The 125255-nt window shown below is 53.2% G+C and overlaps 2 protein-coding genes and 1 pseudogene across 5 annotated transcripts in view; 2 read left to right on the plus strand and 1 right to left on the minus strand.

Moving 5' to 3' along the window:
- ZFPM1 (zinc finger protein, FOG family member 1) overlaps window positions 1-39939 on the plus strand; it is a 73823-nt gene extending 33884 nt beyond the window's left edge. Inside the window, exons 4-10 of one of the 3 annotated variants that reach the window (XM_081032123.1) lie at window positions 20194-20327; window positions 30576-30678; window positions 32628-32837; window positions 36840-37073; window positions 37301-37396; window positions 37489-37635; window positions 37764-39939. In XM_081032123.1, coding sequence (XP_080888249.1) covers window positions 20194-20327; window positions 30576-30678; window positions 32628-32837; window positions 36840-37073; window positions 37301-37396; window positions 37489-37635; window positions 37764-39604 — 2765 coding nt within the window. In that variant the 3' untranslated portion in view covers window positions 39605-39939. The remainder of the gene's footprint in view (window positions 1-20193; window positions 20328-30575; window positions 30679-32627; window positions 32838-36839; window positions 37074-37300; window positions 37397-37488; window positions 37636-37763) is intronic. The other 2 variants (XM_081032124.1, XM_081032125.1) reach the window with 2 other exon arrangements.
- A 6146-nt stretch (window positions 39940-46085) lies between these two features.
- LOC308489719 (thyrotropin-releasing hormone receptor-like) lies at window positions 46086-52870 on the minus strand (annotated as a pseudogene). The gene is made up of 4 exons (XR_013995413.1): window positions 52779-52870; window positions 49881-50273; window positions 48441-48864; window positions 46086-46370 (listed from the first exon to the last, which is right to left on the minus strand). The product of XR_013995413.1 is annotated as a thyrotropin-releasing hormone receptor-like (transcript).
- A 7075-nt stretch (window positions 52871-59945) lies between these two features.
- Window positions 59946-120428, plus strand: ZC3H18 (zinc finger CCCH-type containing 18). The gene is made up of 18 exons (XM_081032176.1): window positions 59946-60119; window positions 67261-67853; window positions 76751-76835; window positions 85896-86044; window positions 86367-86459; window positions 87387-87544; window positions 92457-92574; window positions 93916-94184; window positions 109052-109243; window positions 110152-110277; window positions 112711-112815; window positions 114249-114392; window positions 114900-114959; window positions 116126-116286; window positions 116529-116728; window positions 117370-117463; window positions 118683-118779; window positions 119498-120428. The coding sequence occupies exons 2-18, from the start codon at window positions 67275-67277 to the stop codon at window positions 119703-119705; spliced, it is 2838 nt and encodes a 945-aa protein (XP_080888302.1). The 5' UTR covers window positions 59946-60119; window positions 67261-67274; the 3' UTR covers window positions 119706-120428.
- The last annotated feature ends 4827 nt before the right edge of the window (window positions 120429-125255 follow it).

Below are 125255 nucleotides of genomic sequence, written 5' to 3' on the forward strand. Positions count from 1 at the left end.
AGCAACTTGGGAGGCCAGCCTGGGGGGCCACCCATCTTTCCATCTGGGATGGGGGACCACGGTGTGCCCCACACTGGCTTTGGATAAGTGACTGGGCCCGAGCCTCGGTTTCCCCATATGGCCTGTGTGAGGATGAGAGCTGATTGCCGCACAGAGCCCATACTGCAGCCCACGTTGGCTGCCTCCTTCTCGCCTTTCTGGCCGCCCTCTGGCCCACTCAGGCAACACCAGCCCAGGAGAGAGGCCAGGCCTTGGTGCCCCTCTCTGCACCTGCATGGTGGGTGCAGCGTGGCTGCCCTGCCTCCAGTGGTCAGGGCCCTGAGAACAGATGACCACAAGAACCCCCAGGAGCACCCATGTGGCACTGGGCAGGAGGGGGGCCTCCCGCCCCTCTCCTCCAAGGAGGCCCTCCACACACACTGCAAACTTAGGTGAACGCCTAGGTGTACAAGGGCTTGGTGCGCACGAGAGTGCAGGTCCTGGGGCCTGAGAGTGACCGTCACCACTGCTTCCCATCCCATCATCTCCTGGCCCCGTTACTGCCCCCCCCAACTTCCTCCTGCCACTGCCTGATACCTGGTGAGCTCCAAACACACACTGGGGAGGTGTTCATGGTATGTGTTTTCATTTTCAAAAGTTACAAGCTGTGTCAGCTGCTGGTGGCTTGGTTCTCAGGGGTCGCTGCTTCAAGTGGGACCCCCAAGCTGTGCTGAGAGCAGGAGCGCAGACGCTGAGTCTCCCTGCTAGGCCTGGGTCCCAACTTTGCTGAGTGACTGCAGGCAGGTCGCTTAGCCTCTCTGAGCCTCAGTTTCCTCAGGAGTATAACAGAGCTAAAGAGAGCTCTGGCCTCTGGAGGGAGCTGTGAGGAGAGAGCCGTGCCTGGTACAGGGCGAGCGCTTCAGCTCAGCTTCACCCTTAGGGCTCTCATCCCTCCGGGCAGAGTGGGTTCCTCTGTGACTAGGGGTGTCGGCAGTTTCCACTGTCTGAGCTATTTGCATCCTTGGGGGCCAGAGGGCTCTACTCTCAGGGCCGGCCACGCTGAGCAGCTATGGAGCAGGGAGAAACACCTTTTGCTCCCCATGGGGGGTGGTCATCTGAGCCCCACAGATTCCGTCACCCACCCCTCACCCCAGATGCCGCCCTGCACCAGAACTAGATCTCCTGTCCATCAGAGCCTAGGGTTCGGGCTGAGTTTGAGGCCCAGCTCTGCGGTGACATCAGTGTGGCCTCTGAGATGTCACCTCCTCTTCTGAGTCATCAGGGGTGGGTGAGAGCTGGAGCAGAGCTGTACCCAATGAGTATTGGAGAAATGCTGGGGGAACTGGGGGTTTTCACCCTCCTAGGGTTCCTACAACACCAACTTTACCTGTGGGGTGTGGGGGAAGTAAGCGGTCCTAAGGAGTGCATGACCCCAGAGGGCCAGACAGGGCAGAAAGGGCCTCGAGCATGTGGGAGGAGAGGGTGCCAGACGGAGGGCAGAGCCCATGCAAAGGCTCTGAGGTGGGATCAGGGCCCAGCAAAGAGGCCCTGGGGCCTGAGGAGGGGAGGAGGGGTCAGGGAGGAATCAGGTAGGTGGAGTCTAGTCCCTAGGGAGAGGGGGTGGGGGTGGGATCTGAGCAGAGGAGGATCCCTCACTGCTTCTGGTCTATGGGGAGGGGGTCACAGCCCGTGGTGGGGAAGGCACCCCGAGGTCCAGGGAAGAGGTGTTGGCCCGGAGCTGCCCTGGCCTAAGTCTCCAGCCCAATTCAAAGGGAGGCGGGGTAGGCAGCAAGAAGGTGGAGAGCTCAGTATATTTATCTTTGAAATGACCTTGTTTGCTAGAGAGGTTGGCTGTTTAAAATTCTGATATGCAAATGGATACAAGTTATAATCTATAATCCCCAAAGCCTGTCTGGGAGGGCGGCTGCCACTGCCTTTGCTCTGCTGGCCCAGAGCTCTGTGCTACTCGGGTTGGCCCCACCCACCCCATGTCTCACCATCACTCTGGCCTGTCCCTACACACCCCCACCCTCTGCCCCTCCCTGCATCCCTACTTAATGTCCAGAAAAAGCAGGTCAGACAGACACGCAGCCCCCATTAGGGTCCTATCTGACTGTGGGGTCCTGGGCCCATCTCGCACCTCATGGCCCCATCCAAGCCTCTATCCAGTGGCAATTAGCCTGACCTTGGCCTGCCTGGTGGGTTGTGAGAAGACAGATGAAGGGAGCAGTTACACTGCATGGGGGCTGGGCCCAGGTTTGGGCTCCCAGGGCAGCCTAATCTGTAGGGTCACCTCCCCCAGGGAGTCCTTCAGGGCTCTTCCTATGAGTAGCCCCTCAGCCAGCAGAGGGAGGGTGACTTGTCCCAGGGGTGGCCTGAGAAGGCTTCACTTTCTGACCTCCCTTCCTGCCCTCTCCTTCCTGCCCTCTGTGCCCAGCACAGAGGGAATGCGATGCAAGTGTCTCCGTCCAGCTCCAGCTGCTCTCCATCTGCCTGCCTGGGAGGTAGCGGGTACAGACACCCTGGATACTGTTCACCGTGGGGGCCGAGCTCATTGGGGAGCAGGAGGGGAACCCTACAGGGCTCCCCACTAGCTCTGGAGACGTCAAGTGGCCGTGAGGGCGGCTTGGGCTTCACAAGCCCAGGAAGGAAGGGGGTGGCCAGGGGCACATTTGGTGGTCAGGACAGTGGGTGGCAAGGCCTGTGGCCTGGCTGTGTGATCAGGGCCCCTGGAGCAGGGCCTCTTCACCCCGTAAGTGTCTCAAGGCCCGGAGCTCTTTCCTGGTGACCACTGTTTACAAAACAAATCCAACTGGGCAGAGCCTTGGGAGGCTGGATCCCAGGTGGGAAGGTCTGTAGGTGGTGGGGCAGCCTGTGTGGGACCAACTGCTGCACCATGGCTTGGCGTTGTCATGAGGGAACTGAATGGGCAGGAGGCTTGTCATGGGTCCCCAGACTGGCACTGGGCAGGAAGGCAGAGCTGGAGCAGGAAGGGACGAGGGTGCATGGCTGGGGACCACCACGTTTCACTCATCAATACTCAGCAGTAACCTGTACCCAGCCCCAGGCAGGGTAACAATTGTGACACTCCTGGGGTAATGAGTCCCCACAAGGGGCCAGTCTGTTGCCCCCACCCTGACTCCAGGGGCGAGTGGGTTCTGCTCCCCCTGGAAGCCAGGGCCTTTGGTGGGGGCATGGCCTGGGTTTCCCTAGAGCTGAGACTGGGGTGGATTCCCCTGGGCCCATCAGCCCCTGCCTAGGGTGGTCCAATTTCAGAAGAGATGGTCATGGGACAGGGACACGGGACATGGGACAGGGACCCATGGGACATGGGACAGGGACCCATGTCCACCAAGAGCAGGACTGTGGAGCATGGAAGGATCACATGTATGCTCAAGACCTGATGAGAACTGCTTTTGCTCACGTTTTCTCCATATCTTAAGCTGCACTTATCCCTTCAAGCCTATTATCTCTCCTAATCCTGTCAGCAGTCCTGTGAGGGAGCTACTAGTTGAACCCCATTTTACAATGTGGGAAACTGAGGCCCGGCAAGGTGAAGTGTCATGGCCAAGGTCACCCAGCCCATAGTGGACAGGGATCTGACCGGCTGTGCCAGTTTGGTAGGGGGTGTCTCTTGGCTTCATTTTAGTGTCCACCCCCGCCATACCCCCCACTCCTGGCCTCCAGGAAACACACCTTGCTTCTGGTCTGGCTGTGTGATCAGGGCCCCAGGAACGAAGTCCCCTTCACCCATCAGTGTCTTGGGGCCTGGAGCTCTTTCCTGGTCGCCACTGTTTACAAAATACATCCAATTGCCCCAATATCAGGCGTCACCTTCTTTGTCCCAAGCTCCATCTCCGGCCATGGAGGGAGTGATGGGTAGGCTGGCCAGGTCCTCACAGCACTGCAGGTCAACAGAGGGAAACAGCCAGGTGGTCAGAGCCAGGTCAGCACCATAGAAAGGCCCCTAACCTCCTCTCCCCACCGCCATCCAAGCTGAGGCCTAAAGGACGAATTGGAGTGGGGCATGAGTGTTCAGCTAAGGAGCTGGCACGCACCAAGGTCCTAAGATTTGATGTGTGGGTGTGGCTGGGGCATTAGAGGTTGGAGTGGGGGTGAGGAGAGGTAGGACAGGACATTCACGGGTCAGGGTTTGGACTCAATGCCATGGATTGAAGACACTTATTTTCTTGGCTGTAAAACAGGAGAGCTGAAGGGTTTTCAGCAGGGTGTTTTATCAGCTGCCATACAGAGAATGGCTTGAGTGAGAGTACCCCCAGGAAGCGTAAGTGAAGTGGCTGCTGTGAGGAGCCAGACGAGGCATCTGTCAGCCATTTCCTGCTCAGGGTCAGGAGCCCGGTCCCCCATCCTCAGGGTCCCGGGGGGCCTGCTAAAGGTTGGGAATCCTCACCCTGGAGTGTGAGCGAGGGCGTTGGGCTGGCTATCTGGGCCGTGCTTCGCCGACTAATCTTGCTGCCTGGAGTTTCTATGCAAACCTCAAGGTTTGTTATCGGGCAGCGGAGGGCTGGCAGCTGAGGCAGGACAGCCCGTCTTGATGGACAGCCCAGGAGATGGGCCGATACGGCCCGGCCCCGAGTCTCCTCCCGCCAGCTCACCATGTGTGGGTGGGAAAAATCATTTCAGCTATTTTGCGTTATCACCAGACCTGGCATTGCAGCCTGATAGGCCTATTTGTCTTAGATTAACAGATGGGGGAGGGACACCGGAGGGAGAGATGGTGGATGGCAGGGGTCAGCCTGGGGTCAGCTCCAGAGACCTGACCAGCTGGGTCAAGAGCGACCTTTTTCTGGGTGGCCCAGGGAAGGGGGCCCGATACGTAGTGCCCCAGAGGGATATGTTCCCTGAGACTGCCCAGTGGGCCCTACACCATCCTGACCTCCCCACCTCAGAGCTGAGCAAACCGAGACTCAGGGGAAATGGAGATTTTGCTGACGAGGGGCTGTGTGTCCCTGGAGTTGGCTATTGTTTCCTCTCAGGTGTTTCCTGAGGACCTCCTAGAGGCCACTCACACTGCAGGTGCCTGCAGAGACACGGATGGTCTTGCCCTCATGAAGTTGTGTTGTGGGGGTGACACAACTCCCACCATAGGACCAGAGGAACATGGGGTCTACAGCCCAGGGTTCGACAAGAGAAGGAAGTCGTTCATTCACTCAACAGATATTTGTGTATTAAGTACCTGCGTGCTGCTGGCAGAGTCCAGGTGCCCAGGGAGCTGATGTTCTAGTCAAGGAAACACACTAAATAATAAAGAAGTGAAAATGCCATGGGTCCGAGGGGTGGGGCTCTGGAATAAAATGAATAAGGGGGAGCGACTCTAAAGTGGGTGTCCAGAGTGGGCCTTGCTGAGCCCACATTTGAGCAAAGACCAGAAAAGTGAGGGGAAGAAGCTGCCATCTGGGGATGGTATACCAGGTACAGGGCACAGTGCAGGCAAGAGTCCTGAGGCTGGCATGTTCCCGGCTGGGTCTGGAGCCAGCAGAGGGGAGAAGAGGGAAGCTCAGAGCAAGGGGGCCCCATCTGTGGTTGGTTATCTTGGAAATGGAGTTCAGAGGTCACAGGCTTTGGCCAGCACAGGCCGAGGGTGGCTGACTGACTCATGGAAACCTCAGCTACCCACTGCCCCCGGACTCCCAGCTCTTTCCATGACCCCTTGTCAGCCCCTCCCCAGAGCATAAGTTCCCAGGCCAGGGTAGGGCTTAAACCCACGGCTGGCATCCACCACCAAAGCGCAGGACTGCCCACCTCTCTGAGCAAGGCCCTATGAGCAGAGCCCCTCGGACAGGGCTGAGGTAGAAGCAGGAACCGTGGCCTCTCCTCTGTGGCTGGCCTGGCCCACATGGGCGCCACCTCCTGCGCTGCCCGGGAGGCCCCAGCGTCCTGTGCACCAGGCCCTGCACAGCACCCCAGAAAAGCCTGTGCTCCCACTCCCTCTCTAACTGGTGGGGATACTGAGGCACAGAGCTGGCAGTGTCTCCCCCATGGCCGGGTTGCTGACCCCTCAGTCCTGGGTAGCCCCCTTAATGTGCTCAGCAGCTCCTCACCCCAGAGGAGCTGACCACCCAGCACTCACGTTGACGCTGCCATGGCAGTTGCCCCTTGGCCTGGTTCTGACAAAGGTGCCTGGGCCTCGGGGTCATAGGTCGGTGTGGGGGCAGAACCGGTGGGAGGAGCAGGCAGTCAGTGGATCGTTCTTTAGCAAGATTCGACTGCCATCCCATCCAGCTGCTCCATAGGAGCTTATCTCCATGCACTCCCTCACTTGCCCTTTTATTTATTGAGCGCCTACTGTGGACCAGCTCCTATTGTAGACACCGGGGGTATAGCATGAGCAAAACAGACCAGCTACTACCCTCTTGGAGCTGCAGTCTGTAGCAGAGAGAGCAGTCAGCGAGGGGCTCAGGCTAAGCAGATAATGCGAACAGGAATAGAAGGGTGGTCAGGGTTTGCACAGAGAGCTTGGTGGATACCCCAGGTAAACCGCCCCACAGAGCACGGCATACAGAGGCCCTGTGTTCAGGGGAGTTTAGTGGGACCCGCAGGGGAGACAAGGACAGAGCGGGGAGGTGAGGGCTGGCGGGTGGGCGGGCTGCCATGTGGGGAGTCAACTGTAGGGATTCAGGGTGGACATGGGAGACCCGTGAAAAGGCTGAGACTGAAACTTGGCTTCAGATGCTGGGCTCCTTGTGTTATAGATGTGGAAACTGAGGCCCGGAGAGGCTGGGCGGCTGCTCCAGTGCCACTGCTGTGTGATTTAGAGACCTGAAACCTCAGTCCCCCTCCCAGGAAGCGGCTCTCACCTACCCTGTCCTGGCCCAGCCCCCATGTGGTTCTCCTGGGCTTCTAGGGCCCCTCCTCGGAGGGTGTGGACACCGCTCCAGGGGAGGGTGAGTGGGCAGCGGGGTGCCCAGCGAAGAGCATGGCTGGAGCTGGGGGGCCCACTGACCTCACCAGCCTTCCGGGAGTGCCTATCTATGGCCAGGGCAGCCTATCTTGGCCGCGGGCGCTAATCAAGCCCTGCTTCCTCCTCCGCCCTCCCAGCGGCTTCCTGCCCCAGCCAGCTCACCCCACTGGTCGGCTGTGAGTCTGAGCATCAGCCTTTGCCTGGCCTGCCCCTGCCAAACATCAGTGGGGTACAGGTCCACCCACCCCCACCTGGGGAGTCCCGAGAGCCTTGGCTGCCTTTTCCAGAAGTTTCCCTTCCTGTTCTCCTCTAGGCCCAAACTCAGACTTACTGCAGCCTAGCCTTGTGGCCTGGGGTTTGTTGGCTCACTTCTCTGAGTCTGTTGTCTCCCAGTAAAATGGTCCTACATGTACACAGAGGACCCCAAGGAACAGGAGGGCTGGTGCTCGACAGCAGGCCGCTAATTGCCATTACAGCCGCTGTCGCTGTCCCGTTGTCATTGCCAGTGCTAGTGCTGGTATTACCCCCCCACCACCACCAGTGCCCACACCCCCCTGGTACTGTCACCAGGTTTCATGCTGTCAGCCTTCTTAGCACTATCAGTGTCACTGGACTAGCAGTGTCGCTGCTGCCAACACTATTGCTGTCACTAATACGGGTACTGTTATTGGTACTCTCACTTACAGCGCTGTCACTAGTACTGTCCCTGTCACCAGCACTGTTACTGTCCTATTACCCCCTGCTGGCGCAGCCCCCACACTGACACCAGAGCAGACCCATTTTCCAACTGTCACCTCTCTACCTGGGGGCCTTGGGCGTACTGTACCCCTCTCTGGACTCCAGCTGCTCCTCTGTGGGACAGGGTGCTCAGACTGTCTGAGGTGCCAGGAGAGCAGGGCAGGGCAGCGTGTGCAACGTGGTGTCTCTCTCCAAGCATGCCCAGGGCTGTCCCCAGGGCTGTCCCCAGGGCTGTGCGATCCCCAGGGCATGGTGTTAGGCTCTCCCTGGGGTTCTGCAGCCTCAGCTGGGGCACGTCTGGGTCACTGTCAGGCAGTTCCCTCCCCTATACCAGCTGGCTCTCATTGCCCGGGAAGGAAATAGAGGCAGCCCACTGGCAGTTGTAGGTGGCAACTGTCCTTGTACCAGGCACCTTTTGTCACAGGATCTCCCCCAGCCCGAGAAGTGGGCTCCTCCATCACACCTACTTGACAAACAAGGAAACTGAGGCTGGATGTGCTGCATGTCTCTCTGAGATCCAGGATGAAAACCAGGTCCCCACTGACCCCTCAGCACTCCCCCCCACCATGACTTAACACTTTGTTCTTGAAGATCCCCTCCCCCTGCCAGGCGAGCTGGCCTCCTTATTTATTTATTTATTATTCCTCTATCTCTGTGCGTAACTTTTGATTTCCTCACCACGTTTTTCCATTACGGCAGCGGTGGACGAGACCGATAAGATCGGTCCCCAGAGATGGGACAAAGGGGCCGCCATTGGCTCTAGGGCTGGTCATATCCTGCCCGAAAGGGCCGAGCTGGGGCCTGAAATGAGGCGTGATGCTATCTCGGGGGCTTATTGTGTGCTGTAGTGGGGAGGGGGCTCTGCCTGCCTCTGCCCCTCTCCCCTCCGTGCCAGAACCCGCCTTTACCCCTCTAGACATCTGGATTCCCGCCCATGCTCAACCCCAGCCCTCATGGTATGCCCCAGGGCCCTCAGCAGCAAGTCCTTAGAAGGGCTTTGGCCCCAGGCACCCATCTGGGCCATCCCAGTACCTCCTGCGCTGTTTCTTCAGCCTCTCTGAGCCTCAGTGTTCCTGTTTGTCCCCAAGACTCCCCCTGCTGCCTGAAGCTGCTGGGCGCAGTGGTCTCTGAGGACCTGGGCCCGGCGCCCCCTCCCCCCCCCCCCCCCCCCCCCCCCCCCCCCGCCCCAAGCAGAAAGTGCTCGCACAAACCCAGGTGCCCAGGCTGGAGCCACCCAGAGCCCACACTGAGCTGTGATGCTCTTGCCTTGACTCAGCAGTTCAGCTTCCAGAATTTATCCCAGAAAAATAATCTCAGTATGGCCAGGCATAGAGTGGTGAGGATAGTCATTGCGCCGTGTTGAAGATAGCAAGCCATTTATTTTTATTTTTTTGCTGGCCTGCAGAATTTCTACAAGAAGAGGGAGAAATGGTTCTAAAAGAAGCACATTCTGCACAGATGTCCCCACCGCTTTGCCAACACGTGCATCTCCCCACACGCACACCGTGGGCCAGTCATGACCAGCACCAAAGGCCACGAGCAAAAAATAGCAGATCTGGGGCTGACATGGGGAAGCTCCACCATCACCCACTCCCATACCCGTTTCTGAGCTTTGTTGGTTCTACCAAAACTCTACCTGACCCGCCCCAGGGCCCAAGGCCTTTGCTGGGCCTCTGAGGGCACATGCAGTCACCTTGGCAGACGAGAGACAGGGGCAAGGAGTGGAATTGGGAGCAAGCACTCGTGCCCCTGAGACAGGGACCCCCAGTGGAGCCTAGCCATAGGCTCAGCTGGTTGGGCAGCAGGGTGCTCCATTTGGGGCCCAGTAGGGAGCCCCAATGGTTCCTGAGTAGAGGCTCAGCAGGAGGGAGCTATGTCCAGGGAGGAGACCGGCCTATACCCATTAGTGCGGTGCAGGGCTCTCTGTACTCCGAGCCTCCTCACCCTCCGCCCCAGCCCTGAGCAGGCCCAGTCATTGTTCTCTCCACCTTCTCTTCAGGGGCATGAAGGACAGAGCACTGGACAGGGTCAGGGGCCTGGGTGTGAGCTCAGTCACCCTGCCCTACTGTGTGGTCGGGTCTTCTCTGACACTCAGTCTTGTTTGTAAAGACAATAAACCAATCCCTAGGGTAGGGGATAGTTGGAGGATTGAGTTGATCAGTGCCATGAAAGAGAGGGTCTGCTGGTTTTACACAGTGTAGTGAACATGCACGGCTTTCGCAGAGAGACTTTTAACAACTCCCGGGACTCCCCTTGTGCTGGGTCATCCCTCACAGACCCTGGGGCAGGGGGCCAGTGTCCCAGTTAGAGCTGTGAGGGCTTAGTGGGGTTGTGGGTAAGCTATAGCTCTACCTAAGCCTCAGCTTCCCTCCTCACATGGAAACACCTCCTCTGTGGGTGGGGCAGATGGGCGGTGCTTGGTGCTCATAAAGGGTCAGTAGGTACTCAGGGACTGACTGTCTGTCTTTCCTGGAAGAGTCTTTGTAATCCCTAAGGGGCTCACCCTAGTAGTGGTGGCAGTATCATGATATTCTCAATGGTGTCAGCTCAGTGCCTGCTGCTGCCCCCTCAGGGAGGACTCACCTGAAACTGGGGCCAGCTCCCAGCGTCCCAGCACCGGGAGGAGGGAGGAGGGAGAAGGGACCTTCACCTTTTCAACCACTGGGCCTCTGCCCAGACCCTCACTCACTCTCATGCCCACCACTCCTGCCATTTACAGAATAGAGACAGGGCCCTAAAGGGGTTATGCCGCCGCCCGGCACAGGGAACAGGGTAGGCTGGCCAGGCCAAGGGCTGAAAGGTGGTGAACTGGAGGCTGGACAAGAAGGAAGGGCCCCCTCAATAGCGTCGGCCTCTGGAAAAATGGAGCAGGGGCCAGGACGCCCAGGCCGATAGGGGCCAGATAAGCTATTTGCACAGGAGGTATTTTCTTTACCTTATCACACATCCTGCTTCCAGCCTGCTCACAGGACAAGGCAGGGCCCGGGAGAGCCAGGGACCCTGACCCCAGTGCTCAGGACTCAGAATTTCCCAAGACCAAAGTACCAGGGCCCAGGAGCTTACGGGGCTCCCTCTCCCCACTTCGCAGATGGAAAGACTGAGACCATGGACAGTTAACTTTTCCAGAAGGCAGGAGATATCATGGGTCCTCACACTTTGAGGCACCCAGGAAGCTGTGATTCTCAGGCTCCATGGGCCCAAGGGAAGGCTCCTTCCGGGTGGGGAACAAGGAAGGGCCTGTCAGAAAACTCAGTGAGCACAGGGCACTGTCCTGAGCCCAGGACACTGGGAGTCTTAGGCCCTACATCATGGCTGCTCCTGCCAGTCAAGCCCATCCTCTGGGCTATGCCTGGATGGGGCAGAGTGTCTGACATCCACCCCAAGGGGCCCCATCTTGGGAACTCAGATGGGATGATCAGATTTTGAGACAATCCCCCACCACAACCTCCCCTAAGACTCTAAGCTGCCCACAGGGCCTCAGAAAGGGCACCTTTGGGCTTGAGTGTGGCCCCACCGCAGCCCCTGCTACCCACCTGGGGCCCAGCCCCAGTGATGGCCAGGGCCAAGCTCCTTCCCAGCCCTTGAAAGCCCCTCTTTCCCTAGGGCCTCCCTCTTGCCAGAACAGGCCTCTGGACCTGCTAGTGGTGAAGGGCCCCTGAGGTCGGGGGTGGGGGAGCCAGGCCCCACCCTGCACTCCAGCTATCCCAGGCGGTCCCAGCTCCACCATTAGCCGGGGCCAGGGTTCAGCCCGATAAAGATGGGCTGTTGTTCTATATCAAAAAATCAATAATCCCCAGTGATGTTCCAGCGATAGGGAAAGAAGTTCAGAGGCACCAGCTGGCAGGTGAGGTGGGGGGCAGGGCCGGGGGCTCTAGCACCTGGGGCCGCCCTCCCTGCCTGGCCCTCACCTGGCTGGCTGACGGGGCCAATCCATGTGGACTCCAGACCCAGTCATCCCTCTCCTTGTCTGCCGCCTCTTTGTGGGTGGGCAGTTTGATCGCCATCCCTCTGAAGTGGCCCACAGTGGCTGGGCCCCTCCCCAGGGTTGGGCAGGGAGGTGGCCAGTAGGTGAGAACAAAAGCAGACAGGAGGCCGGCATGGGGCCCCTCCCATGCCTGGCAGGACCAGCTGCCCCACTTCCCAGGCCTCTGCTTGTCAATTGGACTGGAATGTCCAGCTCCGGTTCCACCTCCTGCTACCATCCTCCAGACACAGGTGTTCACTGGGTCCCCGGCCATCAAGACACAGCCGTTGGTGACTCCGGCCTAAGGGGCTGGCATTCTAGTGAAGAGACTGAGAGTTAATAAAATACAGCATCAGCTCCTCCACAGTGATGGGAGCAGTGGCGCTCGGGATACAACAAAGCTGGAGGCGGAGGGGCCGGTGGCCAAGGGCCTTGCCTCCACTGCACACACGAGTGCAGCAGGGCACACAGAGGCCTTGGAGGGCCCCCACCCCAGCCCTGTGCTGGGCACTGTGGCTGTACCCACTGGCTCACACTGGAGCCGGCCACAGTGCCATATTGCCAGCCCCCTCTGCCATCAGCTCCCAGGAATGTCACTTGCCAGCTCTGCCCAAGCTCAGCCAGCCCCACATGGTGCAACCACAGTGCAGAGTTTGGCAGGAGAGGGGAGGTTTAAGAAGTGGTGCCTGAGCCTGTGGGCAGGCACTCGGCCCACGTCCAGTGGAAGGAGAACCTCAGGCAGGGACAGGGAGCTGAGCAGGCCGCCGTGGGTCTCCCTGCAGGTGTGTCCACCTCCCCTGGGAGGAGGTTAAGATGAGCCCTCAGAGTGGGAGTTCTGGTATCCCCTGCAGCCTAGCCCCCTGCAGCCAGCCACTGCGAGCACAGGGTCTGTGGGATACTTCTTAGGAAGGAAGGGTCTGGGCTTGAAGCCCTTGGAAAAGCTGTAACCTGGAATGAAAGGGGAGACTTCTCTACTCCCCCCACCCCCGCCCGGGGAGGACTTAGGCTTTGTGCACCCCACTAGCCTGGGCACTTGGGGGACTAGGTACCAACAGAGGCTGGACTTCCATGACCAGGGCTGAGGGCCACACTGGACAGAGGGCACCAGAGGTCAGGGTGAGAAGCCAGAGACTTCCATGGGTGGCGATGGGACCAGGTTGGGGAGCCCAGGAGACCCTGTGCCATTGGTCGGGCGATTCCCAGAAAGTTTTTCTTTGACTTTTCCCATCAGTGAAATGGGCGTTGGTCTTGGTCACATTTACATCTTCAGTGCTGGGCTTTCAATAGCATAAAATAACACAGAACCCACCATTCAGCGCTAGATGGGGGTTGGTCAAAGCCTGGGAAAGCCACACAGCAGAGCTCAGGCCAGGGATCTGAGACCTGGGCTGGGGATTGGCGATGGTCACCATGACAACCCTTCTCCCTGATCCTGGGGAGGCCATGCTGGGGCCAGGGGTGCTTGGTAGTGGCTGCAGGTGCACCCAGCACCGTGATGCCATCCATACCAGAGCCATTAGGAAGCTTTGTCATTGCTGAGAGTGGGCACGGGTATCACCTGTTTTAGGGAGGCGGTCTTGGTCCAGAGGAGATGAGCAACTGCCAAGTTTTGGCAGAGACTGCAGCTTGGCCTGGCTGGACCCCCACTGGCTGTCTGAGGGCCATGCTTCTGTGAGTGCTCGTTGAGCACTTACTGCATGCAGGCCCTGCGCTTCCCATACCATATCCATTATGTCATTTCACCTTGCAGTGACCTGTGAGGCAGGTGCTCTTATCCCCCATTTCACACAAGAGGGAAATGACCTGTCCAGCTGGAAGATGGCAGTGGCAGGACACAAACGCAGGGGCTGACAGAGGTTTATACGTCATGCCCTAGCAATTGAGTTAATTGGAGTCAGTCCCCCACCCCCACTTCAAGGCAGCTCAGTCCCAGAAGGCAGGGCCAGGGTCAGTTGCTGAAGTTGCAGAGAGGATGGTCAGATCCTGGATGGTGGTGGCCACATGGGGCAGGAGGAGCAGCCACCCAACCTTTTAGGGGCTCAGGTGCCACACAGCTCACAGCTTTCCCAGTCAAGAGGGTCAAGTGGGGAGCAGGAAAAGGGATGGACTTTAGCTCCAGACACTGTGCAAGTCACGCCACCCTCAGTAAAATGGGCACAGCCCCCCAGTGTTCCAGATAATGGGGGATATCCAAGGAGGTGTGTGAGTGAACAGGTCCTCATGACACATCACTGCAGGAGAGCTTGTGCCCGTCGATACCAGGCCAAGGTGGACAGAGAGGGGCCAGCCATGATCTGCTGTGTGACTTTGACAGAGCCTCTCGCCCTCTCTGGGCCTGGTTTCCATGTTGATACATATGTGCTGGAAGCACACACTCTCAGGGCCCATATAGCCTCCAAGCCAGCCCCACTCCGGGCCTACAGCCGACAGAGACATCTACAACCCTGGCAGGGTAGTGCCTGCTCTCCCCAAGGTTTTCCTCCTCTCTTTCTCCCTCCTTCTCGCCCTCTCACTCCCTTTTCTCTCCCTTTTCTATGACTTTTATCAAAGGCAAACAGCATGATCCCTGAGATAGGGCCACTCCCCAACAAAGCCGGGGCAGCTGGCCCACAGGAGCCACAGGGCAGGGCTGAGTGGGAACGATGAGCCTGATTAGATAAGTGGATGCTAGCAGTGACCCCAGGGTGGGCGCCCACGTGCTGACCCCGCAGCCCACCATTCAGGGTGTGGACTGAAGGACGGCTGGCCTCTGCTCTGGAGGCCACTGCTCATGAGAGAGCCTGGGCTTTGGAAGGAGGGGCCAGCCAGCAGGGTATAGGAGGCAGCCCCCAAGCTCATGGACATTCCTGCAAACCCACAAGTCAGAGTTGCAGGCCAGCCTCCTGGGACCATTGCTCAGGGGGGAAACTGAGGCCTGGGAGGCTGAGCACAGTGGATGCCCAGGTTGGAGCCCTGTGTCTTCCATCAGAGAGGAGTTTGGGCCTGGTCGCTCAAACTCTCTGGGCTGCCTCTGTGGGATGGGGCTGAAAGAGTGGAACTTTCTCACTGGGTTGTTACTCATATTGTTGAGGGAGGCTATCATGAGCTCCAGGGTGGGGTCAGAGCTAGGGGCCGAGGTTGAAGGCAGCAGCTCAGTGGCAGCCCCAGTCTGTGCCCTAGGCCTCAGGGTACCTGGGCTCCAGGAGAGGAAAAGCAATGCTGGCCATACCTACCGAAATACTGGCCTCTACTTGCCCAGGCACCAGATCAGCAGGTAAACTGAGGCTCAGCGAGAGCCAGGCAGACGCGGCCTTGGCCTGGCCCCAGCCTCTTAATTCCAGACCACAATTCTCCCACCCGACCACCCCCTCCAACAGGCTCTCCCAAGAGTGTGTCCTGAGCTGGCCTGGGTGGCAACAATCAGCTCTGCCTCCCTTCTCTGTCCCCTTGGGATGCCATGGGAGCATTTTGAGACCTAAATAGATGTGTAAATCATATAAATATGCAAAGGCTGGATTTTCTCATCTGGTTCCTTGCAGATTCTTGGGGATGAAATTGAATCCTGTGCGGCATGTTTGTTCTGGAAATAACGTGTGTGGGGTTGTTTGCCAGAATAAATTAGTCTTTGTCCCGATGCTGTGTCTGTAGTAATAGCACAACCCCTATGGGGGTAGGGGGTCCACCCAGGCAGCATGGGCCTGCCCATCTCCCAGAGGAGGCCATCTGCAGATGGGGAAACTGAGGACAAAGCAGGAAGTCAGCCACAGGACAGAAAAGCTGAGGGCCGGCCCGCCGTGCCCCCCACACCCACTCCGGCAGCCTCCTTATCTTCTGGTTTCTCTATTGCGTCCTGCCTCAGCCCAGAAAAGGTGTCAAACCCTGGCCATGAGTGTGGCTGGAGCTCTGATTCAAATCCCACCAACCTACTGTGTACTCTGGGCTGGTTGCCTACCCTCTCTGAGCCTCAGTCTCCTGCTCTGTACACTAGAGAATATGTTCAATGTGGCTAGGAGGAATCCCTGTGGATTGTGCCAGGTGCTAAGGCCAGAAATCCTGTGAGCATTGTGACTTCTCAGAGCAAATGGCATCACCCCGACTCTCCAGCTGACGGGACAGGGAGCAGGATAAATACAGCAGGGAGAGTTGGCCAGGACCTGGCTGCAGCTGGTGTCTCTCTCTGCCTTGTTCACCCCAGCTGCTCTGGAGCTGGGGAGGAGGAAACAGAGATATAGGTCACCAGAGATGACCAGGGAGGAGGACACTTCCACCTGGAAGCCCACCCTCACTGTCCCACCATGGGAAATGCCACCACAGAGCCCTGTGCCTCCCTTGTCCCTGCCCAGCTGCCCACACGGGGTTTTGTGACTGAGTGAGCCCTAAGCCATCAGTCCAGAAACCTGGGTTTCAGGCTCACCTCCAGCCTGAGTTCAGGATATGGCTTGGGTGCTCCTGGGCCTTCCTGGATTTCCTCTCAGTGTGGTTGGGAGCTGACCATCTTCATAGCCACCCCTGTCTGGGTCCTCCAGCTGTTACAGAGGCTGTTTAAAAAGAACTATATCTTCCTGCCTGTCACTCTCCTTGCCAGTTGTCACCCCTGGCTCAGCATCTCCTACCCCTTAGCCCCTCTCCCTCACTCATTTCTGCTTTCATTCATGCCTGGCCTTGAACTGATACTCAGTCTGCCAGGAGTAGGTGGTCCTACCCACCCCCACTTTTCTGATGGAATTTTACTTCTGGTCATGAGAGTCTCTGCTAGGTGCTAACTGGGCTTTAACCATGCTTGACCCAACTTCGGCCATGCAAGGGATTGAGCAGGAACTGGGAGCTGGAAATAGGTTATCTGAGCAGATGGGTGTTGAACATCACGAGGGCTACAGTGGACAGTTGCACAGGTTGTGCACTGCACAAGGGCGGTGGGTGAGCTGGGGCTGAAATCCAGCCATGTTCCGCTCACCAACCTAGGCACCTGCCGTGGCCTTACATCCACCCGCAGGGGGCACCAGATATGGCCTCCCCAGGATCAGGGAGATGGGTTGTCAATGATGACCATTGCCAATCCCCAGCCCAGGTCTCAGTTCCTTGGCCTCCCACCTTTCCCAGGCTATGACCAGCCTCCATCAAGCTCTGAATGGTGGATTCTGCTCCTGGGTACGGAATGGCTGCCTTTATCAGGAGCCAGCTTTCTCTGGCCGTGCATGATACCCAGAATATGGAGCAGCTGCCATGGGAACACCAATCATGCTGTTATCTAGAGGCCTGGCCCACCAGCCGTGGGGCTCTGATTAGGGAGTAGGGCCGTTTGCCTGTGGGTTCACGCGTGGGCAGGTGAGGGGCCCACTGGCTCTGTGCCTTCCTCTACTCACACAAGGGCGGGGACAAGCCAGAGCCAGGGCTCCAGGAGAGGGATGACAGGCCCCCCCTACAGGTGTGACAAGCTGGGCAGACTGGGAGACCTGGGGCGGCCCCACTCTTATTGTTGTTCAAGAGGTGACCTGAGTCAGCCACCTCCCTCCCCCTCCATGTCCCTGAGTCTGGGTGGGGCTTGGCCCACACGTGGGAAGACTTGATCTGAATTCCGAGTTCCTTTTCCCTCAGGAAGGTGGGTGCCGGCCTCAGAGGAAAGGCGTCGTCTCCTCGTGGGGACTCCATGACCAGCAAGGCCAGGAACAGCTCCTTCATGAACATTCTGTACATGGAAAGGAAAATATGTGAGAACATAGGGAGCGGTGCCCACTATCCCTGTCCTGTCTATGGCACCAGCAGGAGAAATAGTGCCCAGAGAGACCCATGGGCACCACTGTCCAGAGGCCCAAGTGCGGGCCAACTCCCGGGTGGCTTAGTGTGTGTCTGGTTGTCAGCGTGGGGACAGGCCATTGCTTTAGGATTCTGGATGCCCCCGTTGAGCCCAATGCCCAGAGTGGGTAGTGCACAGGCTCAGTCCCTGGTGGGCTCTCCACCAGCCTCAGAAGCAGCGCTCAGACCCATCAGATGGCTGGACAGACAGAGGCATGGATGGACAAATGAGTGCCCAGCAAGCTCATGTCTAGACAGCCTTTTCCTCCCATCTCTCCCTCACACATACCCACCCCTGAAGGCCAGCTGCGTGGACGGTCAGAGACCTAGATATACCCAGGACACAAGGGGCCAGGACCCCGGGTCAGCAAGTGAAGCCGGGTGGCTTGGGTTCAGATCCTGGCATCCTGCTGCCAGCTGCATGGCCTGGATTTCCTCATCTGTACAGGGGACACAAGGAGAGGGCCAGCTTCATAGGGCGACTTGGGCAGGATCTGATGACTGCATGCAGCTGGGCTACACTTTCATCCCTGATGACCAGCTGGCTCTCACTCAGCCCCTCAGTGCCAATCTCTGCAAGGGCCAGGGGCAGGGCCCACGGGCTGGGACCCATGCATCCTGGGTGGGCTGGTAGGGAATGAGGCCCCTCGTGGGCAGGCCACGAAGTGACAGAGCCGGCCTTGGCCCCCCTCTCTGCAGGTTTGATAAAGGGGCGCCGGCCTCCTCGGCCTCGCCCTGGTCCCCTGCCATCTTATCTGCCCCGGGGAAGACAAGGACCCAGTTAGAACGTTTTAGTCGGGCCTCCTGGCATATTTACACATTATCTCTGCCATTAGGCCGGCAGTTATCTGATAATCGGGCCCATTAAGGCCACAGCCGGCCCAATCGGGGCTCCAGGAAGTGGGGCCGCCACAGCAGCACTCGCTCAGGGACCAGGCCAGGCCACGTGAGGCCTCCATGGGACCAGGCAGCCCGGTGGCACCTGAGGCATAAGGTGGCCTGGCCTTCCTGGGCAGAGTGTGTGCGGCCTCAGGACAGGCTGCCCTCGGAGGCCGTAGCCACCACCATCCCCTTGGAGCCCTTGTCCAATGAGGACACTGAGGCTCGGGGGGCGGGGTGGGTACAGGTAACATGCAGGTGTGAGTCTCCCAGGGCAGCCCTGACACATTTGCACAACCTTAGTGCCGTAACACATCAGAAATCTATTCTCTCACAGTTCTGGAGCCAGCCGTCCCACGTCCAGGTGTCAGCATGGCCGTGCTTCCTCTAGAGGCTCCCCCAGGGGAGGGTCCTTCCTGCCTCCTCCAGCTCCTGGGGACCTCACACACAGCTTCCTCCTGGCTGCATCCCTCCATCTCCGCCTCGGTCTTCATGTGGCCTTCTTCCTCTCATTTCTTCTGTGTGTCTCTTCTTGTAAGGACATTTGTCATTGGATTTAGGGCCCACTGGATGATAAAGGATGGTCTCCTCTTGAGATCCTAACTTGATTACATCTACAAAGACCCTTTTACCAAATGAGGGCACAGTCACAGGTTCTGGGTGGACATGTTCTTGGGGGCCACGATTCAGCGGCCTCTACAAAGTCCTGAGGAGTATGCTGGGCTGGGCTGAACCCCGAAGCCTGACTGCAGACCCTGTTTGACCCCAAGGTCCCGCCCCATGACAATGACCGTAGCAGGGGCTCACAGTTGAGGCCTGTCTATGTGTATAAACAGAACAGAATCCTGCAGGTGGCCCTGCAGCGGATGCCACTCTAGCCATGCCATGAGAGTCATAGCCAAGGCCACGTGAGCTGGCATAGCCCGGAGAACATGGCCCCGCCCATGGCACAGGTAGCCACAGCCCCTTGCATATCTTCCACCCTCACCTAGGTGACAGACTGTGAGAGAGGCCGCGGCTAGCCAAAGGCCTCAGCAAGAGTCGAGGCACAGACCTTGAGGACAGCAAGCAGAGGTTCTGAGAGGGACATGGGAGCAGCAGGGTTCAGGTGTCCCCGCCGAGCTGCATGCAGGGAGTAAACGGAGCTGACCTCAGCATCACCTAGGTTAAATTCTGGCTTTGCTGAGGGGCTTGGAGAGCGTGCTTGGCTCTACACCTCGGTTCCTCCACCAGGTCCTGGTGCTAAGCATGCTAGGTGGATTAACTCCTTCCATCCTCGTACCACCCCAAGGAGGTCGGAAGTATTGGGGATCCCATCTGATAGATGTGGAAACCAAGGCCCAGCTTTTCCACAGCTGCCCTCACTGGCTTGCTCTGCAGATTCGGAGACTTGGCCGATGGGAAGGGGCTGGGAAGACTGTGGAGGGGGCGGGGTGGGTCTCGTCAGCATTACTGTCCTCTGTTCTGGGCCCACTCAACACAGGCAGCAGGGCTGACCTGGCTTCATGCTTGCATCTTCGGCACAGGCAACTTTGCCAGTGCCACCCTTGACTGCATGAGGGTCCCAGGTGTCCCTGATACGGCAGCTGTGGTCTCAGGGCCATGAACGTTCCTGACACAGCAGCCATGGTTCCTGAGCTATGCACGTGCCTCCTCAAATCCAGCTGCAGGCACCCCTCATTGTCCTATCTCTGCAGCCCATTGTCTCTAGAAATGGTCTTGGCACAGGGGCTGCCCTAGCCCCCAAAGCCAGGCACCGGCCACCATCCCTGTAACTCGGGCCCAAGCCCACAGGGCGGCCCTCCATTCTCTCCGCTGCAGCCCCCCAACGGCTCCTGGAGGACTGGGGCTGCAGAAGTGAGGTGTACCTGGGCAGGCAGCAGGGCTCAGCAGTCACCACAGCACGTGCACCTCTCACCTCTGATGTTTCTCCGCACAGACGAGCTGGAGCAGGTCCTGCAGGACGGGCAGAAGTGCGTGCGGGCTCGACACAGCCTCACGGAGGGCCTGTCCTGGGGCCCATTCCGAGGGAGCGTCCAGAGCAGAGCTTCATCCCCCAGGCAGGCCGAACTGGTAAGAAGCCCCAACCATGGCTAGCCCACCCACCAGCCACAGGGGGGTGGCCAGGGCAGTATCCTGTCCAGGGCTCAGGCCCCTTTGACCGCCCCTCTGAGCCAGGCCCAGGTTAGACTCCAGCCCAGGAGCTCCCACTGCTCCATGGGAGATGTGGGTGTTGGGACTAGGAGGGCAGGGAGGGGTTAACTGCCTGGGAGCACAAGGAGGGCTTCCTGGAGGAGGTGATGTGGGGGCCTATGGGACTTTGAGTGATACAGGGAGGGCTTCCTAGAGGAAGTGATGTGGGGCCTTTGGGACCTTGGTGTGACTCAAGAAAGGCTTCCTGAAGGAGGGATTTTGTTTTGTTTTGTTTTGTTTCCCCTTCTTCCACCTCCCCCCCACCCACTCCGGTTAAAGCTGTTGTTTCTCAGTCTACTTGTATAGGACGCAGCTCCCTGGCCCATGCTGGTATATGAGCCTTGCACTCCCCACTCCCGGCTGAGGCAGTCGGTCGCTGGTTGTCGGTCAGCCACTCAGAGCGTCTCACGGCTAGGAGGGGTTTTTTAAGTGGGCCCTTAATGGATGCGTAGAAGTTGATAAGGCAGAGGAGAAAGGCATTCAAGGAGAGGAAGCAACAAGGAGCCAAGTCGTAGGGCTGGACCTGGCATGTGGCTAGCTCATCAGTTATGGGACATGAATAAGCATGGGGCAGCAGAATGGGCAGCCTATGGTATGGGAACCTGGAGGGGTCTGTGTATGATGAATGTTCAGGAAACACTTCCCGGTCCTGACGGCCCTTGCCTTGGAGGCCAGGCAGCACCCCGGGTTGGTCCACTTAGGCCCAGGCTCAGGGGGTCCAAGTGTGCAGGCACATCTATGGCCTGGGCCCTTTTTGATTCTGATGTGGCAATCAGGTGTGGCTTGATTCAGGGTGTATACTGGCTGGTGAGTGCCCCCAGTGCTGGGTCTCCTGGTCCCAAGGCCCCAGGTATGGCGCTCCAGTCAGCCTCTATGTAGTTAGCAGGCAATGGTGTGGTTGTGTGGGTGGGTCTCTCCCCCAACACCTGCACTTGAAGGCCAAATGTTGCCCTGACAATTCTAACTAGCTCCAACCTGGCAGTTAGAGCCCCTGTTTCTCAGTTGCAGAAACCAGGGCCCCAGGAACTCTGCCTAGAGTAGTGTCCAAGGGCTGATGAGTATCAAAAGCAGAATCCCCAGCTGCAGACCCTTGGACCAGTGCTCATAGCCCCCTCCCACTCCCATGGGCAATAAAACCTGGGCTGTGGGTCACATTGCGTCAGAAACTCTGGGCTTGGACCTAGGCCTCAGGAGATTAGAGAAGTCTCCCAGGGTCCAAATGTGTAACCTAGCTGAGGCCCCCTGGGCCACCCACACTGCCTGTCATAGCGGAGCAGCCAGGATCAGCAAGTTAGGCGCTTGGCCAGACTGCTCAGCAAGTCCATGGGAGGCTGGTGCAGGACAAAGGGTGCCCACCTTCGTGGCTAGGCTGCCCCCATGGCACAGGGTCTGCATCCTGGGGTCTTCTACCTTGTGGCTATTTAGCTGTGTGTCCCCAGGCAGGCCCCTAACCTCTCCGAGCTTCTGTTTCCTCCGTCTTTGGGACTTTGGGGGGAAACAGGGAAGCCCTGAAGGATCTTTGAGACTTCAGCCTGCAGACCCTCCAGCCTCCCCGAAGCAGAGGAGCTGCAGCTTGTCTGTGGGGAAGCTGGCAGCATACCTGTTTCCCAGGACAGCCGGGCAGGTTAAAGGAGAGATGATCCACATGTAGGGCCTACCACAGGGCAGAGCTTGGCAGGCATTAGAGCCAGCAGCCTTGCAGCAGGGATGACCGTGTTGTCCTGTGGCCCAAGCAGGGAGGAAACAGTGGAAGGTCCAGAGTGGATTTGGGCTCCGTTAAAGGAGCCTGATTCGGGCTCCCCTATGGGATGGAGGCCCTGGTGTTTAGAATAGTCTCTGGAGGCAGTGAGCTTCTTGTCACTGGAGGCATTCAAGCAGCAATTGACTCTTCAGAGGGTGGGCTGTTGGGGAGCACTTAATAGTTGGAAGGAGGAGTGGGAGGGCTGCGAGCTCTTTGGCTCTCATCTCTAAACTCAAAGTGTCAAGAAAACCCATGAGCAGAGATGGGACAAAGGCAGGGTGGCTAAGGACTGCGTGTCTCGGCAAGTCCTGAGTGGGGCCTACACCTCTCTCATCTGTTCCCTCCTGGAGATAAGCAGCCCCTTCCAAGATGGACAGGTGTGTGTTCCAGACTCTCCCCACACTGCGCATCCTTCCAGCACCCCGTTTCCTCCTCCCTCCCACCCTGTGAGGTGGAGACCTCTGTCCCTAGTCTACAGATGAAGTAACTGAGGCTGCAAGAGGTTAAGTGACTTTCCAAAGTCATCCAATCAAATAGCAGAGGGACAATTGGAACCCATTTCAGCCCAACCCCAGAGAGCCCTGCAGGCTCTGTGAGGACAGCCTAGGGGTCGGAGACAGCCCAGCCAGCCCCACGCACAGCCTCTCCTCCCGCCTGCAGCCTCCTCTCTGGGAGTTTTGTCCTCCTTGGGCCTGGGGCACAGGTCACCCTGGGGAGACTTGGCACGAGGCTGGAAACCCTCTCCAGGCGGAGAGATAATGTCCAAGGGGAGCGAGGGAGCCAGCACCAGAGAAGCCAGTGGCCTTTGAGGTTCTAGTGGAGGAGCCCGGAGAGGAAGGAGCCTCACTCTTCCCCACACTTTATCTCCTGCAGAATTAAATCCTTGATTAACCCTTATCTCCCCAGCAGGCGCTATCTCTGCCTTGGCGCCGAGTGTCCAGACGCACCATACAAGATGATTGATTTCTTAAAGATATGCGTGCCTTTCTGATACTTCGTTTATTGTCTAAATATTTTTACTAACATTTCAGCGGGCGCTTTATCAAGCTCAGCTGATGGGTCCCAGTTCTCTCCCCCACACACCTCCTGCTCCATATCATCCTATTTGCTGCCAGGAGGTGTGTCTTCTCCCTTTGGAGAGGGAGGAGGGGGAGGGGCGCTGATGGGTAATGGCCACCCTTTCCTGCTGGTCTCCTTGTTGGGGGGCACTTGCAGGTTGGAGCGGGGGTGGGGCAGGGCAGCTGGACGTGGCGGGTGAGAGCCCCAGGAAGGACACGGGGGCCACAGAGCCTGGCGGGGTGTTGAGAGTTGGCTCTGGCACCAACCTGCTGTGTGACCTCTGGGAGATCCCCGCCTAATCCACTAGTGGCTTCCACTCTTGGAAATCAGGGCTTGGAGACCCAGCCAGTTCTAAAATTTGCAGTCAGATACAAAAGAAATGTTCAGCATGCATGGATGAGTGGATGGTGGATGGGTGAATAAATGGATGGTGGGTGGATGAATGAACGAATGGACAAATGAATGAATCAATGAATGAATGAACTAACTCTCATCCCCAGCTTGGCACATCTGTCTGCCCATTTGTCCACCCAGGGCTCACCCACTTAAGCCATAAGGCCAGATGTCTTTAGCCATAAGACATCAGTGAGACCTAGGAGGGCCCCATGGCTACCATGCAGGGCAGCAGGTTCAGTGGGGAAAGACCCTGCCTGAAAGGTTAAAACGGGACCCCCTAGGCCCTGATGTGCTGAGTGGCCCCAGGTGAGGTTTTGCCCAAGGAGAGGTGTAGAGGGTCCTTCGGGTAGGCTTCCTTGGTCCTTCACCTGGAGAGGGAGCTGGAGCTGGGGCTGGGGCCCTTGGAGGCACCCCAGGCTCTGAGTGGCCCTCCATGCTGAGAGCCCCGAAGGCTGGTGTCAGCTGTCACTGTCATGGCAGAGCCAAACCTCACAGCAGGGGCTGGTCAGGGCTGAGGCAGGATGCCCAAATGTACTCCTCGTACTGTCTCTTTCTCTCTCTCTCTCTCTCTCTCTCTCTCTCTCTCTCTCTCTCTCTGAGTCTCATTTACATCTGTTTGGAATAGGTTATAAATTCACAAGGGACATGGGAATACACAGGGAAGACCCCGCACACACACCCATCACTACACTGCTTTCCCCGTGACTTTGGGACATCCAGCCCAGGTGTGGGGTGCTGCAAGCCCTTTCTTTACCCAGGTAGGGATCCACTGCAAGCTGCCCTGGGTCCTGCTTTGCTCACCTGCTGAAATGTTTCCAAGCATTCCACATCAGGGCAGCCTCTTCTCACTGTGCCAGGTGCCAGGGGGCGCCCCACTGCTGGCTGCAGCTGTCCAGCCTCAGTGCTCCTACCTGCAAAGTGGGAGTCAGTGACACATGACATGTTGTGGACACACCCTGACAGCAGGCAGTTGCTACCCACGAAGGTCTGGGCACAACAACTGGAGCTCGCTTGCCAGCCATTCCTGCCCATGCCCCTGTCCCAGCACTGCCTCCTTACTTACCAGCCCACGAGCCTCTCCATGCCCCGTGCTCTCAGGAGCGTCTTCCAAACACCCCAGCCCATTGTCCTCTGTCCTGTGAACCTTGCAGCCCCATGGAACCCCACGGGAATGCCCTGAAGCTGTGCTCCCCTCCCACATTACTGGAGTGTAGCCTGGTTCAGAGTTGGGGTGCCAACAGATGACTAGGACCGCAGCGGTTTTTCCCCAACAGGCCCTGAGCTCGAGCTTTACACTGACACTACTGACCTACCTCAGCCATGAGGCAGCTGTTCCACCTACTCTATTGTACAGATGGGGAAACTGAGGCTCAGAGAGGGCCCCAGCCTGTAAGAGTGTCCTGTGGCTGCTGTAACAAAGTACCACAATATGGGTGTCTTAAGCAGAATTGTATTTTCTCCCAGTTCTCAGGCCAAATGTCATCAGAGCTGGTTCCTTCTGGGGTCTCTGAGGGAGAATTCATTCTAGGCCTCTCTCCAGCTTCTGGTGACTGCTGGTGATCCTTGGGGTTCCTTGGCTTGGAGATGTATCTGTCCTACCTCTGCCTCCTCTTCTCCCTGTCTCTTCTCTCCTACTCAAGGACACTTGTCAATGATTTTAGGACCCACCGGGATAATCATTCATCTGGATTATCCTTAATTTAATCTTAGCTGCAAAGACGTTTTTCCAAACGATCCCATTCAGGCTTCGGGGTAGACGTATCTTTGAGGACCTCATGCACCCCACTGCACAGAGCTAGAAAGCAGCAGAGCTAGGGTGTGGCCAGGATGGCCCCTGGCCCTTCATGGGGTGGCCCCTGAGGGGATGGTCAGGTCTGGGCTCTGCTGGAGCACCAGGGGAGGGAAGAGGGCGGCATGGGGTGGGTGCCCTCCCGGGGACAAGCCCCAGACAGGAGACCTGCTGCTGGCCTTTCTGGGTCCCTGGCACATTTCCTCTTCACACCTACCTGCTATTGTGGGAGCTGGGAAAGTGCCATGGGGTGTGGAAGGCACTGTGGGCGTGAAGGGGCTCTGGCTACGGTCAACCCAGGCTGGCGTCCTGGGGTCTCAGAAGGACTCAGCTGGTTTGAGGAACTTAGTACCCCTCCCCACACACTGGAAAGACCCATCTGAGGGCTGGGAAAGGCCTCTCCTCCTCAGCCCTGGCCACCCCTCCCTTGGAGTCAGGGCACCTGATGGCTGGCTCCCTCCCTAAGGCTAGGGCCACCCTGAGGAAAACAGCTGGGGGCCACATGGCCCTGCCCAATGCCATGCTTTCCCCCCTTGTGTTCCTTCCCCTGTTGTCCCATCCTCTGATCTCCCTCCCTTTTGATGTCCCCTCCCCCCTGATGTCTACACAGCTTCCCCTCACCTCTCCACGCCTCACCCCACTGCCCTGTCTACAGCAGTCCACACCCTGCCCCCACCTCTGCCAGGCCTCAGCCCTTCTCAGCTTGTCCCTGTTTCTCTAGCACTTTCCCCTCCAGTCTCAATGGCTTGTTTCTTGCTGGCCTCTCCATTCCAGCCTCCACATCGAGACATCAGGGACTGCGTGTTCTGTTGACAGTATCCCCGCGTCTGGCACAAAACAGGCCCTCGGGGACTGTTTGCTGACTGACTGAATGAATGAATGAATGAATGAATGAATGAATGAATGAATGAATGAAAAGGCTGCAGTGATGCAGTAGAGCTCGTGCAGACTTGGATTATACTCTTGTGTACACACAGCCACATCCCATGGCTTTGAGCGCCATTCACCTCTATAGGCCTCAGTCTCCTTACCTGTGAAATGGGTTCTTCACAAGAGGGGCTCAAGAACTGAAAGGCTGTTGCCTCTGTCAAGGTGAGTGGGGACGTGGCTGAGGCTTCTCAGGTGAATGGGAGGGGGCCAGTCATAGCCCACCCTGGCCTGCCCTAGCCCTGCCCTCCCACGAACTTGCCCATGGTGTCACAGGGGAGGCCCAGCACCCCACTGACCTTCCGCAGGGCTGTCTGCTCCCTATGCTGGACCCCTCCTACCCCAGAACAGGGCCCCCACCTCTCCTTGACTCTGCTTCATGAGAAGCACCGCGAGGTTTGGGAACAGCCTCAGATAAAGTTGTCACAGCGGATGCGGCAGAGATAGGGTTTCTGATGGTTATCGGTGGGCACAGAATCCAGACACTGACCTCTTTGTTGGGGAAACAAGGAGGGTTCTCAGATGCACCCAGAGAATTTAAAGTGGCCGCCCGTTATCCCGGGGCTGGGTGGGGCCGGCCTGGAGCCAGGAGAGAGGGACAGGGCAACCCCCGAGGGGCTGCAGGCAAGGCCCGTGGGGCTTCTAACTGACTGTGGACACGGCCTGCCCAGGGCAAACTGAACCCAGACTGGACACTGAGCCTGGGGCCACTCGTGGAGGGAAGGCGCTGGCGGCACACACGACTCTGCTAGTTTTGGCAGAAGGGCAGGGGTGGAGTTATGAATAGCCCCCCACCAGGTATGTACCCCGCTGCCCACAGGCAGGGCAAGCCAGGAAGGGGTCTGCCTTGGCTGGTGCCTTCACCGCCAGAGAAAAGAGCTTCTGTTCCCGTGCTGCTCAGAATTGGGGGAAAAAATAGTAAGGAAAAAAGAAAACAAATAATGGGGCAGCCCCATGTTTTGTCACTCCCTCCAAAGGAGAAGCAGAGACAAATCTGCCCCTCACCCAATGTCCTCAGTCCCCAGGGCTGGGCGTGCTCCTGGGGGCAGGGAGGTGGCCTTCGGGCTGCAGCCCAGCAGGCATTGGAGGTCCAGCTGCCTGGTACAGGATGAGGGGCTTCCTCGGGGGGTAGGGGCAGGCTGGGTGGAGCTCTGCTCTGCTCCCCATCAGCCACGGGCTGGTGGCCCTTGCACACCTACGGGTCCAGGGCAGGCATGCTGCCATTTAGATGCTTGCATCCCGGCCTTTCCGGCTTTAGAGATTGCATCTCTAGCCTTCCCCACTTGAGTGGGGGGCCAGCTCCCCAAGTGTTAAGGGCTGAGGGAATGTGAGGGTGAAGGTCAGTCATAAAGACCTGGATTTTCTGGCCCGTTTCCTCCTGAGAGTCAGGTATGGGGTGCAGGATGGAAGCCCCTTCCAGGCCCCTGCATCCCTTCCTCCTCACCTGCCCTCACAGATGGGGGCTGTCACCCAGCACAGCCACCAGGCTTGGGTGCTCAGTACCCGTTGGGACACAGAGATGGACTGCTCCGGGCAGAAGGCACAGAGCTGGCCAGAGACATGGCACTACTGCCTTCCTCCTGCTTAGAACACACATGGAAAATTAGGGGTTCTGCAGCGTCAGCAAAGCTGGGCACAGGGGTTTTTATCATGCTGCGAACACGCGCTCCTGAGAGTGATAAGCATTAAACCGACCGGGAGGCTGTCAGTCTCAGTTTGAGGGTTTAGAAATATTGGGACGAATAATTAGATTTCATATCGTTACCGCAGCACCCATCGGAGGATCAGGCAGATTAATTTTTTTCACCCTCCTCCACTCATTAATATTCATTAGAGACTCGGGGAGGCCCCGGCCGGCCTTTGCCTTGCTGCTAGCTGCTGGCCCTGCTCGTTCACCCACCACTGTGCCAGCCCTGCCCGGTCTACTTTTTCCCAGGCTTGTCCCTGACTGTGGCCTCCACAGACCTCCCAGCTGCCGGAGACCCCCAGCTGGCACCCGCCCCCATGCCCTGTTCTGCAGTGTCAGAAGAACCAGTGTCTATTAAAAGCTGGGCAATGCCTGCCACCAGCCTGCCCCGAAGCAGGATCCTTGGTGGAGACCCCACCCAAGTTGGCATTTGGTGATTGCTGGCCCAGCATGCCAGAGGATGCCAGCCTCCTGGTCCCAAAGGCACAGCCCCTGCCTGGTGTCTCCTACTGGCCAAAGAGATTGTGAAAGTCAGGGTGGTGCGGGCTCATTTGTCATGTGCTGGTCACACAGCAGGTGGGTACTGTTCCAAAGGAGGGCTTCACACAGATTGCTTCTTCTCAATGCCCTGAGGGAAACTGAGTCACAGAGCCATGGATGTGGCAGGTTGCGGGACCAGGATGGGTCCCAGCGTACGCATGCAGGCTTGGGCCAAAGCTCCGAACAGGTGGGGCTTCACCCATATCCAGAAAGATGCCGAGGCCCAAGGAGGGCTTCATGGGGTAGCACGGCGGGGCTCTCCCTGACCCACGGGACAGCTGTCCCATGCCTGAGTCAGGGTGCCCCGGCCTGGCTGGGAGTTATTCCTGGGAGGGTCCAGCACACTGGCCTGATCTTGCTGGGCCCCCGAGTCTACCACGGGATGGGGACAAGATGCAGAGGTGGTCAGAGGGGCCGTCACGAGGTGATAGCTTGCTCAAGGGCACAGTGGGGCAAGTCAGGCCTGAACTGCACCGGACGCCCAGCTCTGGAGCCCCTGTGGTCCCACAGGCAAAGCCCAAGAAAGTGCTGTGGGCTCCGACCTGGCAGGGTGGTGCCCAGAACCCATCAGAGGGCGTCCCACATGCCATCGCCTGCCCTGGCCACCCTGCCATGGCAGCGTCTCCGTCAGCTGCCACATGCACCCCTAAGATGCACAAAACCACCCATTTAGGTGGTAGCATTTCCAAGTGACAGCAAGTGACACTGCTGTCTGGATGTACACAGTTTCTAAGTAAAAGGCATTTATTTGCATAAAACAAAAATACTCAAATGTTGACATACGACAGACCTTTCCATACGGGACTCAGTGGCTGAGCTTGGGGACTTCCGGGCAGAGGAGCCCAGAACCAGGGTCCAGTGGTGGTGGGGCTGAGGCCCGAGGGGTGGCAGTAGTCACCCCAATCTCCTCAGGCGAAGAGGGCCAGGGTGCTGACCTGCCCATCAGCCCGCCATGGATCTGCACAATGTACCCCAGACATCTAACCAGGGCCAGGCCACAGAGTGGGGCTGCAGGTGCCCCTCCCCTCATCTCCTGGCACCAGGCTGAGTTGGGACAGGGGACGTGTGTTTCCTGTGCTCCGCAGGGTACCGGAAATCAGGCCACCTCCGTCCAAGGCCCAGCAGACAGCAGCCCTGAGGGCCTAACCCAAAGCGCTCTTGCTCTTTCCTTCCGGGCGTGCTGCAAAGGCCAGCTGGCAGACCCCGCTAGGGAGAGAGAGCATGGCTGGGCCAGGTGCTGGCTCAAGCTGTCCCTCCCCTCCCCTCTACATGCCTCAGTTTCCTCACTTGTGAGATAGGAAAAGGACACTGCCTGCTATCCAGGCTGGCAGCAAGGCCAGGTGCGTCACAGGCTGGTCTCTGGGAGCCACAGAGATGGGGCCAGGTGTAGAGCCAGCCTCAGCGTAGAGACATGCTGAGATGCTGGGCCCAGGCAGGTGTTTTTTGAGTGTCTGCCATGTCCTGGCCCTGGGGATGGTCGGGACAAAGGTGGGCCCGCCGCATGCCCTGCAGCAGGAAGGGTGCCCCTTTCGGAGAGGACATGAAAGCCCCTCTCTGGGGAGATGCTGTCTACTTGGGGCCAATCTTTGCCTCGGCCCACAGAACTCATTTTAGAGGCCGCTGGGGGCCCATGTGGGAGGAGCCTATGCCTGGTACAGCTCCATGCACCCCATGGTATCTGCCACAGCACCCAGTGGCCTGCCAGGATGGGAAAAGTAGTAAGGAGAGAATATAGGTCTGGGTGTGAATACCCTCTGCCACTGACTGGCTGTGTGACCTTGGATAAGTTGCTTGACCTCTCTGAGCAATTGGTTTCCAAGAGAACCGAGCGCCCCGACAGGTATCATCAGCACAGCACTTGAGTAGCCGGCCCCAACCTGGCCCTGCTCTCAGGCAACCTCTTGGGCTTACCCCACATTCGCCATGGGGAACCCTGGCTGAGCTCTTCCCATGATATGTCCTTGCTAATCCCCCCTTTTTGTCCCCCAGAGCCCAGCCCTGACCCTGCTGCTGGAGGATGAGGCCTGCTGGCTGAGGACGCTGCCCAGGGCCCTGACAGAGGCCGAGGCCAATGCGGAGATCCACAGGAAGGGTTGGTATCTGGCGCTTCCCTCTCGGCCTTCCGGAACGTGGAGGGCCTTTGGCTCTCCCCGCGCCGGCCTTAAAGGGAAACTAGCCTGCTCTGAGCCAGGCTGGTGGGGGGCAGGGGGCTGGCCACCACACCCCCAGCACCCTGATTAATCTGGGGCCAGAGAGATGTCTGCCCTGGGGGTGGGGAGTCGGGTCTCAAGAAGCCAGCAGCACTCTCAGGGCCTCTGGGAGACCACCAGGGCAGCGAAGGAACCCAAGCCAGGAAGGCCAGCAGGCCTAGCCGCGGTGGCCTGTGCAGTCAGGCCACTCCAGGAACGTTGAGGAAGGCCATGTCCACACCTAGCTATGGGGCCTACGTCCCCTCCCCTTCTGGGGCCTCCATTTCTTTGTGAGGTTGAAGAAAGAGCTTGGTCAAACAGTTCATGGCCCAGCTTCTGCCCCGGCCTCCTTCCTGTGTCCCCCCTGCCTCCCTGTACCTTCCAGAAGGAGGGACCCAGAGGGAGGGCCTGGGCAAGAGGAGGCAGAGCAGGATATGGGTCCTCGCCCCCCTCATTTTCTCAATTCAGAGTTCAGGCCACATAGACGCAGGGGCTTCCTTCTCCATCACTAGTCCTCCTGTCCTGGGTGGTCTTATTCCTGAGGAAAGTGTGGCACAGCCTTCCCAGGGTGAAAGTGAGGGTGTCAGGGCAATGGGGACCCCCATTACAGTCGAGAAGGCTTGGGTCCTAGAGAACGATGTGGGGACAGACGCGTGACAACTTCTAAGCAAGGGCCGTTCGCCACATGTTCATCCACTGACCACAGGAAACTCATCTCATTCCCCTGTGGAGAGAGGCTCCACTTTGCTAGAATGTTCTGGGATGTCACCCTGACCGCTGCCTCCTGAGCACATAGCACATTCGGAACACCCCAGTAAAGGCAAAGCTCCATCCTGAGAGTGGCTGTCATTTCCCGACAGAGCCAAAGGCCACTGAGGGCAGGCGGTGGCCCTGGGACCAGCTCCTCAGGACAGCCCCTACCTGCCTGAGGGCTGCCAGGCCATAGCAAGGGTGCAGAATGGGTGCTGGGCTCAGCATCTGGGGACCTATGCTTTCCATTCTACACTGCCATCGACATGTACACGTGGGCTACCACTTCACCCAGTATACCTGTTTCCCCTCCTCAGTGGGGAGAGGACCCTGGCCCCTCCTACCCACCAAGGGGCACTCTGGAGACCCAGAGAGCAGCTGGAAGGCACTCGAGGGCCTGGGGTTGGCAGCGAGTGGTCAGCCGTGGGTTGGTACATCCAGCCAGGACATAGACCATTTGGCACTGCCTGGACCTCCCCTCCTGCTAGCCTGGTCAGCAGGGCTCTGGCCACTTGTGCCTGCCTAGGCAGGACAAGGGTCCTTGTGGCAAACAAGGTGTCCTGGTTGCTGGACTGGACGCTGGAGGTGGATGGTTGGGCACTTCGCGGGGTCCTGTTGGCAAAGGCTGCCCCCTGCAGGCCGCCTTGGGAACAGTGCACACGCAGAGTTGAGTGGAGCTGGGAGGCCCATCCAGGGCCTGGCCCAACAGCTACTACGAGTAGATCCTCCCAGGTGCTCGGCCAGCTGTCCCACATGCCACCCCCTCCTGGAAAATGGGACTGCTGTGCTGGCCACCCCCGGAGCCCTCCCACTTCATGGGCTCAGGGCAGAGGCCCAAGCCGCCAGCAGGCCTCGGGGACCAGCCAGTTGCCCCACAGAGGAAGGACGGCTTGTTGTGGATGGAAACCAGCCAGCCACAGCTGTGATCCGGGCATGGCCACTCCTTGAGCATGGCCGTGGCTCCATCCCCCACCCCGGGGCTTCAAAACCCTGGTCTCTGACATGAGGGATTCAGGCGGATAAGATGGGGGAGTCTTTGCAGGGCAGGGTGGTAGGCCCAGAGCTGCTGGCCCTCCCATCACAGGTGCCCTTACCCCCCCAGATGAAGCCCTCTGGTGCAGGCTCACCAAGCCAGTGCCAGCGGGGGGACTGTTGAGTGTGCTCCTCGTGGCTGAGCCTCACAGCACTGCCAGCCACCCTGTGAAGAAGGAGCCTGCAGAGCCTGAGAGCCTGGTCCCCTCACACACCGACATCCAGCTCCTGCCCCAGCAGGCCGGCATGGCGTCTATCCTGGCCACAGCTGTCATCAACAGTAAGTACACCCTTATGCCACCTAGCTTTGTGGCAGAGACAGCACTGTCCCTGGGCACAGAGCTGCAGGAAGTGCCCAGGAGCTCAAGATCTGCAAACCCTGGGATCTGAGCAGAGGAGGAAGTGTGCTGCAGTGGACATGCGTGAGGCAATTGAAAGGGGTCCCAGGAGCAGGGCCGGGGCGGGGGTGGCTCCAGGCTGCAGCCAGTGCATGAGAGAAATGGTTGGCTCATGGATAGTAATGGGGTAGCCCCCAGCAGGCTGCAGGAAAGCAGGGCAGCAGCGTGAGCCTAGACGAGCGCAGAGGCAGCAGGGTCCCCAGGCCCAGGTCTCACACTGGGAAAGGCCCAGCAAGCAAGCACACACCTGAGCCCATGCCTCCCACTTTGGAGCAGAGCTAGGTTTCTCAGTTTCTCAGCTTCTCGGCCTCTGCTGACAAGCACACCCAGGGATGTGGAGGGCCTCCGGTCCCACCCACTAGATGCTGGTACCACCCCCACCTCAGGTATGACTGCCCAGGTACTCCGTGGGGGGCAAAGGCACATGCTGAGAACCCCTGAACTGGGAAGCTGTCTGTCCCTCACTTCTCCCAGTACACACTAAGCCTCAGTGAGTCATTGGGAGAATTAAATAGGATTCACGCATTCCATAAATGCTTATTTAACATTTAACATCCACGATGAACCAAGCGGTGCAAGCACCAGGGTCTCAGAGGTGGGGCGCTGGCCTGTCCTGAGGGTGCTACCACTCCAGAGAAGTGGCCTTATTTGGAGGCAGCAGCAGCAGCTGCAGGCACGAGTACACCCCATGAAGGAAGGAAAGCAGCGATGTGATGAGTCAGTGGTAGGGCCACTTTAACGGGGTGCTTGGGGAAAGCCGCTCAGGTGAGATAGGTCAGCCAGAGACCTGCACACCAGGAAAGAGCAGATGAGTGGTGGCGCACCGGGCGCAGGCCCAGGAGTTGCTCGTTGGGGTTGGAGCCTGGCAGTGCAGCAAGCATGAAGGCGGCAAATCTGAGGGTCGTTCCACACAAGGACAGGACTTCTTCTCAGAGCCATGAGGCGGCTTTAAGCAGAAAAGAGCAGGATCCAATTTGGTTGTAAAATCAACCTGGCTGCTTGGTGGCAACTGTGCAGTTGCAAAATTGGGAGAAAAGTGACGTTTTTGAGTAAGTCAAAGGTGATGACAGCTTGAAGCAGGTGGAGGCAGCTGAGGCAGAGCCAGATGGGACCTGCCAGCTACAGTAGGGCCTGGTAAGGGGCTTAGGTGTGGCTGTCTGCGTGGATGTCGCTCAGCAGACATTGGCAGGGGAGTTGGAGCGCCCCTCTGAACATCCTGAGCCCGACAGCTGGGGGAATGTGTGCTGTGGCTCAGGGTTCCAGCACAGCCCCACAACCCCCTGGGGAGCTCTGGGGCAGGGTGCGACCCCCAGGGAGAGCAGGACTTGTGGACACTAGAATTGGGGGGTGTCTCCTAAGGGCAGTGGTGTCCGATGTGTCCTGGGTGTGGTGAGACCAAGGCTGAGAAGTGACTGCTGGCCTAGCAAGCCTGGAGGTCCCTGTGGCCCCAATTTAAACCACCGGGGCAGAGTGAGCAGGGAATGAGGAAGCGTTCGGAGGGGACAGAGAAAGAACCTGTCGGAGGGGACAGAGAAAGAACCTGTCAGAGGGCACACAGCCTGTGTTGCTGGAACTCAGGCCACCCTCGTATGTTTGTATGCTGGTGGACGTGACATGGGGACAGAGAAACTGTTGACACCGGTGTGGGGCTAGGCCAGAATACGGCACGGCCACTGCTCCAAAAGAATGTGGGTCCTGCAGGCAGACTGAGAGGGTGGCACTGAGCAAAAAGGGTGCTGTCTGGGTGTCAGGGTTTCAGGGGAAAAGGGAGGCTGGAAGGGTATCTCAGAGGCTAGGAAGGCCACCTCACCAGGGCAGACAGGTACAGCCACAGGTGCCTGGAGAACCTGACTCACGAAATGGCCTCTAGTGCCCAAGAAGGCACAAGAGGCGTCAATTGAGTCCTTGGCACGGAGGCTGCCTTCCCAGCTCTTCCACGTGGGCTGCTCCAATGGGGGATCGCAGGGACCTTCAGGTGCTAGGAGGGCTTGCAATCTCAAGCTAGCCCAGGCTCAGCCCCTCTGGGCCCCCGGTTCCTTCTCTCTGGCCTCCGGCTTTGGTGTCAGTGCCTAACCCCCAAGCAGCAGTGTCTCAGGAGCACTTGATTTGAGAAGCCATCTCGTTTAAACCTCCAAACCCCAGCCCAGCCCTTTGCATGGGCCTCTCACTGGGGTCCAGAAGGATCTTAGGAACTCGAGTACCAATGTCTATTAGACCTGGCCAGTTTAATTCTTGAGACTCCACCACTCTGGACCTGTTTTCTCACCTGGGAAATGGGGGTAGCCTCAAGGTGTTTGTGCTGGTTACCTGGGCTTTACCCATCCAGGACTTGACCCGTGATAAGCTCTGGGTTGCTGTCCAGGGCTTGAATGGGCTTCCGACGCTCTGGTCCCTGTCTCGACACTGCAGCCAGCAGCAGTCCCCAGCACTGACCTTGCAGATATAAAAACAACCCCACCGGGGGCCTCCCCATCCAGCTCAAGGCCTCAGCTGATAGAGAACAGAGCTGCCTTGAGGCCCCCAAATGAAAGGCAACTTGAAAAGCAGAGAAAAACGATATAATGGGAAGGAAATAGAGCCAGAAAAGTCACCAGAAAAACCGCAAGTATAGGGAGCATGAGGGGTGGCCACCTCACTCAGACAGATAGGTACTTAAATTCCTTAAAAGTAGGAAAAGTGGGAAACCTGGCAGCCTCCGGAGTGGAGCACTTCTGCAATAACTGTGAATCCAGGACAAACATTGGAGAAGATGGGCTGAGAAACACATCCTAACTGCAGGAGTAGAAACCAAGATTGGACATTGGTCTGTAAATTCCACAGCCTAAAAGCCAGATAAGGAACCCCAGGGCCCCTCGTTCCACCTCAAGGTCAAGGTGCAGAACAAGCCCTCCCCAGGCAGTCTTCAGCCAAGAGGCAGCTAGCCACAGAGCAGGGGCAGAGACTTAACAGAACATTCCTTTAAATTCTGCTATAAAGATACACTGAGGACCAGAGAACTAGTGAAGCACCCATCAGAGATTTCCTCACCTGCTGGCAAAATCACCCCTGCGCTCCAAACTCCTATAAACTGGAAAATGAGAGGCAGCCCATTTTGAGTAAATTTGGTGGATTCAGCAACGTGACCATTTAGCCAGTAACTGATGTGGAACCCTCCAGGTGTAAAGGGGGGTGAAGGGGAGACAGCAAGGGCTCTTCCCCGCAGCTCCTGGCCTCAGCCCCTGCCTGCCCCCACACCAGAAGCCACCCAGAGCCATGCTCAACTCTCGTCCTCATGCTCAAGTGCTTGGGGATTCATGCATATGGTTCCTGTGCACCTGGCCACTCACACACCCATTGCAGTGCACATGCTTAACCCTGTTCTGTCCTCCACAAGCACACGGGTCCACACTAGCCCTCATGACCCCCTCGCCAGTACATATGCACCTGCACGTGCTCAGCCACCTTCTTCACCTGTACATGGTCACCCTGCCAAGTCACTGACACAACCACATCCCGGACCCGTCTCACTCACTGGGTGTCCACTAGTATGTCCATGCTTCTCCCATGAGCACCCTGAGACCCGGCATCTCCTTATGGGGCTGTGTTGGGAGGCAGCATAGAGGCCATTCTGGCGGACACTAAGAGACCCCATCCACGTAGTCCCACAGCATCCTGGAGATCTGGAGAGAGGGCACCCCAAGTTGTAAATGGAAATGAGAAGGGCCAGCAGTGAGGGCGGAGGTATAGCAGGTCACAAACCTCACTGCTCAGAGCGGGAGGACACTGGGGGCAGCCAGGGTAGAGCCCCCACCTTGCAGAGTCCACTGCGTTGTCCCGGGTTGCAGGCGGACCCCCTCTGCTGCCAGGATGTCCCCTCAGGCTTCACCCACCTCTCACCCCCACAGAAGATGTTTTCCCCTGTAAGGACTGCGGAATTTGGTACCGCAGCGAGCGGAACCTGCAAGCCCACCTCCTGTACTACTGCGCCAGCCGCCAGAGCGCCAGCTCCCCAACCACAGCCGCCATCGATGAGAAGCCCAAGGAGCCGTACCCAAATGAGCGCATCTGTCCCTTCCCCCAGTGCCGCAAAAGCTGCCCCAGCGCCAGCTCCCTGGAGATCCACATGCGTAGCCACAGCGGTGAGGCCCCAAGCCCCTCAGGCCCCCCACCTGCTCAATGATATCATGTGCGTGCCCAAGCCACAGCTGTACCTGTGTGGTATTCCCACCACACCACACAGCCTCCCACAGCTCCCAGGGTCTGGATAGTCAGCTCAGGGCTGGGCCCGGGCCAAGGTCCTGGGAGGCTTGAAGAGCCCTCCACACATGGCCCTTGTCACGGCCCCTCACTGGGCCCTGTGTTCCAGGCGAGCGCCCCTTCGTGTGTCTCATCTGCCTGTCAGCCTTCACCACCAAGGCCAACTGCGAGCGGCACCTCAAGGTGCACACAGACACGCTGAGCGGTAGGCCTGCTGGGAAGGGGACAGGGGGAGGGTCAGGGGGAGTATGTGGAGCCCACCCTCCCCAGGGCCCTGACCCTACAGCCCGTCTGCAGGTGTCTGCCACAGTTGTGGCTTCATCTCCACCACAAGGGACATCCTCTACAGCCACCTAGTGACCAACCACATGGTCTGCCAGCCGGGCTCCAAGGCTGAGATCTACTCGCCAGGGCCTGGGCACCCCGTGGCCAAGCACCCCCCAGGTGAGCACCCCCCGCCCCCCATGAGTTGGGAGGGGACTGATTCATGAGACAGCTGGGGAGTCAGTTCGGCCTTGGCCCTCCATTTCTGCCCAGCCCAGCTCTCCCTTCCTGCCCTGCCCCCTCCTCAGGTCTGGCCCAGGTAGGTCCTGCTCCAGCCCTGAAGTGTGGCCCCTGGGGTCTCCCTGCAGACAGTCTGGCCGGCTTCCAGCAGCACACAGCCCTACACGGCCCCCTGGCCTCCGCCGACCTGGGGCTGGCACCCACCTCATCTCCAGGACTGGACAGGAAAGCCCTGGCTGAGGCCACCAACGGAGAAACCAGAGCAGCCCCACAGAACGGGGGCAGCGGAGAGCCCCCGGCTGCGCCCAGAAGCATCAAGGTGGAGGCGGCCGAGGAACCCGAGGTGGAGCCAGGGCCCCCACCAACCCCTTCTTCACGGACGCCCTCACCTCCCAGCCCCGCACCCGCGCGTATCAAGGCCGAGCTGCCCAGCCCAACGCCGGGCTCGAGCCCGGGACCCGGCGCGCTCTTCCTGCCACAGTTCCCCGCAGCGCCCCCGGCCTCGGAGATCCTGGCCAAGATGTCCGAGCTGGTACACAGCCGGCTGCAGGCAGGGGTGGGAGCGGGCGCGGGGGCGTCGGCCGGCCTACTCGCGGGGGCCCCCAAGGGCGCCACGTGCTTCGAGTGCGACATCACCTTCAACAACGTCAGCAACTTCTATGTGCACAAGCGCCTCTACTGCTCAGGCCGCCGTGCGCCCGACGACGCGCCCCCCGCCCGCAGACCCAAGGCGCCCCCCGCCCCGGCGCGCGCGCCCCCTGCCCCGCCGCCAACCGAGCCCGACGCGCCAAGCTCGTCACCGGGCCCCGGGGCGCGTGAGGACCAGGCGGGGGACGCGGCCACGTCCGAGGCCGAGGCGGGCAGCCGAGGCAGTGAGGGCAGCCCGAGCCCCGGCAGCGGTGCGGATGAAGATGACGACCCCCGCCGGACGCTGTGCGAAGCCTGCAACATCCGCTTCAGCCGCCACGAGACCTACATGGTGCACAAGCGCTACTACTGCGCCTCCCGCCACGACCCGCCGCCACGCCGGCCGGCGCCCGCTGCGCCTCCAGGGACCCCTGGAACCCCAGCGCCCTCCGCACCGCCCGTGCGCACGCGCAGGCGCCGCAAGCTCTACGAGCTGCAGGCGGCCAGCCCTGCCCCCGCGGCGCCTGGCTCCGCCTTGCCGGCGCCGGGCCACGCCCCCGAGCCGCCTGGTCCGGCCCCGCCTGCGCCAGGCCACGCCCCCGAGCCGTCTGCGTCGCCGTCGCCGCGGCCCGGAAGCGGAAGCGAGCCGGACCCTTCTGATGGTCCTATTGACCTGAGCAAGAAGCCGCGACGCCAGGCTCCCGCCACTCCCTTGAACAGCCCCACGCCCGCTCTGCCGTCCCTGGCCGACTACCACGAATGCACGGCCTGCCGCGTGAGCTTCCACAGCCTCGAGGCCTACCTGGCACACAAGAAGTTCTCGTGCCCCGCCGCCCCGCGCCGCCCGTGCGCCCCCGAGGACCCCGCCGTCGTGTGCCCCTACTGCCCGCTGAACGGCCTGGTTCGCGGAGACCTCGTCGAGCACTTGCGCCTGGCTCACGGCCTGCTGCTGGGCAAGCCCCTGGCTGGCCCCGGCCCCGGCCCCGGCCCGGAGGCCCGGACTCCCTCTCCTCCTGCCCCCCGGGAGGGCCTAAATGGCCAGGAGCCGCCCGCGGGCCCTCCTGACGGCAGCCCCCGGCCCGGCCCGCCCGCGGCCCCGCCGACACCCCCTTCCCACTCGGACAAGGGCGTCCAGACCCCCAGCAAAGGGACGCCGGCCGCCTTGCCCAACGGCAACCACAGGTACTGCCGCCTGTGCAACATCAAGTTCAGCAGCCTGTCCACCTTCATCGCCCACAAGAAGTATTACTGCTCCTCGCACGCTGCCGAGCACGTGAAGTGAGCAGCAGCCGCTGCGGACGGAGACGCTTCACACGCCCTGCTGCCCTCCGGGAGCCAGGGCCCACAGGCCTGCTACCGGCTGTCGGGGACTCCGGCTCCTGAAACACGAACCAAGCACAGGCCTCAGCGGAGGGGGCTGCAGGGGGCAGCGCCCTCCTGGATCCTTGGCACTTAATAAAGAAGTTCAGTTTGATGAGCCCAGTGGTGCAACAGCCTAGTTCTCTGAGCCCTGCGGGGTGGGGTGCACACGGCCAGCGTCTTGGGTGATCGGTGTACCCAGCACTCAGACGTCTGCCACCAGCACCGCCACCATAGACACAGGCCACTGCAGTCTGAAGGGATCGCATCCCCGGCCAGAGCCGTGCAGTTAGTGGTGCTAAGCTGGATGGAGCCCCAGGTCAGTCTGACACTGCCACTCACACGGGGAACTGCGGTACCCACCTGGGGCACAGGGGAACGGGCACTGCCCTTCTGGGCCCACTGCTGCCTCCTCCAGGACCCAACCGGAAGCTCTGGTTTGGCTGTCACGTACCAGAGAGAAGGGCTTCATCCTACCCAACTGACAGTCTTTTCCCCTCCCTCTGTCGGGCCTGGGGGCTGGATGTCACCCAATCACCAGCCACCAAAGTTCCAGGGACGGCAGTGTCTTGGGGAGGATGAAGCTCTGTGGTTGCCAAAGCCGGTAGGGAGAAGGGAGCAGTCGGCAAGCACCAAGGACGAAGGTGGACACGGGAGAAAGCCCACAGTGGCCCCTGGGATGGTCAGGGCGGGGATATCCTGAACTGGGTACCATGGAACCTGTGGTGGCTGCAGTGGGCATGAGGGACGGGCACCCCACCCCCAGTATGCTCTGCTGGCGCTGTGGGGCTATACATGCCACGGCTGGACTGGACGATGCTGGGCCAACCCCAGGCAAGCGCAGTTCAGCCATGGTCCTGCCACTTCGCAGCTGGGCACCTATGGGCACTCTCCAGCATGGTGTCCTTGCTAGAAAATGCACCATTTGTTCTTTTCCAATTTTTTCTTTTTAATTTTTATTGAGGAATACTGGGAACAGTGTGTTTCTCCAGGGCCCATCAGTCCAAGTTGTTGCTCTTTCAATCTAGCTGTGGAGGGCGCAGCTCACTGGCCCATGTGGGAATCGAACACGGCAGCCCTGTTGTTCAGAGCTTGCGCTCCAACCAACTGAGCCATCCGGCCGCCCCTGTTCTTTTCCAACTTTGCTTGAAGTAGCAAACACACAGCAGACTTCAGTGGATAAAGGTGAACTCTGACCTTTGACCTTTCCCTAAATGAGGAGAGTTCGAGGCTCTCAGAGCCCCTACGCCCTTCCCTGGAAGCTCTCCCTGCACACACTCTGGGTGGGCACATGGAATTCTGTGCCCCTAAATCTCCCTCTAGCCCAGCCATGGCTCTTCTGAGACCCAGACCTATCTACCCACTGCCTTGATACCGCCCCGATGTCCCTCAAGGGCCCTGCATGTCCAGGACTGCATACACCCCCTCATCCCTGTGTCTTCTTCCCAGCCCTGCTCAGACGTCACCATCCACCCTGATAGAACACCACCCTCACCTACTCATAGCTCACTGTCAAAGCAACTCTTGATGTCACCAAACCCGCCTCTCCCGTCCATCCGGCCGCTAGGTCTGTGGCTTCACCTGGGTTCTCTTTCAGTTACCACTTCCAAACTTACCAGTGAGTCTGCTGGGCCCTACCTCTCAGGGATGGCTGCCGCTCCCAGATCAGGGGGTGCTTGGAAGATGAGATGGCATCATGCTCTGCCCTGGCCTTCAGGGCCTCCCTCCACACAGAGGTGGCCTCCAGACCCTGGTCACGCACCACACTCTGGTCCTATTCACGCTGCTCAGGTCAGTACCTCATCATGTTCTGCTTCTCCAAAAGGGCTGCCCTTCTTGTCACACAGCTTAGGGACCATCCCTGACCCTCCATACTCTCACCCTATTTATTTTCCCCGTAACAATGGCCACTCTCTGAATCTCCTGGTTTTGTTCCCCTCCCTTGCCTCTCCCCAGGGGCCTGGCCCACCTTGACCACTCTCTTAGGCACCTGGCCTGACACTGGAGAGGGTCACATGGTCATTAAAGCCACCGAGGGAGTGAAAGGGCCAGTAGACAAATAAGCACGTCCTCCTCTCCAACGTCCTGATGGTCTACAGCCCTGCCTGTCCACCCTGGGCTTCTTCCTCCACCCTCGCATCCCCCCACTGTGCCAACTGCACCTCCCCAGAGCCAGCTCTGACCAGGGCTGCAGTGTCACAGTTCCTCGCACACATGGTCCACGTTCAAGGCCACCGTTTGACCCCATCTCCTAACCGGGCCATCCACCCAGAGTTCTGTGAGCAGCCCAAGATCAGATGAAAGAAGCTGACTGGGTAACAATTCCTGGAGAGCTGTCTGCTCAACCATTTATCCAAACAGGACAAGATCAGGTTCTTTAAAAATGACCGTGACACTGCTGAACTTTCTAAGCCCTTTATCTACATTAAGATGACTTGAAACGGGCCGAATATCCCCGTTTGGTCTCAGTGAGACGGGGAAGGATGTGTCCCGGCAGCAGGTGAAATGCACTAAAGCCTTCGAGGGCAGGCAGACAAAGGCAGAGCTCGCAGAGGCCACTGGACTGATTGGCAGAGGACCGGGTGTTACTAAGTCACAGAGGGAGAGCACCTAGGGTCCTGCCAGAGCAATGTGGGACCAGGCTCCCCACCCGGCTCACGCCCCGCCACACTCTCCCCACATTTTGGGGGTTTTAATTGAGGTAAAACTCACACGACATCACATGCACCCTTCTCACGTACACAGTTCAGTGGTATTTAGCACATTCGCGAGGATGTGCAACCACCACTGAGTCATATTGATCTTCCGAAGGGTGACACTCTTCATTATGCAATATCAGAACACAGCACTCATGGCTATCGCCACCAATGTCATCAGAAAAGTCGTGGAACACTACAAAGCGGTCAAGCTCACGGGGGAGATACAGACTCTCCTAAATTCTAATTTTCACTTGAGACCTCGAATTGTACCATTAGCAACAGATACTGTCAGTTCTCTGAGGCGGTAGGCTCCCTGGGTGAGTCTGAGACGATTTGGTTCTGCGTCGCTGTGGCGTGTCGCGGTCGTTCCTGCAAGTGAACGCATGCTCTGTGGGAAGAGCAGCCTGCTCAGCTCACAGCGCAAACCTGGCACACGTGCCCTCCCTCCAGACAACCTGCGCACCTCCCATTTGTCACCAAAACATGAAAAAGACAGAATTCCAGAGTTGAGATTTAATGCAATTCGTGTTCGTTGTTGCCTTATCAAGGAAGCCATGTTTCTTTGGCTGCGTGTATGAGCATAAAGGATGTGGTGATCGTGAGTGCAGCTTGGGGTCCAGCTCAGGCAGCAGCATTTTCACCACACTGATTCTGTCCCATCCGTGTGAAATCAACATGTGAACAAGGCAAATGACGTCTAAGTGGTTTTGACATCATAGTCCTTGAGGGTTCTGCCAACCACACTTGGAGAACTGCTAGATTAAATACTTTCCCACCCCAGGTCATGGGAGTGAGCTCTCTGTTTTGCCAGAGAAGAAACGAGGCTCAGGGACACAAGGCCAGTTCCAGTGCCCGCTTGAGACCCTGCCCTTGTCCACATGCTTCGGGGCCTTGCCCCTCTGTCTCTAACACTGGGAATCTGAGTGACCATCCTGGCCCTGGCCCCCATCTCCACACAGGGCCAGGCAGGGGGCTTCCTGATCCTTGGAGTATTCCGCCCAGTGGGAGCTGCAGCCCCCACCCCACACACATCCAGTGCTCTGTTCTCTGCACCCCAGACCTCCCCAGTTCCCTTCCCAGGAGGTGGCCTTCACCAGCTGGGCTCCTCAGATACCCAAGTCACCTAGATGGCTCCTGACAGCCTACTGGATGATGGCCCACTGAATGATGGCGAGCGGGTGAAGCCCATACGCCATTAACACTTCATAGTTTACCACACGCGTGTCATCCTTCTTCATCCTCAGGACCACTGTGGGGATCCGTCACAGGGGGAAATGAGACGGAGGTGCAGAGAGGCCCTGGAACTAACCCCTCCCCGAGCATGGCTCCCAACAGCCCTCTTGTTCCCCCCTCCTCCCCCACCCAGGCTCTAAGGGAGCCAGACAAACGTGTAGGAAAAGGCCTTGGTTTCATTCAGGCCATTGCAATAGGGAGAGCTCCATGTTCTGGAGGCCACCTGTTCTGCCAGGTGGTTTCGCCCTGGGCTTGCACAGGGAGTAGACAAGTGACAGGTGATCTGCGGGTAATCGGTGGATAGTCTGCAAGGGATAGGTAAATAGTTCGCAGGTGACAGATGGGTGCTTTGCAGGTGACAGGTGGGTGGTCTACAAGGAGGCTTGTTTTGCAATGCGGGGGAGTCAGGGTCAGCAAAGTGGGAAGTGTTTTTCTCTGCATCTAGCTAGTGTCAGGGGACAAACAGCTCTAATCTCAGCTAATCAACTATGAGGCAAAGAGCTGGGAACTAGAGGGTGGGGGTCTGGCCTGGTCACAGGTAACGCAGCGGGTAATCTGAGACTGGAGTCTCAGCTCAGTCATTTGGGGAAGGGGTTCTTTGCAGTAAGCAGTCTCCCAGGATATTTGGAAAACAAAAGGGTTGTGGGGGCTTCTTCCCTATGCCTGTCTTCTGGGAGCACAGGCTCAGGTAAAGTCCAAGAACGCTCAGAGGGGACCACACACAGCAGCGCTTCAGCCATGTCCAAAGGGAGCACTCTGCAGCTTAAGCTCCAACTCTGTACCAGAAAGCACACAGCCCCACGTCTTTCCCTCCATCCTCATGGCTGTCTCTGGCGGGAGGACATGGAGACCCCGCCAGGATTCGCAGACCTGCCTGTGCCAGCACCGGGGCCTGTCTCCTTTGCCACACCACACAGGGCATGTACCCTGAGGCTTCAGTCCAGCCCCAGCTTGAGACCACACATGCTCGCTGGAGAGCAGAAGCGGAGGCAGTGAGCTTAGTAAGGTTTCTTTTTGCATTTGCAGGGGAGTAGGGGGTGCACACATTAACTGACTTCCTGATTTCCATCTATGTCCTGGATAAAGGACAGTAAAACAGTTAACCTCCCTATTGATGAATAGTAAAGGAACCGTTCAGACGGCAAGACTGACGTTGGACTGGCCTCTCAATGCCAATGACCGGACCTCAACACGAACAGACCATCAGGAGCGAAGGAGATGCCTTTGTCCACTGCACTCAGCCATGAGGTCACAGTGTGGGTGCCCTTCCTCCAGCAAGGCCCCAAATCTTCTCATCCTCCCCTGTCCATCCCTCAGCCCCTGTAGAATCACAGCTGGGTGGCCCCAGCTTTCAAGATGCCTTTCTGCCCCTGCTCACCTTCATTCTCACCTCCTTCCACCCTACACAGGTGCCCTGCTGCCAAGGTTGCACTGAGGCCACTTCTGGAAAACTCAGACCCACTCTCAAACAGTCTCCACCGAAAAATCTGCTTTTAATGACCATTTCAGGGGCCCAAGAGGAAAATAATCTCGAGAGGAATAGGGATGGGGTCTGGGGACCCATGCTTTTGTCATGTCTAGCTCTGGAGTCAGGAGCTCTGGGATCAGCTCACCCAGAGGAGAATAGGTGGCTATGCCTGAAGGTCAGAGTGGGCCCCGTGAGCCTGAGCTTGCGCGTTTGGGAGTCAGGGAGCTCAGAAATGACTTCCTGTTTCTGGTTAAGTTAAGCGCTCTACCCCATTTGTAACCCAGACACAGTCCCACTCAGGGATTTGGGACCAAGGACAGAACCCAAAAAGGAGAGAAGCAGGAGTCCTATGTACTAGGTCATTCTTAGCACACATGAGCAGCAAAGTGGCCAATGATGGGGTAGCATGAAGTGTCTGTGGGTGTCAGCCGGTAGAAGCTGGGTACCCTTTTGATGTGGCACCAGGTGGCACTGTCCACAGCTCCACTGATGGATGGATATTACCAAAGGCTGGAAGTACATTCCTTTAATACCCACCAGGACTTTTCCCCTGGGGAAAAAAATTGTTTAAAATAATAATGATGGACGTTCATAATTTTACACGGGTGAAGGCTGGGGTCCTTTCAGCTCCTGCTTCCTGTTTCTCACCTCTCCCACTTCCGGAGGAGGTGAGAGAGCTTCGCACTTGAACTTCAACCACCTGACACAGGATACTTTAATGTCCTAGTTTATGAAGGAAGCCACTGGGGACCCAGAGCTAAAAGTCATTGACATCAGGGATGTGTGCCCCTCTTCTGGCCCTACCAGCCACAGCGGACAGGGCAGACACCTGCAGGACATAGCAGTAAGCAGACGGAGGGAGTGGAGACAGAGGGAGGGAGGCAGGGAGGCGCTGGGCAGCAGCAGGACACCCCTCAGACCGTGCTGAAATATGGCTCCTATGGCTGGGGTAGGGGCGCAGCTGCCTGAGGGCTGGTGACCTCGCTCCTGCGGGTCTGCGTCTCCTGAGGCGTCTCTCGGACCACCTCATAGCTGGGTTGCGTGCCTCTGGGGCCCCTCTGCCCCGCACCTGCACAGCTGCCTGAAGGCCACCTGGAACTTCTGGGACATGAGGCTGTAGATGATGGGGTTGATGGCACTGTTTGTATAGACACAGGTGCGGCAGAAGAGAAGGACCCAGGGGTCCAGGAAAGGCCGGGCCGCAAAGGAGTTGAGCAGAACTAGCGTGCGGTAGGGCATCCACACAGGACAGCAAAGAACAGCACAGCCACCACCAGCATCTTGGTGACCTGCAGGAAAGCGGGAGAGGGAAAGCCACTGGGGCCCAGCATACCCATGGCTGGTGGCTGAACAAAGGCCACAGGAAGGTGCAGCCATGGCTGCTGCCTCAGGAAGTGTTTGCTGAGTAAGTGATGAGAGTGTGACTAAAGTAACAACTTAATCCCTGCACGTGCGCTGGCCATTGTGCTAATAAACACTTCCTATGCCGCATCCCGGGGCTGACATTTGAAGCTGGGTCTGTTGATACGATCCTGAAATAGTTCCACATAGGGTGGTAAACAGTAACTTCCCTGAGCCCCCCAAGTGCACCCTGCCCCCAGACCTCTCAGATTCCCGCCAAGCAAACGTTGGATGCCTGGAGCAGGGCCTCAGAGCCCTGACGCTGCAGCGAGGCCCCCAGACAGATGCAGTAGTGGCTGACACCCCCCTCGCCCCTGCCCTGGGTTCTTCCCACCTCAGGCAGGTGCTATTATCACCTCTGCTCTGTGGGTGAGGAAGTGGAGGCTCAGAGATCTGAGGGCTCCCACAGCACATGCCACCCATGACCCAGCTTCTTCTGCAGCCCATCTGCGCCCGTGGCAGTCTGATGGCTCTACAGCCATGTCCCTTTGGGTGGGACACTGTTCTGTTCTTTCAGCCCAGGAGTGCATCGCCAGACCCCCAAAAACAAACCTGTCAGGGAGACGGGAGGGCACAGGGGTTTTACAGCCCAAGGACAGTCTGTTAGGATCAGGGCTTCTTTGTGCCCATGTCTGAGGGAGGTGGTGTCATTGGGAAGGGGAAGGGGCATGTGTCCTGGCCACCTCAGAGGGGCAGCCACCAGCCTCACCCATGCAGGGAGCTTCCTGGGTGCCCCAGAGCAGAGGGGAGGTCTTTGGATGTCCCCTCATTTGCTCTAATCCTGGCACCTCCCTGCCGCTGCCTCCAGGGTGCAGAGGCAGCAGGTGAGTGTGGGTGCTGGAGCAGGCAGGCCTAAATTTGATCCCAGCTCCCCGTTTCCTAGTTGTGTGGCCCCTGAGAGCCTCCCTTTCCCACGTGTAGCACCAGGAGAATAGCGGTCTCCTCCCAAGTATGATGAGGAAGGGGGCACCCATAAAGTCATCACTCTCTCTGCCCCAGGAGCTTTGACTTTCTGTGTGTTCATAGCTTTGTGTCTGGGGCCATGCTCCACCCCACCTGTGAGCAAAGGCCTTTGCCACTGCCAGTGCACCTGGCTCTATTCTCTCTGTCTCCATCCCTTTCTCTCTCGCTATCTCTCCCTGTCTCTGTCTCTTTCGCTCCCTGTCTCTCTCCGCCTCCCACCCTCTCCAACCCTCCCTCCCTCCCTCCACTAGCATCTCTGTTGCTCATTCATAGGTGCCCTCTCTGCTCAGGTCTCTCCTTGCCTCAGTCTTTCTGAGAGCCCATCGTGGTTACACGTGGAAGCCTGTAAACGCCTGTCTCAGACTCGGAACGTGTGGGGATCCTGCTGAAACCTGAGGCAGAGGCTGCCCCTCCACTCAGAATGCCCCAGACTTTTGTCCCTACTCCTTTTGGTCAGAGCCAAGCACTCCCAGCCCCCAGGTCCCTCCCCGTCCCCCACCCTTGCTGGTTCCCAGCGCCAGGCATTCTCCTGCCTCAGGCCTGTGTGCTGCCTGCTTCCCCCACCTGGAATGCTTGGCGTGGATATTTGCTTTGTGTGCTCCTTTGCCAACTTCAGATCTTTATTCAGTTGTCACGTCACAGTGAGGCCTTTCCCAACTTGCCCCTAAACTCCCTCTCCTCCCCGCTTCATTTTTTTCCTCATTTGCAATCTTTCCTCTGACAGTCTTCTGTGTATCTTTGGTACTCACGGTGTGTTTCCACCTGCCATGAGCCCCAGCCAGGTGGATGTCTATCTTGTCATGTTCTCCCCTGTGTCCCAGCACCTAGAACCATGACTGGCACATAGTAGGTGCTTGGTAGACACTTGCTGAATGAATGAACAAATGCTGAGCTTGCGTCCTCTCTCTCTCTGCCTCTCTCTGTGTACCAATTCCTCCCACCCTCCAACACGTCACCTGCCACCCCCACCCAAACCTGGAGGAGACCTTCATTACCTGCTTCCTGGAAGATGGGAAGCTTTTGGGCCTGGGGCAGCTGCCCACCTTGCCCCCACCTGGCCCATGGGGATCTCCCTCGGTTCCTCACTCCGGCCAGGCCTCGCTGCCCCCATGGTGGGTCAGGTGGGACCTGGAGCTCCAGAACAAGAGTGTCCCAATGAGCACATAGAGGAAGGTGGTCACCAGCAGGGGCATGATGAAGAACACAGTGAAGTCCAGCAGGTAGATGGGCAGGTAGAGGCTAGGGGACTTCTTGTAGCCACACTCCAGGCCCTGGCTCTCGCTGATGTTGAGGTCCACCAGGAAGAGCCAGAGCAGGCAGTAGATGGACGTGCTCCCCCAGACGCCCGCGATGATTTGCTTGGCCCGGGCCATGGTGCACACGGTCTGTGCCCACATCGGATGGCAGATGGCGATGTATCTGCAACCACAGGTCACCCAGTTACCCCTGGGCCAGTGGGGTCACATGACCCACCCACCAGTGTGCGATTGGACCACATGGGGACATCTGACCCAGGTTAGCCAATCAGATTCCCTATCTGGGGAAACTGGAATGGGGACGCGACGGTTGAGCTGGTCCTTTCATGGGAAGAACTTGAAGGCCATGAAGATTTGGGGAGCCAGTTGGCCATCCTGAAGCAGCCAGGGGTGCTGGCAGAGCAAAGAGAGCCAGTCTTAAAGGGGAAGGGCGAGTGGGTACTCACCTCTCAAGGATGTTTCTCCCTGAGGCTCACCAGGTACAGCTGCATCTGCTGCAGCCCAGGGACCACGGTGCCCTTCAAAGCCTTTGGCCATGCACCAGTCCCAGTGGATTTCCGGTTGCCCACCTCCAAAGGATGCTGACTGAAGCAGCCAACAATACTGTGTGCCCCTCGTAGTCACAGCCTACACCCTCCACCCTGCAACACCCAGGTCACCAGGTCTATGCACGTGGCCAGGAGATGGAGGCCACTGGACCCCAGGTGGGTACAGGTGCGGAGAGCTAGGACCAGACCAGCATCTGTATGTCAGAAGGCCTCGGTTATGTCCTGATTCTGTGTGGCCCTTGGCCAACTTGCCCAAGGCTCTGCATCTAGGCTGTGGCAGAGCTGGATTTGAACCCATTCAATGAACTTCAGAGTCCATATTCTTAAAATCAGAACTGGAAGAGATCCAAGAGATTGTCCGGTCCAGATGTCCACTTTCCAGATGGGAAACCAAGACCCAGAGGAATGCGGGGATTGCCTTGGCATTCCACAGTGAGTTAGCAACAGAGTTGAGATGAGAACCCTACTTCCTAGTGCCTGTCCCCAGTGCCACGTTCTTCCAGAGTCCCACCCCAGCTCCCTCTCCACTCAACTGAGCCTCAGTTTACCAAGAATCGCAACCAGGAAATCATGGCTGTATTGCTTTGTGGTGAAGGAAATAGCATGCAAGAGGAAGGCTGGGGGTACCTACCTCTCCACGGTGAATGCCAGGATGGAGCAGGAGGAAACATTGATGCCCAGGTACTGCAAGTAGGTGATACCCAGGCAGCCGGCATGCCCATAGACCCACTGCCCAGCCAAGCTGTCGGAGACATTGGGCAGCCCCGTGGCCACCAGCACAATGAGGTCAGCCAGTGCCAGGCTGACTAGGTAGCAGTTGGTGGGTGTGTGCATGTCCCGTGTGGACAGCACCACCAGGGCCACCATGGTATTGCCCACAATGCCCACCATGCACACCAGGAGCACCAGGAAGACTGAGACCATCCTGTACTCCATCGAGCCCAGGACGGCGGCCCCGCGCACCAGCGACACATTGTTAGAGTTATCCAGCTTGCTCCCATTTTCCATGGTGGCTGACCAGGTGCTGGAGGGAACAAGAAGAGGAACCTCCAGGAGGCATCCAACATCAGTGGGGTATTTGCAGGACCCAGTAAACACCTGCCTCTCTTATGAGCCATGCCCCCAGGGACATGTGCTAGTGAGGTTATCTGCTAGGCCGGGCAAGGGGATAGAAGAGGGAATGCATGTTCTGGCCTCTGCCATTAATATTATTAGTGAGTCACACCCCTCTGCAAGCCTCAGTTTCCTGGTATGTAACTACAGATAACACTCCTACCTGACATACAAGACTGAGGGGGTTTAACCAGGCAACATGTATGTCGAGCCCTTGGCCCAACTCAATGTGAGTGCTATCAGCTGCCCTCTGTCATTAGGAAGTCACACAGCATCTCTAGACTTCAATGAGCTCATCTGTGAAATGGGGAGAATAGAAGTACCTACTTTTCAGGGATTTGGTGAGATTCTTGCAAAATGGCAAGGCATGAAAAGTTCTGGGCGTGGAGCTTGGTGAAGGTTTAGTGTCTGTTATTTAATGTTAATATTAAGGCTTTAATCTCCCTGAGCCTCGATTTCCCCATCTGTCAGTGGGGGTAATAACAGTAGCTGGTAACAGGCTGGCGAACATCTCCTGTGCTGTAGGGAGTGAGTAAGATCGACACACCCAGGGTTAGTGGGTGCCCAGGCTCAGTTTCCTGGGAACAGAGCCAGCAGCCAATGAACAGAGCCAGCAGCCAAGGCCCCCAGGCCTTGACCATGCAGACCCTTGCTCCACCTCAGTCTGGAAACAGATCCACAGACCCCTTTCCACATGTCATTGCTCGGAGGTGTCCCCCCTTCTCATACTCCTGAGAATGACAGCCGAAGAGGTTTTATTGTAAACTGATAGAGCCACAGAATCATCTATTCAATGAGTGAAGTCAAAGCTGGGACTTGGGCAAACAGGTGAGGGCACAGGACACACACACACCACACACTCACACCACACATCACACTCACCACACATACATCAAACACACAGCACACCACACAATAGATAACACTTATATACATACGAAACACACCACGCACAGCACATACACATGCCACACACAACACTCACACCACATACACACAATACCCATACATACACCACACACGTACCTCTGCCCTTTAACACATGTGAGCTCCCCTCAGAGCCCCGACTTGGTGTTGGAAGCCAGGAGTGTGCGGAGCTGGCCCACAGCAGCCCCACCCTGCCTCCCCACCAGCCAGGCCGACCCCCACGATGACCTGGAGCGGGCAGCAGATGCTCCTCTGTGCAGAGCCGGTTTCCGGGCCAGGTGGTCCATCCACGCCTGCCCAGCCCGAGTGACCAACAGCCCTTACCATCCCTACAGCCTCCACTGCAGCCCCGACAGGGCAGAGACCAGGGCACAGAATTGGGCAGTGCTGGGAGAGAAGTGGTGGTCCAGAGCATGCTTCCCACACACCTGCCCACACACATGCAACATAAACATACACATACACATAACACCTACGCACACACAATGCACGCATGCATCAGACCCGCAACACATGCCTGCACGCATATGCTGCACACAACATACATGCAGCACACATGCACATAACACCTGTGCACCCATGCACACAATATACCTGCAACACACCTGCATACACGTGACATAATCTACATGCACAACACACCCTGGCTCACACATGCAAACATGCACATATTCTCACACATGCAACAGTCACACCATATTCACACACATATGCGTACAGACATATGCTGCACACAGATCCTATAACTCTCCCCCACGTACACCAGTACACAGAAACACAGATACATGAGCACACGGACACGCAAAAGCACACATGAACCCAAACTCCCCTCCACACATACCCGACACACATGACCACACACATACACACCAGACCTCAACACACACATGTGCAGTGCACACTTCTCCATGGACGCACACTTGCACTCACCGACGCACACACCCTATATCCAAAATCCAGGGACCCAAGCGCACCCATACATATTAAACACACAACAGAAGCTCTCTCACACCCCACAGCGCAGGTATGTACTGTAAATATACACACACCCACACGCCGTTCACTCTCCTAGGCCCACGTGCACAAGTTCAGAGCACACATTACACCCCTAAAGTCACAGATGCCTACCTACACCCCAGGCCCTTCACTCTCCTGAAAATGAGCCCCCCTTTCTGCTTGGCTGAGGAGATGAGGACCCCAGGATGCCAGCACAGCACTGCGACTCCCCAGAGGCCTCACTTCCCTTCCAGCTGCAGAGGCTGGCCACCCTGGGACTGAACCCAGAGTTCTCACAGCAGACCTTCCAGATGTGCAAGCCCCCCCTGCAGCCACCCCTGCCGCCTCGGCATCTCAGTGGGGCCCCCTCCATCCCTCCCTCTTCTGTCTGCACACCGACCCTTCTCCACAGAACATTCCACCAGGTGGGCAGCCAGGACCACTGTCTCCCAGCCCAGCCCCCAGGAGAAACCTGCAGGCACTAAGAACTTACCCCGCAAAGAGCCTTGGTGCCTTCTTCCTCCTTCTTCCAGGAAAGACAGGGGAACCGATCCCACACCTCAGCCAGTCCACGGACGAAGGCTTCTCATCCTGCAGGCTGCAGTGCCGTGCACACACACATATGCGCAGACACACAGCCCCCCCAACTTCTCCCTGCTCTCTTATGTCCCTTCCCCTCCCCCTGCATGGCTGATGCAGCTTGCCCAGCAGGGAGACCTGTGAGAAGAAAGCCCAAACCCACTGCCTCCCCTCCCAGGACTTGAACGTGGGCTCTCCAGGGATTCATCAGGCAGGGAAAGACACCCTCCCCCATCCCACTAGCAAGCTGAGCCTTTAACAGCAGCTTGTCAGGAGGAGGCAGAGACCAGAGGGGAGGGCAGGGACCAGTCCCCTTCTCTGTGAGACACCAGGCTGGGGTTAACTGGGGATGCCCCACTATGTGGAATCTGGAGGTGACTCTGGTGTGGTGGCCACCCCCCTGAGGGCCTTTCACAGTGACCTGGAAAGCGAAGGAGGACACACTTGCTGAGCATCTCCTGTAGCACGTGCCAGAGGGGAAACTGAGGCTCAGAAGGGGAAGTGGCTGGCTCAAGTGAAGGAGTAGAACTGGGGTCCCAGTTCTGCAGCTTTGGGGGGGCAGGGGTACCCAAGACCCTTCTTGCTGAGACTGGGGCTTGCTGCTGTGCACTCCACGAGGGGCACGGTTCGCACTCCTCTTGGGAAGAGGATCCGGCTGAACATGGGACCACAGAGATGAGGTGAGGGGAGAGGGCCTAAAGGGAAGAAAAAAGGGTCGCAGAGGAGATGATATATGTGCCAGGCTGTGATCCGTAATACCCCCAAACACTGCACCCAGATCCCCACTGGGGCTGCCAGGAATTCTGGGAAGGCTGCAACTCCACAAGCCATAGTCACATGCAAGGCTCCGTTGTGCCCATTGGGTGGTGGCTTTCTCCATCTCTCACCATCCACTGCTGCCACCCCCAGCCCACTGCCCACACCTCTGCTGCCCTCTCCTCCAGGAGGTCCTCTCGTGAATTCAGCCCCATGGACAGCTCCTGAGCTGCTGTCCTCCACTCTGGTGCTGAAACCACCCTGCTACCTTCCATGCAACATTCCAGAAGAAGCCGCAGACTCTGGTGGCCTTGAGAGAGAACGGAATCCAATTGTATGGAACGGAGCTACAAAGCCATCCACGCCAAGACCCTCATCATATGGAAGAGAAAACGGAGGTCCAGAGAAGGAAAGCGGTTTGCCCAGAGTCACACAGCTAACAGCAATAATGATTGAAACTGGCAATGACGACTGAGATTCAGTGAGCCCTTTTACATGCAGGCACCATGCTGTCTATGTGGGGACTACCTCAGCCAATCCTCACAGCAGGCTGAAGACTAGGAACCTCATTATTTTGCCCCCTTGATAGAGGAGGAAGCTCATCTAGAAGCAGAAGAACTGGGACAGGAACCTGTATCTTCAGCCTCATGCTGGGCCCTTCCTCTACTCCATTCCCTTCTCCCTTGATCTTGGGTGGAGGAGTTCCTCCTTCACAGGAGAGAGATGGCCAGTGCAGCAATTGCATCACTGCCCAGCTCCTATGTGGAAAGTGTTTTCACTCTGCCTTGAGTTCTCACGCCCACTAACTCACCTATGGACAGACCACATTTCACAGATTTTCTCATGTCCCCACTTTCTGCGAGCTCCTCCTGGAGTCAGCAGTGCCCACCCCTCAACCACCCACAGCAGCAGAGGAACCTCAGTGGCACCTGGCACAACTGTAAAGCACAGTTATGTAGCTTTTGTTCATAGTAAGATAACTTGCTGACAACTTAAGTGTCCACAGAGTGGTAAGGATGGTGCTGTGTCTCATGCTGTTAAAAATGGATGTCGTAGAGAAGTACAGTCGTCCCCCATTATCCACAGTTTTGCTGTTCACAGTTTCACTTACCCGTGGTCCAAAAATGTTCCATGGAAAATTCCAGAAGTAATCAATTCATTAAGTTGCACCCTGTTCTGAGTAGCAGGATGAAATCTCGCAGCGTGCTGCCCAGGAAGCGAATCATCCCTTTGTCCAGTGTCTCCACGAGCTGTACCCTCTCTGCCCGTGGGTCACTTAGTAGCTGTCTCGGTTATCAGATTGACTGTCATGGTATCGCGGTGCTGACGTGCAAGTCACCCTTATTTTACTTAATAACGACCCCAATGCTGGCAATTCACATATGCCAAAGAGATGCCGTAAAGTGTCGCTGCGGGAAGAACTCCCAGGCCCTTGCTGAAGGCCGCGGGTGGGAACTGAACTGACATCCGTCCACTCACTCACCCAAACCAGCCGGCAGGGGTCCTACGTGTGCTGCGGATGGGCGGTGCGTCGTCTGGGGCGGCAGAAACAGCAAAAACTCCGAGTCTCAGGCGCAGAGGTCCTAGGAGGTCCTAGGAATCCTTCACCCAACGCGGGAGGGTGGGGGGAGGTAGGATGTGGGGTGGTAGGGGCGAGAACCCTGTCGGAGAGGCAAGGGTAGGGAGCCACCACTGGGCCAGGTTCGAGGGTCGCCCCTGGGTGTCTTGAGAGAGGGAATGAGGCCACGTGGGTGGGCTCTGGGTGCCCATCCGAGGTGGGGGGAAGGAGCCTGCAGGGGAAAGGGTCCAGACGTGTCGGGTTCCCTGACGGCAGGGCCCCGCCCCCGGTCGCCCTCGCTCTGTATCTGGGTAGGACTGTGATGTGAGTGGGGACTCCCTCACAGAACGGGGCGGAGGCCTTCCTGCATCCACCACGTGGCTCTGAGCAAGTGGAAGGGGGTGTACAGAATTTGAATGTCCAGGAGCCTGACCCTGCCCGCGCCTTCCAGGCGTTCTTCCGTGTTGTGACCTGAGGATGAGAAAGGCTAACAGGCCCTGGAAACTAGGACAGCAGGACCCACCCGGAAGCAACAGCTGCTCTTGCCCACTCACCCATCCCCAGGATCCCGCACCCTGGCCCACGCAGCGCCCCCGCCTGCCGAGAACACCTGGGTTGGTGCGCCCTCTGGCGGCAGCTTGAGAAAACAGCAAAGGCTGACCCTAGGTTTGGGCCAATTTGGACAAGTGAGAGAGAGCCCTCTGGAGCCCTCCTCCCTGCCGTTTTGTCCGTCAGATTCACCCTTCTAAAATGCTGCTTTCAGACAGATTCCTTGTACTGAACTCCCCCACCTCCCGGTAACGACAATTATAAAAGCCGGACAAACACAAAGATACACGTGCATATATTAAAGTATTTGGAGGGCAGCCAACACTGGTAGGATGACGGGGCTCTGACCCTTGCGAGAAGGGAAACAACAAAGTCACACCAACTCCCCTACTCCGTTTACCACGAGGGCTCGCCCCCCGACTGGCCTGGGGGAAATAAAAGCAGCCAGCACAGACTTACTAAGCAGACGGATGTCCAAACCAGCAGAGATGAGGAGAAACCCTGCAGAAAAGGAGCCCCAAATCCTGAGTACAAATCCTCCGAGGTTGTGGCCAACCCTGAGCTGCCCAAGCCAGGAAAACTGCAAGAACCAGCAGAAAAGAGTACCTGAAAGATAAGGAGCCGAGCACACATTCAGCAGCCATGTAGCACGAGGAGAAACAGGGTGTAGGTCATGTCTGTGCAGGTGGATGCCTTGCACACAGGGCAGGCTTTCCTCCGACAGGGCACGAGGTCCACTCGCCAGGAAGATGGACCACCCTCTCCGAAACAGGGAGGCCTAGAAGCAAGGCTTCACCGAGGCCCAGTGATCTTCTGAAATCATCTGCAGGTAAGAATAAAGCCTCACCCTCATTGGGAGTACAAAATGCCATCCCAGTGCCCCCACAATAATTTATTCACAATGTCCAACATCATATAAAAAAGTACAAGGCACACTGTGAAAAGGTACCAGAGCACTGAAAACCAAGAGGAAAAGTGACAGACATTGGAGCTATAAGATTCAGGGGCTTTGGGGCGGCCGGATGGCTCAGTTGGTTAGGGCGTGAGTTCTGAGCAACAGGGCTGCCAGTTCGATTCCCACACGGGCCAGTGTGAACTGCGCCCTCCACAATTAGATTGAAACAACTACTTGACTTGGAGCTGATGGGTCCTTTAAAAAAAAAAAAAGTTAGCTAGATGAGAGGGAAAGGTGGGAGTGGCATGTGCAAAGAAAAAGTGTGGAGCGAGTTGAGAGCCAGGGAGGGAACATGAGGATTGGCAGGCCATGCTGGTGGGGCCAGATTATAAAGAGCAGGTACATCAGGCTTTGGTTTTTGGGTGGAGAGGGAGCCCCTTGGGGGCCTCAGGCTGGAGTAGTGAGACTGAAACAAACCCAAGATTATAGAAAGATGGCTCTGGGTATCTGGGGGAAGGTGGGGGTCAGTGGGCAGTGACAGAGCAAGTGGTGGTAGCTAGAACCAGAGTCAAGGGGGATGGAGAAAAGGGAAGACAATTCAAGATTCAGTTGGGAAGTAGAGTCATGGGTAATGGGCAGGAGTCCTGCCCCATTTGCCTCTCCTCACCTCTCCCAGCCCTTTCCTCTTTTTCACCCCCAGCTCCTCTCAGCTATCCCCCTGCATTTTCTCCCCTTCTCTCCTGTTTCCCTTCATTTCTTTTCTTCTTAGAAAAATAATAGTTTTATTAAGGTATAATTCAGATGCCACAAAATTCACCCTTTTAAAATGCATAATTCAGTGGTTTTTAGTATATTCACAAAGTTGTACAACCATCACCACTGCCTAATTTCAGAATATTTTCATCACTCCTAAAAGAAACTTTGTCGCCATTTAGCAGTTACTCCCTATTTCCCCTCCTTCAGCTCTGGTAACCACTAATCTAATTTCTGACTCAATGGTTTTGCCTCTTCTGGATATTTCATGTAAATGAAATATGTAAGTCGTCTCAGGCTGCCATAATAAAACCATAGGCTGGGAGCCTTAAACAACAGAAATTTATTTTCTCACAGTTCTAGAAACTAGACTTCCAGGATCAGGATGCTGGCTTGATTGGAATCTGGCTCCAGAGAGAGCCGCCTTCCCGGCTTGCAGACACCACTTACCTGGGTCCTCACATGATAGAGATTGGGAGCGAGAGGGGACTCCATACCTTTATATGGCTGAATAATATTCCATTGTACGCATAGACCACATTTTATTTATCCATCATCAGTTGACAGACATCTAGGTTGTTTCCACTTTGGGGTATTGTGAATGATACGGCTATGAACAGTTGTGTACAGGTTTTTGTGCGCATGTGTTTCATTTCTCTTGGGTTAGATACCTGGGAGTGGCATTGCTGGGTCACATGACAACTCTATGTTAATGCCTTCATTTCTTCCCTTGCTCATTCATTCATTCATTCAGATAACATAAGGCAAACATCTGAGTTAATCCAACTTCACTGTGGGCCAGACACTCATATTTGTGGGCAGAATGGTGGCAGTCTGCCCCAAGGAGGAGCAGTTTTCCTGGAGGAGGAAGATGGGGTGAGGAAAGGTCTGCTTTGCTCACCATCCCCCAAAACCCTTAGTTACCGCCAGCACCAGCTACACAATTTTCAGGGTCCAGTGCAAAATTAAAACATGGGCCCCTTGTTCAAAAATGATTAAGAATTTGAAGGCAGGGATAGCAGAGCATTCAATGAAGCCCAGTACCCTTCTAAAAGTGGGCCCCTTGTCTCTAAACGGAGAGCGCAGTTTGATCCTCTGCAGGCTGCCCTGAAGGCAATTGGTAAGATGCAAAAATACCCCAAGTATCACACGATGTCCTTCTAATCATGAAAAAGTTACACTGGTAAGCTCATCCCATTTAAAAGATGCGGAGCTCTTTAGTCTGATGGAAATAGTTAAAAATTCTTAAGCTTTAGTATTTAAACTCACTCCATGTCTTAAAATGATTAATTTTGTGTTGAATTGTTTATATTGAATAGAGTGGAAGCTATTTAGGAAATCGTTTTAAATGTTTAGTCTTAGCCTGGAAGAAACCTCAAAGCAGAGGATCAGCTAAGCCATGTCCCGATTCTTGACCTACAGATACATATTACACCTGCTCACCACCAAAAGTCTAGTTTCCATCTGTCACCATGCAATTGACCCTTTTACCTGGTTCGCCTTCCCTCCATCCCCTTCCCCTCTGGTAACCACAGGTGTCTGTCGTCTCTGTCTCTCTGAGTTTGCTTTTGTTTTGTCTGTTTTTGTTTTTTGTTTTGTTTTACATTGCACACGAGTGAAATCACACGGTATTGGTCTTTCTCTGATTTATGTCACTTAGCATGATACGCTCAAGGTCCATCCATGTTGTCAACGATGGTAGGATTTCACATGTCTTACCGCTGAAGATGAACGTGTGTACTACTCGTTCTTTATCCATTCAGCCACCTAGACACAAGTTGCTTCCATGGCATCATTACAATAATACTGCAACAAGCACGGGAGTGCAGAGAGGTTTTCAAATCAGTGTTTCCATGCTCCTCAGGTAAATACCCAGAAGTGGAATTGCCGCATCACGTGGTAGTGCTTGTATCTTCTTTTTTCAAGGAATCTCCGCACGGGTTTCCACGATGGCTGTGTCCGTGGACATTCCCACCCACAGCGTAGCAGGTTCTCAGCTGGTTATTCTTAGGAAAGCAGGAATCGTTTTAACATTTTTTACGTTTTCACACTTAAACGCAATATCTCAAAAATGATTAATTTTGTGTTGCACTGACTGTATTTAATCGAGCAGGAGCTATCGAGTTCCACGGAACTAGTTACAAACGTTCAGGCTTTGATATTTAAACCCGGTATCTCAAAAAATATTAATTTTTTTTTTTTTTTTTTATCGGGCGCTTACGTTGATTAGAATGGGAATTCTTTAGTCGGGGGGAAGTGAAAATTGAAAGCTGCGAGGGCGAAACCACCCATCACTGCGAAGGGCGGAGCTCCCCGCCGAGAACGCAGGGCGGGAACGTGGGCTCGGGGCGTCCCTGGGCCGCCTGGCGCCAAAAGCCCTCTCCGCAGGCGCCGTCGCAGCGCCAGCCGCACACGAACCCCGAACTCCCCTGGGGGCGGGGCCTCGGGCGGCGCCTGCGCCCTGGCGGCCTCGGGCGCGTGCCGCGCACCGGCGGGAGCGCGCGGAGGCCGGAAGGAAGCGGGCGGAAGGCGGGGCGAGCGAGGGAAGCCCGCCGGGCCGCAGGACGGTCGCGGCTTGATGACGTAGCACAATGGCCGGCCCCCGGGGGTAGTGGAGCCCGTTTGTTCCGCCCGCGTCGCGCCTCAACCCCGAGCCTGTAAAGAGCGGAAGGGCCGAGGGACGTCTTCCCCGCGCCGGCCGGACCCCAGCGGAACCGTGGCCCCCTCCCCGCCCTCGCGCTGAGGTAAGCGGTGGCGGCGGCGGGGCATCTGGGCCGGCGGGGAGGAGGCCGAGGCGGCCAGGCGGGGAGCGTGGCGGCGGCGCGGAGCCCAGGCCGGGGAGCTCGCCGCCGCCGCCTCCGGGGAGTGCTCCAGGCTGCGCCCCCGGCCGAAGCGTGGTGCTCGGACCCCGGCACGGGGACGCTGTTCCGTCCGCGCGGGCTGGTCCTGGGGTCCGGAAGCCCCTCGGGTCCCGGGCTGCCCGCGGCTGCGTCCGCGCCCCGCCGTGGACTGGATTCTCCTGAAGCTGTCATCCCTCTTCCGGGACGTGTGCGGGGCGCGCGTGTGCCGCCCGCACGTGTGGGAGGAGGCACGCGCGGTGGCCCCCCCGAGGCTGCCGGCCCGCGCTGGGATGAGCTCGTCGGCAACTTGGAGCCCCGGAGCCTCCTGGAACTCGCCCGCTCCGCTGCCCGGGGCGCACGGGTGGGCGGCGTCGGCCGTGCCCGGCCACGGGCGCCGCTCTCTCGGGAAGGTGGCAGTGCCCTGCCCCTTCGCGCAGGAGCCCCGAGAGTGCTGAGTGCCTGCGACAAACCACCTGCACACCTCCGGCCTGCAGACCTCCAGTCGTGCTCTTGGTGACACTGACGCTCTCCCCACGGCCGCGTGGCCGCTGAGTTTGCCCGGGGGAGCGGTGGGGCGTTTTAAGTGCCAGCAGACTCAGTTGCAAGGGTAGGTCAGCCTGCAGGTTCGTTGGGGGGAAATGGAGGAAGAGGGGGTTTGACGTCTGAAGTGCTGTCCAGGGGCCTAGCGGTGGCTCTCGTTTCTCCCTGGAGCCTCGCCTCCGTCGTACAGCCCACGGATTGTCCTTGTCCGGAGCAGGGGTTGGGATTCTCCGGGGGAGACCACCCAGGCTGCTCCCCACTCCCAGGTGCTGGCAGGGGAGCCTTGGTCTGCTCATTTTACCTCGGAGACGCGGAAGCCAGCCAGCTCCAGCATCCCGGGCTGGGATGCCTCTGCAGTTTGGGCCGGGAAATGCCCAAGCGGTGTACGAAAGCTGTGTGGAACCATTGCAGGGAGCAAACAGATAAACTGTGACTTTGCTCACGTTTTAAAATAGGTTTTGGGGTTTTTCTGTTTTTACTTTTGCACAGCTATACATCGTCTCACGGTGAGGGCTTCCTCCTTGAGTATTTTGGTGGTCAAGCCTAGTCAGTGTGGGGATAGTGTTTGTCACCACGCTCCACATCTTTCCTTTAGATGACGTAAGTACGAGACGTTATGTGTCAGAACTTAGGCGTTCAGACAGGGACTGCTCTATTCAAAGTGGTTATCCGAACAAGTCATCCTTGTATTTTATTGGTGCTCCTTTGCCAAAAACCTCTTGAGAACTCCTGTTTTGGTAGTAAATACATAAGCCATGTGAGAAAATCTGTCCCATTCAATAGTCACACCCCGTGTTTGACCAAACATTGTCTTACCTTGCTTGGTAACTCACCTCACTTACCAGACCAGGCTCTGGATGGCTTCCTGTGGTTTGTCAAAGTGACCCACCTTGAGAGGAGAAAGATTAGTTGCTACTGAGAGCACCAAGAGAGTGTCTTGCAGGTTCGAAAGGTCACTCAGAAGGGTAGTTACCAAAATGGTCTGTGCTTTAGCAGTGCCACCGGAATCCATATGCAGCCTTCCAGAGTGACTGCTGGGAAATGAGACAGCTCCCACTCTATGCTTGAGCGCTGGTATAGGCTTCTCAAAATTAGGCACTTATTTCACATTTCTCTTTAGTATGCAACAGGTAGTTTATCAGGTAATGAGCTTTCGTCATTTATTACTTCAACAAACATTTATTAGTCACCATCTGCCAGATGCAGTAGGCAGTGAGACACAGTGAGTGATGGACACTTGTTATGCAGTTCTCTGGGCAGGTTCATCATCTTATGGACCAAAAGATTAAAGAATTAGTTCTAAACTTTGCCAAGAATCCTCGATTACAGGGTAATTGTGTGAGAAGAACAAACAGTAAAATCTGGGCACCTGGGAGTTAGTGAAGACATGACCAGAGTACCCTCCACTTCGTTGTCTACACTTACCAGTGTTCTTCCTACCACCTGACATAGAGCACACATTCAGATATTTGTTAAATGGAATTCATCTCAAATTAACTTAGGACATGGACACCTAGAGAGACAGTTAACCTGCCCACAGCATGTCCTGGAACACAAGCCATCTTCTGATTCCCTAGTGACACTCTTCTTTTTCTGTATAGCAAGGTGTGACTTGGGTTGCTTCTGATAACAGGGAAGTTCTTTGGCGTATTTCCCTCTGCAAGGTGTTCACTTGTGAGCATCCTCAGATTGTAAATTCCCAGGGAAGAAGAGATGCGATTCCTTTCCTCAAGAAATTGTCAGGGCCTCCGAGGATGACTGGATGTCCCCATGAGCTGTGGACAGACCCTGTTCATGCCTATTGTAATTGTTAACAGTGCCCCCTTTCAGGCTCAAACACGTCCTAGTTTAGACAGTAAATTACATGAGAAGTCTGCTACTAAATGCCAGCCATTTGCTGAGCCCAGGGGACACAGAGGTGAGTTTGAGCCCTTGTAGTCAGGCACGTCATCGGGGCAGAGGAGCCTCCCAACAGACTTTGCAAACAAATAAGCTCAGTACAGTGTGGTAATTATGGATACGTAATAGAATAATGTACAGTATAGTTAGAGCAAGAGTTCTTACTCTGGGGACCATGAATGGACCTCAGGAGGTCCTAAATTAGAAGATAAATTATGTTATCCAGGTTTTTCTCAGGAGGGGAGACATCCTCTTCATCACATTCTCAAAGCAATCCTTTTTCCCCAAAAGGCTAAACACCACTGATGGAGCACTGGGCTGCCCCTGAGAGTAGCAGGTGCACTCAGGACCTTTGATGTCACTACTTCTAGGCAGCCCTGAAAACTACCTTTAAGAGTTGGAAAGTTGGGGTGGCTGGTTGGCTCAGTTGGTTAGAGTTCAGTGCTCATAACACCAAGGTCGCCAGGTTGATTCCCATATGGGTCAGTGAGCTGCGCCCTCCACAACTAGATTGAAAACGACTTGACTTGGAGCTGATGGGTCCTGGAAAAACACACTGTTCCCCAATATTCCCCAATTTAAAAAAAAGTTTCCTTAGCATTCTTAAAATGTCAAAGTAATTTCCATATTCAAACTGGAGGGCATTCCTGTTTAGTTTAAGTACCTAAGATTCAAACAGCAGACAAGTTTAAAATCATAAAATAGATGGTGTCACAAGTTGGATCTCCATGTGCTCATCACTATTTTTTAACTAGTAGTCTGTATAAATCATTTATTTAACATTTAACATTTCCATTTATATAAAAAAGGTACGTTTTTGGTTCTAAGAAAGGCTAAGATAGGAGTATAGCTGGATCAGCACAAAACTTTAGAAGGGAGAACAAAAACAGGCAAAACCTACTGGTACAGTAGCAGTCCCCAATTTATGGATGGGCTGTGTTCCAAAAAGGAGTTTATAAAATCACTTTGGAAGTCAGGTCCCACTTTCATATAGGAACAATGGCAAAAAGCAGGGGTTCCTAGGCAGGAAGCAGAAACTCATTTTCTGCATGGTCCAGAGCTCTGGGACTGAGCACTTGCTCGAGGCGTAGCTCTGAGTTGCAGTTCTGGGATAGCCATTCTGTGGCCATGTGGCTTTAGTGTCCTTATCTATGAAGGGGAACATCACATATTTGGATGGGAGGAAATTGGTCAAGTGCCTGACACAGAGTAGTGGTCCCTCAGTGGACAGTGGTGGCTATTGATTTTTTTTTTGCAGAAGCTGTTTTAATAATATAGTCTCGCATTAAGTAGATTCTCAGGGCATTCGACGAATGCAAAGTGAATGAATGACCCCTGAGTGCACCAGGAGACTTGAAATGAACCGACGGGTGAAAGGAGTATGGTTCTTGGAAGTTGAGGATTGCCTTTACTCCCCTTCACATGAATTCAGTTTAAATTAAAATGTGTGGAGAATGTGCCAGACACATTATCAGGCTCATCTCATCTAATTGTTTTAGTGGCCTTGTAAAATACGTACTGTTGTCCCCATATTTCAGATGAAGAAACTGAGGTCTGGCAAGTTTACATAATGTGTCCAAGATCCTAAAGCTAAGAAGCGGTAGAACTGGGGTTCGCGTTCCGCCTCAGAATGCCACACTGTTTGCACTAGCGCATGTGTCCTGTAAACATACATCATACCAAGAGGTAAATGTCCCATGTTACTGGCCCACTGCTTGCATTAGTTCGGATTACTTAAAGTTAGGCACTTTTTTCTTCCATTTCTTACTCTGGGATTTAATTTCAGGTTTGCCAAAATATGAAAAGCAGTTTGGATCTAATCATAACAATGAAACCAAGCCAGAAACCAATTTGCACCTGGGCCCTGGAAAAGGGCTGTGACCAGGTTATGAGACTTTGTGGCTGTGAACAGGATAGTATGTTGCAAAGCCAGTCACAGGCTGGGGTGGGCAGTGTTTTCTGCAGTGTCAGTTGTGTGATTTTTAAACTAGTTTGAGGGGACATTGAGTTTTGGTTGAGTGATTTAAGAGCTATCTTTGTGTCGAGGTCACCATTATACTACAAAATGTGAGAATTGGAATTTGTTTGGGTTCAAGTAGTGATGTATAAGGTTCTGTAATCAGTTGGGTGTGATGCCTGACTACAGAGTAACAGGTGCTAGTTTAAGCAGCTGGGGAGATGAAAGGCCCTGCCCTTCTGTGGAGAAGATTTCTTATATACAATGTAATAAAAAGTATACAAAGATAGGCATTGAGTGTCACACACAAAGGCAAATCTTATGTGTTTTATTAATAGCATTAGCTACGGAATAGGGAGGCTGCCAGTTTGCCACTCGTCCCTGGCTGATGGTGGTAACCGCCCCCATGCTACGTCTGGAAGAGTTGAGAGTGTAGGGGTCTTAGCGGCCGCCCCTGTCCTTGGTAGATTTCTCATCCTTGTTGCTGTGGCCCGTAGGAGTATGCAGTGACAGGCCCTGCCTGCGCAGGGAGGACAGAAAGCTGTGGCAATACCTCAGCTTTTCATTTTCAGCAGAGTACATACACCATATTAAGACTAACTTTTTAATAATAATTTCCAGTAGTCCTACCTCTGGATAATGTAGTTGGAAGACTGAACAGTAGCTCATTTTTAAAACTGTCTACTTAAATGACTTTGACTGAATTGATTGGTTCATAAATTTCTATTACTACTAATCATTTAGTTTATTTATAAAGTGATGAATTTTAAGTGATTTGTCTTAATGTGTGTTAAATTATCATTCCATTAACAGCTGAAAAAAGTTTTTAACTGCAGGTTCAGATATCAACTCCTGGCATGCTGCATCTTTAACACAGGTTCTCCTTTTGAAAGTATAAATTTTAAAAGATTTTTAATCTTTTCTTATATAAATACATACAATAATTTTATATATTTAAGGTTTGTAAATATACGTGTGTATGTTTCCAGATCTAGCTGAAACCCCAAGCAACATGACTGTGACATACATTATTTTAAGTAAAACAATTTGAAGAACAAAGTGAACACTGAACCCTTCACTATTCCTATTATTTGAAACCAACTCAGTGGCAGTTTGCTGCACCTTGCGTTGGTGAATGGCGTTTGCTTATAGACTGTTTGGTGTTGGTTTCATGCACACACACGCTTACTTCACCTTACACAGTCATTGTTTAAGACAAATGCAACAGTGTACTGTCTTTGCACATTGAGGTGGGAAAACCAGAAAGTATTCACTTTATAATTAAATGTAGATTAGTAAAAATAGAAATGAAATCTAAAATGACACTGTCAGTCTTTTTACTTAAGAAACTACACTTGGGCCGCTGGATGGCTCAGTTGGTTAGAGTGCGAGCTCTGAACAGCAAGGTTGCTGGTTCAATTCCCGCATGGAATGGGGGGCTGCGCCCCCTGCAACTAAGTTTGAAAATGGTGACTGGACTTGGAGCTGAGCTGTGCCCTCCACAACTAGATTGAAGGACAGCGACTTGGAGCTGATGGGCCCTGGAGAAGCACACTGTTCCCCAATATTCCCCGATAAAATAAAATAATCTAAAATTAGATTACTTGTCTCAAAAAAAAAAAAAGAAAGAAAAAGAAAAAAGAAATGACAGTTGGCCTTGAACATGTCAGGGGTTAGGAGTGCCGACCTCCCAAGCAGTTGAAAATCTAAGGGTAACTATAGTTGGCCCTCTACCTTCTCAGATTTCCAACCTTGGAGTTGACCCTTGAACGATGTGTGTTTGAACTACATCGGCCAATCAAAAAAATCCACATATACTAGTAAGTGAACCCGCACAGCTCAAACCCGTGTTGTTCAAGGGTCAGTTGCACTTAAATATGTAAAACTTTCCGCCAGAGTTCTTTTCCACAGCATACCTGTATTAGAACAGTGGTTCACGATGTCCTGTGAGAATCATAGTGTGCATGAAGCCCTGGGCATCCGTGGGCCGCTCCACGGAGAGGTCTGCGGTGCGTCCTCAGGTCGTCCCAAGTCCTTCTGATAAGGCCATCAGGGCCATACTTGGAGAGGCATGTTCAGGAACAGGAGACAGACTACGGCTTGGGGACTCCTATAGATGGGCTGGGTTTCTGCTCCAGACCCTTCAGGATGACTCCAGAACAATGGTCAGACGCATACCTTCCACTTTGTTGCCTTATTTCATAATGCAAATTGTGTTGAATTTCATTAGCAGTCTAAGAGTCCACAAAGTTGTCTGTCCCGTGCAGTGCGTGTCTTATCACTCACTTTCTGTTAACCATTTGGGTTGCACTTGTGAGAAGAAGGGGTACGCCAGGTGTCTTTCTGCCAAGTTGCTGCAGATGTGAAGCACTTCACACACAGCTTAGTGAGCGCAGCCCAGCGTCGTGGAGGTGCTGTGTGTGGGGACGGCCTGCCGTCCTCGGCGTTGGAACGGCCGAAGCAGGGGTCTGTGGAGTGGGGTCTGGGGTTTGGAGGAGCAGTGCATGTCCAAGCAGAGTGCGGGTCCTCCTTCCCCCCCCCCCGACTCCCCCAGAAGGTAGGTATGAGCATGGGGCCTGAAAACCCAGGGCAAGATTCACTTTCCATTTGGCTAAGTGCTATGATTCTGTGTTCTCTTCGTTTTTACAGAACTGTGGGTACCGATGGATGTGGCCGAGAGCCCTGAACGGGACCCTCGCTCTCCAGAGGACGAAGAAGAGGAGCAGCAGGGGCTCTCGGACGATGACATTCTGAGGGAAAGTGGGTCTGATCAGGATTTGGACGGAGCTGGGGGGAGGCCGTCGGACTTGGAGGACGAGGAGAATGCCGCCCCGGGCCTGAGCCAGGAGGAGGAGAGTCGCTCGGAAGAGGAGGAGCAGGAGCGGGACTCCGAGGCCCAGGAAGGGGTCAGGGGCCCGACGAGCCCCCCGCGTGCAGAGGGGGGGTACGGTGGGGAGGAAGACCGCACAAGCGACCTGAGGGACGAGGCCTCGTCGGTCACCAGGGAACTGGATGAGCATGAGTTAGACTACGACGAGGAGGTCCCCGAAGAGCCAGCCCCTGCTGGGCAGGAGGACGAGGCTGAGAAGGCTGGGGCTGAGGAGGAGGAGGAGAAGGGCGAGGGGGCTGCTGGGGAGGAAGGGAAGGCAGGGGTCCAAGGTGTGGAAGACAAGCAGCCCCTGGAGGCCGCCAAGGAGAAAAGAAAAGATGACGACGGGGAGATTGACGACGGGGAGATTGACGTGAGTATGCCAAGCTGCCAGCGTGTGTAGGCAGAACCCAGAGGGACCTCCCGTCACCGGCCGCACCTCGGCCTGGTACAGGAGTGAGGCTCCTCCCAGGATTCCCTCAGCCATCCGCTCTGTCTCAGAACAAGGAGGTGGGATGGAGGAGTGCAGGAAAATGAGAGAACTGTTCTGGGAGCAGTCGCCATGGCAATTAGGAAGTGCTGAAAATCAAGGAGGAAAATTACGCTAGATTCAGAAAACTTCTGTCTGCCAGTTGGTAGCGGGCAGAATGTCCAGGGTCCCTCACTCAGTCTGGCTCTGTTGGTTGGATTGTATTAAAATGCCTCGCCCCGGTGGTTTTTTTTAAGTTCTGGAATTTTTTATTTTTTTATTTTTTTTTGATCAAGTGAAGAGGTCATTTCTCCCTTTGTGTTTGCTGTCTTTAAATCCTGTTTGAGTTAGCATTCAGCCAGAACCATTGTGGCTCTTCAGCCCTTGTCAGCTTCTTGAGACTGAAAAGACTCTACAAGCTGTCTTCCAGTTTTGTCTATTCTTTTAGGCATTTTAACCTTTGTCCCATGGCCTGTCCTCTGGTGAGGGTCCCATCTGGGCCAAGCATCTTTGGAAGTGTCCCTGGAAAGACCCTCGGGACTAGTGAAAACGGGGTTGTGTGCGGGAACATCTCAGCTTTTAATCAAACCATCACACTTACAATTTATTTAATTAATCGGGCCTTCAGGTGGAGAAGGTAAGACTCGTAATATATCATGTTCGATATGGGTATGTTAGGGTTTTATAACAGATAATCCCTTTGAAAGAACTTTAATCATGATCTTTAAGAAATTGAGTTTGGTGGGGTGGGAAGAGCCTGAAGTTCTCCTGAGGAATGCTTTTACTCAGAGGAGCCGAGAGAGGGACAGAACAGATGGAAGTAACCTGGTTTTTTTAAGTACCCCTGGGAAGGAGAGTCTGCTTATCTGAGAGTCATCTCCGTGGAAGGTGTGGGGGTATCTCAGAACTGTTTTGGGTTGGGAGGGAAAAGGTTGCTAAATATTTAACCACATGCTTACTGGAAGTACCACGCTAGTAGTATGTTGGTGCACGTGTGCTCGGTCCATTTTAAAATGTGGTGGCCATGAATTTACAGGGTTTTCGACGTTACTTATCTAATTTTGGTTCATAAGAACAGAACTGTTTGTGTGTGGTTACAAGCTTAGAATTTCAAGTCTTTTATCATAGCTAAGTGTACAAGATGGTCTCCTGAATTAATAACCTTTGCCTAATACTATTTAAAAAGGGTGTTGTCGGGACATTATCATGCAAGTGTCCTTAGGTTTTGCCAGCGATGCTTCCCTTTCACTTTTGGAAAGTTCGCCTCTACCACAGGATTGGCAAAGGGAAAAATGGTGCTGTAACACTCAGGTTCATTGATTTGGATGAAATTTTGGGCAGAAGTTGAAGTCATTGGTTGAGATTGCCTGTGAGTTTGGTTTTTCAGTGTCGCAGAGAGAAGAGCCGTGTGTGTTCTGCCACCGGGGGATGTTTGGGGGCTCCTGATTGTGGCCTGGGGGTTGTGGACAGTCCATTACCAGTTAAGAGCGGACCGGTCACAAACTCTTCTTGCTTCGACTGTTGATTAAATCTTAGGGGGAAATTCATGTATTCCCCTACCTTCCCATAATCATAGGGGTCAGTGTCAGCCTGCGAGTCCCAGAGTGCCTTGGTGTCATCGTACCGGTGGGTTTCCCCACTCTATTAGATGTGGCAGTGTGGGACACTGAGTTGAAGTCAGCTGTCCCTGGATGGAAAACACCCATTGTCTGGAGATTTGCTGGTTTCCCCTAGCAACAGCCTGTGAAATAAAAAATCCAGTTTGATTTGCTTGCCCACTCAGATCCCATAGTTGGTGGGTTGGTTTGGCATGTTTTGCCCGGCGTGGCCCCCTCTCGTGAAGTGCCCCTCAGTCCAGTTAGAAACAGCGTGCTGCTGAGGATATCCAAGTACAGTTTCATTCAGCCTTGGAATGCGGTTTCCTTCCTGCACCTTCGACCAGGCCTCCTACCCAAGTTGCCCCTGCACGTCTATGCTTTGGACACAGCTCTGCTGGGCCCTGTAGTATGCCAGGCTTATCAGACCATGCTGGGATGTGACAGGGTAGAGCAGGGCCTGCGCTCATCTTGGGGACAGGCAGACCTTACCATGGCAGGGAGGTACTGTAAATGGTGGCCTGGGTCCTCACGGGAGCACACCTGCCCTGCCGGAACTCCTCTGGTTGCCCGACTTCATTCTGGGCTTTTCTCCATCCTTTAACTACGTATTGGTATAAATGTCACCTCCTGTACATGGGCTCTGCCTCCTGCCCTTGCCTCCTACCCTTCTCTCTGTTGTACCTGGCGTAGACCTTTGTTGTACTACCATAGTTAAATTAACCAGGTCATCAGTTGTTTCTGTTGCTCCCCCCCCGGTCCCCATCCCACACTCGAAGAACACAAGTTCCCTATATCCGGGACCTACAGGGTTGGCTTCCTCTGTAGCTATAGGACCTGGCACGTTGTAGGCAGACAATAACTGCCTTCAGAGCAGTTAGAGAAACCGATTGCTTTGGGGCATGTTTCAGTTGAGTGCCATTGACGTGTGGAGTGGCCGGGGGCAGAAGGTTTACACTGGAGAGCCGTCCGCACAGAGAGGCCAGTTCAAGCACGGGCTGTGGGTAACCAGCATCTGCCCTACCACCTGCCATTGGAAGGACTCAGTGTAAACACGTGTTGCTGGTTTGTTTTTCATGCTCTCTCCTTTCATTTCTAACTCTTCCTTCCCTGTCAGATCTCTGCTAGAATGTATGCCTCGTGTCCCCACCAAGCACACACTGCTGTATCGTTCTTTCCCAAGATGCTGTGTCCCCAGGTACATTTCTGTGCTGGCGAGGGCACCAGAGGTGTGCACTTGGGTCCAAGAACAGCTGGCGTCTGGCAGGCTTTTTGCCTGGCCCTCTTTAGTTTAAATCCCTGCAGAGTAGTTTCTGGTCCTGGAGGAAAGTATACAATATTATCGCAGAGGGCTTTTTCCCTGTGCCTCGCAAGTGCAGCTCTGGTATCAGGGTGAACCACCTGGGTGCTTTTAAGAGGAGGAAATATGCATTCAGTGAGACCCATGAGCAGTTCCGTGCCCAGCAGGCGTCCTGCCAGCCTGGCCGAATCAAGAGGCTCATGAGTCCATGGTCCCTCCTGCACACGCGGCTGCTCCGTCTCCTCCCTCAACCTCCGGCCCTGCCCTGCGTTGCTGGGAACGTAGAACTCCGAGGACACATCCTTCTGTAACTGAGGAGTTCTTCCTTTTTGTCGGGTGCATCACCCTGCTTTTCTGTCTTGGGACAGGTGAACTGATGGAAGGGAAGTCACCCCACCCTTCCTAACTTTTCTGCTCCCTTGGTGCTTTCCTAGATAGTGCCGTCAATTGTACAGTAAGCCCTGGAAATTCTTTTGTCTAAACCACACACAGTTCGTGACTAAGGCCTTAAATTACCTTTACATGTTTTTGGTATGCTGCTAGAACACCCTTCAGATACAAATGCCACCCGCTGCTGTGGTAGGGTGAGGTTTTGCCCACGGGGTTGTGGGCCAGCTTTTTCTAGCACCCTGGTTATTTGTGGAGCGGGGGCTGAGGGTCCCTGACACTGAACCTGGTGTGAGCCTTATTTACTCAGTAATCTCTTACCTGTTTAGGAAGCTGCACTTAAGAAAATCAGACAAGTCTGTGTTTTTTTTTCTTGGTTTTTTTTTAAAGATTTTATTGGGGAAGGGGAACAGGACTTTATTGGGGAACAGTGTGTACTTCCAGGGCTTTTTTCCAAGTTAAGCTGTTGTCCTTTCAATCTTAGTTGTGGAGGGTGCTGTTCAGCTTCAAGTTGTTGTCCTTCAGTCTTAGTTGTGGAGGGCGCAGCTCAGCTCCAGGTCCAGTTGCCGTTTTTCTAGTTGCAGGGGGCACAGCCACCATCCCTTGCCGGAGTCAAGGAATCAAACTGGCAACCTTGTGGTTGAGAGGACGCACTCCAACCAACTGAGCCATCCGGGAGCTCAGCGGCAGCTCAGCTCAAGGTGCCGTGTTCAATCTTAGTTGCAGGGGGCGCAGCCCACCATCCCTTGTGGGACTCGAGGAGTTGAACTGGCAACCTTGTGGTTGAGAGCCCATTGGCCCATGTGGGAATCGAACCGGCAGCCTTCGGAGTTAGGAGCACGGAGCTCTAACCACCTGAGCCACCGGGCCAGCTCAAGTCTGTGTTTTTGTTTCTCCATGTGCATCTCTCAGAAGAGAGAACAGAGCCGCCATAGACAACTCCCACTGTGGAAAGTTCTGTTTTTCCTTCTCCTGCACTTCTGCTTAGTCTCACACCAGAACCATTCCTTCTGGGTTTGAGAAGCAGATCGAACAATCTTCATGGGTCTTTGATTCACCTCTACAGACTTGCGTCCCCTCATCTTTGGTCTGTCCATCCTCTCCTTGGCTTGTTTACTTGGTTCTGTTTTTATCTTACTGTCATTTGGTTGACAGAACTTCAGCTACCTGGAGTACACCATTCCTTTGGAAAACAGTGGAATACATGTTTTGTTCCATTCCTCTTTTCATCAGTGACTCTCTCACTGGTAGGGTGACCTCTCGGAGACAGCAGGACAGTGGCCACAGCCCAAGTGGACAGTCCATGTGACTCCTTGGTCAGAAGTGGTAGCTCTCAGCCCAGCCCTGTACAAAAATACTTGGAAGCATTTTCTTTGCAGGTGGTATTTTATATTTTCTGCTGTTCACATAACAGCTGTTTCTTTCATGTCTGGATTGTCTTTTCCAAAGGTCCTCCCCCGTTTCCCGTCGTGGCTGAGGGTTTACTCCCAGGGCCTGCTCCTCGCAGGTGGTCTGTTCCCTGTGTTTGCTCTCTCCACGTCACTTAGGTGCAGGACAGCACAGGTCCCCTTGCCGCAGCCTAGCAAGCCACCGCCTGCGCCACCTTGGAGAAGAGAGCCCACGTGCTGTCAGCCACCTGGAGGACTGGCAGTGTGGGCACACGAGTGAGCACAGGCCGCATTCCTTACTCTCGGCCAACAGAGCCCAGAAGCTCCGAGAAGGGAAAGTGCGGCAGCTCCAGCCCCAATTGACGCCAGGCTGTTTGTGGTCCCATAGTCGCCCCCGTGTGGGGTTGGTGACACAGCTCACAGAAAAGATGACCGTGACTATTAGAGGGTGCTGCTTAAGACCATTATATGGCCTTGCTGTGACATTTCTGAATTCCCAAAACATCTGGCCGTGAGAGTTTGGATAAGGCATTAGAGATCTGCGTTGTTATCCCATGTGTGCAGATACAGGTCCCAGGTTTCAGGAGACTGTGGTTGGCCCCGGTGGCAGCGTCAGGGTGGCACCTCGGCCTCTGTTCTGGTGCCCGTGCCCACATGCCACGTCTGCGTCCCTGCACGGTGGCGCCACGTGGTGACAGTCTCCTTATCTGCCGTTGCTATAGGTGCTGCCGTGTTGGAAACGACTTCTTATATGAGTAATGGACAGGCATTGGTTTTTGGCTTTTGGTCGTTTTGTTTTGTTTTAAGGAAAATAACCTGTACAGAGAAGAAAGTAAAAATCCCCTGTGCTGCCATTGCTCAGAGGTAATTGTATTCAGCATGCTGTCTCGGAGGCATTTTTCCATTAAAATAGTGATTGCTCTTGCAGTGCTCACTGCTCGTGTGTTATGCGAAGCACTGTGTGTGAGCACTCGGAAGACACTCCTGTTCTGCTAGAGGAAACCACAGCTCAAAGTGAAGGGACGTGTCCAGAATTTGAACTCAGGCCTTCCATCCCGTGGTACGTATTTTATAAAGGCATTAAAGCTGAATGTGCCCTGTGCATATTGACCCTGAAGAAGTGCTGAGAAAAGTCTGCCAATGAGCCGCGGCCATTCCTTAGAGTTGTAAATGGTGGAGGGCCTTGCACACTCCCCTAGTTAGATGCCGATGCCATTTTCGCCGCCATCCAGGGTGATGTTTGCTGTTTGCTGAGAGCTTCGTGGGCGCCTGTCCTCTCAGAGACCCACCAGTTTGCTTCTGGCCAGACCACCAAGGCCTCTCTTTGTCCTCTGCTGTCTGCTCCCTCTGCTCTAGGTCACATGGCCAGGAGGCCGGAAAGGATTCCTGGATGTTACACGCGTAGTGTAACAGCCCTCCGACAACTGAGCACTGTGGGTTTGGCTGTAGAGATCTCTTTCTTGAGTTCTGTTTGCATGAAACTATAAGATTGAAGAACTCGTTTTAGTCATCTATCACTTGAAAAGCCATTGTGTTGAATGGTTAGTTGTAAATTCAGAATATTATATTGCTGAGTGATTTGATTGTTTTTGTTTATTTTTTTAATTAAAGGAGAGGCCATAAGCCTGGTACACTAGTGTGCACAGCGCTCAGTCTCTGTCCTGGCAGGTGTGGGGACTAGATGGCAGTGGTCGGTGGGTAGAGGCTCTTCTGTGTTCATTGGGTTGACGTTATATCATGTGCTTTACTGTGCATTTCTATGTGTGTTTACTGATCGTTTCTAGTGGCTGCATATACTTCTTCATATGGTCTACGTGACTGCTTATCAATCTTAAGATGGGTAGGTGGTTTTCCAGTTTGCTCTTGCGTATATTGAAAGTAACACCTTTGCAGAAACACACGCCTCTTTAAGTCTGATCCAATACACTTACTATGAATCCTGACTTCTGAAAAACTATTGTTCTGTACTCATCATCTCACTCCCATGCATTAATTTCTAAATGAAGCAGGAAGATTTGAATACGTTCTAACCTCTCAAAAAAGTTTAGTTTTTCTAATGAGAACCAAGAGAGAATCTTCTCCCAACTTAGATATGAGCTCATTTGACATATCATATTAAGGTTTTAGTGCAGTAACCATTACTATGAGAAAAAGGTAAAAAGTAAATATAGGAAAGAAGACTAGGGAAGAGAAAGGTGTTCTGTCACTTAGCATAAAATGAGCACGTTTTCTCTAAAACTTAAAGCAGTCATTCTGGGGTTGAGGAAGATGGGAAGATGTTGTTCAGAGCGTACAAACTTTCAGTTATATGATGAATCCAATGAACCTTAAAAAAAGTATTTAAATAAATAACTTAATCCCTCGCTCTCCAAAAAAAAGAATACAGAGAGAGAGAGAAATCATTCTGTTAGCTCTCTTAGGGGATAAAACTTTTAGGCATCTGTTCTTTTTGTTATAAGGTGCTTTTAATAACTAAATATTTTCAAGGTAGAGATTATACAAATATTTAAGCTTTAAAACTAAGTCATCATAAATCCAGGGTTTGGCTTCAGCATTTCCGCGTTCAGTGAATACTTAACTAACCATTTACTACAAGCCTAGCACGGCGCTTGCACTGGCAACACGTGATGGGCAAAAAGACAGACACGGTCCTGCCTGGTGGAGTCTCCATTCCATTGGGCAGGTGGTGATGTCCATGACCAGTGCTGCAGGAGAGGGGGCTGTAAGGACCATCGTGAAGGGAGATGGGGACCCCGAGGCAGGCGACTCAAGCTGCAGTCTGAAAATAGATGAATTAAGTGATGAGGGAAGAGGAGAGGGAAGAATATGGTCTGGGTGGTGTTTGAAAAGGTCACTGTGGGAGCAGCCGGTTAGCCCAGCTGGTTAGAGCGCGCGCTCTTAACAACAAGGTTGCCGGTTCGATCCCCGCAAGGGGTGGTGGGCTGCACCCCCTGCAACTAGATTGGGGAAAAAAACAGCGACTGGACTTGGAGCTGAGCTGTGCCCTCCACAACTAGATTGAAGGACAACGACTTGACTTGGAGCTGATGGGCCCTGGAAAAAACACAGTTACCCAATAAAATTGGGAGGGAGGGAGGGAGGAAGGGAAAGAAAAGAAAGAAAAGAAAAAGAAAAGGTCACTGTGTTGTGCTCGCTTCGGCAGCACATATACTAAAAAGAAAAGGTCACTGTGGGAGAGAGTGGGGGGGCTCTAGTTAGGGAGAGCTTTCCCTGATCAGGTGGGACTGGACCATAGTCTAGAAGCTGGTGGCGCTGCAGGAGATGGGGGGAAGGGGTCCAGTGACTCCCAGACCTGAGGGACCTCTTGGATTGACTGCACTAGGGCGCTGTGGAACAGGCTGGGACACGGGCAATGAGGATTTCCATCCTGGACGGATCAACAGAGATGTCAGCAGGGCAGCTGGATACCTGCTGGGGGGGGGGGGGTAGTCTGCAGATTGATGGTGACCAAGGCCCGGGTCAGGAGAGGGTTGGGGGAGCACAGGATAGTGGTCCAGGTCCTGGCTGCTCTTTGGAATCCCTGGGCTTTTTAAAGCTCCCACGTTATTTTAGAATTTGGCAGCCAAGGTTGGGAACTCGGTACTAAGAATGAAAAGAGAAGGGCCTGGTAGATCTTAGGTGAAAGGTGGTTCCACAAAACTGACCGGACGGCATCGCCTACCTGAGTCACTTCCCTGAGTCACTTCCCTCCTCCTCATCCCCAGACTTTCAAATTGGAGCGAGTTAGTGTTGAATTTTAAGCACATAAAATATTTTGTTCTGTAAATTTTGTTTAAATGTACAAAATATGAAAAACCTGAAGTGTAACCATTTCCTGCCCAGAATTGCTAATCAAGAGAAATATTACGAAACCCAGGTCTGTCCGGTGCTTCACGGTATTTTCACTCAGTGTTCTCCCTTGGGATGCCTCAGTCTTGTAGGTAGCTTTGAGATGTCCCGTTGTGTGCATGTGGAATCAGAGGTTTGGTAAATGTGATGCATTGGTGAGTGGCCTTGTGACCGTATCCTGTCTGGTTTGGTGAAAGCCATGCCCGTAGGTAGATTCCCTTCCTGCCTGTTCACTCTTATGATGACGATTCTCTCTGCAAGTCATTTTGTCCTCTGTTTCAGGATGATGATCTGGAAGAGGGCGAAGTAAAGGACCCCAGTGACAGGAAGGTGAGGCCTCGTCCCACCTGCCGATTCTTCATGAAAGGTAATTGTCTGAGTGCGGGGCCTTTGCACCGTCCATTTGTGTGACCTCAGCTTTTCCTAGGACTGTGGTGGTGGTTCAACCTTGCCGCATGCCCTGGAGCCTGTGCAAGGCTGTTCATGGGGCCAGACTGTGACAATTAGTGGTGGCGGTTATGGTGATATGAATGGGAAATGATACATTCTTTTAATGGTCCTTCCGTTACTTGACTGACTAACTCAAGGGGGAGCCAGCCTGGTCGTTCTCACATTTATGGTTCCAGGCCCGCCTGTTTACAACAGACCCATGATTTTAAGGTAGACTAGAGCAATCGGGTTTCAAAGTGGTCCTTTTTATGAGGCAAAATACCACAGGTGCCAGTTTTGACATTTTCCCACCTCTGTAAGGAAAATTACCACTTTTCCGCAGTATGTATCCAATCAATTAGAATGGATTTCAGAATAGCAAAGGGATGGCCTCTGAAAGCATCAAGGCTCCCTCTGTTCTGAAAGGTGAACAGTGCGAGTCAAGAAGCAGTAAGAGGTGGCAGTGAGATAAAATCTTGTTGAAAAGTCTGAAATCAAGTCTTGGGCAATTTAGAAGTGGAAATGAGAATTCCCAGTCTTAGGGTTTCTTTGATGGGCAGCAGTAGTTTGGGTAAATGTCTTGGGATCCAGCGTTTTTCTTGGACAGGTAGGGAGATGTTTTTCTCTTGATTTTACTCTGACCCTTGATGAGATTGCTCACTGACCCAGCCTGGTGTACTGTGTAAAGTTCACAAGAGCTTCCTGTACTTCTTTTCCAGATGTTGTGACACCATTATCCACTCTTCTTCCACCAATATCAAATTCCATACCATTCAGAGACCAGGTTAAAGGTACAAAATATACAGTATTCACTGTCTTTAGTCCCTCAAAGTCCCCCTGCTCCAGAGGCCAGACTTCTTTCTCCTGGACCCAGAGTACTGCTGTGAAGCCAGAAGGAAGGGGAGGCTTGCAGGGGCAGACTTAGAGGTACCCGACGAGGCTCTCAGTGCTGTGGCTGGCCTCATGGGGCGGGCGGGCTCGCGGGCACGTGGGAGCCCCATCTCACAGAGAGAGCAGCTCTGCGCTGGGTGGCCTTTGAATGACCCTCTCCCTGGTCCTGAGGGATGGCCCGGTGATGAGGGTGCGTGGGGGCCGAGAGACGAGCACACTCAGGACGCAGAACCCAGGTCAGCTCGCTCCCGGGGGCATGTGCTCTGGGCCTGTGCTGTGTCCGTGCTCGTTTCTGCCATGTGGAAACACTTTGACTCGCCTGCATGTGACGGGCTCAACCGTGCCCGCAGGAGGGCAGCCCGCACGGTCGTGTGCCGTAGAGCAGAGGCGACATCACGAGCGGCAGAGCCACGCTAAGTCCACAGATATGCGTGCAGTACGTTTCAGAAGGCAGTGGAAATGTCAGAAAATTGAAACTTCAGCAGAGCACCTCCTTTCCATAGTGACGTAGGAGGAAATGTCAATTCTTCTCTGAAATTTCTAGATGAAAGCAATGGGGACAAATATGTATACACATACGGAGATGTACTTGCAGTCATTTCCGGTTAGCGCTGTTCACAGATTGGCGGTCAGGACTAGCGCCAGAGGCTCCCACAGCAGGCGGCAGCAGCGCCCCACCGTTCATGCCACAGAGGCTCTGATCTAGGTGCCCGGGTCACACTGCGGAAGTAGTTTCCAGAATTTAGCAAGGGAAGCATGCACCCGAAGGAAGTTGTTGCTGGAACTGCAGATCAGCATCTTCAGGAGATGCCCGATGGACAAGGACAGGAGGCCGTCTCCATGGACGTCACCAGGGTCACGTCACTAGGAGCAAGGTGCCACTAGGGTCAGACTAAGTTCTCAGTTTGGATTTCAGGGAGTGAGACTAGTGGGTAAGGCTTTCTGCGGTAGAAAAACCTGAAGCTTGTGGCAGGCGGCCTTTTTTGCAGCCGAACTGGGCATGACCAGTAACTTGTTGGGGAATTTTTAAAAAATATATATTTACCTTTCCCCCCATACTGCTCGTTTATTCTACAGAGTAATGTGATATAGTACAACAGGAAATGGTTGATTCTTTCTGTGTTCTAGAACATAGCTCCTGCTTTTTCTTAGTTATAAGAAAGTTTTTGGATGTAAATGTTTTTGCTTACCTGCAGTTTATAAGCATGGTGTTCAAATGAGATGGGTACGTTTAAGTTCTCTCCAATCGCAAGAGAAGTCACTTTGAAAGAAGTTTGTTGTGTTTGGCGAAGATGCGGAGAAGTGGAACCCTCATACATTGCTGCTGGGAATACAAAATGGTGCAGCTGCTCTGGAGAACAGTCTGTCAGTGCCTCAGAAAGTGAAGAGTTAGAGGTACCACATGGCCCAGCAATTCCATGTTAGGTATCCATCCAGGAGAGATGAAAACTACATCCACACAAAAACTTGTACATGAATGTTCCCAGTGGCATTATTTGCAGTAGCCAAAAAGTGCCAACAACCCAAATGTCCACCAGCCGATGATGGGTGAATAAAGTGGGGTTCACACATACAGTGAAATACTGTTCAGCCATAAAAAGGAATGAAGTACTGATATTTTAACATGGATGAACCTTGAGGACGTTACGTCAAATGAAAGAAGCCAGGCACCGAAGGCCACACATTGTACATTTCCACTTACGTAAACTGTCCAGTAGAAGCAGACCCATAGAGACAAAGTAGATTAGTCATTGTCTAGGCTGGGCAGTTGGGGGTGGGAGCAGCAAGCGGGGCGTGGCTAATGAGTACAGGCTTTCCTTTTGGGGTGATGAAATGTTTTGGAATTAGATAGTGGCAGTGATTACACAGCTTTGTGAATATACTAAAACCCACTGAATTGTGTACTTTAAATGGTAGTAATTTATGGTATGTGAATTATATCTTAATTTGGAAATTCTTTTTTAAAAAGTTTGTTGGCTATATTTCTATTACAAGTTGTGATCTGCAGATTAATCATTTAATTGCCCAAGTGGACACATTGATATTTGTGACCGATGACAACAAAATGTACTTAAGAATACAAATTGAAACATTTTTAAAACACCAGTATTTGTTTATGGTATACTTTTACTTTGTATATTGATGTAGAATCATCAAGACACAAAGTTCTATTCACAAAGGCAAAAATAGCATTTTCTTGGAGCTGTATGCTCCTCTGGGTTTCTGATTCAGCTGTCAGTAGCACCCAGCCCATTCTGTGAGCCAGGCTTCCTTTTCTCTGCTTCTTCCTGTTCTCTCTCTCTTTTTTTAATTGTGGTAAAATGCACATAAAATTTGACCATCTTGACTATTTGAAAGTGTCATATTCAGTGTCATTGAGTACATTGATATTGTGGTCCTCACCACCCTCTGTCTCTAGAATGCTTTCATCTTGTAAAACCGTCCCCGTTAAACACTAACTCCTCTCCCCCCCCCCCCAGTCCCCAGTGACTACCATTCTACTTTATTTCTCTATGAATTTGACTATTCTAGGTGCCTAATATAAGTGGAATCATACAGTATTTTGTCTTTCTTTGACTGGCTTATTTCACCTAGCATAATGTCCTCAAGGCTTATCCGTGTTGTAACACACGTCAGAATTTCCTTCTTAAGGCTGAATAAAAAATACTCCATTGTATGTATAGACCACAGTTTGTTTATCCATTCATCCAACAATGGACACTTGCGTTGCTTCCACTTTTTCGCTATTGTGAATAATGCTGCTGTGCATGTAGGTGGACAAATAATCTCTTCATGACCCTGCTTTTACATCTTTTGGGTATATATGCAGATTTGGGATTTCTGAATCATCTGGTAGTTCTGTTTTTAGTTTTTTGAGGAACTGCCTGTTTTCCACGACGGTTACCCACCAACAGTACACAGGGGTTCCAGTTTCTCACATCCTCGCCAACACTTATTTTTTCCAAGTTTTCTCTAGTAACCATCCTAATGAAGTGAGACTGGTGTCTTCTCGTTGTGGTTTTGATTTGCACTTGCCTAATGGCTCGTGATGTTGAGCAGTTTTTCCTATGCTTTTTGGCTATTTGTACGTCTTCTTTGGAGAAATGTCTATTGCTCATTTTTTACTCCCTATATTCTCTTGTGTTTAAAGCAGCAGGTCTCAAAGTGTGGTCTGTGGACCCGTACGGGTCCTTGAAACTTTTTCAGGGCCTGAAAAGTCCCCTAAGATCAAAACTATTTTCATAATAATACTAAGTCTGCACTAATAGTCAGGTATGGGTCATTATGTCCTCACAGTTAAATAATGCCAATTTCACTTAATGATATCTGTGTTACAGCAGTAAAAATTATAATTAAATTGTACACTTAAGTACAGGTCTTTAAAAAAGAAAACAACTTTATTGAGATACAATTTACATGCCATAAAATGTGGCTGTTTTAAGTGAAGTGTACAATCCAGTGATTTTTATTGCATTTACTGAGTTGTGCAGCCATCACCATAATCCAGTTTTAGAACATTTTCGTCACCCCAGTAAGGGCCCTCAGTCCATGTCTTTTCTATGTTCAGTATGACAAAACTGGAAGTGCACATGGAGCCCCTCTGCTGTGCACTGACGTGCAAAAGATCCTCCCGGGAGGGCATGTACGAGGTTTGCACAGTGAACTGCGCCAGCTGCTCTTTCCAGGGAGCATATGTTTGCTCGCAGGAACGACCATGACACATCATGGTGCCCCAGAACCAGGTCTTCTCCAAGACTCACCAGGGGAGTCTGCCTCTTTAAGGAAAACAATTGATGGTATCTGTTGCTAATGATAAATGTCCAGCTCTGGAGTGAAAGTTAGAATTTAGGAGAGTTCTTATCTCCACCATGAGCTTGACAGCTTTGTAGTGTTTAATAAACTCTTCCAAATGACCATTGTGTGGTGTTACAAAATCATACCTGGGTAGAAGACCCATTCACAGTTCAAGATAGAGCAGTGGATTTCAGTGGAACAGAGTCGGAAAAGTTCAGTAATAGGGTTATAGATCCCACATCGCGGCCGTAAGAAGGCTTCGTCATTTGGTAAGTGGGGCAGCATCAAGGAACATCCCAGAGTATCTGAAAAGGCTGTTAAAATGGAGCCCCTCCCTCGTCCAGCTACGTTTCTGCCTGCAGCTGGACTTGCTTCACCTGCTTCAACCGAAACAACCTGGCACAAGGAATTGAAATGCAGAAGCAGACAGGAGAACCCAGCTGTCTTCTGTTCTGTGTCAGCATCAGAGATTTGCAAAAAGGAAAATAATGCTACTCCCATCACTAGGTATTTTTTACATATAGTTACTTTTTATAAATCGTTTATGTTAACATTGTTAACATAAATGATGTGTTATATATTTTCTCTTTAAATTTTCTCAGTTTTAATTTCTACAGCGAATATCAGTAGATACAACCCATACGAAAAAAGGCTCTTTAGGGTCCTGGGACCAAAAAGTTAGAGAACTGCTGGTTTCGAGTCTACGTTATTTATAAAGAAGCAGTCCAGAAGTTATTTTAATTCTTTTGGCTACCATAATGAGTATTCCTGAAAGAAGTTAAAATACCTCAGAACTCTGTTCGATATCTGTGGGTGTTTGTCCATTTCTGTCACAGTTCTCTGAGGTGGCAAAGGAAAGGACACCTGAGTTCATGGTGTTACATTGTTACAACTTTGTATGTGATGGTTTGTTGGATTTTTGCCTATTAGAATATGCATTTGCAGAGCTGAGGTTTGTCCTTAATAGTTAATTGTTAGATTTTTAAATATTCTGCCTTCCCATCATGAAGTACTTTAAACGGCTTTATTTTGTTTTCACAATCTGAATATTTATTACCTATTCTGAGTTATTTAGACTAACAGGAAATGGGAGCAGGGAACATTTAAATAAGACCACTATGTCTTATTTAGAAATAAAGTCTTTAAAATGTTAGTGGGAAGCAAGTACTTTTTATGGGAAAACAGAGAGATCCTGCGAAATTATTGAGTGTCCTGTAAGATGCCTTGCAAACACAGTGGCAGCACAGCCTGAGAAATGGTGCCAGCCCTGCCCTGTGCTGTTCACCGCTGGAACCAACAATCAGAAATTTAAAAAGCTGTTAGAGTCTCAGGACCTCATACACGTGTGGTCGTACCTCTATTCACAGACATGGCATGCTTGCTTCTGAGATTACAAACCATGGATTCCTTGAGCTGGTGTCGTGTGTGGGTTGTCACCAGTGGGTTGCTGGCATGGGAGATGTGCATTTCATTTCCTGTCCTCTGTGTGTCTAGTTTCCTTGATTTCTGCTGGGGCCCATTAGGTTTCCTGCATGTATTGTGTCTGTTTCACTGATAAGAGTTTGGGCTGTTGCTGTTGCGCATACAGGTTCCTTTTTTGTAGATACATTGTTTAGTAAAAAACGCAAGGTTCAACACAGAGTGTATGATGTAACCAGGAAAAAATGGGGATGAGTACACTGATTGATTGATCCCCAATAAATTGATATCTGCCTCTGTGGAGGCATGGAGATTTCACTGAATAGCTTTAAGAGTCTTTGGGTACTTTTTGTTTCCAGGCATTCCTTTTATTGTATTAGGAAATATTTCATATATAAAATATGTAATGTTTACACAGACATAAAGAATAAAACAATTACTGATGTGCCCACGGTCCAGTTAAGAAAAAGAGCAGTATCAATACCCTTGAAGCCCTGTGTGTACCGAAGTGAAGAAACTTGTCCCACTGTCCTGCCCTGTCACGGCTGCTTCCATTTCTTCTGGTCCCTTCTGGCTCATACCCATGTCCTTATATAATTAGTCATCCAGTCAGCGTCACAATCCACATGACTTTTGTGTGTGTGAACTTTCCTTCAGCAGCAGACCACCATCCAATTTTAAAACCAGAAGATGGATTTTTGTTTACATTTCCCAGAGAATTATTTTTCCAAGTGCATTTTTTAATTATGAAAGTATTATGTGCTGACAAGTGTCAGGACAATACAGGGTAAAAGTCTTTCTCTTTCCACAGTCCCAGCAGTTCGGGGTGTACCCTTCCAGACTTCTTTCTATGCTGATAAAAATTCACAGTAAAAAGGCTACTGGGATTGCACTATTCCGGCTGTTCTTTTTGCTTGCATTTGCTAGACATTTGTCCTTCTCCTTCTCTTTGGTGGCCAGGGGTCCCAACATATGCTCAGCAGGGATCTTAGCACAGACAGGAGCAGGGGGCCCATGGGATGGGCTTCTGTCACCCACTGGTGTCTCGGAGGGGTCTCTGCTCTTCCCTCTCACTTTGCTCGCGTGTTTCTTCTCATCTCCCTGTTCCTCTTTTCTCCCCTACCAATAAAAAGTCTTGCTGTCAGTGGGCTGGCTGGCTCATGAGTGATGTTTTGTTTGGAAATTGTTTTAATTTAAAAAAGAACAGAGACTAACAAATACCTGTTTGTCCACTCTGTGTGTGTGTGTGTGTGTGTGTGAGTGTGTATGGTGGATATATATATATATGTAAATTAGGTTAAAAATTACGGAAAAGTTGTGGTCTATATTGTTAATAGTTTTCTGTACTTGCACATTTCTACGATGAGCTTTTCCTTTTTTCACTGCGAAAGCAAGGTGAATACAGTATGAGTTTTTATGAGTCAAAGGGTGAAGTTGATAATATCTTGGAATTCTTTATTTAGACGTGTGACTGCATAGTCCTTTTTTCTTTAAATCCCCTGAGACTGGGATTTTGAATCCTCTGTCGTGCAGTATTTCACAACTTCTTCCTGTGATTTCTCAAACACCTTTAGGAATTTTAAAAGTTTATCTGTCATTTTGCATTCTCAGAGAAGCAATTTTTAGCGTACCTTATTTTATATTTGATTTAGATTAATATATTATTAAATTGGTCTTAATACATGTTTAAATATTCATAATGTTTAAAAGGTACAGTTTAGCTTTTTCCTAAATACCAAATGATTCTCTCTCTTTAATTTACGTTATATAAGGAAAAACAGGTTTTGTTCACAGAAATGCTCAAATGGAATATGTTTAGAAGTGAATATATATTAAAAATGGTTTAAAGTTTAACTACATGTTAACTCATTAGAAATATTTTTAAAACTACTTAGATATTTATTTTTGAACCTGTGCACATATTACCCACTCTAAAAATTAAATTGTAAAAAGGTGATTTACCCATTAATTAGATTAAAAACTTTGGCTTCTTCGGTGTTGAAAGGGCAAGTGGTTTCCTTGAATAACCCTGGTGTTTTCTCACTGAATAAAATGAACAGGTGACTTTTTTTTTTGGTAAAGTATAAACGGTTAATTTATTATAATTGTCTATATGTTTTCCTTTAACACATTTAAGTACCAGAAATATCCTGAAGTGTTTTATGAGGCTTTTGATAGGAGAAATGTAAATTTACAGAGCTGGTAAAGATCACCCCCAGACAGGCGTGCAGAATTCTGGCCGTTTTTATGCTTGTTGATTTCTATTTCAGTATGCGTGGGTTTTGAGTCAGAATCACAATCCTGGACGTGCACCTGTGAGCCTCGCTGGAGGTGCAGTGTCTCTGAACAGTAAACCCACAGAGCAGCGGCCACTTCTAACTAGAAAGCTCTCAGACTTTTCTGTTTTTAGGCAAAAGATGAACTATTCACACAGTGACTTTGGGGCTGTTTCCTCTAACACGTGACCAGCCCCCTTCAGGGGTCCTTTAGGAAGCACTGCTCACTCTCCAGCTGAGGGTCTGGCCTGAGACTATCCAGGCCTGCCTGCTGGGCACCTGCATGTGTGGCGGTGAGGGCAGGAGCGCATGTGTGAGGAGTGAGCCCACACTTGTACAACTGCGCTGGCCTCCTGCGGGGAGGTGACGGCCAGGGCAGCCCTGCTGTGAGCCCCGGCCTGCCACTGCAGCCCCTGGGCTTTGGTCTGTCTACCGTCAGGCTCAGTGCACCTTACGGGGTGGAGGGTGACACCTGTAGCCTGTGAGCGTGCTCAGCACGCTGTCGGGCATGTCACAGGCCCTCAGAAAAGCTGCTGCCCAAGCAGAGCAGGCAGGAAGCGGACCTCATGCACTTGGGTTCTCGTAGACCCACTCTGACCTGACTTTTGTCTCCTTAGGGAACTGTACCTGGGGAATGAATTGTAGGTTTATACACCCTGGAGTCAACGACAAGGGCAACTACTCCCTAATCACCAAAGCCGAACCTTTCCCGCCTAACGGTGCCCCGCCTCTTGGACCTCACCCACTGATGCCTGCCAACCCTTGGGTGCGTGAACACCTCTTTTCTTTAATTGCTAGCAAGTGAGACAGCTAAGCTCTGTGAATCTCCAGCTTAAAGCACATTCATGTGTGTAAAAGCCATTTCTGTGACATCATAGTTACAAAGCCGCCTTCCAGATGCTTCCGTTGTCTCCATGTAGAGGTAATCCTAGATTCAGGGCAGCCATGTCAGGACAGAGTGAGGCTCTGAGGAGAGAGCATCCACATGCAGCCAGCTGATGTTTAGTTGGTGTTTTTCCTCCCCTGTTTCTTTATAGATTTTCAAGTTTTGCTTGCTTTCTTAACTTTTCCTTCTCGTTTTTTAATAGGGTGGGCCAGTAGTTGATGAAATTTTGCCTCCACCCCCTCCAGAACCCCCCACAGAGAGTGCATGGGAACGAGGACTTCGGCATGCAAAGGAGGTAACAGAATTCAGCAGAAAACCTGAGAAGAAAAATAGTAGTGGCGGTCCTTGCACCAAACTATCATTTCCTTGATCCAGAGACTGATTGAAAACTCAGTAAAGCCTCTGAGCTGATGGGTATATTTCTGCAATTTCTTTGAAGAGCTAGAGAATAGAAAGTGATGTCTAGCTATCTCTCTCAGGCATGCTAGGTCATGACCATACCCAGGAGACCAGGATTGCCAGCCTAGATTATGGGCAGCCTAAATTATGTGGCTTGGGTAACCTCGGGCCACACCCAGCTGGTGCTGTAGCCCCCAGCCACTCCCCACAATTAGCACACTCTGCTATCCCCGAAGGAGCCATGCTGTCTCCCTAGAGAGCTTGGTGCACACAAGGGCCTCCCCTCTTCCCACTCCCTTGTTCCAGGCTGCACTCTGGCCCCCGATGTCCAGGCTGCTTTCTGAGCCCCCTGTGTCGGTTTCTTTTCAGTGAGATGACAGACTGAAAACTATTCTCCTCGCTCCCATGGCACACACTTCACCAGCTCTCTCCTCTGAGACTTGAATGACTCCTTGTACCTTCTCTGCCATGAGCAGACTCACACTCCACATGTGGTCCTCATCACTGAATGGATATCTGGGCTCCCTGGTTTAATGCTAGGACTATTAGTAGGAAGCAGCCACCTCTGTCACCCATCCCAGAATGTGAGGAAGTTCCTGGCCCTGCTTAGTGCCAGGTATAGCTGTGTGCAGGGACAGGGACAGGACACTCCAGTCCCACAGAGGGGCACATGGGATCCTGTGCCCTCGCTCAGTTGCGTCGCTCCTGCAGGGCCGCTCCAGCCACACTGGCCAAGGATCGCTCTGTGGGTCAGATCAGGACAGGCTTTCCTTTGTTTTCCTAACAGTAACTAGTGTTGGCTTCTGTCTTCTCACCATGGTAGGTTTTAAAAAAAGCAACCATTCGAAAAGAACAGGAGCCTGATTTTGAAGAGAAAAGGTTTACTATGACCATTGGTGAAGATGAACGAGAGTTTGACAAAGAAAATGAAGTTTTCCGAGATTGGAATTATCGGATCACAAGAGATGTCAGAGACACAACGTAAGGAATGGTTTTCCTCTTCCTTCCCTATGGAGAGAATTAAGTTGTCCCCAGATGTGTGGGACTCAGGCCCTAGAGAGCAGCGGCACATAGGTTCCCCAAGGTGTGTGGGGACTGGTGTCCATCCACGGTCCCTGGACTCGAATGACATCCCGGAGATAATTCCACATATTTTGCAATTGACTTTCCTCAGCTTCTGGGAAGGAAGGAAATGTTTTTGTGTCAGGGACGTGTGACTGGGGACGGCTCACACCCATTTGGGTTCATATGAACTTTGAGTTTTTACAGCCGTTCTTGAAGCCCCTAAAGCCCCATAAGTTTCCTCCCCACCCCTCCTCAAGTTACACAGGGACCAGGAAAACCCGTGAAATTTGTCACTAAAATCCAGGAGCATGGCAGGTTTGACCCTTTTCACTGTAAATGCTGTCTTTATTATTTCTTCCAGATATTCTATTACTGGTCTTTTAAAAAATAATTACAGAGAAAGCATATATGGTTGAAAACCGTAAGTCGAATCTTTCCCAATTGTATAACCTAATGAGTACAGCGCTTGTCTCCCAGTGTTCCTGCTCCCAGGGGAAAGCCTGGTTTTGTTGCGCTCACCTCTAAGGGAACAGAAAGAGGCCAGGTTTCTCGGGAACAGCCAGTGCCGTGTGGTCTCAGGTGCCGGGGACGGCGTGTAATGCGGTCAGTGATCCCAACCGGCTTTAGCGCCGTCTTCGTCTTGTAGCAACACTTAGTGCATTTACATTTGCTCCTGGAAAGTCACGGTCCCTGACTTCTGGCTGAAATGGCAGTAAAAGGTGCAGAGAAAAGGAGCACACACAATGCTTGTGTTTCAGGATTTGGTCTTGTGGACCTGAACCCACTGGGCTGTGAAGGCCCTCTGGTCCCGGGTTAAGCTTCCCTAGGCTGTTTGTGCAGAGAGGAGAGGAGAGGACGCTTTAGTGTCCACACTGGCAGCTCCGAGGTCAGAGGGGGAGAGAGTTAAAGAGTAAGTAAGACTTTGGTTTTCTAATTCTGTGTGGGTACAGTGTGAGATCACAGACAGGAGTGTGTGAGTGAGAACTGCGTTTCCTGGGTCACCAGGGGCATGTTGCCACAAGTCTGGAGGCCTCACCCCTTTCTAGCTTAAGTGCAGGTGATGACACTATCCTTCTTGCCACCGGAGCTAGTGTCCACAGAAGCACGCTGCAGCGCAGAACGTGCTCTGACCGGGTGTGAGTGGGGAAACCAGAGGCTCTAGAAGCTCAGGGTCGATCTTTGGCACGGCCAGGTTCCCATCCTGGCCAGAGCACGGACTCGGAAACGTGCCTGATGGGGAGCCGTCGGCGGGTCTGGTTCTGTGGCGACCTTGGCTGCACAAGCAGGTGTGCTGTAGCCCTGCCCCTTGTTTGGTGCCAGACTGATGCTGGCTGCTGCCTTCTCTGCCAGGGAGGGTCGATGCTGCAGGACCCTGAGACTCAGCCGCCTCTGAAGGCAGGCCTTGGAGCCAGGCTTTTACTTGCGTTTTGTTTGTGTGTTCAATATCAGCTGTGCCTCAGAACTAACTAGGGCTTTTGTGACGTGCACACGCCAGGCCCCACCCAGACCTAGTCAGTCCAGACTGCTGGGAATGCGGCCCGGGCATGTGTCAGGTGGGAAAGTGCCCCCAGCTGTTTCCAGTGGCACTCAGTGCAAGGGCTATGTCAGCCAGGGTCCACTCAGCAGAGGTGACTGCAGAAGGAAAGGTAGCAACTGTAGAAAGTAGCCGCCAGGTGCTGTGGGGGTGAGGTTGGAACTGTTACAACAGAAGCTGGGAGAGAGGGTTAGAACTCAGATGGCTGAGGAGGGCACGTGGGCCAGCTGTGCTGGCAGCTTTGAGTTGGACGGTGCAGAAGGGTGACTGAGAAACTAAGTTGGAATTTAACAACAGGCTCAAGGGCCATCAATGTTAAGACTCAAAAATGACCAGCCTTAATAATTCTTATTTACTGGGACCCTGCTTTGTGACTGTTTTGTGCCCTGGTACTCCTTACCCAGTGAGGGACACAGCAGGCCTGCAATCAAGGCGACGCCCCAGGTGGGGAAACGTGGTAAAATGATTGAAAGCTGTGGCTCCCCAGGGATGATCCGTAGACCTGGGAGATTGTTGAAAACCATTGCCTCAGAGCTACTGGGTCAGAAGTTCTGGGGAATGTGGAGCCCAGCCTGCTGTTTTTAACGAGCCCCCTGGGTGATTCTGACGCCCACTCACAGTCAGAGAGACACTGATTTTAATTCCAGGAGCGTAGGCTGTCAGACTTGATGCTGAATTGTAGGGATAGAAAAACTCTTGAGTAGTTGTCACAGAACCTTCTTAGGGCCGTCAGGCTCTGGTCATGTGGAACTAGGTACTAGGTTGTAGAACCCATGGGAGCGCTGCTCGTTCCACAACTCCGGATGAAGTATTCTAGGATGGTACAATGGATGGGAAAATTGTTTTTACTTTATACCTTTATTTGGAATTAAACAGAATTCTAGCATGATCACTTAGTAAAAACACTGCTTCTCTAGACAGACACCCCCAATTCATAGCTTTTAAAGTTTCATTTCTACCACATCGGGCACTGTATTCAGATGCCATCTGACCTGTGAGACCTCATGTGTAGGAGACGTTAAGAAATGTCATCTCTGCACAGGGCTGTGGGGACTGTATGAGAGCACTCCACCGAGTCCTGGAGGGTGCTTGTGATCCAGAAGACATAAGGGGCCCCCAGGATGCATGAGGTGTCACCTGCGAGGAGTATCATCTGCACTGTCTCTGTTGGGAACAGAGCCTCTTAGTCAACCAGGGTCAGACTGTTAGGCCACATGCCCAGGGCCTAGAACTGCTCTTGCCAGTGTCTGTCCTTCAAGATGGTGCCGGAAGAGACAGTTGTTGACGGGTTGCATTCATGGTAGCATTTTACGGGCGTCCCAGGCCTGCGGGCTCGTGGGCAGCCCAGACTTGGTTCTGAGGGAGACAGGCTGAGGGATCGCTGGCACGTGTCAGGTGGGAAAGTGCCCTTTCTGCATCGGCTGTCTCCTCAGACTGAGAAGTCCCTCATGAGAGAGGCCATTTTCATTTTGCTTAACCAGTTCCCCCAAAACGAATTTGCCTGAACTTGCCCCTTTGAGGGAGCACATACCCTTACACCCATTTGGGAAAGTGTTTTCTGGGGTCCTCATTAGCTGTGTATTGTGTTGGTTTTTATATTTTTAAGGTCACAGGAAAAGTCTGTGCCTCGGGGACCATAGTCTCTTCTTTCTGTGTAACACGATGCCGTGCTGCAGGCCGCTGCACAGTTACTGATGTCGTCATTAAATATTATCTGAGTAGTGTGAGGGTTAGATTGTTAGAAAGACGTCTGGCTGTTTGGGATGAAAAATAGCTGTGTGATTTGGCAGAGCCAGCCTAGGTTTTCTCTGCCCAGGGCACTGGAAACACCAGAGGAGAGATTTCCTAGAGAGCAGCCAGCCGAAGGCCCTGCAGGTGACTGGAGATGGCCGCAGCAAGGGCTGCAGCGCAGCCTGGCAGAGGCCTCCGCAGCCACTCAGAGTGGGGGCCTCTGGAAGCTGCGGGCACTTTGGTTTTCCCCGCCAGTTTACCCGCAAAATCCCTGCAAGAGCCTCCTGGGGCCCATCTGTGGCCAAACGTACGGTTCCCTGTCCTCCCCCCACGTCCCCCAGGTTCAAGGCACCCACAGGGCAGGCCCTCTGGGGCAGTGTGCTTGGCCTCTGGCCCAGGTGGGTAATGTGGGTCCACTCGCACCTTCTTCGCAAGGGTTAGTGTCCTGTCCCTGTTGATCGGAAGTCCATCTTGATCATGCGTGCTGGGGTCTGTTTCTGGCCTTTCGTTGTATCCCTCCGCGTGTGTCCTCACGCCCAGCGTCTTCACTTCCTATAATGTTATCACATCCCAGAGTGCGTCTTGTCTTTTCCGTGTGTTCTTGGCTGGTCTTGCATATCTGTTTCCGTGTGGATGTGAGGATCAACTGGTCTCGCTCCATAACGAAACTCATTGGTGTTTTTACTGGGATTGCCCTATATTTGTAAATTAATGTAGGGAGAACTGACTTCTTGGTGATATCCAGTCACCCTATCTAAAGACAGGCATATCGTCACACAAGCTTCTGTGCCTTTCGAGAATGTTTTGAAGTAAAGTTCTGCACATCTCTGGTTAAATGTGTTTTCTTCCTCCATATGTTTTCTTCTTTCTTGCTGTTGTAAATGAGTTTTCTCTACCCTCTGTCTCCTAAGGGGTAATTTTGTGTGTGTATGAAGATACTGGTTTCTGTATGTTAATTGTTCTTCATGTGCCTTACTGGGTGGGTTCTTTTGGCTGTTTGAATTGGCTTTATCATCAAGTCTCGATTTTTGTAGCATCATTTAATTTGCAAATTGAGATCTTTCGCTTCTTTTCCCACTCTGCCTCTCTTGGGCACCTGTAGCCTGACTGCATTGGCAGTGCCTCCAGCATGATGGCAGATCCCTGAGGGGGCAGCAGGCCTCCTGGCCGTTTCCATCTCACAGAAATGCCTTCCCCGTTTCCCCGAAGTAGGACGCTGGCTTTATTATAAAGTGTATACATATATTTTATATCACATTAAGAAAGTATCATTTCCTGTTTTCTTGAGTTTTTTCATCAAGAAGGGGTAGTGAAAGTTTGTCACAGACATTTTCATCATCTGTAAATAGAATCCTCTGACTTTTCTCTTTCGGCCTATCAAATGTAGTATACTCGTGAATTTTCTAATATTGACTCAACCTTGCATTTCAGGAATCAGTCCCACTTAATCATGGTGCCTTATTTCCTTAATGTGTTAGATTTTGTTTGTTAACGTTTTATGTAATATTTTTGCATTCATCTTTTTAAGTGAAAAGATATACTTTTTACTCGTTCTTTTTTCAGACTTGAGCCTTATGCAGATCCTTATTATGACTATGAAATAGAACGGTTCTGGCGTGGCGGACAGTACGAGAATTTCAGGGTGCAATACACAGAAACAGAACCGTACCACAATTACCGCGTAAGTAGGACATACATGTGCAGATCTGAACTTCACTGACCCATTCATTAAAATCGCCCCCTTTTCTTATTTATAGGACTTCATGTGGGTTTAATTGTGTCAGCATAGTGTACTAACTCCAGCCCAGTTGACTGTGGAGAACTGATTCGGATCCACAGCTTAAATTTGTGGTGATTTGAACAGACTCCCTTGGGTTTATTTGTGTTCTTGCTATAAGTTTTGGGTTTTTTAATTAGGTTTGCTGATCGGGTTATTGATAAAAGTTTGCAGGGGAGTGTGTTCCACTCTCTTGAGCATATTACTTTTTCAGATTCCTTAATAATACCATTTATGATTGTGCTTAACCAGTTAAGTACATTGCTGTGGGCCTCTACCAGCCATGCCTTGTTTGTCTAATGGAGAGTTGGTCTATATTGGTATTTCTTTGAGAGTTTAGTGTATTTACAAATACATGTGCTTCAGCCTTTGAGTCCCTAATTTTAATGCTTTTAGGGTGATATGAAAAAGCTGCCACTAGGAAGAGATCAGTTAGAGGCAGTTTAGTAGTGTTGTGACTTATGTGACAGCCATGTGTTTTTAGGACCAAAGGAAGGTGACTGCCCTGGGAGCCCATTAGTTGCTGAGATTCTAGAGACATGAGGACACTGGTTAACAATCTGTGCGCCTCTACCTGGTAAAGCAGATTCCTCACTGCAGTTGGGGTACAGGACTGCAGGTGTCTCGTGCCAGGCAGGGCACATTTGGAGGTAGCAGGCACCTGCTGGAATCCCTTTCCACCACTTTTCCCCACCTCCAAGGGGCAGGCCAGCATGAAGGTCAGGAGTGCACTTCATTTCCCTAAGGCCACCTAATGCCCGAAAACCATCAATGTGCTGTGATTTGGGCTTTATTCACTTTTAACTTTGAATATTACAGCAAATGAATGAATGAGAATAGAGCAATAGTTCAAAAAGGTGTTCAAGCATTTTGGTTAGAAAAACAAGAGCCACCATTGTGGGGTTTCCACCCTGTTCCACACAGAGTGCTTTAGGTGCCCCGAGCCTGGGCCTGTGCGAAACCTGGGTTGTCTGCACCCTTCACGGGAAGCGCTGAGGCCAGGGAGGCCCACTGGCTCACATGCCAGAACTCGCCACCAGAATTAGTGGTTGGAAGAGTTCACTCTTAGGTGGAGTTCCACCCTAACTTGACGTTTCACCCATTTTTAAGGGGAAACTTTGAAACAAAATTAACACCAGAGATTGTTCCTAATCTTCATTGCCTTGCTCTTTTGCATTTTCTCTGTACTTTTCATTATAAGTGTTTAAATTGAACCTGGTGTGTGTGTTTGGCTTTTCAACAAAGGAAAGGGAAAGGGAACGAGAGCGAGAGAACAGACAGCGAGAGCGCGAGCGGGAGCGGGAGCGAGACCGAGAGCGGGAGCGCCGGCAGCGGGAACGCGAGCGGGAGCGGGAGCGCGAGCGAGACAAGGAGCGGCAGCGGAGGAAAGAGGAGTGGGAGCGAGAGCGAGCCAAGCGGGACGAGAAGGACAGACAGCACAGAGACCGAGACAGGGAGAAAGAGCGGGAGAAGGAGAAGGAGAAGCCAAAGCCCCGCTCCCCGCAGCCACCAAGGTAGGCTCCCCAAAGCTGGGGTCCGGGAGGCCAGGGTGTGGGACCCTGAGAGGAGTGGGGCTTGGGGCTCTGCAGCAACACTGTCTGGGTCTCGCTGTCAGCAAGCACACCTGCTTCCCACAGCTCCACCCCACGGTCCCAAAACCAGTTGCTGAAGAAATGCTGATGTGTTTTGATTAGTAGGTGCTGCCCTATCGTGTCATGCGTGTTACAGGACATGCACTGTGTACACCATATTACTGACCTAAATCAGGAAGTCCTGAATTCCCAGTTCTCCTGGGGCTTGGGAGAAGGAATTGGGAGCTGCAGGATGTGCATGTTGCTGGCCACAGTGTGGCGCTCTAGCAGCTGGAATGCAGGCCCTTGAGTCTCCAGGTGGCCAGCTGGCCACTCAACTTAGCTTGTTCTCTATGTGGCGGCTTCCATGCTGCTTGCATGGCAGCTGCCAGTTGGACTGCTGCAGTGGGCAGTGAGGACATGCCCCACAGCAAAGGCCCAAGGTGTGGGGAGGCTCTGGGGCCTCTCTCAGCCCTTTTTTCCTTATAAACATATTTAAATACTGGAGCAGGACAGGTGGTCCTCACTAGAAAAATCGTAATACTCAATGAAGTTTGTTCTTTTTTTTTTGGTGTTTTTTTTTTAAGATTTTTATTGGGGAAGGGGACAGGACTTTATTGGGAAACAGTGTGTACTTCCAGGACGTTTTTCCAGTCAAGTTGTTGTCCTTTCAGTCTTAGTTGTGGAGGGCGCAGCTCAGCTCCAGGTCCAGTTGCCGTTGCTAGTTGCAGGGGGCGCAGCCCACCATCCCTTGCGGGAGTCGAGGAATCGAACTGGCAACCTTGTGGTTGAGAGCCCAGTGGCCCATGTGGGAATCGAACCGGCAGCCTTCGGAGTTAGGAGCATGGAGCTCCAACTGCCTGAGCCACTGGGCCGGCCCCTCAATGAAGTTTTGTGTGTGTGTTTTTTTACAGCTTTATTGAGATCTAATTGACAGACCATGCAATACACCCATTTCAAATGTACAAATTCAGTGGTTTATAGCATATTCATAGATTTGTGGTGCCATCACCACAATTTTAAAACACCTTTGTCCCTCTGAAAGAAACCCCGTACCCATTAGCAGTCACTCCCTAGTTTCCCCCAAACACACACACACACACACACACACACACACACACACACACACCCCCCCCAAGCTCCTGGCCACCACTAATCAATCCACTTTTTGTCTCTATGGATTTGCTTATTGTGGACATTTCATATAGATGGAATCACATAATACATGGTCTTTTGTGATTGGCTCCTTTCATTTAACGCAATGTTTTCCAGTGTTCATTTATATTCTAGCATATAGCAGTACGTCATGCCTTTTTATGGCCAAATAATAATAGTCCATCATGTGGATATACAACATTTTATTTAACCATCTATTGGTGGACATCTGGGTTGTTTCAACTTTTAGCTCATGGATATGAGCATTCATGTACATTCAGGTTTATGTGTGAACAGACTTTTCATTTCTCTTGGGTAAACACCTCGGGGTGGAATTTCTGGCTCATGTGCTAACTGTGCATAACCTTTTGAGAAACTGCTAGACTTTTCCAAAGCAGCTGCAACATTTTACATTTTCACCAGAAATGTGTGAGGGTTCCAGTCTCTTCCTCCTCCTTGCCAACACTTGTTATCCATCTTTTTGATGATAGCCGTCCTAGTGGGTATGAAGTGGAACCTCATTGTAGTTTGATGTACTTTTCTCTCATAACTAAGGGTGTTGAGCATCTTTTCATGTGCTTATTGGCCATGTATATATATTTTTTGGAAAAATGTCTGTTCAGATCCTTTGCCCATTTTAAAATTTGGTAGTCTTCGTTATTGAGTTGTAAAGTTTCTTTATATATTCTAGGTACAGGTCTCTTATCAGTTATCTAGTTGCAAATACATTCTCCGTTCTGTGGGTTGTCATGTCACTTTCTTGACAATACTCATCTTCCTTTTTTTAAAAAGGGAAAGCCTCTTTTTTTATTCCAGTTTTATTTAGATATAACATTGCGTAAGTTTAAGACATATAACGTGATTGTTTGATACATTTAAGTTGTGAAACAAGTACCACAATAAAGTTAGTTAACACTAACATCCCCTCACATAATTACCTTTGTTGAGTGATAAAAGTGATAAAAGATACACTCTCCTGGCAACTTTCAACTGTGCAATACAGTGTTATTAACTCTAGTCACCAGGCTGCACTTTAGATCCCAGAACTTATTCACCTTACAACTGGAAATTTGTACCATTTGACCAATTTCTCCCCATTTCCCCCACCCTCTAGCAACCACCATTGTACTCTCTGTGAGTTTGGCTTTTTGGATTCCACATATAAGGGAGACTAGACAGTGAGAACAGAGAGTCTTTGACTTATTTCACTTAGCATTAGTGCCCTCCATGTTGTCACAAATAATCGGATGTCCTTTTTCGTGGCTGAATAATATTCCATTGAATATATAGACCACATTTTCTTTATCCATTTACTCGTCAGCGGACACTTAGATTGTTTACATGTCTTGGCTATTGTGAATAATGCTGCAGTGAACACGGGAGTGCAGGTGTCTCTTTACGAGGGATTTCATTTCCTTTGGCTATATACCTAGAAGTGGGATTGACTTGCTAAGTAGATCATGTGGTAGTTTCATTTTCTTTAAACCTCTTGAGGAGCCTCAATACTTTTTCCACAGCAGCTGCACCAGTTCACATTCCCACCAGCAGTGCATCAGGGTTCCCCCTTCTCCACATCCTTGCCAACCCTTGTTATTTCTTGTTTTCTTGATAATAACCATCCTAACAGGGGTGAGGGAATATCTTGTGGTTTTGATCTGCATGTCCCTGATGATTAGTGATGTTGAGCACCTTTTCATATGTCTGCTGGTCATTTATATGTCATCTTTGGAAAACTAGTCAGATCCGCTGCCCATTTTTTGAGATTATTTGTTTTTTTTTGCTATTGAGTTATAGGAGTTCGTTATATTTTTTATATTAACGCTTTATCAGATATATGGTTTGCAATTATTTATTTTATCCCTTCTATAGGTTGTCACTACGCATGCAGGTCTCCCCACTCACTCCTATCTTCCCACCCTGTTTCATTGTGCCTGATTCACTTATCTGTTATCATCTTTGACCTTCTACCTTCTAGCATGTAAATCCCCTGGAAGGCCCTGTAGTCTCAGGGCTGGCATGGAGCTGACGCTCATGAACTTGATGGAGGCCGTAAATGAGTTTGGGTTTAGTAGCAGCCTGTGTTTGTACCTTATGTGATACAAGTGAGTGCTGTAGGATTGGTAAAATTGCAGACTGAGTACTGCAATCGACCTAACTCAGTCTGCTTTCCAGATTCATAAAATGGCTCTGTTTTGATGTGTATCCAGATCTCTGGTCTTAAGCAGAGAGACAAGAAAGACAGGCAAGTGAATGGCTACGGTATCACTGCCCATGTAACTCCATGGATTCCTGAATCACATTAGCAAGTGGTTTCCAAGTGTATTTACTCATATTTACTCAGACTACCAACCCTTCCCCAGCCCCTACTAACCTTGCTTGTTTCCGAGAAGCCAGGCAGCTCTTTCAAACCAGGTATCTGAATTTCCAGCGGAGGGACCCAGGAGAGGGTTTTTATACCCACAAGTGTACTTTTTAGAGAAACGGTTGGAGGACAGCCGCACAGGTCGGTTGTGTTTCTCTGCTGGTTACTAACTTGTGGGACAGATGCCCATTTAGTGCTCACTTGTATCTCCAGTGTTGCCTGCCCCCTTCTTCAGAGCAAAGTGCATAGGAATCCAAAAAGAGTGTTTTAAATGTGGGGGCATGTATTGGCTTGGCCCCCAAGTAGCAGATTGCTGTGAACAGCCTCCAAATCCTATGTTTGCGTAACTATAGACTCTCAAGCGAGGAAAGGATCAGTGATAACTCAGCTGCACGACTTGTAGGTCAGGGATCAGGAAGCTTGACTAAGTTCTTCCTAAAATCAGATGCACTTTTCTCACCAAACTGTGTGGGTCTGTTCTCCCCACACCCCACCCTGGTTTCTGACCTGATTTGTTCCCTTCTTTTCCTCCACAAACTCTCAGTTATTCCCCTGTGGGCTTCCACCCCCCAGCACCTACTGCCATCAGCAGAGGGGGGGCACTCGCATCACGTGGTCTGGATTTAGCCTGTCTCATTAGTGCTAGGGGGTCTTGAACCCCATCTCTGATCCCCTGGCTGGATCCCTGCCAGCCTTGTTACCAGCCTGAGGGCTGAGGTGTCGCCAGAACAGAATTTCCAGCATGGCCTCCTGGCTCCTTTCATCAGCCAGAGCTGGCATGAGCACTTCAGGAGGCGGCTGGGTTTCCCTCGTATAATACCTTTATATGATCTCCCTCTTACGTAGAGCGTGTTTGTTTAGCCTTCAACAGGTGCGAATTTTTCATCACCAGCTGGATGAAAAGAACTTTTCTCACCTAAAATAGGAGGATGACATAGCTATTTCCAGAAAGAACCACTTGGGAAGCTTTTGTCTTCAGCCACTGTGTGAGGACAGAATCTGCACTGGGAATATTACTCGCAGGGTCCAGTGGATATAAGTAGGAGTGGACGATGATAAACTAATGAAATACGGTCGTTCTTCTGTTTACTCGGCAGCCAATAAGAGCTTTAAGCCGAGATGCTCCTTTACCCGGAGAGAGAGTCACAGGCCCAGCAGGCCAGCAGGATACCAAGGCCCCCTTCTATCCCCTCCTGTCGGCCCTCTTTCCTGCCGTTCTCCCTCACCTCCCCACGCTGTAAGTACCTGTCTAGGACAGGTAATTGGTGAGCTGACTTCTGTCAAATCTCTACGTCAGGGACATCTCGGTTTTTCTGTACGTCTCCCAGGCTAGATGCAGTGTCCCTGTATTTAGAGATTGTGTCACTCTTCACCCAGGTTTTCCTTTTATAATTAGGCCATTTGAGAACTTTTGCCTACTCCTGTACTGGGGCTATTTTTAGATAGAACAGAACCTTTTAACCAATTCTACCTCGATGTAGATAGGGGGAAATCCCTTTTGTGAAACCTACTCTTTACAGCCAAGCCAGTGGGTGTGCTTTCTGGGTGGAGCTGAGGCAGGGAATTAGGATGTCCTTTGGCTTAGGTGAATTAATTTCTTTCCAGATATAAATAGTAACTGGGACTGTCCCTGGAGGAATTGCTCAGACTACCTGTTATCTTTAAAGCTGTTGACTATTCAGATGGGCGTTTGAGGTTTGATGGTGCCCCTTGGGGTTGAAATGGCAGGTTCCTCATTTCCTAGGAGAGTTGTTTAATCCTCATAAGGGAGAACTGGTTCCCATTCCTTTCCTCACACTCACTGAAGCCTAATTATTTCCCACATGGGGTTCTCATCGCCGGGGGCTGCCATGCCCTGTGCACTGGCTCTCAGCACAGGTGGTTGGTGGGCTGTCACTTCACCCTCAATGTGGCCCTGGCGTTGAAGTGACAACCTGTGAGCCTCCAGTTTGAGACGCACCAGGGTTCCCAGGGCAGGTTGGCAGCCAGCGAGCATGCATAGCCTTCTGCAAAGTGGTTGGTAACTCTCCCAGAAAAACTCAGAAGCACTGGTGTCGCCTTGTCCTTTGGGGCAGGGAATAGCTGCAGTCAGGGAGGGTAACAGCAGTAAACGTGCTGCAGGCGGGATCACTGCCCTCTGTGTCTCTGTAGCTCAGACTCGCCCTTACGGCTGTGGCTGAGGCTGTGTGGCCTTCTGCCACTCTAGAGAGAAGGGTGACAATCACTCAGGTCTGCTCTGACTGGTCCCTGGGACTCTGCTGTCTTTTTTTGGGGGGGCAATGTTAGGTTTCCCTCAGCTTTTGGTGACTCTTTCCCCCGCTGTTTTTTTAGGCGCGGCAGCCTCTCCAGCCTTGTACAGCGTGGTGCTGGTCATCTTGGTTTCCTCTCTGTTTCCTTTGCCTCTAGCAGCCAGGGGTTCACCTCCACCTTTCAGTGTCATCCCATTGAGGTGCACGTCTCATCTGGTGGAGTTTATTGATTTCCTGAATTTGAATATTATGGGTTGGGATTGATTGTACCTAGACCCCCGGGGTGGAGTCTCACACCTTCACTGAGCCTGAGTGTCAGACGAGCACACCTGGCCTGCCTTCAGCAGTTACACAGGATGTGTGTAACCCAGGAAGCAGGGTGGTGCTGTCCTGAGGCCCTGTGATGGGTAGGTCACCTCCCACTCTGCTCCTGGCTCTGTCATGATACTTACTGGTCCCTGATGAGCCAGAGTTAGACCCCCACCACACAGGCTGGGCTCTCAAATAGTCACTGATATTTCTGTTAGCGCAAAAGGCACTCCCCTGAGACTTTAATAAACCTATTTTACCTTTATAATCGCTCATTCTAATGTGTCCTGGGCAGGGCTTAATTGCTTGGCTCAGAGAAAGTCATTTTGCCCAGGAAGAAAAAGTATATTCTGTTTAACTTCTTGACTCCTTACCCACTGAATTGTCCAGAAATTGCCCAACTATTTGATAAAGATGAAGATAGTGGTCTCTCGTGTATTCAAAGCTAAGTATAGACATCTGATATGGGTAGGAATTAGGTACGTACAAATGAAGACAAATACAATCCTGAATTAGAAGCATTCTCGAGCCTGTCTGAGCCTTACTCCGTTTACAATCATAGCTGTGTATTCACTGGAGAACAAGGGTGGGAAGTGAAGAAATAAAGAACCTAGGGCAAGGTTCATAGTCTTAGAAATTCAGAAAATGTATTTGAATGACAGACCCTCACTTTGGAAAGGAAATCTTGATGATACCTGCCCACCACTTGAAACAGTACAGATTATTTTTCTTTCTATTCATCCCGAAATTAAAATGTGAGTGGGATCGTAAGTGTCACCTTTGTTAGCAGTTACATTTCTCTCAGGTTTACCTCGTTATCAAGTTCAAATATGTTTTCAAAATCTGAGGATTAAAGTGATGGTTCTGTCATCTCTGAATGCCTCTCTGGCTGGGGAAAGCCTATCCTGCCCCCCACTTCCTCAAGCCTCCCTTGGAAGGACTGTCGCCCGCAATGGCAGCCCGTAGTATAAGTCCACGGGCCCTTGGATAGCCCAGGGCCATCTGCTCAGGGCCGGACTCTGGGCTCTGGAATTGGCAGGGTTCTGGGACTTGCTCTGGGCCTCACTGATTCAGCATGCATTGGCGTGTGCTGTAGGCCTTTTACTCGGTCCTGTGAGGGACGCAGAGTTGGGAAATACGAATAGGAAATACAAGTTAGATCACATTCTTACTTGTGTGTGGGTCCCTAAGACAGAGCCACACAGCGCAGCGGAGTTTGGAGGAGGGGTTACAGCCGGCGGGGTGGATCATAAAACGCAAGGATAGTCCTGGATGGGGAATGCGAAGGACTGCATTCCAGGTGGGCCTGCAGGAGGGAGTGTCGATTACTGGGACTCAGTTTCTTCTGTAGCAGGCATGCCCTCGGGTGCGCTGGGACAGGAGCCTCCTCCTCGTGCAGTGTGGAGCAGGGTGCACTTGGGGGCAGGAGGGACGCCCCCCAGTCCAGGAAGGGGGCGTGGCAGCCCCTAGCACACTCAGGACCCACTGAGCAGAAGCTCGGTGCTAACGGAAGTGAGCAGAGTATAATGCTCCACGAGGCTTCTCCGATGAAATAGCAGAGGAACTGCTGACAGGCTTCTCCAGACATGAGTGTGAGTGAGTTCAGTTAAGAGGAAATCCACGTGCTTCGAGTTTCCTGTATCTTTTTTCCCCCTTTTCCTGTATCTTTATTACATGTTTAACCCTTTTGATTTTAGAAGAACCTTCATCCTTTTTATCTTTTATTACCTTTGACCCCAAACCTGGCAGCCACCCAGGTCGGAGTTTCCAGACATGTTTTGAGCACATTGCATCATCGGCACTAACACCTCTGTGCTGATGTAAGATGTGAGCGTGTCCCGAGTTGACTCAGGAACGCTTTGTTGTGTTTTACTATGACATTTCTCTTTGACAGCCGTAGGACAGCTGACCTCTGTCCCTTGGAGTCTCTCTGTGGCCTTGAACAAAGGACCGGGGACCGGGTGATAAGATTGTGTGGTAGCTGCGCCTGGGGAAGGCCACTTCCTCCGTCAGAGGTTACTGGAGGGTTTTTTCCCCCTGTATGTTTAGAAGTGTTTATGCAAATCCCAAACTGGTCAGCCAGCTCTTGATGTCAGTATTCCTGACTGAGGTCCTCTCTTACCAACTGTTTCCATTCAGCTGGGTTTTTTCCCCTGTCACGTCTTCAACTTGTTACGTGGCTCACCTGCACACAGGGCTTTAGTGGGTGGCAAGCCTGCTGTTTTCTGTTTGGATGCAGTTGATCCCTATTTTTCCCGCCTCTCTTCGGGGGTGTTGTCATCCAGTGAGAGAAAGGCTTCAGCCTCAGGTATCTTGGGCTCTCAGAAAGCAGTACAGCCTGACTTCTCTGCCATCGGCCCAAGGCACCGGCATGACCGCAACCCCGCAGCCCAGCAGACCTGTCTGACCACCGGGGGACCTGGGTGGTCGGAGATGCCAGCCTCACCAGGGTTTCCAGGGCACATCGGCCTAAGCCCTGTTCTTAGTTATTGTCCCTTCCTAACTGGGTCTGTGTTTCATTTGCTGCTGTGCGCAGGGCAGCTTCCGCTGTCCCTGGTGGTGCTGCCTTTAGAGACAGTTAAGGACTCATGTCCTCGACAGGGTGCCCTTTATAAGCCACTTTCCACTCCAGAGCCTGAGATCAGTGGGCAGGGGCACCACCTTCTTTCTCCTTTGAGCTTCCTGTAAGACATGAGAACATGTCACTAAAACCAGTGAATAGTGTGCACTCGTCAACAGTATTGAAAGATTTGCTTTGCAGAAATGGAAAAACATTTTATATAAACGTTTTCTTGTAATAATTTAAACCATGATGATTTAGGAAAGGTTGGAAAACTTCTGAAAGAATAAAGAGAAAAGTAAGGAAGAAAAGATGGCCTAGAGATGCCTGCCGCTGTTAGAGCTTGGCCACACTCCCACACCGCATGTGTGTGAGAGTTGGGGAGCATACAGGTTTTGCTTCTTCCCCCGCTTTTTCCCAATGTCATATGAACATTTTTCCCAAATAGAATTTTTAATGAATTTGTTATTGATTGTTAATTTAGTCATTTTTTCCAAAACATCTGCCATTAAAAGAGCTGATTTAAGTTCTGCATCCAAGTCTAAAGCCATTTCTTCCTGGTTTGGGTCCCCCAAGTCGGGGGAGAGAAACCAGTTGGGACTCGGCTCATTCATCTTTGACTTTGGTGGTTGGCAGAATGACTCATGGACACGGAGTGCTCCTTAAACTTACCTCATTCTTGTGCCCACTGCATGATTGGCCATATCCAGGAATCACCTATACTATTCATTCATGTATTTTTTAATTTCACTTTTTTAATCAATTTTATTGGGGAATATTGGGGGACAGTGTGTTTCTCCAGGGCCCATCAGCTCCAAGTCGTCCTTCAATCTAGTTGTGGAGGGCGCAGCTCAGCTCCAACTCCAGTCGCCATTTTCAATCCTAGTTGCAGGGGCCGCAGCCCACCATCCCATGTGAGAATTGAACCAGCAACCTTGTTGTTAAGAGCTTGTGCTCTAACCAACTGAGCCATCCGGCCGCCCCTCCAGAAGCTTAGTGGCAGCTCATTGTCTTCAATCTAGTTGTGGAGGGCGCAGCTCACTGGCCCATGTGGGAATCGAACCGACAACCCTGTTGCTCAGAGCTCGCATTCCAACCGAGGCCATCCAGCCGCCCTATTTTCACTTTTTAAACTGGGGTCACTGCCAGGCCTGGTACTGGCCCTTCAGAGGGAAAGTGGCGCCAGCTGTTGGCTCCATCTGTGTAGGGCTGACTCTGGGGGTGATGGCAGAGTTCAGGCCCACCCCTGGCACAAGCCCAGAGAATGAGAGACTTTAGGGACACCTCCAGGCCTGTTAAAGGAGCCAGCTCATTTGGAAACCCATAGTCTCCAGAGTTAGTGAGAGATTCTTCCTGGTAAGGAAGCGTTGACTCTTAAAAGCTTATGGAGGCCTGCGTTGGCCACCTCTCTGTGGCCTCAAGTGGTTTTCTTTTCCAACTATGATGAGGACAGAGTACAGCATGTTTTCTCCTTTTCCATCACGACAGCAAGAACTTTCAGTAAGGTCATGGCTGCTTCATGAATCACTCCCTTAATTTCCATCTGTTTCTCTCTCCCTATGTTACCGGAGAGTGAGTCCTCCTCAGCGCCATGTCCAGGTTCTTGACGTCTTGAGCAAAGAATTGAACGAGACACAGAAATAAAGTGGTGAAAGAGTAGTTTATTAGAAGAGACAGTACACTTCGAAGAAATAGAAGCGAACCCGAGCAGTAGAGAATGGCTCAAGGCCCAAGGTGACATTATTAGGAGAAAAAGTGCGCTCCAAAGAGTTTGGAGTGGGCCGAGCAAAAAGAAGAGGCTCAAAAGGCAAAAAGGCCCAAAGGGGTCAAGGGCCCGGGCTCAAAAAGAGCCTGACTGGCGAGGACTTGGGGTTTTTATCCTTTTTTTTCTCTAGAGTGGGCTGTTCCTTTCTGGGCATGGGACCACTTGATTGACACGAGGCTATTACCTCATCTTTTTAGACTGCAGGTGTGAGTGGCCGGTTTGATCTAGTTGGGTATCTTGTACCCATTTGTTTACAATGAAAAGGGGAAGTTTTGGACAAAGAGGGGAGGTCTTTTGGGCAGTAATGCAGAGACCCGATGCCTATATCTAACTGCCTGCCTGGTTTTCCCCTTCAGAGACGTGATCCCCATAAAATCTCTATGGGAAATTGAGGGACAGAAGGTCTGTGTTTCTGTATCTGCTTCCTGCTGGGCAGGGGTGTAGCGCTGTCCCTACCTATTGGGGGATTCACGGAACTCTTGCCCCATCTGACCTCAGATGAGAGGACAGGGTCTCAAGATCCGAGATCCGCCTGGCTTCTTTGGTTGGGGCTGGCAATCTTGCTGGGGTGTCCTCTGTATCGCCAAGGCCCCGGAATGAGGAAAAATAGATTTTAATTAATAAATCCATTAGCTCTGTAGAGCCTGTGGCCATTCAACCAGTCATTCAGGTGGCATCAGTTGTCCAAGAGCTGGGCCCAGAATGGGTTGGAAAGAGCAATCAACAAGTACACTGGCCTGGGGGATCCGGAATGGCTTTGGGGACGTTGGGAAGTCACAGGCTTTTAAGTAGTTATCTGAGAGACATTCTGTGATGCAGGCTAGGAGCAATCTGTAGTGTAAGATTCAGAAACTGATTAGAAGAGGAATCAAGGCCAGGGGCTAAGGAACTAGGAAACGAAGGAAAAGGAGACTAAATTTCTATAGTGAGGTGGCTCTCCCATATTACCTGGTAGGAGGGCTGCAGGTTGACAAAACTGGGCCACTCTGATGACTAATGAAAGACCTGGTGACCAAGGTGTTGCATTCCCTGTTGTATTTTAGGTTGAGAATAACACAGGAAGTATAAAGGTGAAAGCACTTCCCGGATGGCCTGCGGCAGGCTGGAACCATCAGACAGGTTTCACTTCCTTCCCGGATTACCTTTCCAGGAGGACACGTTTATGAGCTTATGTGGCAGTAGCTATAGGGGTTTGGGCTGAGGTAACAAGGATTTTGTCCCTCAATTTAGTGTGTCCTTAGGGCAGTTTTAAGTGTTGGGTGTTGCTCCTGGTATACGGCTCTTGGCAAATAGTAGGCATGGAACTTGCTAGTGGGTAGATTGAACAGTTCTGAAAATATCAACAGGCAATGGTTTTTATGTTAATGATCTAATATAACTAGATGCTGGTCACAGCAAAACCAGGTATAAGCCAAGATGCTGAGATGCTGGTGGTGGAGAATTCAAATAACTAAAAATCTACTCCAGAAAGTCAGGACCTTTTATGAAGAAAGCTGTTACCCTTTGCTTACACCCATAAAAGAAGACATGAATAAATGGCAAGATTCTGTTAGTAAGTTTAATAACATTTTAATCTAAAGCCCAGTGGGACTGGGGGAGCAGGGCCTGACTATGTCGCTGAAGTTCTTCTGTGGGTAAAGATAGGTAAGATGTACCAAGTAATCTTTGAAAATGAAGAGCAGCAGGCATTTTAACTACAGGGACACCTCGACTTACAATGGGGTTACGTCCCGATAAACCTACTGTAAGTTGAAAATGCATTTAATGCACCTAACCTACTGAGCATCATAGCTCAGCCTAGCCTGCCTTAAGCGCGTTCAGAACACATTAAGTCAGCCTACAGTTGGGCAAAATCATCTAACACAGTGAATACCCCAGAGGATCCATTGTTGGCCCTCGTGATCGTGGGTCATTGCCGCTGCCCAGCATCACGAGAGAACATTGTACCAAATATCACTAGCCTGGGGAAAAAAATCAAAATTCAAAGTACAGTTTCTACTGAATGTGTATGACTTTCGCATCGTCATGAAGTTGAATCTTAAGTCAAACCATTGTAATTGGGGGACCGTCTGTATGTTGGGGACCTATTTGCAGATATGTTTCTAGAATGAGACAATGATTAACAGGAGAGCACAACCTATGAGCACTCCCTCAGAATAAGAATTTATATACATCAAAGGTGAAATCTCATCATAAACCATTTGGGAAAGAAGCTGGTTAGCCAGTGCTGCAGGAAAGAAACTCTAGATCAACTAGAAGGAAAATGCAAGTGAATATGACTTAGAATGGAGAAGGGCTCTACAAGCATAAAAGAAAACTATACGAGAAAAGGAAAAGGAATTGATTTGACGATTTATGCTCTGGGTGTCAATCTACAAAAAACTACAAAAAGCAATTAGCCTGGGAAAGGGTTCCAATTCTTCAAAATATAAGAGCTTACTAGAAAACTGGCCAAGAACAAGGCAGACGACCAGAATTCACAGGCGCCAGGAGGCCCAGAGGACACAGCCCTCCAGCCATTGGAGGTACAGCTCAAAACAAACAGGAGCCTGTTTCTGCGTGTGCAGTTGCCAGGATTTTTGTCTGGTGGTGCTTGTGGTATTTCACTGGTAACCCAGGAGCCCAGCATTGTGGAGGATGAGGTCAAGGGGGCACCTCCGACTGCAGGATGAGTATAGATTGGTTTTACTTTTGGGGAAAATGTTTGCCAATACACCAAAGACCTGTAAAATGCCTCTCCTTTGACCCACTTCTTAGGTTCCACTTCTTAGGAATTTCTCCTTAAATAAACAAGGTGTCCATGAGATTTATATATAAAGGGTCGTTTGAATGTTGTTTGTATGTTTTTTTAAAGTTAGAAACAGCTAACAGTGTAGAAATGTTCAGGTTATGTAACACCTGAGTGAATTGTCACACAATCAAGAAATGGACAATGTGGGAAGACATGCGCCCACTGCCGACTGAGCAGTCACAGGCAGGTCCCAGCTGTGGTTAGAGTGAGTGTGAGCTCACGTGTGAGTGTGCATCGTGGAAAAGAAAAGAGGCGGAAAGAAAATACAGAAATGCTAAACGTTGGCTGTCCCTGGGGAGCGAGATAACAGGATTTTGATTTCCTTGTCTTTCTATATTTTCCAAAAATTTTCCAATGCACTTATGTAATATTTTTAATTAAGAAAAAAAAAATCATGGGCAGCCTGTTAGCTCAGTTGGCTCTTAACAAGGTTGCCGGTTTGATCCCCACATGGGCCACTGCGAGCTGCGCCCTCCTCAACTAGATTGAAACAACTAGTTGACTTGGAGCTGATGGGTCCTGGAAAAACACACTTAACAAAAATAAAAGTTTAAAAAAAAATCACAGGGCCAGCAGATACCATCATATCAAACAAACTGTTGGTAATGGTTATGGGACTCTGCGAATGAGCTCACGTTTAAGTGGGGATGTCTAGATTTGTGGGTATTTCTTCAGGACGAGGGGTACCCGGCTTGGTGCTGAACCTCCTCCGAAGGGCTGCTGAGCCTCCTGCTCTCCACCCGGGCAGGGGCAAGCGGGCTCCCACAGTCAGGACTTGGTGACCGCCACCTTCCTCCCCTCCCGGGTTCTCCAGTGCAATGTGTGGTTTTCACGTTTAGGCCTTGATTCATTTACAGTTAGTCTCATCTGTCTACCTGTAATCAGCACTTCCTTGCCCAGCCAGGGTTTGCGAGGAATTGCCACCGAGCCTGGCAGAGTCTCCTCTCACCAGCCCACCAGCCCTCAGTCTGGACACTTGCAGTTAATGGCTATTGTATAGGAGCACCTGTGACTTTCTCTGGGCCTTTCTCTTATCTCTCTGTCTGCGGTTTTAATCAGGATGTTCTCTGGGTGAATTAAACCAGTCCACTTAAACCAAAGTCAGAACAAAGGAAATGTTTGAGACTTAGGCTTGATAACTGACAAAAGTTCTAATGCATTTGACAACAAAAAATACTTCATTACCCTTTAATTTCCTAAGTATTGTGCACCTACTGTGTGCCAGCTGTAGAGAGAATATGTTAGGTGAGGCCAACTCCATTCCTGTCCTTCCCAGAGCTTGCAGTATAGTGAGGAAGACAGGAATTCAATAAATTATTACACCCAAAACAGGAAACACCAATATGGTTAGGTACCGTGAAGGGGAAAGATGACTCTTCCCCTGAAAAAGACACGTGTGAGTGGAAACCACTTATGGAGAGAGCTCTGCTTGTCTTGTTCAAGGTAAGTTTTGTAGTAGGTGGAATGTCTGCAACCTCTTCTGATGACACTTTGTTGTTCAGACATTCCTCAAATAAGCCAATTGTGTCCTCATCTCACTTCTCAAGTTTCTTTCACCAAATAGCGATACTGTCATATGGAAGGTGGCCCAGGAATTGCTAACACCTCTGTGATTTTAGCCGGCAAGCTGAGCCACCAAAGAAGGAGACGGCCTCCACCGGGCCACAGGTGAAGCGAGCAGACGAATGGAAGGACCCTTGGCGACGGTCTAAGTCTCCCAAGAAGAAACTCGGGTTATCAGTCTCCCCTAGCCGAGCACGAAGGCGTCGCAAAACATCAGCCTCATCAGCCTCTGCCTCCAATTCCTCCAGGTAAGGAGGCCGGTTAGTGCGAGTGGCTGTTCATAAATACCACCGGGGTGATGTGCCCTCGTTGCCTGGGGCTGAGTCGGTAATGAGATGGGCGTTTGAAGTGTAGCCGAGACTTACTGAGTAATTGTGAGTGCTGGAGCGTCAGCAGCAAGACTGCACATGTGGAGATCAGCTAGGATGTGGGCGACCCAGAGAACACCGACCTGGCCAGTGAGCCGAGGTGGGGGTGGTCAGCAAGGGGAGAAAGCGTGCCTGGGTCACCCTGGGAGATGCCCTGAGGAGTGACCAGCAGCTTCACTCTCTATACAGTCCATCTGTTTCTCCTGCAAGTTGGGGGTAACAGCTTTGAAACCTGTGTGTACACTAGCTCTGAACAAACAAGTGAGGAAGTCGTGGATGGTGAGAGCTGGGTATCTCCATTAGAGAAAGGCATTACAGATCAGAAATGGGGCAGCCAGGGCAGTCGGGGTGTTAGGTGGGGCCTGGAGGTACCAATGTGGATTCAGGGTTCACCACACGCACAGATGGACAGATGTAGGAAAACTCTTGCGCGTGTGTGTGGTTAGACACTCCGCTGCACGTAGGCACACATGTCCTGGCTCCGTCCACTGAGGGCCTGGGAGTTCTGTCACAGCAACACAGACACCCAGCATGCAGGTCTCGCTTTCTAAATACCACTGCCGCCAGAGGGGGTGGGACTGCAGCATGTCCACAAAGGTGTCTGAAGGGGGTGTGTGTGAGTGTGTGGGGGGCATGGGGGGGGTGAGTGTGTGGGGTACATCGGGGGGGTGTGTGGCAAGGGGTACGAGTGTGGCCATGTCATCAGTGTTGGCACCTGAGGCCCAGCACCAGTGGGCGGGTGGGGTTAGGAAGGCCCAGCCTCTCCTCTCTTCCCCTCGGCTCTCTAGGTCATCTTCACGGTCCTCGTCCTACTCGGGCTCTGGCTCGTCCCGGTCGCGGTCCCCATCCTCATCCTACAGCTCCTACTCCAGCCGGTCTTCCAGACACAGCTCCTTCTCAGGCAGCCGGTCCAGGTACACCCCAGGGTTGGCGGGCACAGTGAACTGGGGCACCTGGGTGTGGCCCATGTGATGGCAGGTCTCTGCGGACGGTGTTCTTCCAGATACTGTTGTCAGAACAGTCTAACCAAGTCACCTGTGTCATGGTAAATTCTGAAGACAACATGGCAGGGTGCCAACCAGCTAACAAACTGCGGGTGCGCGTTGGGAGGCGGTTCAGAAACAGCACCTACGCTGGCCTGGTGTTTGGGTGTGCTAGAATCCCAAGGCAACACACACACAGAGACCCACACGCACACTCTCCACACACACAAGTCTTTGGGAAGCTTATCACCAGATGTTTTGGGAATAAACGGACCAGTTCATCCTGCAGTTAGCTGTCGCCCCACAGTGGCACCCCTTCCTGGCAGCCAGTCTTACTTTAGGACAGTTGTAGAAAGAATTAGAACAGCATTAGATCGTGGAAGCTATTGAATTGACTATGAAGTTAACATTTTAAGTGGGCTGTGGAACAAACAAAATAGGTGATAGGTGGGACCTGTTTTCCATGAATGTTGAATCTTGTGCAGAGCAATACCCTTGAAAAAAAAAAAAGCAGACCTCTACCTAAGGGAGTCTACAGGGTCAGCTGTGAGCCCTGGGGCCTCACAACCTTCCTGCCAGGAGTTAAGCAGTACCCAGGGCTGCCAGTCATGGGCAGTCATGGCGTGCTGCCTGTAGGAGGTGACGTGGAAGATTGAAAAGACATCGATCAGAGTATCAACAATGGGTGAGACCTCGTATGTGGCTTTATTTAAGAAACAAGGCTGTGAGCTGTGGGGAGATGCCTGAAGCAAAGCTGGGAAATTGGGAAGTTTGGGAAATCACAGTGTTGTGGGGTTACCTACCATGTTTCCTGTGCATGTGCCGTTGACCCTGGAGAGACTGGGAAGAAAGCCCCATGGCATTGTAGTCTCTGAGATCAGGGACAGGCCTGGTGACGCTGTGACAAGGACCAAGATTACAAACAGCCAGAGAGAGACCCGGTGTCAGCCCGGCAGGCTTGCCAGGCCCTTCCTGCTGAGTAAGGCACGGTGGGGGCGTCAGCGGCAAGCAGGAGAGTCAGCAGGAACCCAGCTGCCCTTCCAGGAGGTGGACCCCAAGAGGGATGCTTGGCCTCCTCGTCACCCAGTTCTAAAGAAACTCGACTCAGGACCCAGCCTTGTGTCCCAAACCAGTTTGTTCGCCTCGTAAGCTGCAGACTATTTCCTGTTTGGACATGAACCGCTTAGCCATTGTCACAAAATTAGGTGCACTTTCTTCACCACTTAACCTTCCAGTGGCTTATGTTCATACTGTGCTGACGTGGGCCTGGGACCCGTGGCAGTGTCCGTCCCTCAGCAGACCTCTTCCCCAGCTCCACGCCTTGGCCTGCTCCTGGGCAGACCCACGCAGTCCCTGAGGACATGAGCAGACTGTCCTGTAGCACCCATGTGGGCATTGGCTCTGCAGCCGCCTTTTGAGGGATGGGTGTGGGGCCAAGGTGACCCACACGGGGCTGCAGTGTTGCGTGAGCTTCTTGGAAGGGAACCTGGCATTCCTGTGTCCTGTGGGCCGCCCAGCAAGAGCAGCAAGTGTGAGGACAGGAGGAGAAACGGGCGTTTCTCCTGTGCGGCTCTGTCTTCATTCATCGCAGCTCGTGTGACTGCAGGAGCCTGCACTTAGCTGTTGGTGTTGCCTGGCTGAAAACGTCGGAAATCTCACGTGACAGTTTCTAAGTAGGGAAAAGATGAGCAAACCCATGAGCCTTTTAAAGGGTTGCCTCCTGTGTGACGTCGTGCGAATCCCGGGACAGTGGGGCCAGCAGCCTGGCCAGGGCCTGCCTCCGTGAACTCCTCCACGCCAGGGCCCCCTTCCTGGCGCTTTGTCCACCCTCTTGACACCTGCAGCTTGTGTCCACATTGAGCTCAGCACAATGTCCTTCAGCTGGAACACGCCCCGGGCCAGGTCAGCCTCTACCTCACAGCACTGTCACCTCTACTTGCGGGCCTGTGCTGCCGGCCAAGTCGGGGCCACCCTCACCGCCCCCACCTTGCAGCCACCTGGGTCTCGGGTGCCCTGCTTGGCCTTCCCTGTTGCCCATGCTGCCATGCCCGGTCAGGCTGTGTGTCTCCTTGTTGGGGTTTCGTAGCATGGACAGCAGAGCCTGTGCCGTCCTATCCTGCCCACACGGTTCCCAGGGCCTCAGGAGGACTCACCAGCATGCTTACTATCTGTCCTCTCAGCACTCTCCTCTCTGGCAGTGTATTTTACAGAACAACCCAGAACTGTCTGAAAGCCATTTTACATTTGACGCAAACAGGTGGAAACAAGTGGCCTTCTCTGACTCTGGGGCGGCATCTCCTGTGTGCGCAGCCTCGGACCACGGCACCATGGCACGCCCTCCTCACACCTCTGTTTATTCCGTAGGTCCCGGTCCTTTTCCTCATCCCCGTCCCCATCTCCAACGCCTTCCCCACACAGACCTTCTGTCAGAACCAAGGGGGAGCCAGCTCCGCCTCCCGGGAAAGCAGGGTAAGTGCCCAGCGGTCAGGCCAGGCTGGCAGCCTGTAGCCTTCTCCCTCCTTCTCATGTCTATGGAGAAGCCCCAGGAGAACTGGAGACAGGACCCCTGGAGGTGGGCAGAGCGCAGGGAATCGGGCTCTGGAGGCTGCAGGGCGCAGGCTTGGCCTCACTTCCCAGCGTGCGGACCTCGGGGCCATATGCCACGCCTGTGCTCCAGTACGGAGTGTGGTGATGGCGCTCCTTGGGGTTCAGAGCGAGCACAGCACAGCCCCCTGGTTCCGCTCTTACTGGGCAGGAGATGGGGGGGGTCCCACCTCATTCTGCCCTGGGGCTCTGTCTGCGATGCTTGGAAAGGAGCAGCCTGCAAGGCTCTGCCTCACCTTCACCTTCTTTGCTGTTCCTGGAGTTGGTCACATTGATCCTTCTCAGTAGATGTGACTAATGGGGAAAGTTTGAAACGTCTAGAACTTTTTACACCAACAGCACAGCACTTAACCTGCAGTGTCTCAGCCAGGCACTTCATCCTGCCACCTGAGGGGCAGGGCAGCCTGTGGGCACCCTGCACGCCTGTCCCTGCCACTGTCGCAGGCCCTGCTTTCTGACTTGTTCTTACAGGTTGTTACTCGTTTAGCAGGAAATAGCCCCAAAACCAGTGCGTGGCAGGCACTGAAAAGCTCTTATCCTATAGATTTGTCATCCTGAACAGAGTGAGATAATAAGGCCTCAGAAACATTGAGGGAATCCGGAGCAGCTCACTTTTTTACATGAATGGTATGGAGGTATAATTTACGTCCGGTGCACCACGTCTATCTAAATGGTACCATTCAGTGAGTTTAACGAATGTGAGGCCACATAGTGCAGATGCTGTAACCCCTGCAGCGGCTTCGCAGTCACACAGGATGCACTTTCATTTCTGCATTTCTCATCCACCCCCAGCGCGCTGCTCAGCAGCTTGCTTTCACCCAAGACTCTGTTTCCTGCTGATGTCACTTGTTGACAGGGTCTCTGATAGGTGCGTGCTGTGTGCTCCCTGAGTCGGGAGTCTCAGAGCCACTAAAACAATTGAGTGTTTCCCCACACGGGCAGTGAAGGAAAGCTTTGGTAGCTGTTTTCTTAACTGCAGTGTGGTTTCCACACGTGAGTGTGCCCTCGGGTACCCTCGCGGAGCCACCCCCACATTCGGGGCAGGAGGTCTGGGGGACCACAGCACCAGCTCTCAGCTATTCTCAGGTGGAGCCGTCTTCCTGCTGCCGACTCACCTCCTGCTCATGCTCCTGCCTGTGAGCAGGAAGCAGGGCTGGTGCTCAGTAGCTTTAGAAACATCCTGAGAGCCTGATGTGATGCGGGATCAGCGGCTGCTCTGGCCTCCCCCACTGACACACCCTGAGGTCATTGGCAGGGCCCCCCCACCAGGTCTGACCTCCTTCCATCCCATGGCACAGAGAGAAGGCGGTGAAGAAGCCAGCCCCACCTCCAGCACCACCACAGGCCCCCAAGACCACTGCTCCCGCCCCAGAGTCCGCCAAGCCAGGAGACCCTCGGGAAGCCAGGAGGAGGGAGCGGCAAGCCCGGACCCCCCCCAGGAGGTGAGCACACCACTCTCAGGGACCCTCACTGGGATATCTGTACGTTTGGTTTCAGGGCTGGGGGAAGAGGCACTCCCAGGCAAGGCAGTCGAGGCCAGGGACCCATTCTGTCCCTGACCTGTGGGGCTTTGGCTAGTCATGTTGCCTCATGGAGCCTCAGTTTCCCCATGAGTACAATGGGAGGCGTTTGCCCATCCCCACTGCTCCACCGGAGGAGGGAAGGCACTTCCTCAGCACCCAGAACCTTCCCTGGAAAGAGGCAGTGGTGGAGTGGGGACGCTGAAGAGAAGTTTAGTGTTTTTATTTTGAGAAAATGTTGTACTTAAAAAAAAACGAGCTCCACCCACTTCCAGGTCTTTGGCAAGTTACTGGTTAGACATTTGTATCAGGCCAATGATGAGCCGTGGTTTCGGGGAGAGAATATCTGAGCTGGTTTTGAGGCGAGTGTACCTTCCCTTTGTCGATTCGGCAGAGACGTCAGTGGCGGGACTTTTGGTTGTGTTGCAGGCGGACCATCAGTGGCAGCGGCAGCGGCAGCAGCTACAGCGGCTCTAGTTCCAGATCCAGGTCATTGCTGGCACCTCTCCGGCCCCAGTCCCCTCTGCCCTTGCTCTTGCCTCTCAGTCAGAGTCCAGGAACCGGGGAGAGGTCGCCTCACTTGTGAGCATCCTTCTCCCTCAGGCGGCCTGTGGCGAAGAGCCGGTTAGGAGCAGCATGGCTGGCTGGCTGCACCTGAACGGGGAGGAGCGAACGGACTAACGCTCACATAGCAGGGAGCCTGGCCCAATAGCTCCCAGCACGTGGAGGGGCCCAGACACCCTCTGTCCCCACAAGTGCCCGACAGGCTTGAGGAAGCCAGGGTGCTTCCAGCCCAGCAGGTCTGAGTGAGGCTGGAGTATCGGCCCTCGTGCCTGTTCTCGTCTGGAGGCCTGGGTCCTGCCCCGGTCTGTTATGCCTGAGGCAGGTGGGGACAGCCACTTTTTTAAAAATCTGAGAAAAGAATAAGTAGAAAAGAATTCTGCTATTTCGTTGTTTAGAAAGAAGACAGTATTGAATCAGTCCTTAGATTTCTTGAGTCAAACTTTCTCTTTTATTTCTAGGCAGCAGGTGGTTTATGTACATTTGCCTAAATCTTTCTAAATAGGTTTAAAGACCTAACCTTTAAAAAGTCATTGGGTTCTCTTTCCTTCCCCCTCCCCTGCTCCAGCATCTGCCGACCTGAGCAAACAGTGATTGGTGCTTTCTCAGCATAGGAGAGAGTACTCAGCAGAAACTGACATGGCAGCTTTGGGCATTCGGGTCCTTGTGCAGCGTGAGCTGTGACAACCCAGTACCCATGAGCTTGGCCAGCATTTTCATGCTTTCCTGAGACACGCCATGTGCTAAGGAAGTCTGCGATCTAGTGTCTGATGGCGCTGGGTTGATGCCCTCCCCCTTTGTGGTACATCATTAACCGGACTCTAAATTTTGTCCCCACCTCTTGGGTCACACTTAGTCACATGTCCCTGCCCAGCAAACAATAGGGGGCCTCAACTTAGTGATGCGAGTGTGCCTCACTGTGTGTCACCTGTAATCTCTCCAGAGTCCCCTCTGAAATTTCAAACTGACGGGTACATGTTCCTTAAAAATGGGAATTGGAGAAAGTAGACATAGAAACCCCCCACTGGGGCCTCCAGCCCCTGCCTGTCTTGCCGTCAGGGCATGTGGATACAAACAGGCTTGTGTGTGTCTAGGTCCCTGAGCGTAAGCAGTGTCTCCTCGGTGTCTAGCGCCACGTCAAGCAGCAGCTCGGTGCACAGTGTGGACTCGGACGACATGTACGCAGACCTGGCCAGCCCCGTGTCCTCAGCCAGCTCTCGGTCCCCCACCCCAGCCCAGACCAAGAAGGAGAAAGGTACAGGGGCTCCTTGTATCCTGTGCCTTGTGACTCCACATGAGGGGCAGCTCCTTTGTGTAGAGAGGGTACAAGTAGCCTTGGTTGACACTGCGTGTAGCTAGTCACACAAGGTCGCGGTGGCCTCCGAGTGGCGTCCCTGTGTACCCATCCCCTGGCTGATGACGCACCCCTCCTCCAAGTGGCGCAGGGAAACCACCATGCCAGGTCGGTGAGCATGACCGAGCATTACTCATCTACAGGAAAATCTAAAAAGGAAGATGGCGTTAAAGAGGAAAAGAGGAAAAGGGATTCGTCCACACAACCACCCAAATCCTCGAAACCTTCCACAGGCGGGAAATCCACCCAGCAGCCGTCCACCCCACAGCAGGCTCCCCCTGGGCAGCCCCAGCAGGGTGCCTTTGTGGCCCACAAGGAGATCAAGTTGACACTGCTGAATAAGGTGAGGCCGCAGGCACTTCCGGTGGGAGCTCCAGGAAACTACACACTCGAAGGTCATCTTGAGACTGAGTGAGGGCCAAGTGGCCTTTGAAACTTGGTGGCTGGATATCACCCCTGCTCGTCCTCCTGCCCTGACAGACAGCCCTGTGAGAAATGGAGGGGTGCATGGGCAGGGGGTAGACAGGTTCCCTTAGCGCATGTGGGAGTGGGCGCTTCCCTTGCCCCTGAGAACATGCACCCTTGGCCCTCCTTCCTGTGCCTGGGCTTGCCAGTGCCCACAGGGCAGCACTGGGACAGGGAGCAAAGCAAACTTGGCCTCTGTGAGTTGATGTCCCCAAGGCCCCATGGGACTAAAAGAGCGAGAGGCTGAGACCACTAGGATCCTGTTCTTGGCTTGTAGCCCTCAGGGAGCACAGCGTCTCTGCTGGCACCTTTGCTACAGAGAATGAAGGCCCCAAAACTGTGGGCCCTGCCTGCACTTGGGGCCACGTGGGCAAAGGGGGAGCCCAGAGGAAGGGCCTGTAAGAGCAGAGAGCAGGTCTGGGAGTGAGGATGTCACCACTCTGCTCCCTTCACTGTGTTCCGCCTGGTGGCCAACAGCTCAGGCCATGCGTCCTCACTGTGCTCCCTCCATTATTTCAGGCCGCTGATAAAGGGAGCAGGAAGCGGTATGAGCCCTCAGACAAGGACAGGCAGAGTCCTCCAGCGAAGCGGGCCAACTTGTCCCCAGACCGAGGTGAGCTCTGTCCCTGCAGGGGCTCGACGGGCAGAGGGGCTAAGACACCTGCTCTTTAAAAATATTAAGGACCCCAAGGAACTTCTCATCTCATGGGATTATATCTATCAATATTTACTGTATTAGAAGTTAAAACTATGAACAATTTTTAATACTTATTTTAAAATAACAGTAGTAAGCCACTATATTTAATACAAATAACATTTTTAATGAAAAATAACTGTTGCCGAAAACAAAAGTTAAGAGCGGCGTTGGTTTTTTTCTTTGTCGCGAATCTTTAATATCTGGCTAACAGACAGTGGCTGGGTTCTTATCTCTTGTGATAGCACAAAACACGGCCTCTGGAAAACTCCACCCCAGGCTATGAGAACTTCAGCGCACCAAGCGCAGGCAGGGTCTCGGTGTTACTGTTAAAACAGTCTGACTCAGTGTTACTGTGAAAGCAGTCTTACTGTGGGACCCACAGCGGTCCCAGGTCCCACGCCATGACTTGGGGAGCATCTTCCTGTCTGGCTTTAACAAGTAAAGCAAAACCTGAGTTTCACCAGGTCATCTTTCCTCCCTGAAATAGAAGGCAGAGGGGCCGGCCAAACCCCCAGGCAGCTGGGTGTGCAGGTCCCAGGGCCCGTCAGGAGTGCAGGAATGCTACTTGCCTCCGCCATGAGCCCAGGGCTGGTCTTGCCCCCAAAGCATAGACGCTGCGGTGGTCATGCTGACCCTCATTCATTCTAGAGCCCATCTGCCTCCGCCAAGCACCGACCATCCCCCCTGCCCCCATCCACCTCATTCGGGACCCTGCACTCACTTAGCAGCAGTGCAGCCAGTGCTCCTGATTTCTTGATTTTGCTTTAATTTTTTAAACTACTATGACTTTTGTTCCCCTTTGAAGACCCGTAAGATGAGTTTTTTCAGAGCAAGGAGAGAGGGTTTTGTTTTCTTTGACTGGAGAGTGAAAGCTCAGTGGTCTGTTCCTACGCTGGCTCTGGAAACCTGGAACCCATATTGGAGTTCAGCGTCCAGGGTTTTCCAGGGCCTCACTCAAACGATCAGTGTTCCGCCCTCCTTTCTCATCCGCTCTGCCCTCTGCCTCTTCCTGTAAAAATGAGGAAACTGCTGTTGAGCTGCTGCTACTGGAACGGGGTCACTGGCATCCAGTAAGAGTGCACCCAGTTACGTGTGGGGTTGGGACCCTGTTCTTAACTTGTACCCTGTCACCCAGGTTCTCGGGACCGAAAGTCAGGTGGGAGATTGGGCTCCCCAAAGCCAGAGCGGCAGAGAGGCCAGAATTCCAAGGCTCCTGTAGCCCTGCCAGACCGGTGAGTATCCCGCGTGTGCCCCCGGCTTACTGTGTGGGCTCCTTTGCCTTGGGAAGGATCGGCAGGCCCGGAGGCAGCTGGGTAATATACTGGGCTTACACCTGGAGGCAAGAGGGCGGCCCCACTCATGTCTCTGTCCTGTCAGGACGTCTTAGAATGAAAAATGGCCTGAGGCACTCAGCTCACCCTCTGAAGTGGGGGAGGGGAGGGGACAGATGGGTCGCAGCTCTTTTCCTACCTTCCATGTCAGACACAGGAAGTAGGAGAGTAATTTCCTTTTCCCAGGAAGTTAAGCTCCAAGTTCCTCTGTGTACCTGCATCGTGCAGCTCAGGGTCGAGGGCTGGGTGACGGAAGACATGGGGGGCACAGGACACAGGGAGCTGTACAACTCCCCCCACACACCGGGGGCCCCCACGGTCTCAGGGGTCCTCCTAAGTCAGCAGTGTGGGGTTTCACCTCACCACGGAGGGCAGGTGCACACAAGGACCAAAGCAGAAGGGACAGACACGTTAGCGGAATGCCAGGCTAAGCCCTGGACACTCATCCACCAGGGGAGGGCGGGCTCTGTACACCGGGGAGAGGGTGCCTTCTGCCTGGCAGGGACAGCTGACAGGGTGCAGGCCCCCGCACTGGGCCTCGTGTTCCCGCCTGGCAGGAAGCTTGTGGCAGAGAGAGAGAGGCACTTGGACCCTTCTAACAGCCTCTCCACCCCTGCAGGAAGCGTCAGTTATCACCCCAGTCCAAGAGCTCCAGCAAAGTCACGAGTGTGCCCGGCAAAGCCTCAGATGCCGGCACCGCGACCTCCACCGGCACCAAATCAGGGAAGGCCAGCACGCTGTCTCGGCGCGAGGAGCTCCTGAAACAGCTCAAAGCCGTAGAGGACGCCATCGCTCGCAAGCGGGCTAAGATCCCTGGGAAAGTGTAGTGGGCCCTGCAGGCTCGGGCTCGGCCCCCCCCACCAGAGGCAGAGACTCACGTGTTTTTATAAATAGGATAAGCGCAGCCATTTTGGATTTTGCATTTAATGTCTTACTTTGGCTGTGATTCTTTTTAAAAATTAAAAAAGAAAAAAAAAGTTTCTCAGCTGGAAAAGAAGCCACACATAATGAAGATGACGCTGAACCCCCAGCCTTCTCCCAAGTACCTGATCAGTCCCTTCCCAGAGCAGAGGTCCCACCAGACAGACAGGCAAACAGCAAGCACCAAGCAAGAACGTGACATAGTTTTCTGTAAATTGTAAGTCCCAGATGCCCGCATCAGCTGCCCCATACTTTTTTCCTCCCCGTTTTCTTTTTCTCTGTTAGTCAGATGAGTTCTCGACCTGCTGTGCGTGGTGTCCTCACCACGCGGCTCTTCCTACTGTCGACAGGAACACCATGCTTCTGAGCAGCCTCTTCCCCAGCCCTACCTGTCCCCAGGATCAAAAAATATATATATTCTTGACAAAAGTCTGACTGGGAAATATTTCCTGTCTTTTATTTTAAGCATCAAATTGTTTTAGTTGATTTCAAAAGGAAAAAAAAATACAGAAAAGACCAAAAAAAAAAAAAAAAAAAAGAAGGAAAAGGCCAACGGTATTGTTGGGCGTCTGTCTAATGTGGAGGGTCTTTTTTTGAGGGGTCTCCTAAAATAAAATATTTTGATAAGCAGCTGTCTTACCCTGATGGTGATGTTTGCATGTGCCTGGGGCACCCCATCCCCTGCCCTCCGCATGACACAGGAGCCAGCCACCTCACAACACCCACTGGGCCTGCCTGGCATTTAGTGGCCCCTGGCTGAAGGAGGCTGAGGACGTGGAGTCCTCCAGAGACCCCTGTGTGACACCCTGAGAGCTGCCAGCCAGGAACAGCAACTGCTCACTCACCGGCCAGTCCAGGCACCAGGCCCCAGGGAACACTGCACCTTGGTCTCCATGTGGAACTGGCCCTGGCTGGGCTTCGTGAACAAAAACCGGTGGCCGCCTTTCCCAGCAGTGGGCCCTGGGCCAGAGAGATCAGAAAGGACACTCCTCAGGCCAGACCAACACCCAGCCACAAAGCCAGTTCCCCACTCAGCCTCAAATGTGCCATCCGATGCCACACAGCTGTGCACATAGCTAAGCTTAAGTCCTGGGCCCAGGACCACTCTGTCCACTGCAGAGAAGAAATGTCAGCAGTTCTGAGAGCTCTGGCCTTGCTGTGCCCACCACAACTCAGCCCCAGGGGGACCAGGACCACTGGGGGGAGACGCCAGTGCTTGTTCCAGGTCTTTCTTCGTGGGACTAAACAGTGTTGCCATTGGCCTTAGGGTGCCCTGCCATCCTCGAGTTACCATCAAGCAAGTGCTATAAGGACGGACAAAATGCTCCCGCAGAGCACACACTGCTGCCCCCAGTTCCAGCTCTGCAGGAGGGCCCTGTGGGGCCAGCGTCAGGAGGCAGCAGCCTGGGGTTCTCACCTGGTTGCATGACTTGCTGAGCTGCAACCAGCTGACAGGGCGCATTCCACGGTGCTCTGCCCCTCCGCTACGTGCTGATTAAACAACACACGCGCTGGGAGGGAGCAAGTGCTGTGTACCGGCCAAAACAGTATACTGTTTTCCATTTCACATCCCTCCCTCCCTCTTACATCACGGCAGCCTGTCACGTGTCTGCAATTTTTAAAGACTTATCTGGTTTGCTATCAGGTCAAAGCCAGGTGCAAAGGAAACTCCCATTCTTTGAATGGGTGGCTTTTAAGGACATGGAGCCAGAATCCAGGACACCTTGAGAGCCAACCTGTCCCTGTCACTCTGCCCCTGAGCCATTGGGCCCTGCAATCCAGCCAGGCAGTGAGTGCCCCTCTAAAGCCAGGAGCCCACAGGTGAGCCCACCACACAGATTTCTGCACTCAGCCCTCCTTGCCCAATTGACCAGCTTCTTCCCATCCCCAAAGGCTGACCTGACCCTGATCTCTAACGCTTGGGCTGGAGCCACAGACCTGGGTTCCCCCGCCCCAAGCTGGGTTTAAACTAGCAGCTTTCCATTAGCTGTCTGGAGTCATGGCTCACCTGCTACATGGAGGCAAGTGCCTGTCCTGGGAGGGGTGAGGTACACCCCTAGCCAACTCTCCCCAAGTCTAGTGGAAAGAACATTCTAGGCCAGGCATCTGAGAAAAGGGAGGCCTCTGTTGTGTGATGAATCCTTGGGTATTTTTGCCCTCCAGGAAATGGGAGGGCTGAGATACTGACAGATGGTTAACATGCAAATGATGGAAACAATTACAAGTTTCCCAAGTTCCATCCCTGCCCACCAGGCTGCTCCCTGGGTCCTCCAGGCCACCGTGGGATCCCGTGCCTTCCAGTCCTCAGCCCTCCACAGCTGGAACGGCCTTACCACACTGCAGATGCTGAAGACCCTACCCCCCAACCCCCACCCTGCTCCTGCTTGCCGTTCCTCCCACCCCAAGGCCTTTGCACATGCTCTTTCCTGTTCCTGGCACTCTGACCTGGCTGACTCCTCCCACTTCCTCTCATAGCTCAGGCAAGCCCTCCCCTCCCCATCCCCTCAGTCCCTTCATTGTCTGCTGCCACGGTGCTGTCCTCAAGCTGTCACCTTGTCTTTCCTCAAGTGTAACCCTGGAGGTACTTAGCTGGCAGCTCCCAACACTAGCTCTTCTCTTCTTGAGGGAAGGGGCCAAGGCCTTGATTTCCATCTCCCAGCCCTGTGGTCAGGCCTCTGCTGTTTCCCTCAAAGCCGGGACCTCTACCTGCCCCTACGCCAACCCCCATTTGGCTCCTCGCCCCCATTCTCTTCCAACCACCCAGCACCACAGCAGCTCCAGGAACTTGGGCTGAGGACACAAGGCCCTGGTCTTGGCCCTGGTGGACAAGGAAGCACCCCCACCCTGGACAGGCCCCCACTCACAAGCTGAAGTTCTATGTACACCAGAAAACTGGGCTGTGTGAGAGACTGACCGTGCGCAGGGTTGCCTGGGCCGAGTGGTCAGGAAGGGCGTGCCCTTGGGAGAAGGGGGAGATGGTATTGTCACCCCCATTTCACAGATGAGGGGACTGAGCTCTGCTGCTGGGCCTTCCTCCGGATGGGGGAAAACAAACCTGAAGCCCAAAGAACCTGGAGCAAATCCCTCTGCAGGCCAGTTACCAAACCAGGCCCACTGAGGCTGTTTCTCTCCAGCCAGGGCTGGAGGGGCTCTGAGCCCCAGGCTGGGCCACTACAGAGGCACCTGGCGTGTCTGTCCCTGTGTCCCCTGTGTTTCTGCCTTCCTGCCGTGGCCTCTGCCTTTCTCTCCCCTGCCTTCCCTCTGCCAGTCTCTGGCTCTACATTTGTCACCGTGTCTGTGACTCGGCACCTGTCTCCTCTGTTCATCCCCTCCTCCTGCATCCTGGCCCTTCCACATCCTTCTCTATGCACCTCCATCCTCTTCATCCTGATTCTCTGGGACTTGGGGGTGTGGTCGGCAGGGGCGTGGTCTGGAGAGGGCGGGCCCCAGCGGGGCGTGCTTTGAGGAGCAGGGTCTTCCCAGCCACCGCCTCCAGGACGCTCTCTGGCTGTCCCCTGGCGGCCACCTTTCCAGTCTTGCCCAACCCGAGACTTAGGCACTTGCCTCATGCGCCCAGGAATGAGGTGCTGCCCAGTCCCGCCCTGCGTCTGTCCTTCCTGCCTCCACGCGAGGAGGGACCCCTGACCCCCAGTTCCCGTGCGGGTCCCGTCGGTCAGTTTCCAGGGGACTGGCTGTTACGACCTCGTGGAACAGCTCTGGGAGCACCCGGGGCATACTATGCGGATAGGTGAGGGCCAAGCCGGGATCCCCAATTTCCTGCAGCCACCAAGCGGCCGGCTGTTCAGAACACACAGTAACACAGAAGATGCAGACACTCACCGCGAGGGGTTAATGTTGGCCGGGGCCCACGGCTGGGGCCCAGAGCTGGCCCTGAGCATTCCGCGCGGTGGGGACACCACGGGAGCCACTGCGCAAGCAACAGTTTTACAGCCTTTTCGTTACCTAAACGAACACCTGTGTGAGTGTAACTGGGCTTTTCAGCAAAAGGAAGCGATGTAGCTGACCCAGCACCCCACCGTCTCCCTGCCCTGCCAGCATGGACCGCCAGCCACATGGCCCCGTGTGTGAGGCACTGTGACCCCATTTTCCCCACGAGAAGATCCAGACTCATCTCTCTACCCTTCGTTCTGCTATAGTTATGGCGCATCTAGGTGCTAGGGAAGGTCGTGCTGGGGACACGGTCCCCGCCCTCCAGGGACTCACTACGAGAATTTTTCTGAGATCCCCAAATGCCCCAGCAGGGAGGCAGGTCTCGGCTCAGCCTAAGGAGGGTCTTTCTCTCCACTTGACCTTTCCCACAGTACAAACATCTACAAACACCTGTCCTGGGCTGTACTGGCTCAGTTGTGTGCCCCCCAAAAAGACATGTTGAAGTCTTAGCTCTGGTACCTGCGAGGAAGGTGGCCTCATCTGAGAAAAGGGTCTTTGCAGACGTGATTAAGGTTAAGGCTCTTGAAATGAGGGTGAGTGTCCTTGTAAGACACAGAGGAGGGGCCGTGTGGACACGGAGGCAGAGGTTGGAGTGCTGTGTCCACAAGCCCAGGATGCCAAGATCAGCAGCTGGAAGAGGCAGGAAGCGTCCTCGCTGAGACCCCAAAGGGAACCAACCTGCCGACACTTTGATGTTTCACTTCTGGCCTCCAGAACTGAGAGAGTAATTTTCTGTTATTTTAAGCCCCCACCCCCAGTTTGTGGAACTTCATTATGGCAGCCCTAGAAATCTACGGCAGAGGGTGAGCTCCCCATTGCAGGAGGCATGCAAGTAGAAGGTAGATGGGTAGGGGCATCGTAGGAACTCTGCATGCATCCATCCATCATTCAGACTAAGTGGAGAAAACAGTCACAGACACAGCACTTGTCCCCGGAGTGTTTCCATCCAGCCAACGCAGGATGGGATCTCCTTCAGTCCTCACCTGCTTCCCGGGAGGGCTGCATAGCCCTGCTTACAGGGGCAAATACTAAGGCCCACAGAAGACAATTCCTTGCCCAGAGACACACTCTGAGAGCCCAGTCATCCCACTGCCTTCTCCAGCCGCTCCCTTCTCAGGGGATCTTCATGTCAATCAGGTGTGTGGCTCCAAATCTAGAGACTGGCGCCATAATGGTGTACATTCTGGCACCTGCCAGCAGGGGAAGAAAGACTGAAAGGCAGGTTGACACCCTCCCTCCATCCCCTAGACCCTCCTTAACTAGACCTTTTAGACTGATTTGAGAGGACCAGGGAAGACACGGCCCTTGGCCTTGGAGGGTGGCCAGGGCCCCAGGACACCCCCGGGTGGTGTCCAAACCTCATTCAAAACTTTGCAAGACCTGGCTCCAAACTCTCTTCAGGGTAACAAAGCCACCTCCAGCACCTGCCTTCCTAGCCAGCAACCCCAAGCAACACTGGGTGGGTGGGGCGCAGGTGGGCTCCTGGGGCCTCTTTAAACAAAGCT

This window comes from Rhinolophus hipposideros, assembly GCF_964194185.1.
Source record: "Rhinolophus hipposideros genome assembly, chromosome: 21".
Lineage (NCBI taxonomy): Eukaryota > Metazoa > Chordata > Mammalia > Chiroptera > Rhinolophidae > Rhinolophus > Rhinolophus hipposideros.

What these genes read in the sequence shown, in the direction of transcription:
- ZC3H18 (XM_081032176.1), top strand. Translation starts at nt 67,275, where the DNA reads ATGGATGTGGCCGAGAGCCCTGAACGGGACCCTCGCTCTCCAGAGGAC. An exon ending in GCCCGGACCCCCCCCAGGAG is followed by an intron (nt 114,393 to 114,899) that starts GTGAGCACACCA and finishes GTTGTGTTGCAG; the next exon opens with GCGGACCATCAGTGGCAGCG. An exon ending in CAACTTGTCCCCAGACCGAG is followed by an intron (nt 117,464 to 118,682) that starts GTGAGCTCTGTC and finishes CCTGTCACCCAG; the next exon opens with GTTCTCGGGACCGAAAGTCA.